This window comes from Carassius auratus, chromosome 34 (genome assembly GCF_003368295.1).
Source record: "Carassius auratus strain Wakin chromosome 34, ASM336829v1, whole genome shotgun sequence".
In the NCBI taxonomy this organism is placed as follows: domain Eukaryota; kingdom Metazoa; phylum Chordata; class Actinopteri; order Cypriniformes; family Cyprinidae; genus Carassius; species Carassius auratus.
Window position 1 is genome coordinate 96,508 of NC_039276.1, and position 144,179 is coordinate 240,686.

At 36.5% G+C, this 144,179-nt stretch overlaps 4 protein-coding genes and 1 pseudogene across 7 annotated transcripts in view; 3 read left to right on the forward strand and 2 right to left on the reverse strand.

The window, feature by feature from the left end:
* The first annotated feature begins 16,764 nt into the window (after nt 1-16,764).
* LOC113052868 (integrin alpha-4-like) lies at nt 16,765-41,073 on the forward strand. The gene is made up of 28 exons (XM_026217304.1): nt 16,765-17,182; nt 17,904-18,016; nt 19,723-19,820; nt 21,037-21,166; nt 21,291-21,358; nt 21,432-21,561; nt 22,964-23,049; nt 23,884-23,946; nt 24,035-24,172; nt 25,456-25,564; nt 27,113-27,207; nt 27,840-27,930; nt 28,586-28,631; nt 28,875-29,029; nt 30,284-30,438; nt 33,923-34,075; nt 34,200-34,276; nt 36,349-36,496; nt 36,637-36,735; nt 36,822-36,898; nt 37,778-37,867; nt 37,951-38,038; nt 38,125-38,232; nt 38,836-38,961; nt 39,034-39,159; nt 39,288-39,386; nt 39,478-39,597; nt 39,828-41,073. The coding sequence occupies exons 1-28, from the start codon at nt 16,971-16,973 to the stop codon at nt 39,912-39,914; spliced, it is 3,087 nt and encodes a 1,028-aa protein (XP_026073089.1). The 5' UTR covers nt 16,765-16,970; the 3' UTR covers nt 39,915-41,073.
* A 2,861-nt stretch (nt 41,074-43,934) lies between these two features.
* On the reverse strand, nt 43,935-94,804 carry LOC113052869 (ceramide kinase-like protein; annotated as a pseudogene).
* Nucleotides 94,805-96,545: 1,741 nt separating this feature from the next.
* Nucleotides 96,546-99,625, reverse strand: LOC113052870 (neurogenic differentiation factor 1). Its single transcript, XM_026217305.1, has 2 exons — nt 99,439-99,625; nt 96,546-98,587 (listed from the first exon to the last, which is right to left on the reverse strand). The coding sequence occupies exon 2, from the start codon at nt 98,576-98,578 to the stop codon at nt 97,532-97,534; it is 1,047 nt and encodes a 348-aa protein (XP_026073090.1). The 5' UTR covers nt 98,579-98,587; nt 99,439-99,625; the 3' UTR covers nt 96,546-97,531.
* A 4,040-nt stretch (nt 99,626-103,665) lies between these two features.
* LOC113052872 (sperm-specific antigen 2 homolog) lies at nt 103,666-137,430 on the forward strand. 3 transcript variants are annotated; one of them, XM_026217306.1, is made up of 19 exons: nt 103,666-103,793; nt 117,065-117,263; nt 117,887-117,929; nt 119,900-119,949; nt 120,533-120,586; nt 122,904-122,946; nt 123,026-123,124; nt 124,888-125,096; nt 128,191-128,840; nt 130,166-130,226; nt 130,984-131,072; nt 131,713-133,263; nt 133,815-133,889; nt 134,044-134,159; nt 134,359-134,506; nt 135,146-135,211; nt 135,322-135,717; nt 135,811-135,939; nt 136,522-137,430. In XM_026217306.1, the coding sequence occupies exons 2-18, from the start codon at nt 117,107-117,109 to the stop codon at nt 135,916-135,918; spliced, it is 3,915 nt and encodes a 1,304-aa protein (XP_026073091.1). In that variant the 5' UTR covers nt 103,666-103,793; nt 117,065-117,106; the 3' UTR covers nt 135,919-135,939; nt 136,522-137,430. The 3 variants fall into 3 exon arrangements, with proteins under 3 accessions (XP_026073091.1, XP_026073092.1, XP_026073093.1); XM_026217307.1 differs by lacking the exons at nt 103,666-103,793; nt 117,065-117,263; nt 117,887-117,929 and adding an exon at nt 119,273-119,719; XM_026217308.1 differs by lacking the exons at nt 103,666-103,793; nt 117,065-117,263; nt 117,887-117,929; nt 119,900-119,949 and adding an exon at nt 120,023-120,330.
* A 6,643-nt stretch (nt 137,431-144,073) lies between these two features.
* LOC113052873 (protein phosphatase 1 regulatory subunit 1C-like) overlaps nt 144,074-144,179 on the forward strand; it is a 17,996-nt gene continuing 17,890 nt past the window's right edge. Inside the window, exon 1 of one of the 2 annotated variants that reach the window (XM_026217311.1) lies at nt 144,074-144,179. This exon is cut by the window's right edge and continues 30 nt beyond it. The gene's annotated coding sequence lies outside the window, so the exon portion shown is untranslated. The other variant, XM_026217309.1, reaches the window with a different exon arrangement.

Consider the following 144,179-nt stretch of genomic DNA (forward strand, 5'->3'; position numbering starts at 1 on the left):
TATATTTTAGACCATTCTTATTGAGTTTTTTATGAATTTCCTAAAGCACTTTAAAAATGCTTGAATATAAATATATAATTATATTGTTTGAATAACTGGATCAATTCCATGTATGCACTGTATCATTCACATTAAATATACAGTATATCAACTGCTTATCTGTCTGTCTGTGAGTGTGTGTTTGTGTGTGTGTGTGTGTGTGTGTGTGTGTGTGTGTGTGTGTGTGGTTGGGTGGGTGAGTGTCCTGGTAAAGCAGATGTTTCCAAACAAAACAAAATATATATTTTCTTGGGAATATTGTTGTAACAGGGCATCATTTTATAGATATTTGTGTGTGTGTGTGTGTGTGTGTGTGTGTGTGTGTGTGTGTCCTTTACTATCTTATTCCATCCTGTTTGTCATCCTGTTTGTAGAAATTCCCATGCAGGAAGTGACATCATATTGGAGGGAAACCAGCAGCACAAACGCCAGTGAGTATTTGATGGATTTTGTCTTATTTTATTATATAAAATTTTCTCTTTTAAAACAACGCAGACTGTTAGATAATATGTCAGTTTGCTGAAAGATGGTTTAAAAGCTCATAATTAACTGAAGTTTAATTTGGTTTGTTTAAAATCCGACTGGATGTCAGTATTGTTTACTGTTCCGCTTGTGTGGTGCACCTGCTTATTTTGATCCTGCTTTATTTTTGCAGTTTAAGTAACTTTGGATGCCTGTACAGGTAGTTTTCTGGCCCACTGTTGATGATTACCAACCTTTTTTTTTTTTTTTTTTTTTTATATAATTTAAAGAATTGATATCCACTTTGTGAAAAAAATAAATAAAACAAAAACACAGTACTCTGAAACAGCCAAGAGAAGAGAAGTGCCCTAAGAACATGACAGCTAATTAAAGAATAATTTTCCACTTTCCAGTAGTTATGATATTAATTTAGAATTTTTTCTCATGAAATAAGAGTGAGATGAATCACAAGCAACTCCCAATCAGTTCTACCAAATAGTGAGATCAGCTGAAAACAAACAGACCCAGCAAATATTTGTAGTAACAATGACAATGATGTGAATAAAATGAGTTATCATTGTGTTGGTCTGTCATATCAGGCAGAACCCTTCTGTGTTATATATATGTTTTATGCAATAGAGCATGATACCACAGATGGCTAGTATATAGGCTAGCCCGTGTTTTGGGAATTGGCAAGTAGCCATCTGAAAGTCCCTAGATGATTTCTAATGAATTGGGCTTTCAGTGACTACCGCAGCTTGGGGCTCCACTCTAAGATCTCATGCATGCATATATATATATATATATATATATATATATATATATATATATATACATATATATATATATAAAATGCATGTTTGGGATTGTTGTAAGACTAACTTATAATGTTTGTCTACAATGATGTCATACGTCTTCCCTTGATTTTCCCGTAGCTGTAACTAGCAATGGTTATAGATTTCAATTATTATCTTATGATATATATACGCCTTAAATGCACTGTAAGTTGATATAATAAGTGTAAATGCTCTTACAGCCATTTTAAAGCTCAGAAGTGAACCGCTTGAGGGCTATGTCTTATTTTTATTTCCCAAGCTTCACTTGTAAAAATATGGTTAGTAGCCACTTCCACGTCAGTTTCATGCTGTTAACAACCTGTTTCAGTTGTCCTTTGTGTAAAAAGAGCTAGCATGTGGCACTGTTACTTTGTAGACTCTCCATTATTTTTTCCAAAAAGAAAGAGCTGAAGTTGAATTTCCACCTCCGAATGGCTAGCTAATGAATTATCATCAGTTGGGGGCCAATTAAATTATCTTCAAAGGCATTTTAGGCAATGAACTCTGATAATAGCTAGTGTGTGTTAGCATGCAGAGTCTTGGTGGATAAGTAATAAGACCCACTTAACTCTTCAATTATTTTCCATTACAGGGGAGCCACAGCACTGTTTTGCCTGCTCAGTTTATTGGTAATGGAAGGCTTCATACTAGGGAGCGTTAATTGGTAGGTGTCAGAACTAGAGAGTTGCGGGTTATGTTTAGAGCATCTTCATTAGCGCAAAGCTCCTTAAACGAAACTCATCACTGCCTGCACATATGTGTGTGCGCGTTTTATTATGCCACTTTAATGGCGCTTTTTTCAAGCTGGTCTCCAAGCTGAGGCCCTTTCAGAAGGGTGGGTAAATTATGTGCATTTTTTTAGCATTTAACTGAAACTGTCTTTCATTGGGTGCTGCTGCACTCATGGGCACTTTCTTGATTTCTGTGGTGATTTATTCAGTTCACATCTTTATTCTCAAAAGCCTATTACTTCATTTAAAGTAATTACATATTCATCCTCATTCAATGTCTATGGATAATTCACACAGCCAGAATGAATAGGCTTGCTGCACTTTGAAATTGACCATCAATATCTGAATAGAGGCACCTTAGATTTTACGTGGTTGTTTATTTTTAATTATAATAAGTATGTTTCAGTTATTTTGTGTGTGTGTGTGTGTGTGTGTGTTTTATTGTATTTATATATGCACACATTACCATTTAAATAAATTTAGAATGAAATAAATACTATTTTTTCAAATAAATACATTTAATTGAGCAAAAGTTAGTAATGTTAAAATTATTTATATTTCAAAAAACTTCTGTTCCTGGGAATCCTGGGGATAAAAAGCCATTTGTTCTGACAGAGCAGTTTGGTTTTGTTTAGTGGTGTGTGGGAAGCACAGTACATGGACTATGTGCATACACTCATGTCTCATTGTGTGTGCATGATTTCATTAAACTTTAACTGCAGAGCCCTTCTGGCTCAAAATCTGTTTAGTTAACCCCCTAATCCAGCACCAAAAAAGAAAATACACACCCTGTCTTCTACGTCTCACGGGACTTCTAGATTGCATTTAAACACGCCCAAGTTACACGAATGTATTCGCTCCTAGTGAAGTTTGGTTCCTTTGACAGACTACCCTTCACCGATGGCGCGTTTTCATTAAGGCTTGCAATTTGGATAGTTTCCAAATCACCTCTATTCTTTTGGGCGAGAAGCACACTAATTATGCCACCGTCCCAAGGAGAACTGGAAACACAATTACGCATCTTCCTTCTGGTGCCTGTGCGCAGTGGTTTGTAGGTCAGGGGGACACAGGCCCATTTCATCACAATGAACACATGAGCTGCATGGTTAATGTTTTAATCGTAAAAATAATTAATACCATTTCGCTCTCATGCTGCTGCTAATTATGCATCCACACGTCACAGTGCAGACCTCGTTGATATCTGGAGAGAGGGGATTTCAGCCAGGTTTTTGCAAACCCCAAGGAAGTCAGGGTTCATTTGGCAAGCCAAGTAATTTCCAGCACTTCACTTGAATGTGAAACGTGTGAAAAGGGCTTTCTTACTGTCTACATTTTTAAGTTGCATGTTTAGTTTCAACTACTGTGCAAAAGCAGACTGACAAATGGTCTATTCACACCAAGAGTGAAATTTATATTAGGCAATATTTACAATATGTGCTGCTGAATGATGATCAATGTTCAAGTTTTGCTGGTATATTCCATAATTATGCCAATATGCGAGCAAAGAACTTACTTCTCAATTGTCATTTAAAAAGTATACATGTTGATATATTTTCCAAGCAACTTAACTGACTTTCATTGTACGTAAAAAAAAAAAAAAAAAAAAAAAAAAAAACGTATAAAATATATATTTTATGTACCATAAAACGAAGAACATCAAACATGTTTGGAGCAACATGAGTGAACTACTAAGACATTATTAGCAACAATTTTTTCTTCTGATAACTCTTAATATATCACTCATGACATTTCAAACTTCTTTGGCTTCCTTTGTTCTGTGGATCACAAAAATAAGATATTTAGTAAAATGACTTTCTTTTTTAAACAAAAAATGTAAGCTAATGGAGTCCAGTGTTATTTGAATCCCAAAGTTCTTCAACATTTATTTTGTGTTTCATAGAACAAAGAAAGTCAAACTGGTTTTTAATGACGTGATTAAATTATTAGGCTATTATTTGCTAACTTTTATTTTTATTTTTTTCCTTTGATTAACTTTGTTTTGTGAAACACAAATGAAGATGTTTTGTAAAATGACTTAATTTCATATCCATAAAATGTAAGCTAATGGAGTCCAATGTTATTTGAATCCCAAAGTTCTTCAATATTTATTTTATGTTTCTTAGAACAAAGAAAATCAAAAAGGTTTTTAATGACGTGATTAAACTATTGGGGCATTATTTGCAAACATTTTTGTTTTTGTTACTTTGTTTTGTTGTTTGAACATCAGCATTGTTCAAAACTTATTTTGTGTTTTACAGTAGAAAGAAATGGATACATGAAGAGTAAAAAATGACAACATTTATTTTTGGGTGAACAATCTATTTAAACTGGTTCAGAAATTGGCTGCATGTGCCAGATGACCAATTGCCAATGAGATGTATGGGAATAGTTTCTCCAAGTAATAGATCTTGTTGGTTCTCCAGACCTTTTTCAGTTCACAGACCCATAATGTCTCATCATTTTCCTGAGGAAGCACATCACTTCCCAACTGACAGGAACACTTCAATGCGGGTGGGGCAGGGGTTGGGGTCGTAGGTCAGGTCAAGGGGGAAGTTTTTCTGGAGCAACGTTGCAGAGGAGATGAACGGAAACGTCCAATAGTGGGTGGAGGTCCTTGGAGATAATAAGAGAGCAGCTCCACCACTTCAGATCAGAGCTGAGAGATAGTAGCCAGCAATCCACACAAACACTCCAAATGCAGAGGTTCTTCAAAAGACCTCTGATTAGAGGAGGAGATAATAAATACAGGGTTATAAATACTTTCTTTAAAGATGCAGATAAACATTTGTGTTTTTCTGATCAAATTCTGGTGACAAACATTATTAATTTTTACAATGACTGTAATATCAGTTGAAGACTCACACTGTGCATTTAATGTATCTATCTACCCAATTAAATAATGTCACAACCATGCAGTTCATTAACATGCAAATGGCATCTTATGAAGAGATTAGTTAATTGCAACTCATTTGCATAATTAATGAACACTCGAATGAATAATGCTTTAGCGAATTTGTGCTGCGCTATCATGATATAAATTATAAAAGACAGGCTGAGACCATTGTATAAAATCCCTGTGAACTGCATGAAATAATAAGCAGGTGAGAGATGTATCATAAAACCAGAACACGGGAGAAATATGCATGTATGGTCATTTGTGCACATTACTTAAAGCTGGATGTAAGCCTGTCACAGTGACAGCACGCAATATCCCACACGGTCTCTGTAGGGTATCTGACTCTATAATAAAAAAGACTGATTGTCACGGGGAGAAGTTATTATGGTTATTTATAAAACAAAAATGACACAGAGGGTCTGTCAAGATGCTTTCATAAACTCTTTGCTGTCAGAAAACTGGTACACTTTATCCGTTTTCAATCTGGTAGTCTCGATGTGAATTCCAAATGTCGTCTTGGCATTTAGAAGGACACTGTGAAAGGATATTGTAATCATAGAGTCATTGCAAATGAACTTCACAAAAGTCATTATAAAATACTTTTCATGTGATGATCACTTTAAGAATTTTTTGTAGTTTATGTAGTTCTAGTTGGTTAATTTTGAGGTGTTTACCTGAAATTTTGTAGAATATTAATTTTATGTTACATTATTTTTATGTTTATTTGTTTGTTTGATTTTAAATAATGCCACATTTTTATATCTGCACTCTCAGAAAAAAGGTACAAAAGTTGTGACTGGAGCAGTACCATTTTAAAAGTTAAAATGTTGCCTTTTTTTCTTTTTTTATTACCACAAAAGGGCACATATTGGTACCTTAGTGGTACAAATTAGTACCTAACATGTATTTATTAGTACCTAAATGGTACATATTTGTATATTTTGTACTTGTGAAACTTTTTTTTTTTTCTGAAAGTGTATAAGATTAATAGTTGTGTTGTGTTTTTTTCAGCAAATATGAACAAATGAGAAACCTAATTACTACAAGTCATTTTCAATTGTTTTGTGTATAAAAGCAATAATCTCTATATTTTGGTGAACTGCTGAGGAGGTGCTTGCTGTGCATTTTATGACTCTTGCTATGATTCAGTTGTTCAAATCGAAACGTTCTTAATTATTTACTGGCAGTAATTATTTTTCTCCTAAATTGCAGTTGTGGTTGACAGTAAGATGTTTAATGATATTGAATGATCATGCAAATTTAACCACAGCTACAGAATCAGATGCTACTGATTTAGCACATTATTTTTCTCATTTCTAAAAGGTCAGTGTCCTACAGTATATTAATACAAAATAACATGAAATGACCTTATAGAAGAAGAAAAACAAAATAAAAGGGGGAGGCAAGTCCCGCCCCATGTAGAATTAAAGGAATATTTCACCCAATACTTACTGTAGCATTATTAAATCACACCATGTGGCTCCATATTTATGCAATTTACTTACTGCCAATTTATTTACATGAGGTATTGAATTATATTTGAATTTGTTTCCCTGCAGATTTGCTCATAAATCACATTCAGTCATTATTATGGTTGTTATTTGGCTCTTTGTATACTGAACAACTTTAGTACCAATTTTGAGCCGTAATATTTTTAGTTTTTTTTCAGAAACACTTCAGGACACAAAGTACTTTATGCATTTATGCACATTAAATGGCATTTTAAGACAGAAAAATGTAAACACTGTGCCTAAGCGCTTAATCACAGGTTAATATATCAGTTTCTTGATGTTTTCAAAGGATTTCAAAAGCTCAGCATATCATACAGTATCTTGAGCAGTGGTCTGGGGTGGTCAGGAAGGAAGCTGTAATCTTTGGGGAATATTGCAGCTTTGGGCTTTGCAGGGGGTTAAACGGCATTCAGATCCTGCTGACTGCTGGTTTATTTAGACAAGACACAAGTAGGTCATTGATAAATTACTAATAAGCATTCCCCTCACATCCTAGACTTTCTACAGACCTAGAAAATCCTCAGTTTCAGTGTGTGTTTAACTGAGCATACCTAAAAGAAGCCAAAGCGAGGTCAGATTCCTAAACCGCCCTGCTTATTTGGACAAGCAGTTTATGGTAAACTGTTAAACAAAGATGGTCTACTGTAAGTCTTTTGGGGTGGTTTAAAATAGCATCTGTACTTCATAGGCCAGTTATGACTGTGCATTTCTAATTGAATTGTAATGGATGTCATTGAGTAACTTCATGTTATTGAACTTGTTAAACTGGCATTATGTTATTTTGTGGACAATGCAACTGCAGTTAAACAATGTCATGCCATTTATCTTGTACTGGAAACAGTCATCAACTAACCACAATTTTTTCCTGAATCCCTAGTTGTCTACTTCATTTTGACCTCCCGGTTGGTTCTCCATGACTTTGACCCACAGGACCAAACTTGAAATCCACTAAACTCAAGGAAACTTTTCTGAGAAGGTTGTTAGATAGTTTTAAAGCTTTACACAATGAGTGGTATAGTGTGAGAGAGGAGAACCAGGACTGTATGGCAGGCCCTATTAATCTACATTGGGTGTTATATTCCCTAAAATCTTATGTTCCATAATTTTTCATTAGCTCCGCTCCAAAACTCACAGTAGTTGAAATTGTGTTCTGCCTACTGTCAGTTGCCTTCTAAGGCCAAAATATAGTAGTTGTACAAACTTGATTTCATGTGCTTCGAAATGTGTCGAACTCCAATTTATAATGAAACTTAAATTGATAGATCACCCAGATATGAAAATTCTGTGATTATTTTCTCATTTTGTTCCAATCCTGTATGATTGAACAAGCGGTGCTAAGCTAACATTGTTGTTCGTAGATGATCCAAAAACACACACACAAATATTCAAAACAATAGTTTGTTTTAAATGACCTTTCAGTATTGATTGAATTTGTCCACCATCTTGGATGCCTCATGCATCCTGTGGATGCACAATGCATTATGTTCATGTGTTCAATTGGTAGAGCATTGCCTTGTGAAGCGCAAGGTTGGGGGTTAGATTTCCCGGCAACACATGTTAGGTAAAAATTGATAGCCTGAATGAACTGTAAGTCGCTTTGGATAAAAGCATCTGCTAAATGCATAAATTTTAATTTAATTTATGTTATTACCTTTACCAGTATTAGAATTCTAAGAATTTGGACAAAAGAGTGACAAAAGAGTGTGTGAAAGGTATAGGCGGGAGTTCTAGGTCGGCAGCTCATTTTGTTTGGAACAAAAATAATGTATTTGACCATTTCTCCTAATCTTTTGATCTTTCTCGATTTGGACTTTTTTCTTAGTCTCTCTGTCTAAACCCTGAATGCCATTACATTCTAGACTGTAGACAGAGTGTGTTAATAAGCTGGGACATCTGGTAACCAGCTTCTTTTCTGATTCATTAACTGACGTATTTGCAGTGGCCAGAGGGGTTTACAGCAGATATTTGAAGGGAGGTTATGGTGCTGGAAGGGAGAGAGAGGGATCTATACTTGAAGTGAGAGACAGTGTGCTGCATAGGATATGTTCTAATGTCATTACTTTAATATATGTTAATAATGTCAGTATTAACAAAAACTATGGGAAGAAGAGTGGGAAACACGATTGGAAAACGTTTCAAATCAGGCTTTAAAACTTTAAACTTTAGTGTTTTATGCCAGTATATATAAAAAAGACATAATTAACCAGTACAAAATGTTGTTAGATTAACTGAAGTGGAATGGTAGCAGTAAACAAGATCACCAGCCCGTCTCAAGAAAGCCCCTCCCACTGTTGAACATGATTGAGCATGAAAAATACAACGTGATGGCACACATTGAAGGGATGAAATGGACAATGAAGTTTCCATATGTTGTTTCTACACAGTAATTAGGATCTGTCCTATGCGTTTTCTCTCTCTCTCTCTCTCTCTCTCTCACACACACACACACACACACACACACAAACACACACATATATATATGAACAAATACTGATTTAAAGGCTTCTCTTGTGTTGCCATATAAGATCTACTGACAAATTTGATGTCATTATTCTGTTCATGGGCTGCCATCCGCTGAGGCCTTGTTACTAAACCATAAGGCAACGGATCATCCAATCCAAATACCTGCTGCGAACTCTGACCCCAGGAACATGCAAAGGTTGCATTCCAGTTCGTTCGTACTGTTTGTCCTGCTCTCAGTTAATTGCAATCGCTATGATTTCCCAGCAAATAAACATAAATAAAAACAAAATGGGAATGAAGGAGCACACAAACTGCCTCGTTTATTGCGATATCACGTCTGTTATTCATCACCATGGCGACCTGCGAGAGAGCCTTGATGCGTCCCACTCACAGATGTGACTAGTTTGTATTCATTGGATATGCAAATGTGTTGATCCAGTGCTCGTTGTGATTCACTGCCCCTGAGACGAATGAGGTTGATTCTGTTTGTGTATTTGCTGACTGCCTTTAGTCCTGGGAAGGAACGGCGACACAGATCGCTCGATGCTTTAACAGGGCTGTAAATGAATGACGTGTGATGCTGGTAGATTTTTTGAGGGTCGCCTCGAAGCAGCTGCGAATGCAAGCGCGAGGTAGAGCTTTGGCTCCTCTCTTCTCTAATCTCATCCTCCGTGGAGGGAAGCACTGGGCCGTGAACCTGGCTGAGAGCTGATTGGCTGCCGAGGTGATGGGTAGGGGGCTGTCAGTGTGAGGGCCGCAGCTGTTTTGGAAGAGCCTGTGTCGGTATCTGCAGCATGTCGACGTGAGTAGTGCAAAAGATGAATCCTATTTCTCAAGAGAGCCCCACATATGTCAATTATATTGTCCCATTATACCAATTCATTTATTAAGCCACCGAATGCCAGTTAGATTCACAGGATGGTGCAGGTATATGGCGAGTGGTTGGTGCCAGTGCTCTGCCGCAGCTGAGCTCCTTTCGCAAGCTACACCTCGAGTGCCACCGCTGTCTCCCTCTCCACGGCGGGGCTTACCAGGGCATTGTAACCTTCCCGAAAGGGCGAGAAGCCTCCTGGCGGAGACGCCCTGTGCTGAAATGAGAGAGTTCTCATTTCAGCTTGGCCCCCCTCAATGAAGATGTCAGGGAGATGGGCCCGAGCCTTGTGCCAAATGTCTCCACAGTCTGGAGTTCAGATGGGATGAGAGGATCAGATGATGAAACAGCCCGCCGCACGCCTTCAGCTGGGAACGTCCCAGCTGAGAAGATCTGAGAATGAGCTAAGGGAAGGAAGCTGATTCTGAAAAGTTGGAGAGTGGAAAGAAACAAGCAGAAGGAGAAACAGATATTGTGACATCAGTGGTTACGTGTGTTTTCTGTTCAGGATCACAACTAAATCTCATTTTATATTTTCAAGATGCACTGTGGTCAGATAATTGAAACCACACCAGAGATTGACTGATACTGTTTTTTTATCATTGATATTTTATTCTCAAGTCTTTAATTATTGTCATGTTGCTTATTTTAGACAAAATAATAACTAAACCACTCATTAGTAGCATCCAGTGAACAATCTGCTTTATAACATTAAAATTGCACACTGTCAACAAATACTATTTTTTATCCTTTTTTTTCAAAATACATTTGTCCAGGGCTCTTCACTTTATTGACATATTAATGAATAATGTAATTAATTCAGATGTTTTTTTTTAATCAAAGATTTTTCACACTTTAAATTTCCCATGTTTGAAATAATCATTGTTTTTAGTTATGTCTAATTTTATTTGTGAACTTATAAACTCATATCATTAAATTTTTGGGTGATGGTTCAAAGTGGTAAATATTGTGCAAAATATTGGTCTATAAAGGTACTGTTATTTTAGTATTGTGTATACACTTGTGTTGAATTTAATATTTTGAATTAGCTTTTACTATAGTTCTTTCCGTTTTAATTTAAAATTAAGTTTAAGTAATTTTTGTGTTTTTTACATTTTAATTATTTATACATATATACATATGTGTGTGTTTTAACTATTTTTAACCAATTGCATTTATTTTAGTTTCAAATTTTTGTACTTTTAAGTTTTTGATCTTCATATTTTATTTCTGATTTATTTCAGTTATTTTCAAAATACCGTATTTAAGAATAGCAACATTACAACATAATTTCTAATGCATTGTCATTATTCATTATATAAATAATCATTGTGAATTTTCGGTCATGCTATATTTTTTTTGCCTTTTTTCATAGTTTCATTTTTCTATTATCAACTTTTACTGTGGGAATGTTTCTAAAGTAGTGAACCACAGAATACCTTGTTTATCTGTCAGGAAGGCATTTTAAATGATCAGTACTTTTATTTAAAGGTAAATGACAGAACATTTTCAGTAACTGCAATGATACAGTTAATGCTAGTTGAAACAGGGGTCATTGATAGTACAGTTATGATTGTCAAAAAGGCCCCCATGTCAATTCAAGACAATAGCCAGTGATTGAAAAGTAATGATGATTAATTACAGTCCCACGTGAGAGATCTGCCAGCTCCCCGGCAGCGTGATGTCATACATAAGATTCAAATAGTTCTCATTCTCCCCGGCTGTTCTCATGTGCTGATGGATTCAATTAGCTGCGCCTGTGGACAATTTAGTGACCGTTTGTTTGCCCAAAGGGCCTACAGTTGCCTGGTTTTATACATCCATTTTTATTTTGCTTGATTAGATTGTGTTACTGGCTTTTTTGGAGTTCCTACATTTTTTCAGTTTTGCAGTTTCTCAGAAATGACTTAATTTTGCCCTTCATGAACTGGTAATGTAACAATGCTGGGTGGCCTACTAAAAATCCTAAGCCAGTGGTTCTCATTTCTCATAAGGCAGTACTCAGAAATCCAAAAATGTATGCAGACAGAAGAAAAAGAAAAGAAAAGAAATACTAAATTCTGGTAAAAATCTAGATAGCAAAGGGAGGTGAAAAAGCATCCCACATCTTTTGCTGTTGACATCAAAGACTTTGCATCCAACACTTGGTTATATTGAGCAGTTTTTTTTTTTTTTTTGTTTTTTTTTCTTATTGCTTTGTAATTTTGAACATTTGATTGATACATTTGTTGGACATTTGATCCAGTGTAAAATCTGGGTCCAGTTTCTGGAGTTCCTTGGTGACTGTTTTAGATCCCTGTTGTCTCTTAAATCGTTTCCTCAAACAGAGGGTAGAGGAGAAAGATTTAGAGATCTGAAGCCCCCTGGGACACAGCATGCCACTGCCGCAGCTGGGGTTCATCTTTACTGATAGCTTTGGGTGCCGCCAGTCACTGATGTTGCCTGTTATCATATCTCTTTTGAGCACCCCAAACCTCCCAGAAAGTTCTCAGAGTAAAATCATATTGCTCTGAGGTTTTTCTATCATTGACTTAATGGTGTTCTAAGTTTTGTCTCATGCAATTTTTTACTTTGTGTCGCATGTTCTTCCTAAAATTCATTTAGATCAATAAAAAAAATAGACGCCAATGAGATGACTGAGAGCAGATAAATGGGGATATGGGAAATTTTGTGGCCTAGTGGTTAGAGAGTTTGACTCCTAACCCTAGGGTTGTGGGTTTGAGTCTCGGGCCGGCAATACCACGACTGTGGTGCCCTTGAGCAAGGCACTGAACCCCAAACTGCTCCCCAGGTGCCACAGCATAAATGGCTGGCCACTGCTCCGGGTGTGTGTTAACGGTTTGTGTTTGTTCACTGCTGTGTGTGTGCACTTTGGATGGGATAAATGCAGAGCACAAATTCTGAGTATGGGTCACCATACTTGACTGAATGTCCCTTCACTTTAAACTGGTATTTAATGAGAAATGTTTGAGTACGTTTGATTGCAGGCCAGTGTCTTGACGTGTTTAAACATTTTAACATTTACAATATTAATAAATGGAACAAAACATATACTGGAACTCTTGAGCATTTACATTTTCCTTAATATAAACATGATTAACTAGGATTCACACTGTTGTGACTCTGAGAGGTCTTCTTTAAAAATGTCATCTTAAGTGTTGCCCTCAGTAATTGAGAGGTGATGAGATCGTGATCTCATGGGGAACGGTTTTCTGGAACAGCAGTGAGGGAAGGAGAGAAGGTCACATTCTTGGCTCTGCATAGGTACGAGGTGAATCCCATAGCATTTCTGCTGATAGCAGTATCTGCCAAGAACAGCCTCCTGCAGAATATCTGCTGCTTTGAGAGATTTGAAGCCTCATTGTAGACTGATTAGCAGGCCAGTGTGGAATCTGCACACATTATGGGGATTATGCACTGATTTTGAATGGATTTAAACATACTAAAATTTGTTAAATTAAGTTGCTGTGTGAGTAGCTAAAAGCAGAATTAGCCAAATGTCCTTATTATAAAACAGTTAGTCCTGGTCCTTTTATGACACAATTATAATTAGTTTATAATTTAATTCGTTTATCCAATTGTAAGAAATAAACTGAGAATTGCAAGAATGAAATTAATAATTGTGAGATATAAAGTTACTATTATACTGTATACAATTATTATTATTATTTTTTATTTTTATTTTTTAATTTTTTTATTGTGTCCTTAATATTTTTATGTAGTCGATGTTTTATAAAAGCAATAGGGTACTAATTTTACATAACTCCATTTAGCCTTTCTTGGCTTCATATACTGTATCTTGATGGACATACTGAGAGATCTCTGCAGAACTTTATGTGAAGTTCAGCAGTAGCAGATTCCATGTTGACTCTCTGATTAGCGAAACTGCTTTTCTATCACAGACGTCGCCATGGTCATGAGGTGTTTCGCATAACAAGGAAGTTTTGATGTTAAAGGCAATTCATCAAGCATTACTTCTGATCCCGGAGGCCATAACAGCACACTTTGTAGTATAAGACAAAATGCCTACCATATATTCAGAATGGGAGCTTTCCGAAGGATTTTCAGGAATTTGGGTCATGTTTTAGAATAAATGTGCTACTCTAACTAATCTGCAAATTCTAAATAATCCCCAAATGCTGTAATAACCTTTTATTTAATGATGTATATATTTTATTCTCAATATATGTAATAGTTTAAATAAGCACAACTGTATGTGGAATGCTCAGCAGTCCATAGGCAGTTTTAGCAGGGACACTTTTCCCAGAATGGTTGTGAATCACTGGAAGGTCATGACTGTCAGGGCAATGGAGGGAATCAGAGTGACGGTAATGCATTTTGTTTAACATGAATATTTATTACAAGATATCAATGGCATTAACTGACATTTTAATTTGCATGTTGTCAAATTTGTCCTAAGTGCATCTCCTTCCCTTTCACATGTTAGTGTGCAAAATATTTGAAATTGTGATTTTTTTTTTCAATTGGCAAAAATAATAATAATAAAAATAAATAACATACAATTAAGAAAGTAATTTCAAAACAGATATTCTGCATTTTTTTCTTCTTAAAATCAGTGTAGGAACATTTTGTGAACTGTGATGTTGAGGGGAACATGAAATATGAAGTTGTGAAATGCATTTTGCTGAATGTGGAACCATATATACTGTATATGTGCATGTGTTTTCCATCCTTTGCACATGCATGGCAATGACCATGAAAAATAGCCATGAAGAGTCAGTCATCCCTTCTTTGACCTGCGCTCTTTTTCTGCTATTTACTTTTGCATGTGTTAGTGAATTTAACAACTATTGCACCTCTGAAAATTTAGTTCATTTTTTTTTTCAGGACCTCCCAGAATTGTAGATAAATCAGCCCCTTTATGTCCCCCAACAAAAAGTATTTGTTTATCCAAAAGCAGATTTCATAAACTCCATCAGCAAGGGTGAAAATAAAAGGGCAGCTCTCTCAGACAGAACAGATGTTTTTTTTTTTTTTTTTTTTTTTTTTATATATATATATATATATAAAGTATTTGACTACAAGCAATGTTAAAGGTGTCCTAAAGTGCCTAGTTTCTGTGCTTCTGCTGTAAATTAAAAAAATATATAATTTGGAACTGGATCTGTATGGCTACGGTGACCTCGGAATAAGAATGAAAAAGACTAATATTATGATATATATAAGATGCCATTCTTCTTATGATGTTGCGAGTACATTGGGTGTTATGTATTTCCGGTTGACCTGATTAATGCAGTCTAAAAATCGTTTTAACAGATTTGAATCATAGAAATCATAGGAAAAAAAAGTGTATTATGTGTAAGTTAAAGAGATGGGTCTTTTATCTAGATTTAAATTGACACAGTGTATCTGCCTCCTGAACAACGCTAGGTAGATTGTTCCAGAGTTTGGGTGCTAAATAGAAAAAGGATCTGCCACCCCCAGTTGATTTTGATATTCTAGATATTATCAAATGGCCAGAGTTTTGAGATCATAGCAGACGTGAAGGACTATAATGTGATATAGGTATAAGTGTACAGTATATCTATAAAATAGAAGCAGCAAAACGTTGATAATAATAGTAAATGTTTCTTGAAAATCAAATCAGTAGAATGATTTCTGGAGGATCATGTGATACTGAAGACTGGAGTAATGATGCCGAAAATTTATAAATTGTATTTTACAATATATTCAAATAGACAATGTTATATTTCACAATAATGCTTTCACTGTATTTGTTAAGCATAAGAGTCTTCTTTCAAAAACATTGAACAATCTTAATGACCAAAACTTTTGAAAAATAGTGTAGATACATCCAAAATGTCATTCTCTGTTATGAAAATATTTTAATGTAAAAAAAAAAAAAAAAAACTTCTTTCAAAAGAGAAATTCAGAAACCCCAATAACCAAATGAGTGATGCAGCTGGCTGGTCATTCATTTCCTCTCATTCTCATAGAGACTGAGAGAGACAAGTCTCTCTTTCACACTTGTTAAAGGGTCTCTGTGGATTCTTCCCTATGGAGGAAGGAGAGAGTGGCTGTAACTATTGATAGACACTGAAAGAAATGCACACACAAACTGTGAATCTCAGAGCAAAAAAAGTGACACACAAATGTGCTTAAAGAGTGTCTGAGACACTTGATGATGTCCCAGGACTCACACTGTGCTCCTTATCCACAGCACATGTGCACTCAGTATTATCACTCAGAGGGGAATTGTGTATGAGACATCCTGAGACTTACACATAAGGCTGTGTGGGTGTGTGCGCGCGCGTGAGTGCGCGTTTTAGCGCGTGTGTGGGCGTGTGAAATAATCTGCTTTGTCATGGTCATAAGGTTCTCATGAAAGTGAAAAAGGATTTAGCATGGAGAAAATGGTTAGATAGGCTGACAGGTTGTCAGATAGACAGCCAGTAGATAGACAGACATCACCAAAACTAAATGAGCTTTCAGAAAGCTTTTAAAAAGCACTACTTTATTTGTGCACATTGTTTGTGCTGTAAGTCATTACCAATTGTCTGTAAAACCAATTGAATTCCTCCATAATTACTTCCATGACTTATAAATCTAAAATGTATAAATAAACAAATGTAACCACTTTGTGTCAAGTCAACCATTTAACTTGAAAATGTGTTGAAAGTATTTGTTCTTTGTGCAGTTATAGCATTAATATTAAAAAAGTAAAAAAGATAAATAAATAAAAAACATCCAAGGAGGCTTAATCTGGTCAAATTCGATCGTGTTTCTAATCAGTTTTCACAAAATGTAGAAAAAGCTTTACTTTTGAGATAGGATTTTCATTGTGGTTGAGGCGTCAAACAGAACATGTGACTCTTAATGCATCGTGTTCTTCATCATTTCCTAGACCGTTACAGCATGTCAGAAGCGTCCGCTGTCCGGCGCGCTCAGCGCGGTCCCGCCCAGCGCGGTCCCGCCCCTGCGGCGCTCACACTCACTTCAAAGGCTTCCCTCAGAACTCAGAGCAGTGTGACGTCATGAAACGCGATGCGCACTCAAGCAGATGAGATGCAGGAGCGCAACAGCCGAGCGCAAATTGCGAGCGCACAACTACAATGACAACTTCCTGATATCTCAACGAAAAGTTTATTCGAACTCTCTGCGCTTTTGTTTTTACCCAGCATTGGCTTTCTTCTGTGTGCTATGTGTGGTGTTATGACTGATAACGAGATGATTTCATCACTACCCTCCAGACATCTGCTGAAGTGGACATCTGCAGTTGGAATACTGTGGTACCTGTTGATTCTGTGTGATTGTTACAATCTGGATGTGGAGCGTCCTTTAGTTTTTCATGGACCCAATGGATCATTTTTCGGATATTCGGTTCTGCTTCATCAGCATGCTGAGGACACATGGTTAGTGTATTAAAGATGCTTCAGAAGTTTTGATGTTGTAAAACAAGGGTGAATGAGCATGTTTGAGATTCTGTGGGTTTTACACATTTTTTAGTGCATTTGTTTTATATTTCTGACTACCATTTCATGTCAAGTTGAATCAGCTGAATACAATGAATAATCAATTTAACTCATGGCTCTTATCTTTCTGCCAGGATACATTTTATATATTTATCCAGCTGTTAGATGTCTACTACTGACACATAAAGTTATATGTAATAATCCCCTTTTCAAGCTTTGGAGTTGTTGGGAGTTGTTGTTTCAGAGATTACTCTATTATTATTTTTAATTAAGTCTGAAATGATAAACCAGCCAAGATAGACCTAGTAAAATAATGTTAAATTGATCAAAGTGTGCAGAAGAACTTCATATGAGCTTATATTTAAGCTCATATGGGCACATCTCATGTGAAAGTTGAGCCCTGATTAATTTCAAACCGTGGATTCATGATTGCAAAACATCTACAACATTTTATGTATGCTATGTTACACATCTACAACATTTTATGCTGTTATGTTACGTGCTGCTGAACCGTTTATCATGAATCATTCATTCTAAAATCTTGATGTTGGTAACAAAAGTGGCAAAAGATACTTTATGCATAAAATACCCAGGAGCAAGTGAGGATCAAATTCACTGGTAGTTTCTCAAGACTGTGTTTAATGTCATATTTCTTGTTAAGGCTGATGGTTGGAGCGCCTGTGGCCGATTCCAGCTTTTATCCTAAAACCAAAAATCCTGGAGCCATCTACAACTGCAGTGTGTGGAGCTCCCAATGTGAGCAGCTGCCTGTTGGTAGGTCTTCCCTCCCTTAACTTCAGAAATTCTACTTTTGTGTTGTTTTATTGATAATCTGAAGGGTAGAGTTGTGAAAAAGTTTAATAATTCATAAGGTTGCTCTTAAAAGTTATGTAACCTGGGTATTTGGCAATACGTTTATTTTAGAGTATCAACCAATTTCATCAGTAAAGCATTATACAATGCTTAAGCGATCAGTAGTTCATGTGGGGTCCAAAAGCTCACCAGAGCTTTGTAATCCTATTTAAACCTGGCAAAACAAGGTTTAGGATTTTGTGCAGATTGTCCGTTTATTTTTCTTAAATTAAAGCACAGATTCTCTTTAGGTCACTCTGGAATCATGCTGGAAAACATGATCATCAGCTTTTGTCTACTACAGGATGTCAGCTCCAGTCATGCGGTCATTAAAGCTTAAGAAAATAACAAATTCAACATTTCTGATATTCATGAATTTTTGATTTGCTTTTAGTTTTATTGCAAATGTTAATTACAATAAATGTGTTATACTGATAATATAGTTAAAAAATAGTTTCATTAGTAGTCTCAGATAATATACATATACTTTATAATATAATCAATTTAATGAAATTTCATAAAATTTGAATGTGCTTTGCTAATTATCTGTTAAACTTTACATAGAAAAACAGTTCTTGTTTTTTTATTCATAAAAGTTAATCCTGTGGACTTCTTCCTCTTTTTTGTCTTCTGTTTGTTGTTGAACCAACTCTAACCAGTTAAACATTTCTATGTGACAACATTGTTCCGTTTAGACTTCACACTTCTGATTGTGCTCTGATTGAACTTGTGTGTGCATTCTAGCCCCCTGACTGTGAAAACGTCCTGTGAATGAATTCCCCAGGCGGGGTCAGACAGACTGTGGAGGGTTTCCTCCTGTCAGGAAGAGGATGCTTATATTCTGCACCCCCGACACAAGGGATGGGGGATAGTCTCCTTGGTAGCTTAAACTACAGGATATATATAACTTGCAAATAAAATGTCTCTGTTTAGTCAAGGGAAATGGCATTACACATAATTTCCACCAAAAGCCATGCTGGGTTGGAGTGCACACACATTTCAAGGTTTCTAATGTGTCTGAAAATGTTTTGTTATTAGTTGCATTTGCTATCACTATTATTATTGCTCATACTTAGGGTTGGAACAAACACCTAGTATCTAACTTTAGCATGTATTTCACCGCAGTTCACGTGCTATTTTAAGGAGTTGTGTGCTAATACTTGTCTATCAGGCTTACAAGTTGTCCCTGGTGAATGATACAATTGCTGAAAACAACTGCAGTAGACTTTCATTGAGAGACTGAGCCATATTTAGGGACAAGATTTGTTTCTTAGGAACCTTTTCACTTAGCCACCCTAGCCACCACACTGAAAATACCTTAGCAACCACATGCAATACCCTGGCAACCATCTACAATATCACATTGTGAAGTTTTATGTGTGCGAAAAAACATATTTTTTTCTTTTTCAGAAAATTCAAGATCTAGTTGATGTTAACAGTAGAATTAATAGCTTAATATGGTTTTCAATGACATGGTTCATAAGTGGTGTTGAGAAACCCCCAGTTTTTCACTTGAGCACTTGACACATTGTCTTAGAAAAGTTTTTCGCAACATGTTACTTTCAGAGGTATTTGTAGCCTTAATTGATTGTATATTAATTTAAGCTCATTTGTCTGAATGATTTCAGGAGATGTACAGAAATGTGGAAGACACTGTCTGGCAGAGAATGATAACCAGTGGCTGGGTGTGAGTCTGTCCCGGCAGCCTTCACAGGGCCATGTTTTGGTACGTCTGTTGGTCAAAGCATACGCTACCATTCACAGAGGATGCATTTATTTGATCAAAAATACAGTAGCTGATATTCTGAAATAGTAGTACAATTTAGGATAACTATTTTCTATTTAAATTTATTTAAAAATATAATTTATTTCTGTGATGACAATGACTCCATTCCTCAATGTCACATGAAGCCTTTAGAAATTATTCTAGTATGCTGGTTTGGTACACATTTCTTATTATTATAATGTTGAAAACAGTCGCGTAATATTTTTATGGAAACTGAGACACGCTTCTATTTAAATATTTGGTGTAAAATGGAGAAATACATGGAAATAAATACTTTTAAGACACATGAACTTGATCAAAATTGACAGTACAGACACTTGTTACAAAATATTTATGTTTAATGTTACAAAATATTTATATTTCAAATAAATGGTGTTCATTTTATTTGAAATAACACTGAAAGAATACTGAAAAAAAATGTCCGGTTTCCACAAAAATATTAAGTGACAAATACTGTTTCAACATTGATAATAAGAAATACTTTTAATAATAGAACACCCCAACAATAACTGATAATAATTAAACACCAAATCAGCATATACGAATGAATTGTGAAGGATCATGTGACACTGAAGACAGAAGTAATGGCTAAAATTCAGCTTTTATTCAGACATAAATAAGATATAAAAATATATTAAATAGAAAACAGCTTTTTAAATAAAATGTAAAATTAAATTAAAAAAATTACATTTAAAATTAAGTTTATGTATTTACAGATGCTTTTATCCAAACATTTTTTTCCTAACATGTGTTCCCTGGGAATCGAACCCACGACCTTGCACTGGTATCACAATTGCGCTACCAGTTGAGCCACAGGAACACTGTAAAAATATAATAATATATTCAATTGCAATAATAAACTTTTTTTATTGTATTTGATCAAATAAATGTGGTTTTTGGTGAGCATAAGATAATTCTTAATCAGAATTATTTGAAACGTCCGACTGTTAGTTTACTGAACATTTTTATAAAAGTAAATGCATAGCTACGATTATTATTTTTCATTGAAAAATCTCCTGTTTACTTCTGTGTCAGAGAGAAGGTGGAGAATGTTAATAAACAACCATGTAATGATTGTTTCATGTGAAATATATAAGATGTTGAGTTCGATAAGTAAATACTTGATTACTTTGCTCTACGATGTTTTAAATTCTAGGCTTGCGGACATCGGTGGAAGAATATCTACTACTCTAGTAAAGACAATCAGAACAAGCTGCCACATGGTGTTTGCTTCAGACTCAGCCCAGATTTGAAACAAGCCAATCATATTATTCCTTGCTATAAAGGTACAGATTTCCATTACTGTCATATTGGTTAGCTTGTGGTTCACTGATCCAAACAAAGTGTAACCTAAAGCAAACTACTACTAAGTGTTTCTTAGTGTCAAATGAGTTCCTTTTCTCTGTTTAGATCATCAAAGGAAGTTTGGTGATGGTTATGGGTCGTGTCAAGCAGGATTATCAAATTTATTAACAGAGGTATAAGGAACTTTTTGGGATTTTGATTGAGCTGACACTGAATTGATTTGGTAACAGAATATTGTGTTTGTAGGACCTGATGGTCATGGGTGCTCCTGGTACCTCATACTGGACCGGATCTGTTCTCGTCTACAACACCACAAGCAACATTTCAGCTGCTTATGTGGATGATGACAATGAAGTTCTCTATGGCAGCTATTTAGGTGAGTTCACAAAAGGGAAAGTACTTTAGGCAAATTTATTGTTCAACCTGTTAAGATGCCTTATTTTTTTCAAATTCTAAGGCAGCATGTATTTTTCACAGAGAAGGCCATCCCAGAATGCCTTGCAACAAGCATGTGGCATGTGTATTAGAATTGCTGCCAATGTAAAGCATTGCAAATTGTCTATTTATGTGGTTCCATAATGTCTAGGAAGCTTGCTTAAAATGCAACTGTCTTTGTAGGTAATATACAACAAGCCAACTCTATAGGTTTTAGAACAGGAATAATGTATGGTGTTTTTTTTAATGGTTTGTGAATGAAATTATGGGATTTAGGGATATTCTGATTTAATATTGCTAAAATGCATTTAAGCATGCAACAAGATAAATATAATACAGTGGTCCCCAGCTTCTTAAGACGTGCAGCAGGAAACACACTTTTGCTGTTATAAGACATAACGTTCTTCTATTTAAACAGGAAACAGATACTGTTGCAATATCTATGAGCATCAGGCTGTTGCAAAGATATGTGAGAGGCTAATCTGTCATTTTGTTTTAATCTCACGGCAACCTATCCATACTTTAAAAAAAAACATCCATTTTATAAATGCTATGTGATTTCTTGTTTTCGACATCTAACAATAAAGTAGGTAAAATCACAATTATTTGTCTACCGCTTTTCACAATATAAATTTTTTCAAGCAAATTGCAAGCATGAAAAGTCATGTAGATTAATACAATTTAAAAAGTCTATAGTTTTATTTCATCAGCTGGAAATTGCTTGTTGTGAAAGCGGTTTCTGTAATATGACTTAAAAAAATCATTTATTTTATTATTTAATTTTAATTTAATATTTAACATAAATTTAATCAAGATACAAGACTAAATTGTAAAGGTTAGTTTAGCAGTGTTATTTTAGTGTCAAGCTGTCAATCATTTCATATTAATATTTTGAATTCATTTTTATATTTTCCATTTTAATTTTCAATTTAAAATAGTCATTTATATTAAGTTTTCTTTTTTATGTCTATAAAGTTTTCTGTTTTATTTACATTTTTATATTTGTTTTTTAGTACATCAAGTTAAACTACATGAAAATAAGAAATGTTGATGAAATAAAATATTATATATTTTTAATATTCAATAACATTTACATATTGTGTTTTATTTCAGTTCATTTTTATTTTATTTAAAGTTTTAGTCAGCCATAATAAGAGAAGATTAGGGAAATATAGACTAGTTATAAATATAATAGACTAAATATAAAATAATTGCTTTTTTATTATTTTATCATCATCATTATTTTTTTTATTTTTTATTTATTACAGTGTTTTCAGTGTTCTTGCAGACTTTGAATGGGCAGTTAAGATATTTTATCAAAATGTATGTTTTTTCTCCATCAGGTTATGCAGTTAGTGCTGGACACTTTCTAGACCCTCAAAACACTGAGATAGTGGGTGGTGCTCCCCAGCATGAACAGACTGGTAAAGTAAGGGTTAACACCACCAACATCATCATCTTCACCTATCTGATCATAAGAAAAGACCATGTTTTTAAGTAGTTTAATGTTGCAGTTCTCTAGTTTGGTTCAGCTGTGGAAGAAAAGTTCTGGAGCAAAAGGAGAATTTAGACAAAGCCTGTAGGTTTTTGTAGCTTAATAACAATCTTCTGGATAGCCTATACTGAATTTTCAGTAGTGATGTGACGTGACATACAGCCAAGTATGGTGACCCATACTCAGAATTCGTGATCTGCATTTAACCCATCCAAAGTGCCCACACACAGCAATTTACAGTATGTTGCGGACCCGGGGAGCAGTTGGGGGTTCGGTGCCTTGCTCAGGTGCACCTCAGTCAAAGTATTGAGGATGGAGAGAGTGCTGTACATTCATTCTCCCCATCTACAATTCCTACTGGCCCGAGACTCAAATTCACAACCTTTGTATTACGAGTCCAAATCACTAACCATTAGGCCACGACTTCCCAGCAGTTGTGTATAAATAGATTTAGGTATGAGACCCTCTTGACATCTAATCTGTAGGCAGTTGCGAACAGTAAATCAGTTAAACTGAACTCTTCTTCCATCTGTGCGGAAGAGGAAGTAGGTTTTCATTTGCAGATGTTCTGAGTTTGCAGCGTTTATGCATTTTGTGAGTAACGGTCTGATGTCTGATGATTTTACCAAAGAAACAGAGACTGGTTAAAAAAGTCGTGATGAAACTATACTTATATGTATTTAATTCGCATTCATGTACAATTCTGTATTAGGCTGGTGTGTGTTATAATTCCCATTTCCCATATTCCTATGTTGTCTTTAACTCCAGGCTTACATATTCAGGATTGAGGGCAACACTTTGAAAATTGTTGCCAAAACCAAGGGCAAGAAGGTAAGAAATTTCAAGAATTTTAAGTGTTTCCGAAGTATCCAGGTTCCAGCTGAATGATCGCAATAGGGATGTTTGCTTCTGTTTACAGCTCGGCTCTTATTATGGAGCTAGTGTGTGTGCGGTTGACCTGAATGCAGACGGGCTGTCTGATCTGCTGGTTGGGGCGCCTATGTTCAGCTCAGTGAGGGAGGAAGGACGTGTACATGTCTACATAAACCAGGGAGAGGTGAGGCAGTCACATGATTTATTGTTTAATTATGGTTTGATATATACTGTACCTACGGGTTAATCTCACAAAAATAGGTTACCCTCAAAATAAAAGCAATAAAATAATGGTTGCTTTTTGTTTGATTTATTATTTTTATAATATAATATGTTATTAATGTAATATTTTATAAAACATATATAAATTAGGGCTGTCATGTTAATTCATTTTATGCTAAATAAAAGTTTGTGTTAACATAACATACATATTTTTATTTATGCATATATTAAGAAGTCTAAGTAATACTGTTTTATATTCATATATAATATAAATCATATATAAAAAATATAAACACACATGTAAATATTTCTTAAAAATATACATAAATATAAATATAAATAAATATACACAATAAACACACATATGTTATGTAAACACAGACTTTTATCTTTGGATCATGATTAATCATTTTGACCGCCCTAAAATAAATATATAATTTTGATATCTTTTATATGATATATTGTTTAATCATTTTATTATTTTTCCAAATAATATATATTTTACGTTTATTTAAATTTAGACGATTTGCATCTCTAAAAATAGTCTGAAGGGATGATGAGAAAATGTGCTTAATTTTTTAAACCATAAAGCTTTTGGTGTTGAATATGAACATTATGTGTTCTTTTTGGGTTTGATGGGATTCACCCATATATTCCTAACTATATCAATAATTTTAGGAAGGTATTTCTATTGTAATGCATTTGATGAAGTGACACATCTACATATTTAGAGCTGTCTTATATTACTTTGCTGTTTTTCAGTATAAAAGTATGTATATTGGCACTAATCGTGACCACCAAGGCCATACCGATTGAACAGGTTTCCTTTTCCCATAATGTCAAAAATTAACCACATACATCACAAAGCACCATGCTTTTAACATTTCACATGTAACTTGCCTCACTGTCACCATTTACTGCACAGTTTGTTGTTGCTGTTTTTTGTACCTCTAACAAAAGCACATTTTCTGGTCACAGTTGAAGTGACCACAGTTTGGTCAGGGCTTTTGCGCTTTGTCTGTGGGAAGATTGTAAAACTAGTGCATTGCAGTCATTTGAGCATTGTATTAATAAATGACTGCATTAAGAGACTTTATTCATGTTTAATTGGAGTCTAAACAGCACTGTATTAATAAATTGCAGAAAGATGTATCAGATTTGACTAATTCAGATTTTAGACTGCTAATTGTGTATCTGCTTATAATAATTAACGTCATGCTTCTCTTAAAAATATATTTTTCTTAGGCTGAAATGAAAGAGGCAGACTTTGAGTTAGTTGGGAGTGACTCCTATGCAGCACGTTTTGGAGAAACCATTGTGAACCTTGGCGATATTGATGACGACGGATATCCAGGTACAGTATGTCTAACACACGTATGGATCGTTTATAATCTTTCTCAGTTTGTACATTTCTCATGCTGATTTGCTTCATTTGACTAACTTCAAATGTTACTGTATCATGTTTTGCTGTATTTTAATATTGTATAGGATTGACATAAACCTCAGTGTTTCACTTTCTTCTTTGGATTTCAAAGCCTGTCTTCTGTCATTGAAACCCCATGTTCACATCAGAGTGGCTTCATGGCTAGATATTGGTTGATCACTGAATCAGATTTGAAGATGATCTTGGTATTTCATGGTAGAGCGGTGTGTGTGGTTTAGAGACAGAACATGATCAGAAGGAACAACTGATGTACTACTAGAATGGGCTACACTTTAAAATGCTGTTAAAAGAAAGCAACACATTCACTCACAGACATTTTATATTTTTGTCACAGTGTCACATTGTTACTGACTAGTGCCAGTGCATCAGCAAAAAGTATTTATTTTCAAACCAAAATTATTATATAAATAGTATTTTTCATAGTTAGAATCTTCTCTGTTATAAAACGTAGCAAGCTGCCTGTTACCTACATACAGTAGGCAGCTGCCTCCTGAGAAAACATCATAACTATGTGATATTCTAATAAACCTAAAAATATCTTGCACACTTGTATTGGGCATAACAATTGATTTTTTAGTGATGAAATGAATAAAATAATGATGATAAATGAAACTATTTTTATTAGTTCTTGTCAATATTGCATGCATTTTATGTATATTGGTAATGATTTCTCTGAAATGAATGCTTTCACTGAGCTTGCAGTGCTTTATATGAATGTCTTTTTATGAGTAATATATCATATGTATATCATATTATATAATACAGTATATGCAATGCTACGTTAGAATTTGACAATTTGACCAAAATAATAAAACAATAGAATTTGACCAAAATAATGTACTGTACTGTTCCGAACGTTGGGGATAGTTATTTGTCTAAAGAAATTCATATTTTTATTAAGCAAGGATGCATTCAATCGATCAAAGGGGACAGTAAAGAAATTCAAAAGATTTCAAATAAGTGAAGTTTTTCTGAACTTTCTATTCATCAAAGAATCTTGAAACATGTTTTTGCCATTTCCACAAAAATGTTCAACATTTATTATATTTTTTCTTCTTAAGAGCACCAAATCAGCATATTCGAATTATTTCTAAAGGATCATGTGACACTGGAGTAATTATGCTGAAACATCAGTCATATTTAATATTCATTTCATTTAATTTATGTGACATGTAATAAAAAAATATATGTAATAAAAAAAAAATTAATTGCAATAATATTTCTCATTATTTATATATTTTTTATTCTATTTTTTTATCCAAAAAAAATATACAGCCTTGGTGAGACTTCTTTCAAAAATATTTTTAAAATCTTACTGATCCCCAACTTTTCAACGGTATACCTTAGAAGGTTGCATATCTATGATGCCTACATTTAGTAAAAGTCTTAAAATGTTGTCTAAGTAGACTGCACACTAGGTTTTGGAACAAAGCTAACACAACAATGCCTGTGTTTCAGATGTGGCCATTGCAGCCCCTCAGGAGAACGATCTGCGAGGTGCTATATATATCTACAATGGGAGGAGCAGTGGTATTGCACGGAGTTTCTCTCAAGTACGTTCTCCAGCTGCTGTTTATGCTGATATTATGGGCAGGGAAGAATGAAACGGAGGCGGGAAAGGTCAGACCTGAGCAGTCCTCCCCATCCTGTGCGAACTGCCCTATTGTTTTGAGTCTTTCTTGATCTTTCTTCCACACTGGAGTACTAAGAGGAAAGCGTTCGGTCTAATTGCAGTCATTTCCTGAAATCTCTTTCTCTCTGCATATAGTTTCAAGAAGTGATCAGGACTAGACATATTTGAATCATGAGAGTCCAGTTATAAAAGCAAATGCTTAGGAAGAACTTCATCTAATTATATTAACTTCAGGCCAAAATGATTACATCCAGGATGTTTGTAGTGATTAGCAGCAGCTCTTGTGGTCTTGTAATTGCCCTGTGGTTTTCCAGTAATTGTAGAGCATGGCACACCAGCAATGTCAAAGGTCATTGTTTTGATTCCCATTTAACACAAAAAAACAAATATGTACCTTGAATGTAAGTACTTTTGGAAAAATGTGTCTGCAAAGTGAAAAAAATAACTGTGACTGGTGATCATTTGCATGTCTCTTGAAGTACAGTACAACTTCATTAGCATTTAATATGTCAAATATCTTCTGAATGCTTCTTTGTGCTTTCTTCATTGCAGAGAATAACAGGCTCTTTGTTGGGCAATAACTTCAGGATGTTTGGCCAGTCAGTGTCTGGAGGAGTTGATATTGATAGCAACAATTATCCAGGTAATGTTTTTAGCACAAAACATGAACAGGAAACGTTTCCTCTGTGAAAGCATGAATGGCTACAGTTTTTCAAAATTTACAGCAAAGTCATTTATAATGTTACAAAAGGTAAATTGCAATCATATTTCACAATATAACAGCTTTTTCTGTATTTTGATCAAATAAATGTAGCCTGTAAAAAAAATTAAATGTAAAAAAAAAGGGAAAAAAGTTTGGACAGGAATATATATATGTATATAAGTATAGAAATCAAGAAGAGAAACAGAATTGTTTATTTCTCTCTCTCTCTCTCTCGCTCTCTTTTTTATTTTTATTTTTTTATTTTTGAAAGGTCATGATCATGTCAGATGTGTCAGAACTTATCAGCCTCTATTTCCTGTCTTAAAATAGTACTCTTTTTGAAGGCAGAAAAAAGCACAGATCGAGAACGGATAAGTGCTACATACTGTTTTATAAAACAAGTAGTATTTGTACACTTTGTGGTGTATGCAATTAGAGCGCAGTGTGTGGAACACTGTTTCCCACAATACATTGTGTGGTAAAATAGTTTGAAATGTTTAATATTTTAAACAAAGACTATCTGTGGACTGGTGAGTTAGGAATGTGTGAAACAACAGTCAAGAGTGTTTTATGGGAATTTTATGTTCATATCCAGATGTTGCAGTGGGAGCTTTCCTGTCAGACTCAGCTGTGGTCTTCAGGTAAAAACAGCAGATACATTTTTCACACACATTTTCTTTGGTAACTTAAAACTTAGTTTAGCACATTTAAATACATTCCAGGGTATTCTGAAAAAATTTCTTGAAAAATCTGCATGTTACATCTGGGCCTAGTGGAGATTGGTGCTAGTTGTCTTAACCCCCCCCCCCCCCCCAATGAAGCCCGAGCCTCCCCTTTAATAATGTTTGACTTGACGACTAATCCATTAACTCTTGTTGTTTCAGAACACGTCCAGTAGTGAAGGTGGATGCTGTCATGTTGCTGCCTGAGAGCTTGAACCGGTCCATAGCCCAATGCACCGAGAACGGTCTTCCTGCCGTGTGTGTCAATGTTATGGTGTGCTTCAGAGTCAGAGGAAAACAAATCCCGGGAAACATAGGTAAGACAGTAATACCCATCGGATATATCTTTGTTAAAAAAGTTTTTTGAAAACTGTACTTTTTTACTTAAAATTCCCCCAAGTCTACAGTATTTGTGCAGTAAAACCCTAGAGTGATACAGGAACATCCTGCATCTTCTTGCAGTGCTATCTTACTTTTTTGAGTCAGATCCTGTCTTACTCAAAAAAAAAAAAAAAAAATGTCCAAGCTAAGCAGGTCTGCACACGTGCTCTCAGAGTTGAGTACACAGTGTTCAAGGATGAACGTTTTGGGCTTGAACTCTTTGTTTGCGTGAGGCTGTGCGTTGGCTCGTCTTATCAGCGCGTGCTGAAGGCAGTGGCAGTTTGCTGTATTTCAGACATCTTTCCCAGCTCTTTATCTCTGCCCCACATCCCCTCTTTTGTTGTGGCAGTTAGAGGGCCAGGGTGTGTGTCAATGCCTGCCTTCACTGATAGATCGACACTCACTGACCAAATAGTAAACAACAGAGCCGTGCTTGATGACAAATACTCATAATCTTGAAACTGATATGAAGTAGTGATGGCAATAACATGCCACCCAGATTTTGCTGAGGCGTTTATCTGTCAGTTTACAGGACTGCTGCGTGTTATTTAAAAGTGGGATAATAAAGAGAGGGATGACCCAAACGTGTAGAACTGTTTCAATTTTTGTTCACAGTCACACAAGAACATCATAATGGCTTTGAATGTAGCTCATCCAAACAGAATTCAGAGTCAAAACTATCCATTTTATAGTTGTGTAGTTCTGTTTTTGCCCTGATGCCACATTATCATTTGTTGGTAATGAACTGATTTGCATTCATTATTAAGAAAATAATCAAATGAAAGTACTTTTTTTTGTAAAGTATCTAAAAACGGGTGTTATTTCATTTATAACCATTTTTGTTGTTAAATTTGCATAGATCATTTTGTCTGCCAACCTGTATGACCTCAACTCTCAAATGTTTCAAATATAATGAATAGATTTAGCATGTAGAATCTGAGAAAACTGTTAGATTTTGATTTTGACTTTCAATTTTGTGCATTTAAAAATGTATAGTATTTAATTTAGTTTTGCATGGACAATCTGTTTTTTTTTTTTCAGCTCTTTACAACTCCTCTGCCATTCCATCATAAATCCCTAGTGTTTCACCACAAGACAACAATATGTTTCTGAATTGCTCTAGAGATTGAACAGGTTGTCTATGCCTGGCTGTAACTTTGTCTCTGAATGTCATGCTGTTTCCTGTGCAGAACTGAAGTACAACATAACAGCTGATGTTCACCACAAAGATGGCTTCCCTTCTCGTTTTTATTTCAATGGAAACGGCACATCCAATGTTACAGCAGGCAGAGTGAAGGTCAAGCATGAGCAGCTCACCTGTGCCACCCACCAGGCCTTCATGAAGGTACGAGACTCTCTTCATGTTCATGTATAGGGGCATGTTGCTTTTAACACTGTCACATTATCACTTTACTCGTAAGCAAATTACTGCACATTTTATGGGGAAAAAATGTGTATTTAACTTCTATAATTCACTTTTTTATTGAGGTAGTTATTTTTTTAAATCTAATATTCATACTTTATTTCAGATTCGTTTCACTCAACAAAGATGATTTATACATTTTAGGTAACAATAAAAACATACAGTGTTAAGGAAAATTGCTTTTAAAAGTATCACTCCAAAAAAGTAATTTTACAAACAGTTATTTTTGATTAACTTTTTTTGTTATATTTTGACAAATATTAGGGCCCTTTCACACCAAAAGTGAAATTGGCCTATGCACCTCACTCCCGATTTATCTCAGCATGGGACTGGGGAGGTGTCAGTGAATAAATTGGAAAACAAAGCATGTTGCATTACATTTTTGAAAAATTGAAAAAATATGCATTACTTGAAAAAGTAATCTGATTATGTAACTTGTGTTACTTGTAATGGTTTACCCCCGAAATTGCTTGCATATTTGATTTACATAGAAATAAAGTCCTGATTATAAAGTTCTGAAAGTAAATGTGAATCAAACATATGCAAGTTGCACCAGTTTTCTTAAGTTTTCTTAGATTTTGAATCGCTTTGTCGCTGAAGTTCTAACTTTCATTCTTACAGTTCCTTTATAGCATTTATTATGTTGCCGTTTTTATAAAGTCACTGTTCAGTGCTGAGTACAGTACAGAAAATCAACCTCTTTCGGCATTTCAGTGTATGGTTGAAATGCACCTGAAAAGCCAGATGTGTCTTGGCATTTTCTTTGATCGGCCCACATTGTGCATTATAGACTTAAACAGTCTATACAGAAGTGCTGACTCAGACTCAAGCCCGTGGACTTAACAGCTGTGATTCGCCCACGTCACTTTGCTCTTCATGCTCGAGTTAATCAGCCTCTCTGAGAGGCCCAGGTGGTGTGACTCCACACAGGAGGCCAGGGTGATAAAGAGGCTCTTACAGATAGTTTGTTGGAGCTGATAGCAGGTCGTCACTGCTGGCGAACAAGAGGAAGAGCCAGGCAGGATGGTGCGGGGGAGGACAGTACAGAACGAGAGCTAGACAGTTGATAAAGTGCGGATAGATGGCTCCGTGAGTATGAGTGAAGGTTCCAGGTGTTTTGTGGGCCCCTCTGGACACCTCTCCCTCTGTCTCTTCCTGTATTCAGGGCCATCTGATCCAGCTCATGTTTTACACAGTAATTAATGGAGGCCTGTGTATGGCTGCGCTGTTATTAATGGCCGCTGATGGAGACGATGGCCATAAACACGTGTGATTATCTGTCAGAGGCAAACCCAAACAGGAGGCTGCTTTATTTGTGGTATTTTTAGAGCTTCATTAATAAGCAGTAAGAGTAATGAATGGAACACAAAGCAGATGTGGCAGACACCTTGAGTCGTGTTTTAGGAAGGTCGTTGGCTCCTGTAATATTTGGTTGTATTTACTGTTGAAACAGAAAGTTTGAGGTGGGTGTATAAAATGGTGTATCTTTTATTTATTTATTATTTTTTTGTTTTTAGAAATAGCCAGTGGTCTTATTTATGTCAGTCACTATTTGTTAATATGCAGGTGACATTGGTGAGAGAGATATTATCATTCTAGAGAGAATTTGACTGACATTTTGAGACATTACTGTTTAAAAGTTTGGGGTCTATTGGATTGTTCAATGTTTTTTTTTTTTTTTTTTTTTGGGGGGGGGGGGTGTCTTGTACTCACCAAGGATGCATTTATTTGATCAAAAATAAAGATAACATTACAATTTGAAATAAACGCTTTCTATTTTTATTTAATTTAAAATCTAATTTATTCTTGTAATGACAAAGCTGAATTAGCATCAGTCACATGATCCTTCAGAAATCATTCTGATTGGCTGATTTGGTGCTTAAGAAATCATAATCTTATTTAAATCTTTATCATAATCAATGTTTAAAACAGTGCTGTTCATTTTTTTTCATGATTAGAAAGCTCAAGAGAACACCTTTTATTTGAAATATAAATCTTTTGTAACATTATAAATGTCTTTACTTTAGTTCCATTTAATGCATAATTGCAAAACTGTTCAAATGTACCTTGAATGATTTTGATAATTTTGAAACGTCGGCCAAATGCATAAAGCGAGATGTAAGTTAAGTTCCACCTTGAAAAAGAGTCAATTTAGTTTTTTTTATTTATTTATTTATTTATTTTTATTTAGGCAACAGCTAATACAGCTAATTGTTTATATATTTTACAATTAACTAAAGTGCTATTGCAAAAATACTGCTACGTCATGCTACATATTAGCATGTTTTACAATCAAAGGAATGAGTTGAGTTTTCTGTGGTAATCAATTTGCGTTTAACACCCCTCCACCCAATGCTATAGGAATCTTAAAATGCTGTTGTTTTGGTATTGTGTTCTGTGGAGTTGCAAATGTACCATGCCTGAATTCTTGAACAGGAAGGCATAGCAATATGTTCAGCTCTTCTTTTGGGTGAAATGTTCCTTGAGTTGAATGAAGGTGTGGAGGAAACACCCAGTCTTTCTCATGTTCATTTAAATTTCATTTTCATCATACCCATGTAAATGATTTACAGGTTCCTTGAAATAGCACTCGTCTTGTCTGGGTTGTACCCATAAGATTAAACATGCCTGTGACATCAGATTCGTGTGCGCACATTTTGACGACCGAAATTCAGCGACCACATCCTGAGCAAAGGATACAAGTTCACAGCGTTGACTTTGAGTTTCGCCTTTGCTGCAGAAATTAGCGTTTCTCTGAGGTTGTTGTTGTGGCTGTAGTCCAGCTCATTTACACTGGTCATGAAAGAGCCTTCCAAAGCCTGGTCACACATCTCCCCTGCAGTTAAATACAGGCCCGATAGACCCCACAGGACAACTCCAAACCTGTGAGCCCCCAATTAGAGACAGCTGACAGAGTAAACTTTAGCTGCATTAACTATCTGCACTGAGGTTAGGAAAATTAAGACGAAAAAAAATAAATAAAGTATAGTCAAACTACGCTACGCTACTGTAAAATTTATAAATGTTTTTAAGAGAAATACAGAAAAAAGTCTTATTTTGAAATATTATTAGAATTTAAAATACATTCTGTTTCCTATTTTAATTTATTTTAAAATGTAATTTATTCATGTGATGCAAAGCTGATTTTTCAGCAGCCATTAGCCATGATCTTTTAGAAATAATGCTGAGAAGCTGGTTTTCTGCACAGTTATTATCAATATTGAAAACATTTGTACGGCTTCATGTTTTGTGGGTATCATGATCTTTTTTCTTTTTTTTGTGTGTGTGATTTCTTAGATGAATAGAAAGTTTTAAAAAAAACAGCATTTTTACATTTTGGATAAACATGCCCCGATTATTTTCTTTAGAACATCTTGTTGATACATTTTATTTCTCTTGTGTGCAGAAAGACATCCGGGATATCTTCACACCCATCCATTTTGAGGTGAAATATGAACTTGGAGAGCACCGTGTGCTTCAGAGGGACTCAGGGGGCTTGCCTTCTCTCAAACCCATTCTACAGCAGAAGGATGAACAGGCCAATGTCGTGAAAAACAAGGTTGGGTTTTCTCCATTTCTCCATCTTTGTTTTGTTGTTTGTGGTTTGCTTCCGTGGCCAATTTTTTAAACCTAATTAAAGGTCACAATGTGTCTTGATTTGGAATCTTTCTATCTTTCTGTAGACCACATTTGCCAGATATTGTTCCTGGGAAAACTGCTCAACCAACCTGCAGGTTTCTGCTCATTTAGCTTTACCGCAGTAAGTCATCAACACTAACTGGGTGAATCTCTCGGAAATTGTTGCATGTTAAACCACAAAATTAAATGGAACAATATTATGAATAAAAAGAATTTAGCTGGTTTTAAGAACACTTAGATTTTGTGCAGCCACGTTATTTTCCTAGAAAATGCCCTTATTAGCTCCCAAATCCAAAAAATAAAAATAAATAAAAAAAATAAAATAAATATATATATATATATATATATATATTTCTTTTTTTTATTTATTTATTTTTTTTATTTAATTAATTCTGATTCTGTAAAATGATTTTTATTTATAATTATTTACATACTTATAATGAAATAATAAGAATTATTTATATTTATTTTCATAATTATTATAAAAAGAATTTAATATTATTTTTTTAAAAATTACCATTGCATGTATGTATTATTTGTTGTACTAAATTTAATTTATGCAGATTTTCGTTGAAAAAAGAAAAAGAAAAAACGAACAATTAAAAAAATATACATTGCATCCAGACATCCTGATTCTTTCACATTATTTCAGTGAAGATACATTTTTAACTCTATTGTAATGAGAATTGTGGAATATTTATTTTTTTATGATAGTAACAAATTTCATTTAGAATGTCACAATGCAGAACATCTTAAAAATCCTAAAATGTGCTTCGTGATTTTTTTTTTCTTTGTGATGATTTACCTAACTGTAGTTTTTCAGGAGTACAATTTTGTCAATAACTTATAACAATCTTATATATGTTTTAAATGTGTACGGTTATACAACAGCTTAAAACTTTAATAATTATAGTTTTATTAACTTGTTTTTCTTTTCAAGTGCAAAGTAAGCAGCTATACAGACCTCTGTAAACATTCTAGTTGTGTGGGTGTTGTTTGTGACTAACAGGAGGGCATTAGAGATGATCTGCTCTCTTCATGAACTCACCCATTAAACCATCAAGCACAGTAGCCAAAGCTTTCTGTCGATGCATTTCATGCATCACATTTCTTGGACTTGCCCAATTGGGGCGAAAGCGTGAGAGTGCACATTAGCATTTTGGATCATGTTTGCAGCCGTATGCAAACTAATTCATGGACTTCCCCCTCACCCACTGGTGATAATACATGATCTGATTATTCATAAGGCTTGTGTGTGTGTGTGTGTGTGTGTGTGTGTGTGTGTGTGTGTGTGTGTGTGTGTAAGAGAGAGAGACCGAGAGAAAGAGTGTGAGGGGGAGAGTGTCTTGTCACTCTCACAGATGCACCTGGTGTCTTTAAATGAAAAACATCAGGCTTGAGCCCTCACTGCACAAGCCACACAAACACATGCAGGAAAAACACTGGATGACACATTTTCCATTCAATTCTACATTTTATATTTTAAAATGAACAAAATATTAAAAGCATTTTTTTACTGTTTAGAAAGCATTTTTTCTTTTTACTGTTACAATATAGTAAATTTAGTAACTTATGCTATTTTGGCTTAGTATTTAATTGTCATACACATAATTTGAGTTGTTTAATTTATGTACTGTGAGTTCATACTTCAGGAAAAAAGTTTATTTACACTGGCTTTGGAAACAAATATTGCACAGGGTATAATTATATGAATATAATTATAAATAAATTAATGTTACACTATGTTACACTTTTTGAAATTACTAAAATTCTGTTGATGTCTATTTTTTCTAATATTGTTCTTCCTTCATCTGACAGTTTATATATATATATATATATATATATATATATATATATATATATATATATATATATATATATATATATGTATATATATATATATATATATATATATATATATATATATATATATATATATATATATATATATTGTGCAATATTTAAGTGTAAATGTAAAATTTTCTGTGTTTGAAATAGTTTAACCCCTAATGAAATATTATAATTATTATTATTTTCTGAATCTTAACTCTGAAATTAATCCGCACTAAATAATATAGAATGATAACTGGATAAAATATGGATTCAATTTTCTTAATTTATAATAAATAGAACAGATTAATTTATATTTTATATTTTTATAGTTTCTATTTTAAATAACTGTTTTCCCAATAGGTCCTACAGGAACATGCCATACTTTGCTCTGGGTAACGGGAAAAGCATCATGTTAAACACCACACTGGTCAACATTGGAGATGATGCTTTTCTACCCAAACTTTACTTGAGGTTTCCCAGTAACCTGCATTTCATCAAAGTGCTGGAGGTAATTTAATTTTGTCGCAGTAATTCCTCATTTTGTTCTGTTCTCTCTTAGATACTTGACTGCCACCTTTTAGCTCTTTGTATTTCTCAATACCCTTTAACTGCCTTTGATGTGTTTTAATATTTGTGATATTATTTAAGGAAGATAAATACATCAGCTGTGAAATCGCAGAGGAGAATAAAGTGGCCATCGGACTGGATTGCAATGTTGGGAATTTACACATCCCTCCTTTCGCAAAGGTAAACGTCTTAAGCAATGGAAGATAAATGAGTTTGTTTGTCACCATGTCTTGCTGGAGTATAAACATCTCTTTGCTCTCTTCCAGATCAACATCACCTTTTTACTAGATGTGATGCAGAACAGCAGTGGGGGAAACCTTAGTATTAACATCAATGCCACGAGGTAAGAGATCCAGAGATCTCAGCCCTAGATCTTAGGAATTCATTACAGAGAATGGTTTACACAAATGCAAAGACATTCGAGCCAATTGTAAACATTTGTGATAAGATCAGAACGCAAAAGACAAACAAAAGCATTAAACAGCATGCCCAAATGTTTCATGTGCTTTCAGTGTTACTGTTAGAAACAAGAAAAACAGTGGATCTAAAGATGAGTGCCTAGACAGCCTATGTAATGAGTTCCTATAATGAAATCTCTGGGTATATAGTGTTGTACTCCCATTTAACATTTCCTCTGATAGAAAGATCTTTTCAAGGTATGCAATCACCCCAAAAAGCATTTGGATAACGTATTTTCCGGACTATAAGTCACACTTTTTTTCATAGTTTAGCTGGTCCTGCGACTTATTGTCAGGTGCGACTTATTTATCAAAATTAATTTGACATGAACCAAGAGAAATGAACCAAGAGAAAACATTACCGTCTACAGCCGCCAGAGGGCGCTCTATGCTGCTCACTGCTCCTGTAGTCTACACTGAAGACTATAGCGCCCTCTCGCGGCTGTAGAGGGTAATGTTTTCTCTTGGTTCTAAATAAATGCGATTTATAGTCCAGTGCGACTTATATTTGTTTTTTTCCTCATCATGACGTATTTTCGACTCATACTCGACTTATAGTCCGAAAAATACGGTACTTAAACTGCACTTAACATATCATTTCATTGGGACAATACCAAACTAAGTGGTGTCTGCAAATAAATGCTGCTAGAGCTACTTTCAGAACTATTTAACTTCACCTTTTTATTAGCCATTTTCTTGCATTTATGCATTTGAAACTTTCCTTAATAGTGAATGTAAACCAATCCAATGTGTGTGTTTTTCAGCGAGAACTTTGAGAACAAAGATCTTCAGCACGACAACGTTGTCGTTCTTACGCTGCCCTTGAGATATGCAGTTGACCTCAATGTTCACGCGTAAGTTATCTGTTTTGCTTATAAATGTGAATCAATAGATGTCGGAAGGTCAAATTACGGGATGTGTCTCTTCGTCTCTGCAGATTTGTCTCTCCGACTTCATTTCTGATTGGAGAACAAGAGTCTGTGCCGGTCGACTGCTATCCTGAAAAGTTCAATTATACGTACAAGGTATTTTAGCGCTCATCAACACTGTCATTAAGCACTAATGAATCATTGACATGGTTTGTTTTGTTAAAATGTCTATTAACTTACAGATGATAAATATGGGTCCTAGTAAAGCTCTTGATGCGAGAGTAAAGATTGGCTTGCCTCTGATGCTGGTGCCATACAAATACCAGCTAATCAGCATCACTGATTTACAGGTGAGATTTACATGCAAATAAATAAAAAAAATAAAACGCTTACCTCATGGTAAATCTTAACTGGTATACTGTATATTATATACAATATTTTAAAGTAATAGTTCACCCCAACATTGAAATAGTTTATATTTACTGTCATGCCACTTTGTCTTTCAAAAAATGAGATGTTAGGCACAATGTTTGTGCTTCTGAATCAACTTTAGTGTTTTCAAAGCACATTTGACATCATAGAGGCCAAACTGCATTGGTTCTTGCATGTCATGTGACAAATTATGACTTGTTAAGTTTGCAAAACTTGACGTGTCATGATTTGGAAGATTATTAGTAGACAGTGGCTTAAATTTAATTGGTTCCTCACAGAGAGCTCTTGTCCAACCTCAGATATAGCACTTTATTATTTATTATATTATTTATGGTGCTTTATTATTCTTTTTAGAGCTTGGTAGTATAAATCACAATTTGCTTACCTTTTACATCTCTGGCTTTATTCACAGAAGAAACACAAACTATTCCTAACAGTGCCTATAACTTAGCTAAAAATGAATGATATAGATCTAAAATGTACACGTCTTTTTCTTTACTTTAAGTTTTTTTGTCTTGCAGACAACTCTTGGGCATTGCTTCCAGAGGAACAATACAGTTCCGATTATTGATGACTGTGACATCCCCGAACCTTCTTTTATTCAAGAACTCGTGTTCTTTTTCTCCCCAAAGAGCAAGCGCATAATGGTAAAATACTTGTGGTTACGGTGTGTTTAGTGTAAATGTTATGAGGAGGTCTCACTCTCTTTTGTTCTGCAGTTCTGTGGTCCTGAAGATAAGACCTGTAGGATGGTGGAGTGCCACTTTGGTGACTTGGAGGTTGGAAAGGAAGTTGCCATCACAATGGAAGTGGAGCTCAACCCTAGGGTTCTCCAGATGAGTCCAGTGAGTATTTGTTGGAGAAGAGAAGAAGAATATGGCCCAACCATTGTTTGACAGACGGATTACCTGAATTTTACATCTAAAAGAACAACTAAAACACATGACGTTTAATACATGTTTATTTCCTATAGGGAAGACATGCTGTCATGATGATACAAGGCATGATTGACCTCATTTCACCTGTAAAAGATGCCAACACCATCCTATTAAAAGATGATGTTTTTGCTACAGTAAGTAGTCTGAACCTCTATTGCCAGGAATACATAATGAGATGCTGGATTTACAAAATATCATTGAACTTGAATGTTTGCAATGTTTCAGGTGTTATTGGAGGCTCTGTACAGCAATAAGCCTGTAATGGCTGTGCAGATTTTTTTAATAGTATCCAGTCTGATTGTTGGACTGATCATTTTAGCACTGCTCGTCCTCACCCTCTGGAAGGTATGTATCACACGACAATTTCTCAAGTATGACATAACGTCATATTGTTGTGCAATTAGAGCAATTAAGAGCATATAAATTGTTCATAAGATTTCACTAAAGCTAGACTTGAAATAGCTAATGATATGATTAATATTCTGCTGGACTTGAACCAGCTCTAAACCTTGTTGGGTTTGAAACTGAGATTACTTTTGCTTATTGACAATCATTCATTCTCTTGCTTTTATTAGTTGGGATTCTTTGAGCGGAAGTTGAAGAAGGAGAAGTTAAACCGGGACAGTTGGGACTATGTACCTAAGAAAGAAAGTGTGTCATAATATGGGATTGACACCTCATACAAAACCAGTCGGAATGGAGGAGACAAACCATGAAGGACTAATGCTCTGTCGACATCAGGAGCTGGACTCATGATAACCTATGGCCATTAACCATAATGGTTGAGAACATTTATCGCAAAGCGACGAGGAGTACAAAAACTGTCAAAAGAATAAGCATTTTCTGTCAGCAGGATGACGCCAATGCACTTTAGAGTATGGAACAAACTACATGTTCAATGAATCGCTCCGGGACTGTTGTGCCAAGAGAAAAAAGGATTCAGAATGTATTGTTGCTACAGAACGTTACAGCTCTGTTCCAAAACCTATTGAGCAATCTTGTTGGAGGAGGTTCCTTAAGGTAGGAAGCGTGGTCAAATTGTAAGGCAGTACAACGAATACAATTGATAAGGTGCTATTTGAGTTCGGATTCTGCCTTAACAGCTGCCTATTTAGATCGTAGACTGCAAGGCAGCTCACTAGGTTTTGGAACGGAGCCTATGATCACTAAACAACATATTGGCTAATGTTCTGCTGTAGAGGAGAAATCGCACTGCTGTAGCTTTTCTTACTAAGGTTATTGCTGTGTATATCTGAAGAGAGACTCGCTCTTTTATGCCTGCAAGTTAGTGTACCCTCCACAGGGGTGAATCAGGATTTTCGGGCACTTTCCATCACCCTTTCCGAAGCACAACATTGCTGTGATAGGGGTTTTAACACCTTTGCATCACCGTGGTATTGGTTCTCCTTGCAAAAAAAAAAAAAAAAAAAGGAGGAAATGACACGCATTCTCTCTCTTCCCAAGCTCTAGCTGCTGATTTCAATAGTTAGAAGTTTAACGGAGACGCCAGATGGAAGGAGCGAGTGTTTGCTGTGTGCTCTGGCTGGGTGCCATGGAAACAGGGCAAAGGAGGCTGCTGTTGTGTGTGGATGCTGCGCTACAGAACAGTGACAGGATTGGCATGTGTCTGGCTCCCAGCCATTGCTTAAGAGTGTGTGTTCATTTATAGGACAGAAAGTCCATGAATATACAACGCACCATCACCTCTCACTCATATGCAGGCCCATACTGAATCTGCACGTGCAGAAAGCTTTAACAGTTATATTTAAGGTTATAAATTAAAACATAAAAACTAAAAAAAAAAAAAAAAAAAAAAAAAAAGCACGGATAAATTGATTCAATAAATAATAAATAGAAACTGAAAGTGTTCACTCAATTTAAACCCAAAAAAAATTTACAAAGAAAATGTAATTTAATTGTCCAAACCTGATTATCATGTCAAAATTATTGTATGCAGAATAATTTTTGGAACTGTCATAAGAAATGAAAGTTAAAAAAATGCCTAAATATTCAAACAACAAAATTCTAAACAAAAAATATTAAAATAATAATATACATTTTATGAATAAATCTTTATTGTTTAATTAATGAATTAAACATTGTATAAATAACTTCTGATTTCTATATTCCAATTTATATTATTATTATTATTATTTATTTATTTAAAAAAAAAAATGTTATTCACAAAATCAGCGCATAAAATGTGGAAAAGCTGGTTTTGCTTGGGCCTGCTTATAAGAGGGTGTTGGTGTATGAATCAAATAACACATGCTAAAACATTTTGGATATGATCTTTAGATTTTTGGAAACTACATGGGTGCTTGTCAGTGCTTTTAATCTAAAAGATCCAAAAAAAAGTATCCACTGTTCAGGGAATGGCGTAAAACAAAATCTGTACTTTTGATAATTTAATGTTGTCAATTATGTTTTTAATGATTTAATTTCGTGTCTTAAAAAATTAAAAAAAAAAAAATTGTACTTTGTTTAATTTATATTCTTATGCACTGGAAAGTTTTATGTGTCATATGTTTTTTGCTCTGTCATAAAATGTTCTATGTACATGTTAAAGCTTTGTGCAGTTTCTCATAGTGCTACTATCTAGCACCATCTCTCTTTAATGTGCTCCTGTGTGTTCAGATACAGCTGCATTTAACCGGCGCCTCCTCCGCCTCCTCCGCCTCCTCCGCCTCCTCAATGTCTGCTCCAAAGAGTGTGAGGAGCTGCGGGTGAACCCTGGAAAATAAACCGAGCTGTCAGGACATTTAAACATTACAAGGATTTATCTGATATATGCACACATACCTCCATCTTTTCTTAGAAGCTCACACTGTTCTGTTTATTCTTCCGTCACTCTTTCTGCGGCTTTAAGAAGATGAACTGAAAGTGCCGCTCATATAGTGTTTGTAGTGTCTTCAAACAACACGTACTTTGCATACACAGGTCATCTGAAGTTCAACTTGTGCGAGTATAACAGAGGCTATCTTGACTACTGTTTTGCAAATAAATATGCGACTTATTCAGTGTCATAAAGCGGACGGTTCTGACTAGGGCTAGTATAATCTATAATACCTTTAGGATGCTTTTGTCCGTCTAGAACATTTCATATTTTTCTTTTATGATATTGCTGTACTTGCAACTAACAAAAGACACTAAAGGTTGTGTATTCCAGTGATTTCACTATGGTTAAGAGTCTGTTTTTGAGTCAGAAACAGTGAGCTCACTGCAATACAAGGCGTTTAATGGATTACTGCTGTCCATTAGTTGTTATGACTGACATTGTACTGGATCAGGAGTTCAGATGGGACCTCCAACAGATCTCCGTCAGTGTTCCAGGGGTATGTTCCTTCAGAGGAGATGATGGGCATGGCTTTTGAATTGCACTCCTCGAGACATCATCAGCACAACTTCCCAGAGACTGTGTTTTTGCAAATAACAGAAATATATATATATATATATATATATATATATATATATATATATATATATATATATATATATATATATATATATAGACACATTCTACTTAATGTTTACAGTACTTTTTACTGCATTGCATTAATGTATTGTTTTGCATGGTTTAGTTTGTGAACTGTTCATATTTGAGGCTGTAGTTTACTTTAGGTCCACAAGGGGGCAGTGATAAACAGCTGATCCTCATTGGCTCACCTCAGTCCTATTTGTGTGACCTGGAGTGAACCCTGGATACAGAACCAGGCCAGGACTGGACTTTTCATTTCATATCATATATTTTATTCAGATAACCAGGTATGTCTATCGAATTCTTAATTAGATAAATGGCTTAGCAGACATTATTATATTTCACCGTAGAGATTTTATGGAAGTACTATTCACTTATTATTTTTTTCTTACTAAATGTAAACTATGCATATTAACCCTAGTATTTTTGTAGAATAATACTTGCTCTGACCCAAATCCTCCCAGCAGTCATGATGTAAAGCTTAGACAACGTGCATCAACTGCAGGAATGTTCCTGTTCTGTGTCTTAGTGGGATAACAAGTTCACATGCAAATTGTTTTGACTGTAAATCTCACAAAAAACATGTCCTAGTCACGTTTCATCCCCGGATGACAAGAAATTACATTTTGCATAACGAAAATAGAGCCTATATTTAGAAACATTGTGTGTTTGCATTCCCCCTAAATTCTGATTACTATAATAAGTATGTTTTACATTTCAGTTATTGTTGTTGTTATCATATTCTCAGTGATATTTTTTGTTAGATTCTTATTATTGTTCTCTTTTAATGTATTGCATTTTTTGCATTTATATATATATATATATATATATATATGTGTGTGTGTGTGTGTGTGTGTATGTGTGTGTGTGTACAGTATGAAAGAGAGAGAGAGAATGGAATTATACTTAAGCATATAATTAAGCACGTTTTCTCATTACCATAACTTATCTTAAATTGAAAGTAAATAACATTTTACATTTTAGTTTTTCCCCTTTTTGACTTTAATTCTTTATTTTAATCAAATAAATGTCAAAAATACTACCATGACATATAAATATTTTACAATTTGAATTATATATTTTTTTTTTCACAGTACTGAAATAAGAATGTTTTTATTTATTTATTGCACATTTTAAAAATAGACTAAATTATAATACATTTCTTTCTTTCTTTTTTTTTTTTTTTCTTTTTTTTTGATTCAACCACAGGTCAAATACACTTGGCTTCTGAGGTGAACACACACAAACTCTTTTAAAATGGGCAATAAAGTACAGCACAGAAACCCTGAAATTGACACGGCTTTAATCCGTGTCACAATCACACGAGAGTGAAGAGCAGTAGCAGCAGGTCAACACCTCAGCCTGTTATTTATACACAGATTATTTATAGAATGTGGGTTAACAAACAGCTCTAGATTGGATTGCTTCAGAAAAAGGAAGAGACAGGCTCTGAAAAGGGCTAATCTGTATTAGCCTGAAAAGTGTTTTGTGGGAAGCTGACAATCAGCGACTAATTTGACTTGACAGCATGCTAATTCTGTTTAAGCTGGGGAGGTTGTTAACTCCATTTGCGTGGGCTGGATCTCCTGCACGTCTGGCTGATGTGAGTTCAGTAAGTTCCCTCAGTAGGCAGGTGAGCTTACTTCGTTGTTTGTGCTGCTGTATCTCTTCAAATGCTTGATGAACTCTGACCTGGAGGTGTTTCCAACAGCGATCAGTGCCATACTGCCATTGTCCAGCCTGTGGTAGACAGAAAAGGTTACCCATGTTTATTGTGCTTAGGTGGTACTTTCAATAATAAAAACGATTACATATGTACCTGTCATTTATGGAGAATCTGTGGCAAGCATTATTACCAGGAAACCAGTTCAACATTATAACAAGCCCACACTTTTTTCATATGGGAATTAGAATTGTTTACTTAATAAAACCAGTTTCTCTTGAGTTTTACCACAGGTCTATAAATAGATGTACTGTAGCTTACACTTGGACTGTTCCATATCTACACGTCAGTGGAAAATGTAAATCAAGGTATAAACAGGTCCAGATGGAATATATAGCCTACCATTATATATGTAAAAGTAAGTAGCATTAAAAGTAGCTTTTTAAAAGGAATTATTGAATCCAGTTAACCCATTTAAGCTCACCGGCAACTATAGTTATTATAGGATGTTTAGATATTTTTCCTGAAAAACAAGACAATAACAATTAAAGAAATGGTTTCTTGAAATGCAAACTCTGTGACCGCATTGACTCTGTCGCCAGTAAAGATGCTGCTTATGAGAAGCTGAGCTTAACTTGTATTGCTAGGTAAAGACGGGAAGGAGAGGGGTTTGTTGAGCACTCATAGGCCCATGGACAGATGCTCGGTCCTTAAATCTCCCCGGCCACTCCCTTTAATCAGAGTAATTATGTGCTGATTAGACCAGTTTGGTGGCTTTGACCTTACGAGTCTGATCCAACCACTGATTCCAATCTTCAGGATTATGTTGGCCTACTCTAGCTGGCTCCACGCACCGAACACCGAACAGTGTGTGTTCATTTATAGGACAGAAAGTCCATGAATATACAATGCATCATCACCTCTCACTCATATGCAGGCCCATACTGAATCTGCACGTGCAGAAAGCTTTAACAGTTATATTTAAGGTTATAAATTAAAACATAAAAAGTAAAAAAAAAAAAAAATAGCACTGATAAATTGATTCAATAAATAATAAATAGAAACTGAAAGTGTTCACTCAATTTAAACCCCAAAAAAATGCCTAAATATTCAAACAACAAAATTCTAAACAAAACAAAAAAAATAATAATAATATACATTTTATGAATAAATCTTTATTGTTTAATTAATGAATTAAACATTGTATAAATAACTTCTGATTTCTATATTCCAATTTATATTATTATTATTATTATTATTTATTTATTTATTTTTTACAAAAAAAAATTGTTATTCACAAAATCAGCGCATAAAATGTGGAAAAGCTGGTTTTGCTTGGGCCTGCTTATAAGAGGGTGTTGGTGTATGAATCAAATAACACATGCTAAAACATTTTGGATATGATCTTTAGATTTTTGGAAACTACATGGGTGCTTGTCAGTGCTTTTAATATAAAAGATCCAAAAAAAAGTATCCACTGTTCAGGGAATGGCGTAAAACAAAATCTGTACTTTTGATAATTTAATGTTGTCAATTATGTTTTTAATGATTTAATTTCGTGTCTTAAAAAATTAAAAAAAAAAAAAAATGTACTTTGGTTTAATTTATATTCTTATGCACTGGAAAGTTTTATGTGTCATATGTTTTTTGCTCTGTCATAAAATGTTCTATGTACATGTTAAAGCATTGTGCAGTTTCTCATAGTGCTACTATCTAGCGCCATCTCTCTTTAATGTGCTCCTGTGTGTTCAGATACCGCTGCATTTAACCGGCGCCTCCTCCGCCTCCTCAATGTCTGCTCCAAAGAGTGTGAGGAGCTGCGGGTGAACCCTGGAAAATAAACCGAGCTGTCAGGACATTTAAACATTACAAGGGTTTATCTGATATACGCACACGTAGGCTACCTCCATCTTTTCTTAGAAGCTCACATGGTTCGGTTTATTCTTCCGTCACTCTTTCTGCGGCTTTAAGAAGATGAACTGAAAGTGCCGCTCATATAGTGTCTGTAGTGTCTTCAAACAACATGTACTTCGCATACACAGGTCATCTGAAGTTCAACTTGTGCAAGTATAACAGAGGCTATCTTGACTACTGTTTTGCAAATAAATATGTGACTTATTCAGTGTCATAAAGCGGACGGTTCTGACTTGGGCTAGTATAATAATACTTATAATACCTTTAGGATGCTTTTGTCCGTCTAGAACATTTAATATTTGTCTTTTATGATATTGCTGTACTTGCAACTAACAAAAGACACTAAAGGTTGTGTATTCCAGTGATTTCACTAGGGTTAAGAGTCTGTTTTTGAGTCAGAAACAGTGAGCTCACTGCAATACAAGGCGTTTAATGGATTACTGCTGTCCATTAGTTGTTATGACTGACATTGTACTGGATCAGGAGTTCAGATGGGACCTCCCAACAGATCTCCGTCAGTGTTCCAGGGGGCTTTGACCTTACACTTTGACTGTTCAAGGCTTTGACCTTACGAGTCTGATCCAACCACTGATTCCAATCTTCAGGATTATGTTGGCCTACTCTAGCTGGCTCCACGCACCGAACACCCACTACAACAGTCAGGAAACTCAGTTAGCCTTGTGTGTTGCTGACACACTGACCTGATCTCAAGGTTTTACAGTCTACACTGACATTATCCACTGAGCCCATCTTACTTGCTTTTAAGGCGTACAGTCTGAAGAATTGAGGGCAGTGCTTACTTTGTACACTATGAGGTCCCAGAACAAGGACTGGTGACAGATTTGGCCGATCATTGGAACATAAATACATGAACACTGCTTTAAACACAGACTCGAGATTGAAAAAAACTACAACAAACTACATCTTTCCTACACTTTTTAACATTTTAAAAAGCTTTCAGGCACTTGCGATATAGACTTTTCACTGAACATAGTGGGACAGATCTTGTTTTGTCAAGTTGCGATGGTGGCTTGTAGTGTAGATTCAGTAGAGCAGATGCACTGATATAACGCTACATCACTGGTGGGGAGTTTCCCAATGATTTTATAATGGCAAATGAATGTGTAAATCAGATTATTTTGCAAATAAGGAATATTTGTAAAAAAAAAGATGAATTATTAACAGCTTGATTTTGTGCATGCAAATGTGCAATACAAAAAAATCTAAGTGATTAAATCACAGCTTGTTTTCCTTTTTTACAGTGAGTTATTGAAGTGCAGGTCATGGCATTTCTTTCAGGGGCATATAAGTTTATATGTACATATTTAGATGATGGGTTTAATTGTGTAAGTGCCAGATACAGCTTGTTCTAGTCAACACAAAATATAAAATTATCCTATTTTTGACATGATACATAAAACTGGTCTTTTGGCGCATGATCCATCTATGTAATTCCAAATACAGAAATGTCTGTCTTTTTAGAATTGGAATTCTAAATTAGAATTCTTAATAATATAAAGAAATGTTCTTGAGCAGCAAATCAGAATATCAGATGATTTCCGAAGGATCATGTGACACTGGAGTAATGGCTGCTGAAAATTAAGCTTTTCTATTACATGAATAAATTACATTAAAATATTCAAATGGGAAATATTTTTTTCCATTGTTATAATCTTTCACAATGAAGCCTTGAAGCCATGAAGCTTCAAGCTGATTTTCAGGTACAGACCTTGTCTGGTCTGCCAGGATCCATGCTCACCTCTCACAGAATGGAGATATATTGTTTACAAAACTCGTGCACTTGAAATGTTTTAATGTAAAAACATATGATGATATGATTTATGATATGAAATTATATGATATATGATTTGTAAGGCATTATTCACTACCATGTATGAGCGTTATTTACACATGTACAGTACATGTTACTAAACTCAGCGCTGACAGAGATGGACCATATTGACCAATCACAGTCATTTGTGATAACAAGCTCTTTTACCGAATCATTTTCAGATTTGTATTGTGTATAAATCTCCAGTCTCAAAAAAAAAAAAAAACACGACCATTTAGTACACATTTAGTACGAGACCATTATCTGCATTTTAGTAATGATGGAGTTGCATGGGTTCCTCTCAGTGTGGGGCATCCTGCATTATTAGCATTAGCTGGGTGACCTTCAGCATCTCCAGGATTTTGATTTCTTACCAATGGCCAATTAAGCAGGGGGTGGTTTATTTTATATAACATTCAAATAATTACGCTGAAAACCTTAAAGGCGAGAAAACCTTAAAAATGGGCTTCAACATACTTTATCTGATCCTCGGCTTCACGGCTGGTTATAAAGGACAGTTCACAGTCTTTAGGTCTTCACACACACCATTGGTCAATTGGGGAGGGACACGAGGAGAGAGAACAAACGATTAAGACAGAGTTTTATGATAAAAAAGAGGGTGATTTCTAAGAGACAGTGCCCATGTGTGATGTGCCAGGCTGCTCTGACACTAATCCCAGATTTGATAGAGCACCAGCCAGTCCCTTGGAGCCCACCAGATGAGAGACAGCTACAGCTGACAACACAACTGAGAAAGAAAGAGTGCTTACTTGGGGTTTGCCAGTGTTTTAATGAGAGCGAACTCGTGGCGCTGGCTGGGTGGCATCCAGCAGTGTCTCTCTGCCAGTGCGAGCGTCCGCCCACCGAAACCATTCCTGGCAGAGAAGACGAACCTCAGCAGACAACCCATAGAGCTGATGCTGCACACATCCACAGGCTGATGATGACCTAGAACAAGCAACGTAATGCAGTCAGTATGCTGAGGTGCCAGGTTTACCAAGGCACTGCCCTAAAAAGAGTACAAACCACTAGGAACAAAGGACACTAGAGCCACGGGAGGGTTTAACAAAAGAGGCAGTAACAACTCTTTACAAACAAATATTATAGCTCTATTACGATTAAATGACCAATTTCAAAAGCAGTATGGCATGTATTTTTCATTAAAAAGGTGTCACTTTTGATTTATTTAATGGGTCCTTGTTAAATAAAAGTATATACATTCATATAAACTTTTGAATGGTATTGTCCAATCAATAAGTGCATGTATGTATTTATGTACATGTATGCATATGTACATATTTAAGTAGATGTTAATGTGCATCCTATAATCAGCATATTTAATTCTTGTCTATTAGAAACAACATTGACATCTATCAAGTGTCAATGTGACATCTCTTGAGTTAATTCATGGCAAATGTCGGAGTGAACAGGAATGACTGGATCTGGTGGCCCATTGGTCCAGTCCAGTCCCTGTAGCCAGGTACATTCCTGACCTCCTTCTGTCTCCCCATGCATACGCTCCTCACTGCTCATGAATTATTCATTGAATCCTTCCAAATCCCGCCAGTTGGCCTTATTCACATGCGTAAATATTGCTTAATTAGAAATGAACAAGCCCTACGTTGGCCCTCCTAAATAGGCATTGCGCTCTCATTCGTGTCAGGTGTCTTATCTGCCGCTGATGTTTCTCTTTTACCTTGCAGCAACAAAAGCTAGACATTTTGTTTAGTGAAGAAAGGGGAAAATGTGTTTTTTATTTAGTCCTCTTAACATAAGAAGTCTAATTCCTGCATGCTGGAATGTCTTCTAAGGAAAAGCTGTCTTTTGTTGAGCGAGTGCCCACACTTAGCTCAGCAGTTCATACCAAGAGCCACAATGTTTTGATGGAGCAATTAATCACGATGGTACCAGGATGTTTCTCAGTGTTCCTGCTGAGATGGCGAGTGTACTGTGGTGCATAGAGAAGGTGCCAATCTCAGTGAACAAAAGAAATTCAGCACTCGTTCCTAAAACTCACACCTCCCTTTAGTCAAAATCTGAGTTACAATATAATTTGGCTCAATTCTTTGGGCATAATGATCAGACGCATTCTTGCACACGTGGAGGTCAGATTGCAGTTAATCATCCGAAACTAGGCCGCAGAGTTTTAGGCACCACCAGTTGTGAGGGTTTGTCATTCGATTTTGTCACACAATCCAGTTTTGCACCTTTAAAGGGTTCACTTAAGAAATAAGGGTTCACCATTCAAACCTGTTTGACCTGCTTTTTTTCTGTGAAACACACACACACACACACACACACACACACACACACAAATACAAACTTGAATGTTTTAATTGTTTTTGTCATTCTTCAACATATTTGGGTTCCACATTCAGTAAGACATAAAGTCAAATGTCTGGAACAAGATGAGGGTAAATTATGACAGAATGTTAGCTTTTTTACGTTAACTGTCTCTTTAAATTTCAGTCTTTTCTTCACACAAAACTATCATATGTCTTCAGAATATAGTGCATGAGTCATATGGACTACCTTTATTGTATTTATGTGCATTTTTCAAGCCTAGTTGTTGTATGAAAAAGAAAATTGACAATTCCTTCCTCTTCTAGTCATAAATACCAGCATACAGTTTCAAAATAAAATTTTTTACAAAAAGCTAACGTATGAGTTAGATATCTTAGTCTTAGAGTATATTGCATGAGTCATATTAATTGTCATTGTATTAAAAAGAGCTACTATATGTGAAGATTCCTTAAAAATCTCCTCTTGTCGCATGATTCATTTGGATTCATGTTGCATTTTATGTTGTTTTTTCACATTTGAAGCCTCATTGTCATTGTATTGACAATAACTATATGAAGATATAGCTCCTTTTTTCTTCTCCAGAAGCAAATAAAAGCAGCGTTCTTAAATAGAATGAGGGTGAGTAAATAATGACAGGATTTACATTTTTGGGTGAAATATTCCTGTAAAGCAAAAATGAAGCCTGTGATTGGCAAAAAAATATCACCAGATAATAATTTCTCAATAATCCACAAAGAATAATGATACAACAATCACAACAGAAAAATGACAATCATTAACTCATGGACACAGCTGATTCTTTAATTCTATTGTGTGGTTTTGATTGTGTTCATCCCAATCGTAATTCAGCTGTAAAGCAAAATTTTTGCCAGTACTTGTTCTTTTTCTTTTTTTGGAGGATGCAAGCTTAGCTTGCGCTTGTAATCCCCTGACACAAGCCAAATCCGCTTGTCTGTTAAGCTAAGCCCAGGAGAGCTTGCACAGTCGACACAATGGCCCAGACATATTGGTGCTAACTTCAAAAACGCCTCGCAGAAAGACAGACAGACAGGAACATGCAGTACTAAAGCCAAAGCGAACACTGCCAGCCAGAAGTAACACTTCCAATGACGGCCCACAGCCACGTCAAAGAAACTCAGTGTTTGTGGCGGGACCGTACGGGTGATTGACGACAGACGTATCTCCACCTCTCCTGGGACCGTCTCTCGTTCCATGGGACCTGTTAACCATGATCTCCGAAGCTAGAGAGGCAGAGTCTGTGTGGGGGGGTTGTCTTCTTTCGGCCCCCATAACAACAGCCTGTGCACTCTAATTAAACAACAGATTACAGAGAGCCACCGCATGCGCTGCTATTGGGATGCACCAAAAAGAGGGAGAGAGAGACTTCCAATGTGTGAAAATGAAACCGTTGCTCCCGCACGCATAACTCAGTGGAACTTAAAAGTAAATAAAAATAACATTTACATATTATTATCATGTATATTTGTTATAGTGGCTCCTCAAGGCCTTACTGTTAGCGTACAAGCAGCTGTATATAAAAAAATAAAAAAAAAACATACCCATGATGATGTGCAAGGTTGCAGTCATTGCCCATTTTATTCCATACACAGAGCAGGCCTCCACATTGGTAGAACCTATAGAAGGATAAAAAATAAAAATAAAACATATCGTAACACTCTTAATTAGTTTACTTGGATCAAGCCCCAAAACTCACTAAAAGAACCAAAAGTGAATGACTTATAGACTTAATATTGTCTTAATGATCCTACAATGTGACATAAAATGCTTTATACTCCGTGTCTTGGAACAATGACAATGCTGGTCTGTTTTCCACATAAAGTTGTTGTATGGTTTCAGAAGATTTAGAATATAGTGCGTGAGTCTAATATATATATACAATTTCTAAAAATGCAGCATAAAATGCACTATAGTCTTTTGTTAGTCTTCAAATCTTCTGAAGCCATGCAATCTTTGTGCAATTTTGTGTCAATGAATAATGACATAAATTCCGGTCTGCTTGTCCCACAGAGCTATTGTATGCTTCAAAAGACTTGGAATATAGCATATGAGTCTTATTTTAAGTTGTGGTACGAAAGTTGCATTTCAAAGCTTACAGATTTGAGTTTGCTTTTTGGGTGAACTATTCCTTTAAGTGGACTTATGCATTTCATAAACAAGCAGCCTTTCTATTTGGATAAATTCTGTTCTCCGCACAGGTGATTTTGTGATAAAGCTTTTTCTCGTTAGACACACACTGATGATGATGCTATGAGACCATCTGAATGCTGTGGCATATGGTCCCATGATGTTTGCTATAGTGTGTATTCCTGCACAGACACTGTTTACTCTCAGTGAGTGATGAGATTCCATTACGAATGGCTACAGAAACGTGAAAAAAATGTTGTTCTGCTTTATTATAGTAGACTCTCTCCCCTACATATCAATGTTCTCCAGCACCTGCTACAGGGCACAGAATCCATTTTTGTCTTTCACAGTGTTATCATATGGCTTGATCAAGTTTGTAATCTAGTGCATTTCAATAGCATATTCAAATAAATTCTGTTCTCTGGACAAGTGATTTTGAGATCAAGCTTTTTCTCATTAGACATGCTGATGCTGATTCAATGAGACATCTAGATAATGTGACATATAGTTTTTTTTTATATTCATTCAGGTGTTTCAGGTGAATTATGAGCTAAATAGGAAATAAAAATCTTAAGATTCACCCATTAGGAAATATCCTGTGATTTGGGACACTGTTTAGACTAGTATGCGAGTTAGGACGCAGCATTGATTTAAAAACAGCAGCAGCTTTGCCCATCTAATGAGTTAGGTAAAGTTAATCATTACAGGATGAGGACTTTGTTAAAGGGCATTAATTTAAGTTAATATCACCTTGTGCCAATTAAGGCGGTTTACCTTGCTGGCAGCTTGCGAAGGGAGAACAGGTGTGTGTATTTGTACTGATTACTAACAGAGACAAGCAGCAAAGAGAGAGCTTGTCCTTGTCGGGTGAGTAGGCATTTCCTTTCATGCAGTTATCTGGCCAGTGTGTTTGCTCAGATCAACAGGGTATGAAAGCAAATGTCTGTAAATGAGAATAGGGTGGAGGTGTTGGATGAAACCGTTCCCTCCTTTCTGATGATATAGACGGCCAGGCCTACAGTGCTGTATACACACTCACACTCCGACTGAACTTGGCTGCAAGCACATGTGCCTCTTCCCACCTACCAGGTCACTGGTAATGTAGCCCTCCCTCACAAACACATCCATGATGCTTCCTGGCCTCTCTGGGAGTTTCCATATGTTGTGATGATTTCAACACAAAAGCCAGGCTCTGAGCCTCGGCCCAGTAAAGGTAACAGCGTCTGCCGGACTGAGTTCCAAAACCCAGTGAGCTGCTGTACTGTCTACTAGCTACTAGTCATTTTGTTTACTTGCGACATGCACCAGACATGGCATTGTATCATGAGTCGTGACTCAGTGTTTTTTATTTATTTATTTATGTATATATATATATATATATATATATATATATATATATATATATATATATATATATATATATATATATATATATATATATATATACTTAATTTTTGTGAACATGTGAATAACATACACCGATTGGGGGGGGGAAATGAAATTTCACATTTTACTGTAGATATTTTTCTGTTCAATGTAAAAATAATATCCACCTTCTTTACTTAAGTTCAGCTGCTGCCTAAAATTAAGTATAATAATAATGGCATTTAGATTTTATTTTTTGACTATAAAAATTGAGCTGAAATTGGTTAAAATATTTTGATGTGTTAAAGTAATAGAAAAACATATGTTACCATAACACTGAACACATAATTTCTTACAGTGTGTTGAATAAAGTACATTTAGTATCTTCCACCTTTTCAGATGGAAAGATGATTATTTGGTTCTTTGACAGACACTAGAATCAGGAATCAGAATTTTGGCTTCTTTTTTTCTTTCCGTTTGACAGCCTACAAAATGAGCATGCATATCCTTAAAATACTGCTCATGTAGGCAGCTCGCTACAGGTTTTGTAAGAGAGCTGATATCACTCCCCATCATAAACGCAAGCTGTGGATAAACAGCTGTGGGGATAAATTCTGTAATATAATGTGAAAAACTGTAATATATGGAGTATTTGGTCTACTACCGCCAATTAAAGAAATATAATGAATGAGTGATATTAAAAAAACTCTGAATACTAAAATTACCATTATGTACAGATCTCATAAAGCCCACTTGAGGTTCGCTGAAGTATTTTCATTCTATGCTGGTTGTTTTTTGGTGTTTGAAATTGATCGGTTTGTTGTTGGGTGGTGTCTGTAGCGCTGCTGCCGTGTGGTAACACTATATTTCAAGCATGCATCTGCCTTTGCCGCAAGGCTCAGAGCAACAGCCTGTGCCAGCATCATCGGGAGTTCCATATATTACCCATCTCCATTCCAGAACCCGGTGACGAATGGTAGTAGTGCCCAGATATTAGAGTGTGGGCGGGGGGATATGAAGGAAGGGGGCTTTGAACATGGGAGATATGGGGTTGAAAGAGAGGGAGAGAGAAAAAAATTTGTCCTTGGAAGTGCAAGCACTTCTGTAGAACAATTAACTTAATTAAGCAGACAGCATGAATATTCATAAGGCAGTTAATGTCTCCCTCATCCAGGCAGATGAATGTGATTCAATGACTCGCTAGTCAAGCATGTCTGAGAGTCTCGTGGAAACTGCACCAACATTTTGGTTCTTTGCCTGGAATATCGAAGAAATTAACAGTCCCCCAGAAACCCTTAAAAGCAGGCAAATTAATTAGAAGCCTGCAATTTCTATGCTATATGTTCTGAGGTGTATATACTATGGTGTAGTGAGAAAGCCTTTAATTGGCCAGGGCGCTGCATTTTTGTATGTTTATCCTGCATTGTGTAAATAAAGTCTTTGAAATGCTCTCTGTAATTAGTTTAATCTTTCGAAAAAGAAACTCTTCAATGTTTGTTCTACTTGACTGTTATGAATACTGACAGAAAGGAGCATAAAGATGACAAATTAACGCATTCAAGAATATAGTCTGTTTTCCAGCTATAATTAGACATCAACTTGGCTGCTATGTGAGGGCATTTCATGTGTATTTTATTGATGTGCACATGGTAATTGCTTGCGGTAAATCACTATAGTTGATTCACGTTCTTTATTGGCATCAGTGGTTCCATGAAGAACCTTTTTAACCTCCACTGAACCTTTCCATTGCACAAAAGGATTGTTACTTTCTTAAAAATAAATGTTCTTTTTCTGTATCAATGGTTCCATGTACATTACATTTAACATTTAATCATTTAGCAGACGGTTTTATCAAAAGCGACTTACAAATGAGAACATGTAGAACCTTTAACATCCATGGAACCTTTTCATTAGACAAAAGGATCTTAAAGATTCTTTACAGTAGAAAATTAGATAATGAAATGTTCTTCACACTAACAAAAAATGGTTCTTTTGAGAACTCTGCATAAAAGGTTATTTGATGAACCCAAAATGGTTCTTCTATGTCATAACTGCAAAAAAAACAAAACATTAAAATGTTGAGTACACCAAGAAAATAATGATTCTTTTAGGATCTGTTCACTGAAAAGTTCCATGGTTCTTCTATGGCTTCACTGTGAAAGCCCCTTTTATGAAACCTTTATTTTTAAGAGTACACTTGTGTTTTTGCAAAGCTGTAAAAAGAGAGTGATTTGACTCCATTTCCTCCATCCCTAAGGATTGACCAGGGTCTGATGTCACACCGAATGACGCATCCAAACCTGCGAAGGAAAACAGCAGAGGCAGGGGGGCTTTTTTTCATTTTACCCTTTTGCATTTCTGACAGGAAACTGTTTACAAATACTCCCATGGGATTCGGCACTAATGAAGAGAAAACGTGACCCTGGCAGAGTCAGTTTGCAGCGGGCGCGAAGTTGGAGGGCTTCCACTGCTCCTAACAACAGCACTCCATTTTGCCGTGCCTGAAATGACAAGTGAAGGTCAATCTCTTGGCTGAAAAACTAGGGGCCGCTATTGTACCCATTGACCCTGCTCTTCCCTCCTCTTCCCATCCCAGTTTGCCAGCTTTTTGGGGTTGGTTTGCACCACATTACCGCAAAAAAAAAAAGAGAAGATTTTCTGAGGTTAGTTAGTCCTGTGTGAGTGTGGACACTGCGCAGGGCTTTGGGCCACTGAATCAAGGCCAGTGGAGCTGTTTCAAAGCCAGCAAAGGAGAGTCAAATGGAGGATGCTCAATTTCAGACACTCTTGAAGGCAATTAACTCGGTGTGTGAGTGGGCCATTCAGAGGCCTGACTGTGATTAAATCAATTTGATAATGATACACTCACTTGCTGCTGTTATGAGCTGCATGTTTGTTTTCGCTAGAGGAGTTTCAGAACACAATCAAACTAAATCATTCTGACAGCACAGAAACTTGAGACCAAAATTACTACAGGGTTCGAATAATTGGCAGCGCGCCTCTGATTGTTTTAGTGCTGGAATGAATAAAGTCGCAGGGTTTAGCCACAAGGCTGTTGCTATACATTATCATATTTTACTGCTAGTCATATTTTGACATGCTGTGATTATCAATTATAGGTTTTGTTTCAGTTTCTTCATTTAAATATTTCATAAAGGTATTTAAGTACCTCAGAATTGTTCTGTGGCTTTTAGTCCATGTCGGCTTTGAGGACGTGTTATGCTATGTGTTATGTGTTTGTATTATTTATTTATTTGAAGTTTAATAATAAAAATAAATATACATAATAATAATAATAATAATAATAATAATAATAATAATAATAATAATAATAATAATAATAATAAAACTGCAATTAACAAAATAGCCCAGAAACTATATTCTATTTATATTCTGATTAAAATGTTTAATATTCAACTTTATATATATATATATATATATATATATATATATATATATATATATATATATATATATATATATATATAATACTACTGATTATGGAAGTATAGTATTTATTTCTGAAACATGATATTTAACAAGAAACTAGGAATTTGTATTTTGGAAAGTGGGTGTTGCATACTAGAATAAAGGGGGAGGGGTTAGAGGGGGAGGGGTTAGAGATTTGGTTTTGTGACATCATCTGGAAAAAACTGGAGGTATGTTAAGTTCACAAAAACTAATATTTGTTTACTTTCAGAATAACGTGTATATGTAATATGTATGATTTAATATGCACAGTAAGACCAGAGATGTGTGTAATTAAAGAAAATTGGGTCAATTTTCAATTCGTGTTGTTGACTCAGCGAGGACCGAACGCTGATTCGCATGCACTCTCCTGAGAGGAGCTGGACATTTTGGACTGTACTGGGGACAGCTGCAGGAGAAAGAGATACACCACCCGATCTTCACCTGCTGGTATTATGCCGAGAGGAAGTGCTGCTTGGACAGGCGTGAAGATGGAATCTGTGTCCCTCCCAGCGTCCATCTGGGCCCGGAGAAGCAACCCGTGGGCCACCTCAGCTACAGAGCCATCTCCCCCGACACATACCACGCTAGAGAGAAAGCAAACGGATTGGCGGTGAGTCACGTGAACCAAACTCATGGCCAAGGGCTGGCTAACACACATGTAATAATCAGGCTGTTGTTCACTCATATGTGGATAAATGTAAATCCATATGGACGTATATTTGATTGAACATACAGAACACACATGGCAGAACAGGCACAGCTTTTCCTTAAATATGATTAAAATTTCCTAGCAAGTCTTCATTAGAGGAATCCATTTCAATTAATGAAAACCATAATTCCCATTATGTCGTATTGCACAATAGATTTAACCATGGAAGTGCTAAGAGGCACCATGTATTCTAATTGGAAAATATCCTCTTTTTTTTTAAAGAATAGCAGAAAATCTGTCAGATCTCAGCAGCAAAATAAATCATTAAAAACGGCTGAGCCCACTAATCTGCTTTAAGCACATTACTAATAAATGAACACAGCCTAGGAAAGCTGATTACATTTAATTCAGAAATGCCCTTTAGCAATACTGTACAATCTCACAAATAGATTTGTTTAGTAGACATGGCCAGCACTAATGAGCAAGTAGTCATGCCACTCACAAAATTAGTTCTGTGACCTTGCAGTCACAGGTGTAACAGAAATGAGTCGAACCAGACAAATTAAAGAGTCTATCAAAGCGATGTTTGAAACACGAGAGCCGAATTCCTCAGGAAGTCATAAATCAATTCTAGTGCCACAAGAACCAAGCAAGCTGTGCTCCTACGCCTAGTGAGAAAATAGTTCCCAGTATTTATACGATTAAAAATGGTCTCTGTCTCATATAGCCTTGTTATTTGTACACGCTGTGGCTATACAGATCACAACATGTAAATAGGAAAATGTTTGCATTATTTTGTCACTTGGGATTACTATGCTAACAGTATCCATTTACATCCAGTCTTTGTGCTAAGCTAGGCTAGCGGTGGGTGCATCAAATAACACTTACAGAACGCACAGAAATGAAAAAGGTATGTATGGACTTATCTAACTCTGGGGGATAGTGTGAATAAGCTAAAGTCCCAAAAAGTCGGAGTGTTCCTTTAAGCCTCGAAGGATGCTTTGAATCTTCCAAATCGGGGTGTGTTTCCCAAAAGCATCGTTAGCTATTTATGGTACAGTAGTTAGTCTCATTGAAGTCTATTGGTAACAACAGATCTTGCGACCATAGTTACTTTTGGGAAATGCACCCCAGGATAGTAAATATTTTATGGAGGAGTGGACAGTACAACCGAGAAGCCTCACCAAACACACGGCATGCAGAGACAATGCAGAGCTTTATGGCAATGATGGATGGGGTCAAGATGAACAAGCCCCATTCCACATTATATGTCAACAAAGTTTTGTTTCATTATCTGTAAATGTAAGCTCATCACTAGTTTACAGTAATTCATGGGATGGGATGGGTTAAATGCACCAATTCCGAGTATGGGTTACTATACTTGGAAAATGTCACAACTTTCACACATTCACTTTCATGATTAAAATGTTTTTTAAATATGTATATATATTTCATTTGCACCATAATATCCAAGCTACTTAATGCACATTTCTAATTTTATTTAAATTATTTACTGAAATACAACTGAAAATGTCTCTCTCTTTTCCATGTTAGGAAAAGTAAGTGTATAAATATGGTGAAAAAGCATTAAGAGTTGTTTTAATATGAGTGGGCATGATGGGTATCATAGATTCATAGATTGTCATTGTGATCAGACATGTACAGAATGCAATCATTTTCTTTCAGCCCATGATTCTCAACATTAATGCAACAGTACCCTAAGGTACAAAAGCTAAAAGGAACATCTTCGTAACTTATATACCACCTAAAAGTGCATGTTAGTACCTTTTGAAAGTGTACCGCCTCAGTTCTGTACCTTTTTATTCTGAGAACCTATTATAGTTTAGTTTAGGCAGACAAAACATGAGGAAAAATAGCATTTTCAATGGAAAAATGCTTGTAAGCAAGCATAGCGCTGCCACTTTTAAGGAAGTGGAGTATTGGTGAAATCTTGGTGAGAAAACTAATGCAAAAGTAACATAACATACTGCTTCCGTAAAAGTAACGTTCCCCAACTCTGCATGTCAGTCTAATATTGTGGCACTTATCTCACTTCCCATCTATCAGCAGTCAATGTGATGGCATTAAAAATTGCACAAATATCATCTTTCCATTCTGGGTGTTGATAATTATAATAAATGTGTGAGGGGAATAATTGCATCCATCGCTGATGTGCCATCACTTTAACGTCTATTGTGTGTGGCACACCGCGTGACTTCATATGAGACGTAACTGAAATAGCACCGTTCCATTTAAACAGAAGGAAGCATCAGTTGCTGAAGTAATTAATGAGTGATGGGTCTATTAATGAAAAAAAAAATGTGTGGTTAGTATTACCTTTGCAGAATTCTTCAGAGGTTAATTAATCGAGTTCAAAGGAATGCAACACATTTCCTATACAGGGGAAAAATGGGATGTGAGGAATTATTCAAGTTTCTTTTCGTTTGCTTTTGCTGAGGTGTAGGTTTCTTTTTAATAAAACACCCTATGGACTGTCTTGCCAAGCTGTAAAATTAGGACTAATATCACCTGAAGTCAGTAATATATTATAATATAATATATATGAAAAAAATCATAAAATCAATGAAAAATAATTTTTTTGTATTTTTTTGAGTGAACTATATCCCTTGTGAAGACCACTTTGTATAACACTTGTGCAACTGAAATGTACCCCATGTGGTTGTAGCAATAGTACTGACACACATTTCCTACTTGAAGATTATCCTGTTTAGCAAACCACAGAAACAGTGACCTTTCTTTTCCCCCCGCCGGGTTAAGTAGCTTATATCCTCAGTGATTTGTCATGCTGACAGAAAATACAATTTACACAAATTCATCAGAGCATCATTTCTATAATCCTCAATAAAAATAAAATAAAATAAAGCTTTCTGAAATTGAAATATACAAACAGATCATGACTGATAGAAATCCCAGCGCTGAGTCTTGAGTCTTAGAGCTGCACTGTACAGAAGCAAGAGAAATCTATTATGTGTAATGAAATCTATTAGCATAAGTGCAAAGATATCATGTATGATGCAATAAGGTTAAACAAGTGATGAGTAACCAAAGGAGTAACTGAACCAGTAATGCTACTAATTAATGTTAAAATACTTTCTCTCATTTCAGCTTAACATGCAGAAATAACTACAAGATATTTGTGGGTTATTGTTTGAGCAGCTCTACACAGCAAATCTGGCTCAACCTTTTAGGTGAATTTAAGGTGGGTGCTTCTGTTTGTGTAATTACTGTATATTTACACATTTCACCGTTATCTACATTTTTCAGTAGTACTACTTTAAGTTTTTTAACTGTAATTTACTTTAATTGAATAACGTTGCAACGGTTGCAACATAGGCACAATCTTAATATTCTGTGATTTAAATATTTCACTTTTTAAAGCAGTTATATAACCTGATCAGAATTTGATCTAAATGACGCAATACCATTCAGAAGTTTGGGGTGAATAAGTTTTTTTTTTTTTTTAAGCAAATTAATACTTTTATTCAGTAAGAGTGCATTAGATTTCAAATAAAAAGTGACAGTAAACACATTTTAGAATGTTACAATTCTATAAAAAAAAAAAAAAAAAAAAAAGAAATTAATGCTGTTCATCAAAATCCTGAAAAAAAATATTTCCGTCATTGATAATAATAAAATGTTTCTTGAGCATCAAATCAACATAACTGAAAGATTTCTGAAGGAAAACGTGACATTGAAGACTGGAGTTATGACTCGTGTGGTGTTGGCAAAAAGTTATTTTAAATAGTAATATTTACTTTTAAATAGTAGTAATAATAATAAATCAAAAATAATAATAATCATACACACCCTAAACCGTAAAAGTAAGGTTGAACTGGATAAAATATAAAAATTGTATCCTATTTTCTCATTGCAACGTCTTTCTTTGTCGCTCTCACATATAAATTCTATAAAGCAGTCCTGCACACATCTCTATCATAAGTATAAATATTGTGGTAGCACCCAGCACTTTATAGGCCTCACAATAATACAGACACCACCTCTATGAAACAATCCTATCAGACCCAGTGATCCTGAGCCCTGTGATTTTATGTCTTCCTTCATCTTCATCCTTCTGTTGAAGTTCCACTATGACCTCTTAGAGTGTCTGATCTCTTTATTTCTAGATTTGCAAGAACCTGGTCACCAAGCCCTCTTACCACCTTCATACACCACAGATAAATCACCATTCAACCTGAATGTGTTCTTCGCTCGTGCTCGCCCTCGTCCCTTTGTCACTGCCGTGAACCTGCATGCTGTGTTTTTAATCAAAGACTACTGTGGCAGACCCAGCACGTCCTCTCCCACCGAGCCCAGAGGATGCAGCGGAACAGTAGGGCGGCAGTAACGGATGAGCGTTAATCTGGGGCCGGAGATATTTAAGAGGAGCTAATTGTGAGAAGTACTGGAGCACGTGGAGAGAGACCGTACTATGTGTTGTGAGCGATGCCCCGCACCCGCGGTCGGCTGGATGGTGGTACTTCATCAATGCTTCCAGAACAGGTAATTAAGGAACCACCTGCCGAGCCGCACCAGAGAGACCTGCTCTACCGGAGAGCTCCGCACTGGGCCCCGCGGCACGCCGCTCCAATCAAAGTATTATCACTCATTTTGCAAAAATCCACCTCTGCCTTTCACTCTCTCCTCTCTGTCCCAAACACCTACTTCATTTATTAAAGCTAAATGTCACCTCGAGAGATGCAGGATTACTCTGTCAGCTGGCTTTGAATCCATGCCATGTTCACTCACATCATAAAGCAGCCTTTAAAGGGATAATTCTCCTTTTAAATGATAGTTGTCATGATTATGTTGTTCAATGTCACTTTTTCTTCCTTGCTTTCTTATTTAGAAGACTGGCCGTTCTCTTCCTTACAGTGAAAGTGAATAGTCACCAGAGGTTGTCAAACTCCCAAAAGGAGTGCACAATATTACAAATCTTTTGATGATGCACAATAGCTTTCTGTGAGAATGGACTAAAATGTATTTATTAAGGGGGGGGGGGGGGGTACAATGGTGTTTCATGTATTCAGAGTTGTTCACAGTGTAAAAGAGATGGATTTTCATGCTAAACATGGCCAAAGTTTAAAAAAAATAATTTAGAAGAATGACTGAGAATTTCTATGCTGAAAGTTTTACTTCCGGGTTGGTACAAGTTTCGGCAGTTTTTTTTTTTTTTTTTTGATCGTGGATCTAATGATGTAGACGAGAACGGAAGTCCTTATATGAGCATTTCTCCTGGAAAAGCGCGCCCGCACACACACATTGACCAGAGGAGAGCAAGACTATGCATATCAATGCGCTTCAAAATCGTCGGCAGTGCTGTGTAGGATTTGTTCGAGAATGCCTCCAAATAAGTGCGTTTTTGGAAGTGAGGGAAGTTTACCGTGTTCAGCTTCCCCAAGAACCCAGCATTACATGAACAGTGGGTGCAGTTTGTTTTCCCGGGGCAGTAATGGAGTGAAGCAAGTGCCTTTGTGTGTTCTGGTCATTTTAGTGATGAATGTTTTATAAACAAGACCCAAGTCGATGCTGGATTTGCACATCTTTTGCTATTAAAACATGGAGCCGTCCCTGTGTTAAAAGACCCCATTCATGTAAGTACAATTGCATCAGATTTTTGTATTTTTTTGGAAATCAGCACATAAGTGAAAATATGTTAATGGAAACAACACGAAACATCAGTATTATAGTTCCGCTCATGGCACGCCTCCAGGAGCTCGGATTTTTCCGGAAAGAATCGGAAAGCTGTAGTTTTCTTATAAAACTAAACACTTTTTGGATATATGAAGGATGCAGTGCTACTCTATATATACTTAAGATTAACATGAGATTAGGTGAAACTGTGTGTTATGTACCCTTTAATCAAAAATCCTGTTCAAACTGATACTCTCAGGAACTTCGCTCCAACATATAACTTAAAAAAAAATACTGACTGATAGCCATCACCATGTTCATGTCTGAACAAAAGTGAAATGTGCTGAACCAAAAAATTAGCTTTTTTTTTTTCTTATTTTATTTTAAAGTGCATCAAATTAAACTATATAAGAATGTGAAACGTTTCCCTTTCTTTAAGCTAACGCTTGTTTTATATTTTACGATTTTAGTTGAGTATAAACACCCTGAGATAGGAACCTAATATCTTAGGAAAAAATAATTTGCATTACAATAATATATGTATCCATCATAGTTTTCCAAGCTGCAGTCTTTCAGAATGGACAGTGCGTGGCCCTTTCTCTTAGTGACTGTGGAAAAGAAAGAGTTAATGTTTTTTTTTTACAAAAACAAAACAAAAAAAGCACTCCAAACTGCCTTTTGTACACTTTTCCAGGCATTGGCAAATGGCTTCAGCCGAACATATGGTACTGGCTGTAAAGCAGAATTTATACTTGCATGCTGTTTGCATTTTTAATCAAGAATATGAGTTGTGGCGCAAAGAGGCAACCACTCTTGTGTTCGGCCAGCCCAAGCTGTACAAAACAAGGTCAAGATTTTTCCCACAATTCACTTCTGCAGTTATTACAGAAATATGATGTAACTTGAGTAACAAGGTAAACACAGGGTCATTGTCAGAAAAATAGGGTTAAATGTGGTCAGTAAATTTTATTGGACATAGGCTCTAATAGAATTGTAATTTCAGTGTGATGTCATGTTGTGTGAAACCCCTGGCCTGTGTGGCAAGGAAAAATGCCACTGAATGTGGGGGAAGAGGGGCGGCACACCGCAGATGGCATTTTACACTCCCATGCCCCACTTAGTATTTTCTGGGGCACCTCCACCATGGAACGGGTCCCAGCTGTGACCTCCCATCAAAGAGCTCACCGTGGCTGATGTGACACTTGCAGATGGATGTTTTTTTTTGTTGTTGTTGTTTAAAAACATGTTTCATGATGCAAACAGAAATGCAAGTGCCAGTCTGTTCATTATGACGTGCCTGGCTCTCCCTGGTACCAGCTTACAGACCATGAAAACTGTGCACAACTGTAGGGACAGAAAACCAGACCGACAGATAGATAGATACCCTTACGAAAGGATAGGTATCTATCTATCTATATATTTCTTAAAATATATAGATAGATATATAGTTCTTAAAATATATTGTGATATATTGTAATATATTATTTTCCCTTTTTATTTTCTAATATTTTATATATTTGAATACATTTAATAATATATTGATGATACATATATTATATAATATATTGCAAAATATACAAATGATTTCCGCTTTCAATATATTGCAATATATTGGAAAAAATAAATATATATAAGAATATATGCCTAATATATTACAGGATATTTTCCAATATACTGCAATATATTTTTGTTTCATAAGGATAGATAGATAGATAGATAGATAGATAGATAGATAGATAGATAGATAGATAGATAGATAGATAGATAGATAGATAGATAGATAGATAGATAGATATTCTTTAATAAATAGAATGTAAAAAAAAAAATCAGCTCTGACCTTGCCAAACAAGACCCCAACCCTTTTTCACATCTCACTTACTGAGCCACATTCTGGCCTGAGCTGTGAAATATCATTCATTTTAGTAAAAAAAATCTAACTTCGATTTAAAATTGGTCTAAGCACATAAAATGCCCAATTAGACTCTTATATAACTATATAAGTGTCAAAGATGAGATTTCCATGTACAAGCTTTGGTTATCAGTAAATAGCTGTGAATTACACACTGTAATTGCTTCTCTCAAACACAACAGTTGGCTAATATTGCCTGTTCATCTCTCACAGAGTCTATAGAGCAAATTCAATCATGTATATTCTCAAAGCTCTGTGTTCGGAGAGGCAGAATGAGATATTTAATTTCTATTAGGTAAAATGTTATTTAATGGCTCCACCTCGAGCTCTCAGCCTCTGCCCTCGGGAGCACATCATCAGGAATCGGATTCTATTACTGTTCAAATAGCTTCTGGAATCAGGTAGTCACATTCATTGGAGCACAGGTTGTGGAGTCCCCTTCCCAAAAGCAGGGGGCGCCTGGTGCGTATTCGGGTGTGTGTGCAGTAGTGCATGGATGTCTATGCGTATATAGTATGGGGTGCTGTCTGTGTATGTGAGGAGGTGGGTAAAGGGGAGGAGAGGGTGTAGTCCCACACGGTGTTCGAACAGATGGGTGCAGTCCCTCCCCTTGGGTCAGGTTACTGACGGAGGATACACTTCTCCTTTCATTATGTGTGTGAGATGCATTTAGAATGATCCACAGCAGTGTTTTACAGCTGCTACTTTATGAGAACACACACACATACAAAACCACAAGCGCACTGCAGATAGTTATTGAGTGATGTAGGAATAAAAGAAAAAGGAGAGCTTGGTTGTGCAAACATTTTTGCATATTCATAAGCATCACATCTGAATGCATTTGATATGCATCAGTTCATGCATTTTATGAGAATGTTTTTGCTAGCACCATACTCTACTGTTTGAGCTACAGCAACCAAAATTTAAAAAAAAAAAAAAAAAAAAAAATTCACTAATGTAGATGGTATAAATTTTATCAGTCTATTTTATCATGTCAGCAAATTTAATAAAGCAAGATCATTTGTTTAACTCATAAGGTGTTGATTTCATTTGAATTCATACAATGTGATTTGTACAGGAACATATGATGTGTTTAGAAAAAAAAAGTAGGTTCTACCCTAAACCTAAATCTTACCATATTCATAAGCATCACATTACATGCATGCACTAGTGGACCTTATACATTTAAGTTGCTAACATTCTCTGCTGTTTGAGCCTTGGCAACCCAAATTTAAAAGCAATAAAAAAGCAAAAAACTCTACCCAATCATGAAAAAACTTATTTGATAAGGTGGTGATTTTGCCTGAATTTGTAAAATGTGATGGGAGCAAACAATATTTAGAAAAAAAGCACAAATGTCCACTCCTAAACCCGACTGTTGGTGTGGCGTAATCAGATCGTTTTTGCATTTTTACAAGCATCGCGTTTACATGCATGCACTTGGTAGACAGTATACATTTAATGAGTTCCAGAATTTTTCTGGTAGTTTTCGGAGTTGTTAGCACCTAGCTGTACTTTGATCAGCCCAATTGAAAAGACAAGCCAACACCAAATTTTTTTATGGATAAACTCCACCAAGTCTCATGAGAAAACGTCACTATTTTACAAAGTGCTGATTTTGTCTATTTGTACAGAAACTTATCATTTTTAAAACATATTAAGCATGATGGTCCAGGCCACCCTTAAATGTATCAGTGGGGCGTAAGCAGACAAAAAAATACAAAAACATATGAATAAGATTCTTGCAAATTAAGGGCTGTTCACACCAAGGATGATAAAGATCACTATAAAGTTATAATTCTTTTAGAATAGGAAAGTCCCCACCACAAACCTCTAACTATAAGGCCCTGTACAATAAGTCTGTACGGTAAGTGCACATGAAGAACGCCATTTGGGACAGGACCCAACAACACAGAGGAACAATATCACTGGTAACACTTTCACAATAGTTTTTTTCCAGCAGAAAATTGACAGCCATTCAAAATCAACCTGACTTTGAAGAGCATTTAGTTGATCCTGATAAGCACTCATTGTCACAGGTGTAAAAACAACCGCTTTTTTCTAACATGAGGGGGTTTGGATTCACAGAATAATTGTTTCCAGGTGGAACGTTAAAGAATGCAACACATACATCTCCTGGAAATCCTGTATAGTTCAGCCAATCCGATGGCGACTTCAAAACTACCAAAGTGTTTCCACTTTAGCCAACTGTCCGTGGGCATGTCATCTGAGGCTGAGAATAGATGCTACGTGGTAGCCAGGGTGTTCTGAGTGGTTGCTAGGTGGTTATTTGATGGCCCACTCTTAATATTCTACACTTATCCTATTTTGTTTTACAAAATAAAATCCTATTTAATCCTATTTGTGTCCAATTTTCTAGTTTAATTATCTAAAAATCATTTTTTTAATCAGATAAGTTTATTGAAAAGCATCACTGCATATTAAATACATGTTTTCAGAGCATGCATCAGTAATACAAGTATACTTTGTCTTACAGCACTGCCACTTTTTATCCACTTCTTTTAACTATGAACGAGATAAAAACAAACGTTAAAATAAAGATATAAAGAAATAAATCTTCCAGTGGAGTAAGAGGAAATGCATTTAAATTCAAACACTATGAATCTAAGAAAACAAGCTTTGATAATTTATGCAGTGTTGCTTCTCAAGTAAGTTTATTGCGTTTCGAGAATTCTTCGAGAAAAAAAAAAAGATATTTTGATATATTGTATTATTAGTCAAATCTAGTAATATATTTAGTATTCCTCTAAATGTTAGTTTTTAGTAAATTGCATGGAGAGATGGCAATTAAAATGGTAAACATGATTAATTTCCTATTTGAGTGTGTATTCAAATGATGCATTAACACAGGGACCTTGACATTCCTCACACTAAAATATTGATTTCCTATGATCCACTGCCAATGCCTAATGGCGTAAAGCACCAGCTTGTTAGTATATAGGGAATTGCTGAGCACGAGGAATGAATCCTATGAGTGAACAAACCCTGAGGGCAGACGCTAATGCACTTTGACCTCGAGTGAGGCCTGAGGGGGCGGCAGTCACCTGTGCGTGAAGATTTCAAGCTGAACCTGAGACGAAAACCTACTTATGTAACCAATTGTTATCTTGTACAGTACGGATGCATGAGACTTACTGGTCACATCAGCTTCTATGTCGGTGAGCTTGAAGAACGGGGCAACTTCATCCAGGTAGATCTGGTATGCCTCTTTCTTGTGGCTGATGGGGTTCATGAAGACTTTGAGAGCCTTGGGACGGTTCTTAAAACCTATAGAGCAAAGAAAACAACAAAGAGCGGGAGGATACATCAATCCCCTTGTGTCATGAATCCCATGGGCATTCATTTAAGTGCTTGATACTCATCCAGTTTAGAGAAGTGCACATCTGTTAATGTGAGCCAAAGCCCCTGTCCTACATAATAACGATTTCTTGTGGTGAGTTCAGCTTTTGTCTGCCACCCTTGCTGCAGAACGGCTCTCACACAGCGTGAGTTCAGTCTCCACCGACTGAAAAGGTCAGATCAGTGTCTGTTGTTTACAGCGGCTGAACGTCTGCCAAGAATGAGGAGAAGGCTTCAATACATGTGCCATGTAGGCTCTCGGTCTCTCTCTGTTCACGTTTTTGTGGTGGGAGATGAGTGACACCAATAACTAAAAAGTGGCGTGGGCAATGCATTATATGTGAATATTATACGGGTACAAATTTATACCCAGAATTGAGCTAAATCTGTCAAAATTGACCAAAACCTCCTTTAGGGATGTCCTGATTTGTAATAAATAAATCAATAAATAGGTGATAATTTATTTTAAGATCTCTTTGTTACATGTTACATGCACTTACTATTATAGTAAGAATGAATTATGCATAATTACATGCAAGTTACCCTAAGCCAAACCAAATCCTTACCCTAACCATATAGTAATTAACATAACTCAGTACTTATATGTATAATTACGCAAGGACGCCTTAAAATAAAGTGTAACAAAATAAATAGATACATTGTAAAATGTTAGGTATGGGTTAGGGTTAGGTTAATTATTATTATTATTATTATTGTTTTATTTGATTTATTTTTTATAGGGTTTATTTCCTGCATTTGCAAGAATAACTTTTGTATTTTCGTATATTTTAAAACATAATTTATTCCTGTGATGCAAAGCTGAATTTTTACATCACTCCAGTCGTCAATGTCACATGATCCTTCAAAAATGATTCTGCTGACTTGAAGCTCAATAAACATTTCTTATTAATATCAATGTACTAAAAAGCTGTGCTGCTTAATATTTATGTGGAAACTGTAATATTTTTTTTTCCAGGACTTGCCATCAATATTTGATTTACTATTTTCTGTTTTCCCTTCTTTGCAGAGAGAACCCAGTATTTAGTAATGGTGGATCATAATTAGCAGAAATTAGGGAACTGCATTCTCTCCTGGCCTTCCTGGAGTGCTTGAGAATGAAGGATGCGGAGGTGAAGCTCAATGCTCTCGTTCCTTCCTCCATCATCTCCCTCATTTACTCTAATCCGGCCCCTGAAGCTCTCGACCCTCGACCTGCTAACGAGCCGATACCCTCGGCTTGCCCTCCACCGTACTCCCTGCTGACATCACAGTGCATGAGTTCAAGGGGGTGCCCAAGGTCACAGTTCAAAGACACAAAACGTGCACGAAAGTAGATGAAGGATGTGAGGTGGGGAGGATGAGGGGGATTTGGGATCTTGAAAGAAGGTTGCGAGTCTCGCTCAGCGTGAGGATGCTGATCTATGTGGGCAGGTGCAGGGGGGCGGGACCACCGCTGCTGTTATAGCTGTGAATGTGGCTCAGGAGGCTCAGTAACCCTCGTCCTTACCAAGGGGGCTTCGGGCCTACCACACAACACATAAAAACAATGAGCGTCTATTGAATCAGATTCAGGGGGCACATTTGCATCACAATTTCATAAAGATAGTTCACAATATCCACACAAAAACTTGCTATTTATAGAGTCTCCTTTTAGTCTCTGATTTTCCCAAGAGACTCTCTGTTCCAAAACCTTGTATACTACCTATATGGATAGCATTATATCATAATTACATGGCAATGGCCATGTTTAAAGGTAGGTAGCATAACTATACTGTCTTCTATGGTGCATGATTTGTATGAGGGCAATCCCAGAATGCACTGCAGTGAACTCCGTAAAAAAAGACTGCTGACCAAAAAAAAAAAAAAAAAAAAAAAAAGAGAGAGAGAGATGCTTATTGTAAATAAATGCTAACATGAACGTTGCAAAAAAAAAAAAAAAAGTTTTGTTTTTATTTTTTATTTTATTTTGAAAAAGCTTAGCTTTAATTATTTATTCATTTATCATTTATATTTATTATAAAAAGTTTTTTTTTAAGAAAATTGTTTTATTTATATTTTATTTTTAAATATGAAAATGGTTTATTTTTATTTTAAAGTATGAAAAAAGTACAGAAATACCTAAACTAAAGTTTGCATCGTCACAAAAACATTTATTTATTTATTCATTCATTCTAGTAGTTCTCTTTTGCAAGAATAGTACTGGTGCTTGACTTCAGTTATGTACTCAGTTTATTGTATATGTTTGTTTGTTTTTTAGCTTAGAAACATGTCTAGCTAACTTGACCAAACTTGTCAGAATGTTAGAATGTTCCAAATCAGTTACTTATGAGGTTCTAGCTCTCTATATACACAGTAGACAGCAAGACAATTCATAAGATATTAGAACAGAGCCCTCATCTCTGATTAATTCATTACACTGAAACGGGAAACTATATTTCTGTTGTTTAAATGATCATATCTGAGCTGGAGTTCAGGATAAATCTAAACACCACAGAAGGGAGAGTGGGGGTGTAGCCCGTCAGCATGCATGATACCGTTACTATGGCACATAATCCCATGTTTGTGCGAGTGATGCATGGTGGCTCCCAGGAGCTCGCTGAAAGACAATCCAGATGAAGGGGCCACACTCAGGTTTCACCTCCATGAGTCCTGTTTGTGTTCCCGCAAAAGGCCACTGTGATTAGCAGCTTGAAAAAGACTTCAGACAACCTGCATTCACACGTTAATTAAACCTTATTGACGTTAATCACTTCTGTAGTCTGTTTTAGGTAATTTTTCTCTTAAATGGGCAAATTTCACAAAACCTGTTTGGAACATGTCCAGGCCACATACATTTTTTTTTTAAAGTAATATTATGAAATGTAATATAAATTCAGTGCAATTATGTAATATTTATAATAAATATACTTTTTTTAATGGTTGCATTTGTTGTGCAGAATATATATATAAATTATATATCATTTAAATTCAATCTTACAAAAAAAATAAAAAATTACAAAAGCTGAAAAGTTACATAATTGTAGCACATATACCCCTATATGGTACATACATATCTGATTTGTAAATTTTATGTACTAATATATAGTCTTAGGGTATGGGTAAATGAGGTACTAATATGTACCATTTATCTTTTATACCTTAGGGTACCATCCAATGAAATCCAATGAGTGTAAATGACCTGGGCGTGTTTTTGTCGACAATCACCCACATGTATTGTACCTTTCATGTGAGCAAGTTGGTTCTGTTTGTCCTCTCAATAGCTTTGTAGTGACGTCCACATTTCAGACATGTGTCTCTGCCACCTGTGGACATTCCATGAGGTCAGCACGTTCTGCAGCGATGCAGTCACCTTATGACTCAGAGGCTTAAGGCTGTTTTACCCCTGAGGGCTATCAAGACCGGCTAATGTCACCCAACACAGTAGCTACATCTGTCTCTGTCCAGCCCCCGTCTCAGGGCACAGAGGGTGCTGATGGGAAAGGTAAGGAGCATCTGAATGGTGTGGCTGAGGGTCTCCCTGTGGAGAAGATGATTTGGCACAGGGGAGCACTTTTCCCATAATCGGGTAAATTACCTGAGAGCAGAGTCAGGTTACACATTGATTTCAGAGACAAACAAAGCCCCGGGACTGCCCGTAAACACTCGCCCACTGTGCTAATGAGTGGATTGACCATGCGGTCCAGTCATGGTTTGATTGCAAGGCATCGATGCTTCAAATTACAGTGTAGTGTTATTTGTGTGACCGTGAATTCACCCTGTTTCTGGGTTATGTGCCGTGTAGAATTCAGAATGAGAATGCTTTTAAATTCCAAATAAATCCCTAGGTTTTAAATGTAAGGAAGTAGAATTAAAATAAACAAATTCATTACTGATTTTAACTGAAAAATGTATAAAGTCAAACTTTAAGATGTGTAGGCTTTTCATAAATAGATAGATGGATAGTTCGAAGGTAATTTGAAGATGGATCATGAAGAGGGATAGAAAGACAACAATAGGTGTCTGCTGGATTTATGAAATCCACCAGATATGGATAAAACATCTAATAAGAAAAGTCTTAATGTCGTCGAGAAATTCAGTTAGGGATTCTGAAAATTAAAGTTTTCATTTTTAGACAATAACAGTATGTTGATTTGGCCAAGCCCACTTAAAAAGGCACATAGAGGACAAGAGAGTCGCAAGGTACATAACACAGCCATCAAACTGCACTTAAGTAACCCATAAAACCCATAAACCGTTCCACTCGCTGAGTCCCCAATACCCAAACGGGCTTTCTGGGGTGCACAAAATATTTGCTAATCCTCAAGAACAGATGTCTTATTTTTGCCCTGAAATCCCTGGCTGGCTGACTGGCGAGGGGAGTCAGCCCTCCAACGGATAAGCCCAGACTCGGGCCTTGCAGTGGGAAAGGTCAGGATCGGAGAGGAGCTGGTTCCGGCAGGCCCGAGGGGAGGTAAGAGATCTTGAGGCCATACAGGAGATGCAATGGGAGAGAGAAAAAGAGTGTCACTCTCCTGTCCCGCTTTCCCACCGGCTGTGGGATCTCCATACGGGGGACGAGTGCTTCGACATTTCCTTAGATCCTCTGCCAAGAGCGGAGCATCTGGCATGGTGTCAGGGACTGGCATTAGCGCGCATTAGCAGTGGGGGAGACCCAGCCCTCTCCAGATTTGTCCCCTCCAGCAGAAGCATCACCAGGCAGGAGCTGCTCCAACCACTAGACGAGGTGGGGAACTGCGGTGGAGGTTTGGGCTTCAAATCAATGCACTTGCTTTCATTGGAACAATTAATTGACACAGGCGCCATATAATGAGACGAACAGAGATGCTCTGAGAATAAAATTAAACATGTAATGCATTCTATTAATTATTCCATGTTAAAGCGTGGGAAGCACATGTATATTTTTCCAAATACAGCTAGTTTTTGGTGTGGACAATAGCACTATTCCTAATGTTGGCCAGAGAGGGGGAAAAACAGCACCATGTGTTAGGTGCATCCATTATGTCTGCACACACGTCTATCTCGGGGCGGGTGTGACAGACAAAGAAATAGGGAAGATCCACTGGGAATACGCAGAAAAAAATCCACAAGAAGCACTTGTGAAAGTGATACTGCAGTCCTACCTACAGCAGAGCCCACAGGAGCATCTGTCCACCCTGAGACGTCCCAACAGAGCCCAAGATACACGGTGGCTTTTATGGATGGGAATCTTTAGGCACCTCAAGATTTGATTTGATTTTTACACTCTCAAAAAAGAAAAAAGAAATTGGTTATACTTTATTTTAAGGTGTCCTTGTTACAGTCTAATTATACATATAAGTACTGAGTAATATTAATTACTATATGGTTAGGGTTAAGATTTGGGTTTGGCTTAGGGTTACTTTAATGTAATTATGCATAATTAATTGTTATTATAATAGTAAGTACATGTAACATATGTAACAAGGAGACCTAAACTAAAATGTTAACAAAAGTTTTGTTTACACTTTATTTTACAGTACATGGATAAATTAGGGTTAGGTGAAGTGTAGGTTAAGGGTTAGTACCTAGTTAATACTCAGTTGTTGTAATTGCTATTATAAGTAGATAGTATGTACATGTGGAACAGGACTGTAAAATAAATTCTACCAAAATGTCAGTGCAAAAATTGTACCTTTAGGGTTACAACAGCTTGTCACTGGGGCAGTACCCTAAAAGGGAAACCTTTGTACCCCCAAAAGGTCCATTGTAGTACCTTAAGGGCACATTACTACTATGAATATACACCTTTTAGTGGTAGATAAAATACAAAGTTCTCTCTTTAAGGTTACTTCCCAAGTGATAAGTTGCTGTAACCCCAAAGGTACAATGGTACAAGAACCTGTATAAACAGATCTAACAGTTTCTGAGCAATCTTACGTTTTCACTGCAAAAAGGAAAATTACTTCAAAAATATAGTCTATATAGTCAGTAAATTAGACTTTAAATTGAATTGTTATGCAAGTAAAATCTTTATAATAAGTTGAATTTGACTGAGAGGAAATGCACCAAAATACATTAATACCTATTTTCATTGCTTGTGACTTGTATAAGTGTAAAATTGTTTTATTTATAATCAAACTAAAACCGTAAGGGGGGAGGGGTTCACCAGTAAGACAAAATATAATTATATTTAAGATATTACCAATTTTAAATATTGTTAGTGTAAAATAGGACATACATACTCACTAAAGATAGGGGGTTTTTTTGCCGTCCATTAGCATCTTGTTTTCTGAAGTCATTCTGTTTGGCAGTGCAGATATTATACACTTTAGTTTTATTATTCAATTTAAAATCATGATTTATGATTTTTTTTTATCGCTAATTAGAATCATACGAGTTTTCAATGTGATGAAGGTGATTAAATGATGGCAGACTTATTCCTTTGAACTAAAACGTTAACTTTATTTATTTATTTATTGTCTTTAATGTGAAACAGGATCAAAGCAAGCAACTCTCACCAGCATATAAACAGAGTTTGGGTTGACCAGAAAACATCAACTGAAGTAAGAGCGCTCCAGTCAATAAGATACACAGATTGATCCGTTTCCAAGGAGCCAAGGGGAAAGAGTCACCATGGATACGCAGAGGTTGACTTAATGGAAAACCTGTTAATGTGTAACATTATCCACTCGGCTATCGAGCTTTTGTACATCAGCTCATGTAAATCCCACGCAAGCTCGGCCAAAGGCCCAGCGTCCTTCAAATTCTGAATGTACTTTTAAAATCGCGTTCCAAGGGAGATTTTGCTTTCCCTATTATCTTGTTAAACAACTTAAAGCGATTTAATGCACGGCACACAATAGCAACTCTTGTGCTTTATGCCAAATGCACATATGAATTCAGATAGGTCACAAAAGCCTTTGGAGGAATGAGATGGACCCAGTGCTTGACCCTTGAGTTCTCTCCCCTCTCTGTTTGTCTTTTCTCCTCCCTTTAGGTCTACAACAATAAAGTCCAGCTTGACGCAGGAGTGTGACCATGGGCTTTGACAAGAGCACCAAAAGCACATTATGTGTCCGGAGCGGAGCGCGGAGGGCTTCCCGGGCTCTGATTGACCTGCCAAGATTAATCTTTCAAAAGAGGGTTTAAGGACACAAGGAGTCTATTCCAGTTCAACTCAACGACTATGTTTGACCCAAGTAGACTGTATTACAGGTGCTACTATTGTTGCCGGCCGTCTCCCCACGTTTGGTCTGTGGCCTGGCCCGACTGCTCACTCTCTGACCGCAGGGGTTTAATCTGTCATCTGAGCGGACACACCTCATGTGTCAGCACACATCACATGGCTAGTCAGAAAAACATGGGCGATGCTGCAGACGGCATTCAGAGCTCACCTTGAATAAAATCAAACCGTGGACTGAGGGTCTGGGGCTGCTTTTTTGGACCGTTCACCTTTTGTGCTGAGTGTCCCTCCATTGTGCCGCCTCCCTGGGAAAGACCACTGTAACAGGTGAGCACCCCTAAAATCCAGAATGCACTCCCTTAACTGCTAATAAAATAACAGATAATCCAGCTATGAAAAAAACATGCATCTATGTGTGTGTTAGAGCATGTGCATGAGATGCAGGGGATGGGGTGAACATTTCCACAAGGACCAAATAAAAAGCCATGCTTTATTAACAACTGTATGAGTTTGTGATGGTATAAATATGTAGCACATGACAGCTGCTCTGCTGCTCATCAGAACCTGGAGAAGGAAAGACATGGGCCCTTATCAATGTTGGTTTATTACATCTATAGGAGAGAGGATGTACTGTACTAAAATATAGATTCATCATGACCCCAAATGGTTAATCTTTTATTTACACTGTATAAAATCTCAAAATGTTGCTTATTTCAATCATCAGATCTTACTTAAAAAATATATTTTTAACTCAAATTATATTTGAAACATATGTGAAATTACATTCCTTAGGTTAGGGGGAAAAAATTGTTAATGCAAGTGTTTGTTTATTTTTTAATTGCTTTTGTAATTTTGTTTGGTTAGTATCGCTGAAATTACATCAGCTGTAAATGAATTATTCTGTAAAATCCTGTTTATTATTTTATCTGCACTGCAAAAAAAAAAAAAAAAAATCATAATCCTGATCTAATCTTCCAGTTGAAATATCTAAAACTCTTTACATTTACATCCAAAGTACACTGCATAAGATATTAAGTATTGTGATATAAAGTGTTTTTCAGGAAGATTTGACAAAAGTTACAAACTAGCAAAAAACAAAACAAAACAAAACAAAAAACACTGAAAATACACTTATCAAGATTCAAACTAAGTCTAAAAAATAATTTATGTCATTTTTAGAATTAAGTTTTATATATTTTCACTGAAAATTAATCTAATTAAGAAGTAATTTATGCTGTGTAACGTGTGGTTATTTTTGTAGGTGGACACAATTCCTATGAGAGGAAAATGACTATGTTTTCCATTCATAAAGGATTCTAATTTTATGTAAACACATATACAGTTTAAGTCTACAGGCTCTATACATTTTAAAACACTGTATTTTAATGGTTTTGAAATGTCTTAACAAACTTCCACTGTAAAACACCACAATGAATCTCATTTTTGTGTAATAATTTTTCTCCTCGCAGAACTAAATAAGCATGTCCTCTCTCCTCTGGGCTCCCTCAAGGCATATTCTTTAATTATGATAATTAATTCATGTTCTGCCCAAAGTACATGCAGCCCTCACTCACAATTACCCACAAAAAAGCCAGCATTTAAATCTTTAAAGGCCTACAGCTCAGAAACACTTTTGTGCTAAGAAGTTACATGGCCGAAGTCTAAGCAAGGGTTCAGCGAGGTGGGGGAGGGGATTGACAGCATAAAGTTGTGAGGCCTGGACAATCCCCTCCCTAATTCCCAGCGAGTAATGCACCTCCTGAGCACTGCTGCTGTTACATCACCTCTTATTCAGTGCTGTAACTGAAATTCCAAGGATTAGCTGGCATTAATACAGCATTATGACCAGGCCCTCATTGGACAAAAACACGGTCCAGAGATTTGCCCCACACCATTTTCTAGTCCCAAACTCATATCTCACATCCAATCCGGTTTTAAATATAGCCTACTACTTGTATGGTAGTATTTATGTGGGACAGACAGCGGGCAAAGAAGGATTTCTGAAATTGAACTTCCAGCCTAATTGTGATGCTAGATTAAATCAGTGATAATGTGCAGCGCTGCTTTGTCTGCAGACCGGGATTAGCAGAGATTACACATGCTCATTTCACAAAGGCAGCATCTAAATGCTCAATGCTCAATCAGCTGACGAAGGAAGTTTATACTAAATCTTTTTGTTGGTCCTTGTTAGAGTCTCAGACAGGCTTTTACTGAATCCCCAAATATTAAATCTCCTCCTTGCATCCTTTCCCCAGAGTTCTGACGCATTTGGAAGGACACCTGTCTCCCGTGTAGCACAGCGAAGCACTAGGCAGGCCGCTGGCCCGTCTTGGCAGTGAACGCTTGGGAGAGGAGCACAGATAATTACAAACTCCAGGGAGGCCGTAGGACCAACCTGTTCCTCTAGTATCTGATCCAGCAGGTCCTACCCCACCTCTTTCAAGACCCCCTCCGACTCCCCCTTAAGGCACACCACACAATGATACGGTCATCACACAAAAGTGATGGTGCCCCTTGGCTCTCTCAATGAGACTATCTTATAATACAGTCTGTGGAGTTTATTCATAACTTTTTTGTGTAGTCAGGATGTAACTGACACACCTTGCACATTATTTTTACATCATATTTGTAGGTCAGATGCATACTTGAGAAATCATTTAATTATGATAGAAAGGCTCTTTTCCAAAACCTACTGAACCAATCTAATGTTCTACATAGGCTGATCAATGGGTTATACAAATAGCTCTCCTCATTGAAAGGACTAACTTGATTTGAGTTTGGTGTTCACATGTTGCTAAACTAATAAGCAGTACTCTAATCCATTTAAAAATGTTCAAACATTTGTCTCGTGAGATTTTTTTTATGTTTTTGACAAAACTTGTTATGCTCACCATGGCTGCATGTATTTGATCCCAGTAAGACACATTAAATGGTAAAATTGTGAAATATTATTGCAATGAAAATAATTGTCTTCTACTTTAATATATTTTAGAATGAATTAATTCCTGTGATGCTAACATTAATTTTTTCAGCAGCCATTACTCCAGTCAGTTCTGTGTCACATGATCCTTCAGAAATAATTCTAATATGCTGATTTGAAAAAACAGTTAAGCTGTTATTTCCTTTAGCTGTATTTTTTATTTATTTATTTATTTTTTGTTAGAACTGTCTTTATTGTCACTTGATCGATTTCATTTTGAGCTATAGTCAACATTGCTAAAAAAAAAAAAAAAAAAATATTGGGGTAAAATGGTTCAAATTTTTGTTAGATGGTTCATATTTAAATGAGATTTATTAAAGTTGTTGTAGAGTAAGTAGTTCCCTCACTTTCTCCATCATTCTTATTATATTTGTTTCGCATCAGTGCATTATGAGATTTCCTTCACTGTAAAGGATAAATTCTGCCACAGAATTCGGCATAAAAAGTATTTTAGAAGACAGCATTATTAATGCTGCATACCTCTTGAGGTAGACTTGCATCAAGAGCACACTTAAAATGCTACACTCACTAGGTTTAGGAACAGAATAATTGTATCCAATTCATTACTGGGTTGGGCAATCTTCATTCAATAAATGTCAGCAAACACAATAAAATATAAAGTGAAGCAAATGTTGACCAGGTTAATGTTTGCACATCATAAAATTAACTAAAGCACTGATAAAAAATAATTCTAAAATGCCTAATGTTTGATTTGTGACAGTGTATGATAGATGTTGAGCTGCTTTGGCGTGTGCACATACTGCTGAGGATTTCTTTGAGGCTTTTGAACCAAATCTCACAGTGGTCTGCACTGAGGTTATTGATGTGGATGGCATGTTCCTTGAGTTTGAGCCCTTTCTTCTTGCACTGGAAGAGTGTGATGCCCAGCAGAGTTCCACCCGTCTGCTGCCCCACAGAGCGCCACCGCTTTACCTTCACAGCAAACACATCCTTAAGCTCCACATACTCTTCCTGCTTCTACACATCATGGTCAGCTAAAGCAAACACACAAGAGACATTTAAAAGTCAAATTATACATTTTTTCCTTCCGGATCACTTGTAATGGGTCTTAATGTTATGTGTTTAAATGCCAAAACATAATTTATTATTTTGTTTTAATAATTTTCCACACTACTTGACCCTTAAAGGTAGCCTGGTAATACCAGACGCTGCTACTTCACTTTGCTTCGTAGACGCGAAATGAAATTGAGCGGAAGTGGGAAGTCTGACGTAGTCAGGCTACCTTAAAGGCCTGGTTAAACTTAACATTGTAATATAATAATGCAAGTGTGAATTGAGGTTCATAACTTTTCTGTAGCCTACTTACTGTATTCACAGTCAGTGGGTTTGCATCTAGTTTTCATAAGTGCCAGGGAGCAATTTTTATCTCAAAACAACAAGTAAAAATGAATTACTAAAAATATGACACCTTATTTATGTTTGGCTCTTTATGTTGACTTCGTTGACTTCAGCACGAAATAAATGGATTAAAAGGGATCAGGGGTGGATCTAGAAAAATATTGATGGGGTGGCGAGAAGGGGGCAGGAATTTTTGAGGGGTGGCAACATATGGCAGACGTATATATACTGAATTTAGTAACAGTTATCACAGTTTGATGATAAATATATGTGCACACTACAAAAGGACACAGGCTGCCATTTACAAACGTAATCTCATGCAATCAATGTCTTGCATTTGAAACAGTTCATATAAAGAATAAGTGACCATACCCCATAAGCACCACCACACTCACTAATGCATGCAGTATGCATCAACATGTAATTAAGAGCATTATAAAAGGTTCAGTGTTATCAATATGTCAATTTATTATAAGAAACACAAGATTTTAACAGCCAATGACATTTTTCAGCAGGGGAGACTCAACTGATTTTTTACTGTTTAGTGTTCATCATCATCTAACTCAACCAGTCAAGAGCTACATTTAGCCTTAGATGTTATATGAATATGGTCCCTGAAGCATAGCTTTATTAGCTGACAATAATAATAAATAAATAAACATTATAGGCACAAATACAAAGGTACTTTTAGAAATTGTTTTTGAAAAATATGGTGTTATTGTTTTGGCAAGCTTAAATGAAAACTTCCATGAAACCTTGTGTGATATTCCTTTAAAATAATGTTTTAGTATATCTTTTTTACGTATATTTTACTAAGCAATTTCTTACATAATTTCTTTGAGTTAGACCAAACTTTTATTTTGGTGGGTTGTAACCAGAGTTTCTGTGTTTTTTAATTAACTATTATTATTAGCTAATAGTCCTACTTGAAGTATAGCATACTCTTCTTTGCAATAGTACTATATTTCTGTTTGAATTTCTTCAAGTTATACCGGAATTTTATTTTGACAGGTTGTTGTAAAGACATTGCCGTTTCTATCAGTCTGTGTATACGATACGAATTAATGACAATAGTTTTATCAAATGAAATGTTGAAATCTTCTCATAGCGCACTGACTTGCACATGTGTAGCCTACATCATGCGCCAATATAGTGAAGAGCTGAAAACACCACGCGTGCTTCAGTGTGTGTGTGTGTGTGTAGTAGAGCACACATTCCCAGAGACGTGTATAACAACACCTTAAGGGTTCCCGTAAGCAGGATTTATTGTTGTGCCCCCCTTCCTCAAATATGATGATGGGAAAAAAAAAACTACTATGGGGTGAAAAAATAACTTTAATCAAATAAAAAACTAAATGAATAAATTGTATTATTTACAAATCACAATTGTAGCTCTCGACATTTACCTGTGGCTATAACTTTATTATGACTCTAATTTATTTTATAGTCTCAAGCTTTCAGAAATCATACAGTTTTACTATGATAAAACCATGGTTTATTTTTGTAAGGGTTGTGATATGCATGTTTTTTGTTGAAGAAATTATAAAGTCTGTGTCATCTATAGCAAAAAGGTGGCCAAAACTGAAAGATTAAGTGAATTTTTGAATGAAATGTTTGGTCAGTAGCCTAAACAAGGATTTGATTGTCCTGTAAGTGTAACAGCAGCAATCACATGGCATTTGTAATAACATGTACATAAATTGTTTATTTTATATATGCCTACATTATGTATTTTAACAGTGTTATTATTAACCAATCATTATTGCGTCATTCTTTTTTTATATAATGCATTTTAAGCCATTTTAAAGGCTATTGATGTCTTAGGTCTGTTTTTATTCCAACAACAACAACAAAATATTACAGTATATTAATACTTTGTAAATTATTAGAGTTTGGGGTTCGCGAATCATTTGAGTCAGTTCGGGAGTTCAAAGCGGATTCGTGAATCATTTGAGTCAGTTTGGGGATTTCGAATCATTTGAATCAGTTCGGGAGTTCGGAGCGGGTTCGCGAATCATTTGAGTCAGTTCGGGAGTTCAAAGCGGGATCGCGAATCATTTGAGTCAGTTATGGGGATCGCGAATCATTTGAGTCAGTTTGGGAGTTCGGAGCGGGATTTCGAATCATTTGAGTCAGTTCGGGAGTTCAAAGCGGATTCGTGAATCATTTGAGTCAGTTAGGGGATCGCAAACCATTTGAATCAGTTCGGGAGTTCTGAGCGGGTTCGCGAATCATTTGAGTCAGTTCGGGAGTTCAAAGAGAGTTCGCGAATCATTTGAGTCAGTTTGAGGATCGCGACTCATTTGAATCAGTTCGGGAGTTCGTAGTGGGATCGCGAATCATTTGAGACAGTTATGGGGATCGCGAATCATTTGAATCAGTTCGAGAGTTCGGAGCGGCTTCGCGGATCATTTGAATCAATTCGAGAGTTCGGAGCGGGATCGCGAATCATTTGAGTCAGTTCGGGAGTTCAAAGCGGGTTCGCGAATCATTTGAGTCAGTTTGGGGATCGCAAATCATTTGAATCAGTTCGGGAGTTCGGAGCGGGGTCACGAATCATTTGAATCAGTTCGGGAGTTCGTAGCGGCTTCGCGAATCATTTGAGTCAGTTCGGGAGTTCAAAGTGGGTTCGTGAAGCATTTGAGTCAGTTTGGGGATCGCAAATCATTTGAATCAGTTTGGAGTTCAGAGCAGGAACATGAATCACGAAAGATTCGAGCTTGTAAATTTTTCACATTTTTGCCCATAACCTTTAATTCGTTGCTGCCAACTGGGATGGCAAGGCTTTCTTTTAGGGTGGCATTTGCCACCCTATGCCACCCCGGTAGATCCGCCCCTGAAAGGGATAGTTCAGCCACCTGCAAAAAAAATAAATAATAGTTTGTAAATTTGAAATACAGTTTTTAAAAATAATATTTTAATATTTAAAAAAATGTATTTATTCTTGCGATGATGTGTCTTCAGACTTCAGCGTCACATGAGCTTATGAGAATATGCTAATTTGGTGCTCTATAAATATTATTTATTATTGTTAGTGTTGAAAACAGTTGTGCTGCTTAATATTTTTTTCAGAAACTGATGTATGTTTTCAGAATTCTCTGATGCATAGAAAGTTACAGCATTTATCTGAAGTAGGATTTTAAACTATGTAAAAGTCTTTACTGTCACTTTTGATAAATTAAAGTATTCATTTCTTCCTAATCTTACTGACTTAACTAAACTTTTGAACTGTTTTTGCCCATTCAAGAACAAGATCAGTGGGGTCCAAAACAATATCAGAATTATTTTACTTTCATTGTGCAACGTATGTTTAAAATGTCATCTTTGCAACAATATAATGATCATTCTGTTAGTACAGTCACATTTTTGTGATGTACTGTCCTCTACGAGAACCAAAACAAACAAAAATATCAAGTTTTAATGGTTGAGAATTCAGACTTTTAACAGAGCTGCACTGCGAGCTTCCTGTTCTCTCCTGACCCCCCGCAGGCAAACTCCAATTAAACCACACTGAAATCTGTCGCCGAGCCTCAAGATGAACCGAGTTCTATAGCTTCCTCTCTAAATGACAGTTTCTCTCCTCGTGTGAAAGCCTTTCTTCATTAGGAGCACCCCAAGCCGCACCTCTGCGTTTCAGAACATTAACTACCCTCTCACATTACTGCGCAGGACACCCGCCGCCATCTGTTCCTACTCAGGCTTCTGCTCCAACCTCTCTATACCTCCAACACTCTATTTATTTAACTCCAAAGCTTCATTTCATTGTGGTCACTTTACAGAAACCCTGATTCAATTGAATTAGTGGGAACAGGAGATAATCTCTCCCGCCAGAGCTTTCAGGGAGCTGGGGAAAATGACAAAGTGGCCCGTGTTAGCGGCCTTGCAAAGGAAGCTTCCTCCAAGGGTGTGAGACAGGGTCCTGAAGGGACTGGGAAGAGGAAAAAGGGGGCCTTCTCCTCTGCTACATTACAGTAAGCCGATGCCTTGTCCAGATGAATCTTGGCACATCTGCCTGATGCCAGCCGTAAACAGGATTAGAGAAAGGACTTATCTGCTTGATGTTAATTGTGTGCAGTTTTTGCACGTTCACCCTTTTAATAGAGAGACTACAAACTCTGCTGTACAACTTCCCTTTTCAGGCAACAATTGTCAGCATGTGCACTAGTCAGGTTGGTCTGGTCTCTGAGTTTGTTTTTATTTGTTTGTTTGTTTTGTTTTTTGGTAATAGGACCTAATAAGTGACTAATTAGTGAATTAAGAGCATGAAAATTGAGTTTAAATGAGTCGCCCGCTAAGCAGAAGCAATGTAGATTGAGTTGATACACATTTTAAAGCACCAGTCTGACTGGTGTTTCCTGCTGATGTGCTCAGAAACAGGCCACACTATTTAAACTTTACTTTTTGCTAATATTGTACTCTCTCTATTTTTGGAAGGCCACAAATTTTTGCTTACACAAACTTTTTTTTATATCTCTATTGTATTTCAGCCACTTTATAGCTCCACACTTGCTAATCTATTTTTAAGTAAATACTGATGCAACTTTAACAGCTACATTAAAATTAGGAGCAAAATTATTCTCTTGACGTGGCTTTGCTGATGCAATTACAAAGCTAACACAAGTATTAGAATGCTGATTTAAGATTAAATTATGCTAGAAAGAAATATAAATAACAAAGAACTACTTGTTCTACTTAAGTGTTGTGCAGTAAAAGTCACTGATCATATTCCAATTATGTACAGTATGCATCATGTGAAGGTGGTTACTCAATTACCATGATCCAAGTAAGACTGTTTAATAAATATATAATTATATATACATATATTTATTAGACACACACACCGGCCACGTATGGTTGGACCCCCTTTTGCCTTCAGAACTGCCTTAATTTGGCATAGATACAACATTCCTCAGAGATTTTGGACCATATTGACATGATAGCATCACGCGGTTGTTGCAGATTTGTCAGCTGCACATCCATGATGTGAATCTCCTGTTCATCCACATCCCAAAGCTGCTCTATTGGATTGAGATCTGGTGACTGTGGAGTCCATTTGAGTAAAGTGACCTCATTGTAATGTTCAAGACACCAGTCTGAGATGATTTGAGCTTTGTGACATGGTGCATTATCCTGCTGGAAGTAGCCAACAGAAGATGGGTACACTGTAGTCACAAAGGGATGGACATGGTCAGCAAAAGTACTCAGGTAGGCTGTGGTATTTAAACAATGCTCAATTGGTGCTAATGGACCCAAAGTGTGCCGAGAAAATATTCCACACACCATTACACCACCACCACCAGCCTGAACCGTTGAGAATGGGTCCATGCTTTCATGTTCTTTACGGCAAATTCTGACCCTACCATCTGAATGTCGCAGCAGAAATCAAGACTCATCAGACCAGGCAACGTTTTTCCAATCTTCTATTGTCCAATTTTGGTGAGACTGTGCGAATTGTAGCCTCTGTTTCCTGTTCTGAGAGGAGCAGCACCCGGTGCGGTCTTCTGCTGCTGTAGCCCATCTGCTTCAGGGTTCGACGTGTTGTGTGTTCAGAGGAGGTTTTACCCCATACCTTGGTTGTAACGAGTGGTTATTTGAGTTACTGTTGACTTTATATCATCTCTAACCAGTCTGCCTATTCTCCTCTGACCTCTGACATCAACAAGGCACATTTGGAGTCACTTAAATCTTCTTTCTTTCCAATTCTGATGCTCGATTTGAACTTCAACTTCACCACTTCCAGATGCTGCCATGTGATTGGATGATTGGCAATCTGTGTTACCAATTTTTTTTAAGTTTAACGAAAATAAAACCGATGTTATTGTGTTTGGCCCTAAAAAGCATGATGTGCTGCAGCGCTTGAATGCAACTTCTTTGACTGGTTTTGTTAAATCTCTGGGATTAAAAATTTGGGATTTGTTCTTGATAGTGATTTAAAGTTGGACAGACAAATTAACACTGTGGGGAGCCTTGTTTTTTTTTAATCTACATCTGACTAAACCATTTCTATCTATTCCAGATTTTGAGAGAGCAATTACATCCATTATCTTTTCTCGAATGGATTATTGGAATTCCATTCATTATGGAGCTGATGTTCGAAAAACAAAAAAACTAAAGGCTGCAGCAAAAATTATCGAGTCGGCAAAGAAATATGAATCTTTGACTCCATTATTAATTTTATTAAAGTGGCTGACAGTACGACTAAGAATTATTTATAAGATCCTCGTACTTGTCTTTAAGGCCTTGCACAATCTAGCTCCTGTGTATTTGTCCGGTTTAGTGAAAGTCTACACCCCCTCTAGATCCTTGAGATCAGAAAATCAACGTCTGCTTTGCACTCCCAGGACAAAATATAAACAATAGTGGTGATAATTAGTGGAATAACCTCCCTCATTCTATTCGATCTGCCAAATCCTTACCCATGTTCAAAGCTGCGTTAAAACAACATCTTTTAAATTCAAATGGAGAGTTTTTTTTTTTTTTTTAATGGGTTAATGTTTGTGTTTATTTATGTGAGGTGGATATGTCTATCTCTGTTATTTTCTTGTGTTTTATTTATTGTATTTTTTAAGCTTGTGACTGTGAAGCACTTTGGGCAACGTGAGTTATATTAAACTGTGCTATATAAATAAATAAACAAAACAAGGAACATAATATGGGTTTTGAACACCACAAGGGTGAGTAAATGATGGAAAACTATCCCTTTGTATGGCACAGGTAATCATGTGATCGTGTGATTGGTGATTACCTATGGCATATACACACACTCACAAGTTCATACAGTATATAATCTGAAAGATTCCACATCGCAGTAATCAAAAAGACAAAACGCACCTTCAAGATGTATAGACGTGATATGTAGATTTCTCGTACAAGACACCATACCTCTTTTGTGTGATCTAAAAGGGATTTGAGAGTATTACCAAAACTCAAAGTTGGGGATAGAGGAGGGGAATGAAATTTTTTGGCTGCTGGTGCCTCTGCTGCAGGGCACACAAGTTCACAAATAAGAAGGGCCATATGTTCAGGGTCATTGGTCTAAAGGGGCTGCAAAGGGCCAAATCAATATGACACGTCTGGTAACACACGAGGTCATATAACACGGAGCCCTCCTCCGGAGATCTCAGTTCTCTCATTGACAGTTACATGTATCACTGTGTGTAGACACCACTCTCAGCCAGCACTGACACACACACACACACGCTCAAGCTCTCATCACACTCACCGGCTGCCAATTCATGTTTTCTGGGCTACTATGAAATCAGGCTGGATGAAAAGAAACTCTGTAGAGTTGGATGAGTTGTTACACTTGCTAATAAAAATTGCATGTCCAGCATGCATGGACAATACAGCAAAAAAAAGCATTTAAAACTGACTTTAAATCATCTCTGTCAGTTTAGAATTGCTGGTTGTCATAAGCTTTTGCATACTAGGAAATTGTTAATTAGTTTGAAAATACCAGTTCTGTTGGGCCTCGCAAGGCGGATATCCAGAGAGCAGAAAACAAAGCATAGAACAACGTTTCTGTGGCCCCCCAGCGTGGCAAGTGTCATATTCTGGCGCACATGAGGTTGATTTCAGATGACAAGATGGGAACAGCCCTTCATTTGAGGCACAGTACGACATCGGGAGATTAAATAAAACTGTGCACTCTTCTAGAAAACTTTATTGCTTCCAGATGGATACAAGCTTCCTCTCAGCAGCTCTCCGGCAAAGGCGAGATGCAGGGGGCCCGACGTCATGTCATCATCCAACTAATGTATGGACAAAAAGAATCAATTCTGCACCGGCAGTGATTTGAGCTGCTAGACTTTGTAACAGTGAGATTTCAATATACATATGGTCTGATGCATATGCACTGATTTTTTCAGGTGGTGCTTGAAGAATCACTTTTAGTAGCCTACTGCTCGTACTTAACAATAGTGGTATGAACAAACCAAGTATTAAACTTCAACATGTAACTAATCTCATACTGTTTGTGATCCAGACATAAATGATCGGCCTGCGGCTGTAGCTGAGGAGAAGGGTTGTTTTTGTTGTTGTTGTTGTTGTTTCACTTTTTTTTTTTTTTTTTTTTGCTCTTGTTTTTAACTTAAAACATGATAAAATAAAATAAAATAAAGATCTGTCAGTGCAGTAAAATAAAAAAAATACACTTGTATAAAAGATACAACAAAACAAGTCTTAGTATCTAATGCAGTGTTGCATCTCAAATAAATGTATTTTGTTTCATATTTTAACTAGGAAAATTTGATAAAAGTGCACTTTAAGAAGCAATACGAAGACTTAAAGGTGGGCTCTTAAACTTTGAACCATCAAGTAACCTCATAGAAACCTCTAGAAACTGCATAGCAATGCCCTGGTAACCCCCTACAACATCATAGTATCATCCAAATGAAATATGCACAGGTAAGCACCACTCTTTCCTTCAGAAAAAGTAAAAATCTATAATTACTTCTCAATATAGAAAATATCCATGAATGTCTCATCTGTTTCACCTGCATTAACAGGGTTCAGTTTGGCATCAGTCTCTTTGTCTCTTCTTCACCCTACTCATTGTTGATGCATGCAGCACTCTCACAGATGAAACTAATACCGTTGTTTGAAAAGGGTCCAACTGCAGAAAGCCTATGCCAGGTCAGCAAGCCACTCTTTGCCCCCATGTTGTGTGGGGCCATGTGGTTCCCAGCATGGCATCAGAGAGCATATTTTCCACCTGTGCCTGTGGAAGCCTGTGTCCCTAGACCCACACACCAAAACCCAATATTTACATTTTTATATTACCGTTTTCAAGCCCCCTGGATGCAAACAAAGGAGGCAGCGTCTGTTTGTTCCCTGTATGCAATTAGACTGTGACACTGTATACCCCTATTGCAATACAGAGGGGTCACACACTTGAACTTTGACTGTGTTTGGTACACAAGCCAGCTGATTGGCTTGCATAGGACAACCTGCTAGATAAATAGCATTTTAAAGAATTTATAAAAATCAAACACTGCTTTGCATGTGCAATGCAGCGTATTACTATATATTTTTGGCTTTTGTCAAACCACACAGAGTCCATAATTGTACACAGTCCTTTGTGGGATTGTAAAAATTACGTGCCGATCAGTGCAATAAATGCAATTAATTTCTTCTTTTTTTTTTTTTTTTTTTTTTTTTTTTTTTTAGTAAGGTCCAGTGTGGTTCGGAATTCTTCATAATATCTTCTTTTGTGTTTTGCAAAAGAATAAAAGTCATACAAATTTGGAACAACTTGTGTTTAAATTTGCTCTGGTGAACACATGGCAGGCTTATGGCGGGATGCATTTCATACAATACAAAACTGTTCTTATGCTCATTCTTATGCTGTTGTGGTGTTTTGGAAGCATGTACGTCTATCTCGTTGGGTCTGTAACCAGAGGCTCCAACTCCGAGTCTCAGGTGTTAGTAGAAGAGCTGAGCATGTCTCAGCATAATGACTCATTATTGATGCTAATGATGATCTGCTCATTATTTTTAAACAGGCTCTAGAAATAAACAATTATAGTCATCTACTTTTCATTATGCTCCTGGCCAAAATAATTTGGGGACATGAAGGGGGTGGGGGTCTGTAAGACTGTATTGCTTAAATGTGTAACATAACTTCATTAATGAGACTAAATTGCTAAATTAACAATACTTATCAACATATCTGAAGTCACAAAACATGTTTTTTTTTTTTGATTGATGTTTATTGAAGAGTATACCGTTATTTAGAACTGACGTTGACTGACTACTGTACGATCTCGTCTCTGCCCAGCATTTTTCCATGGATGGAGAATGTCTGGACTAAAAAATGTCCCCCTTATGTCCCTCGGTGCTGTGAAATGGGATCAGATAACCTCAGCGGTGCAATTAGTCTCAGAAATCTGAGGCTGAGCCAGTCAGTCCAGTTCCAGTGAGCTTCACTAGGGCAGATGCTCCATGCTGACCGCAATGGTCAACCAAAGTCCTCAGAGTTCTGGGAAAAACAGGTCATTTTCAAAGATCTAGTACCGCAGCTTATGTATGGTTAACCATCTAGCATTTGCTTACATGACATGCTCATTTCTGCATATAAATGCCTAAAGTGAACTATAAAACAGAAGCTGAGAACTAAAGTCAATATTTTAAGATTTAATCTGAAACAAAATCATTTTAAAATTCATATAGAAGAATAACTGCATTCTACATCTCTCATCTAATGTATTATTCCCTATCAGAGATAAATGAGCATGCATACAGGATACACTCTATAAGGTAATTAGATTCTCCTGCATAGAAAGGAAAATCCCTGCAATGCACATATCTGATTATAGATTTAAAAATAGCAGTTTAATCCAACCTTATTATTTGTTTTATTACAATGCTCTACCAATTGAGCTACAGGACCACTAAATGAATTATTAAACTATTAAATGATATGTGAGTTCATATTAATCTCAGATTGTACACACACAAAACTAATATTAATTGTACTAAAACTAATATTAATATTTTAACGGTGTTTTTTTTGTTCAGTATAAAAATTGGAGAAACAAAATACTACATATAATCTCATTGCTCTCACAAGAAAGAAAAAAGAGATACTGAAGCGATCTCATGCGTGATTTTCTTTCCTATAGGTTCATCTGCTGACATGAGCAATCATTTAAGCAGTAGAATTCAGTACAAACATTTTAGCGGTGGAACACAACTCAGTGTTAACTTTTTACTTAAACTATTGCATTCTGTATCCAGTTTTATGATATAAATTAAAATAAATAAAAGGATAGATTTGCAATCTCTGACCCAGGAGCTTTGTTAGTATATTTCTACAGAGCCAGAGGTAAAATCAGCACCCACATGACATGAACCCACCAGAGTGATCTAAATGAACTGCGTGGACTGGAGGCGTGAACTGCTCTGGCAGTCAGATCAAATCACGGCGTTTGTACATTCAGCAGACACACTGAAGTAAAGCCAAGGCCAATGCTAAGCAAATTCAGGGTTCAAAAAGTCAAACCTAGATCCCTTTGGCAAACAATCCCAGTCTCCCGCAAGCTTCTGTGGTTGTTGTGGAATATGAGGCCAATTCACCCGGCTCTACCTTCATTTCTAAAAGGTGAGCTAACTGGCATGTTGTTTACTCTGGATCAGCTCTAGGTAATGCAATAAGACAATTTTTCATTGGTATTTTTGTAACATATAGTGCTGACCTCTAAAAAAAGAAACTGATGTTAGCTCCGCAGCTAGTGGTGTCTTAAAGGGATAGTTCACCCAAAAATGAAATTTCTGTCATCATTTATTTATCCTCATGTCATTCCAAACCCATATGATTTTCTTCTGACAAAATACAAAGAATAATAAAAGAATAAAAAGAATAAAAATCTATTTTTTGTTCCAAGTCACAACATCATACGTAAATGATGACAGAGTATATGCACTATACTGATCAAAAGTTTGGAGTAATTGTGATTTTTTTTTTTTTTATGTTTTTTCCAAGAAGTCTCTCATGCTTACCAAGGCTACATTTATTTTAATATAAAAACAGACAAATCTGTAATATTGTGAAACATTATTACAATCTTTTTCCATTTGAATATTTAAAGAAATACTTTTACTTTACTAAAATATAGAGAACAGTTAAAAAAAAAAAAAACTAGTTATTGTAATATGTATACATGTGCACACATAAGCAAACTGTTTAAATGTTAAGAAATTAATTTGATCACAGTTGTTTTTGTTTTGTAGGTGTAAAGCATGTGACATAATCAGAAATTAAGCAACGGGAGATATAAACAAAAGTATCACATCATCACTGAAATCCAACACTCAGTGTTGTCATAGAAACAAGTTCTGAAATGCCACATTGCAGTCATGTAATTTGATATTGTGTTTGTCTGCTGGATAATGTCCTTCAATCTCTCTCAGTCATTTGTAGTGAGGGATCAGGGGCAATATTCTGATCTGTTATCCCTCGGCAGAAAAAAAGCACATGAGCGTCAAATAGAGACCCCAGCATATTGGGATCTCTCAGTCATTTTTTGGCATTTTTAAGCGAACATTTGGTAAAGGCCATAGGGGGTTATTAGATGAATGCTTTCTGTGTAATGAGAGCTCTGGCTTAATAACATTAGCTTGGATCACAGATGAAAAGTACTGTCTATAAAGCTTACTCTGACTGAAAGTCTCTCTTGCACTCGGCAGCACTCACACTTTGAAGTGCCTGAGCAGAACAACAGCCAAAGACAGGAAGTACATGCCTCAGCTTCAAACTACTGGGCGTGTTTCAAAATGGTTTCATTTTCTCCATTTGGTTTTGTTTCCTGGTCAATCAAATCGGGAATCTACTCTTTAAGAGCAATTTTGGAGGGCTTTTTTTAATGAATGTCTCAAAGATTGCAGCAAAGGTGGACTTACATTCACAAATGCATGTTTTTATTTGATGCTGCTGCATTTCCCATAGAACGCCCCCCTCTGACATGTTTGCATACATTTCTAGTTACTCAAAATGTAAGTGGATCCCTTGAATAAAACCCAAAGCAAAAGAACTGCACAGCTTAGAGTTTCACTGATATTAAATGAAATCAAATCCTCCTAAAGTCATATGGTTATCTTCTTAGCATAATGATGCAGATGGTAGTTTTGAGTATCATTTACTTGGACATTTGCTAACTGTCCACAAGACTGACAGATGCCCTACTTTAGGTGGCCACAACAGTCAGCCGGAGTCCATTACCAGCACAGCTGTTACACATGAGTTTCTGGCAGGACTGATTTTACCCCTTTTCCCCCCTTTTTTGAATTGTTATATTGTTGTAGCCCCCTTTTGCTTGTGTAATTATTACAGGATACAAGGGAGATAAAGGCATCCCGCAATTTGCCTATTTCTGGTTCTAATGTTTACAACAATTAGAAAAAAAAAAAAAAATTATTGAATATTGATGGAGAAGCATACTTTTTGTGAAAATAAATAAAGAAGTTTATTTTTATTTAAAAAAAAATATTACAAAGGATATTTTTGGTCCTTTTTAATGTTGCAACTTCCACAGATCCACAAAAAAAATGCTGTATTATTATGCATGCCAGGCCACAAGTTGGCGATGTCATTATAAACACTATGCTCCTATTGACTGAACACATAACATTTATGCGCATGTCATCACCATTTTCTTATTCCCATTTTCATAGTTTACATAGAGACGGTAAACGGTATCATTTTCAAAAACTTGCATTCTTTTTCAAAAGTTTGCGTTTTCAGTCCCACTAAAACAGTGTAGTCATGTAAAAGAATGTGCTGTGGTCGAAGAATCCATATATTTCTGAAAATGCAACTTTCTGATGTGCAAGTCTAGAGTTTGTTACTTGTAGACCTATGTGGTCATCGTGTGTAAGGCCTACAGTATATACATAACCAAAAAAAAATGTGTGAGAGAGACACCAAAATAATTTCTAAATTCAAAAACCAAACCTTCATAAAACCAAGCTTCTACAGTCTTTGATGACTCTGTCTTAAAAACATCTCTGTAAGATATTTGCTCTTTTTTTGTATTCATGTACAAGACAGAAATATATGCATAACCAAATTAAGAAAGACTTTGAATGAAAATGAAATGATTCATTGTAACATTCTAAAAAGTTTACAAACTACAGTCTTTGCTTCTGTTGAGTCCATGTGCAAGCACTTTTCCAATGCTGAGATTGCATGTGCATCGTGCACGAGGCGTATATGACTTTGAGCGTCAGACACACAGGACGGAAACAGGTGTAGCATACAATCACCATGGAGACGGCGGCAAACAGAGCGCGGCGCTGCTCACCTGTAGGGGTCTCGGACTGAATGGGCGTCCATGTGACCCGCGTTGCCGTGAGAACAACGTAGTAGCTCTTCTTCCCGATTTGGAAGATTCCTCTTACAATCGGCTCGTCCGGTCTATATTTCTTTTCTTTTCGCTCCTTGTGGGCGTCATCCGTGGATAACCGAGTGGTCGAGAAAGATGAGAGTCGCGTTTTGCTGCTGTTTTGGCTTTTTCTTTTTTGTCTTGACTCGCTTTCTCGTCCCGCGAGAAGACACCGATTGCGTCTCGTGCAACTCTTCCCGATTCTCCGAACACGCGTGCAGGACATTTATCGATTTACACGGGAATTGAAACATCGTGTGAATGTTGTGAACTCGCCTTTGTGTATCAATTTACCGGTTTGGCGCGCTCCCGGTCTCTAGGCTTTTGAGGAAGTTCCTCGTCTCCGTGCACCTCTGGAGCGCGCGCGCCCGCTGGGTTTTCTTAGCCGAGCGCGCGCGCTGCCCTCACTCGCATTTAGCGTAATTACTATTTCAGCTCATCATTACATTTGTGTGGTATTGAGAAATACTATGACCAGCCATTTTACATTTATTCCTATTAAACGAACTATCCATTTTTTTGTACTAGTAGATTAGAAACAGAATGTTTCATGTCTAAATAGTTATCCTATAGTAAAACTGAAAAAGATCATCACAACTGGAAAACCTACTAAAAAATATGTAAAAAATGATATTAGTTACTAGTACTTATTCTGTTAAAGCTTGGTCCTGCTAGAAATCCATGGGCCTAGCTGAATATGTGAACAATTTTCTATAGAATATAAATACCCTAGCAAAAGATCGCTGTAGCATTATTTGCTACTGATTTTAAAAGTACTAGACATAGTACTAGTTAGTTGAATAAATTACGGATTGCAATAGAAGATGTATTAACAGAAATATTTTAATCTTGTCAAAGACTGATTGCACTTCTGTAATAGTATTCCCGCGGATTTAAATGAGTTTTAATGTCAACAAATACATAGGCTGCTTCAAACTTGCGTGTCTAAATATGTTTCCATATTATAATGACTGCAGGCATGGGCTATTTGCTGTGCTAAACAATAACGCGTATTACTATGTGTGGAAAAAGTCTTCCTCACACAGCACCTTGGACAGTTCCTGGGAGTGGCCAAAGCTTCTGAGACTAAGCAGTTAACTTCTAGTGGATGTTTCCCCGTTTTATATGCCAGATTATTTCAATTTCTTGTTATTTCTTGTTAACGTTTTGTATATATATGCAACAGTCTCAATTAAGTCGTATAAATGAAAGATATTTGTAAAGGACGATGTTAGTCGCGATGCCTAAATGGCTCCCATATAGCATACAAAAATCTTTCACCCAGCGCACAGAATTCTTAAAGATTTTTGTTTTATATATATATATATATATATATATATATATATGAGGGCATGTATGTGAGGGCATCTAAATAACTCTCTTTTACACCTTTGTCTTTTAATTTTCATTATAATCTATATTTTGCGTGTGTGACAACTTGAACTTAATTTAATAATGAACGAAGGCTTTTCTGCACTTCAGATAAAACACAAATATCCGATACATTTTGAGAATAATTATTTGCTGAACAGGTGGATTATAAATTATTCGAGGACAGGTCCATTTACACTGATGTATGGTGTGAAATCTGCGGTGATATAGGGTGTATTTGGAAATTCCAAACATTTTTTTTTTTTATTAAAACCTTTTATAAGTGTATTGCTATGTGATGGCGACATTAAGCTATTCGCTTAAAATTTTCGTGATGCTGCATGTCAAGTTCTTTGAGGAGATTTTTTTAAGCCCTATCTGGTTTTAAATAAGCCTGGATAATAGTAGACTTTGGGAAGTGCATTTATATCGTGGGTCTGCATTGGGCTCCTCTGTGCTATTAATTTTAAACTGTAGGCACTGCTTTCAGGTAAGAAATACTCTTATTGCGCACCAAATCAATACAGCCGCTTAAGGTTACTTAAAGCCTACTAACAGTGAATATCCTTTAGGAAAGAAAAATATGTTTAATTATATTGAATTATATACAAGACCTTGAAATTTCATATTAATAGTTTCAAAATGTAGCCAACTGTTTCAAACCTTTTCACCTGTTTATAAATCGATATTTTAACTGAACAATCAGCAAGTCAGTGTTTTAAAGAAAATACAAATAATGATTTATAAAGAAAAAAATTCTGAAAGTGCCTGGAGTGATGCATGTATCTCTAAATGTTTTTACATAAATGACTATGATAATGTTAAATTCAAAACCATTTGTTTTATTTCGTAAACCTCCATCATGAACTGATACACACATACAACAGTCTCAAAACTAGAGTCACTTTGTAATCAACCTCTTTTTGGTTGCATCGTCATTGTTTGCTCCTTCTTCACAAGCAATACAATTTCAAGTCGAGAATAACCGAATAGTTTGAGCAGACTAATTCAGTCCATTATTTATTTCCCATCTTAGAAAGACAGGCCTCTCGATCAGCTTTTTACACAGGGCGAATTTAAAAGGTGATAGTCAAGCTTTTATGTACAACACTGAGACTCTAACAACCGAATTTTTCAGCACTCAAGCAATTCGAAATTCCACAAAGGATAACTGATTGAACGTTAAATTAGACGGGGTTCAAAGAACGGGACTTGTGCAACTCTGCATGCTTTTACAGTAATTAATTGCTAAGGCAACATTACAGATTTTTAAGCACTTGCCTGCTGGTTATTACTAGATTGAGTACTGTTTTATATAAACAAGAGATAACCCAGTTTTATAAAACATTAACATGAGGGGTTGCATGGAATGATGCAGGGATTTGACTTTATAAAAATTAACACTTCTATACAAAATCACAACAAAATAATTCAGTATGGGATAGATAAGTAGTAAAATGTAATAGGTTGAAAAATATATCAATCTCTATTCATTTCTATAATTGGCCCAGTATCGGATTAAAAATTGCATAGATTCCAAATTATTGCTTGTGATTTTGTAGCATGGATAAGTAACACATTCTGAAGAAAGTCACGCCTGTTCCCACCTGTGTGTGACCGCAACGTAGAAGCGCTATAGAATACAATACATAAGGGGAACGAGAATAAACGAATTCTCTTTTCTCCTAAAGGCAGTAACAACAATAAATAAGTACATAAGATTAAGCATATAATGTTGTTGCTCTTTTTGCATCAGCCATAACAGAATACCGTGACGAGCAGTAATCACAAATGTCTGTTAGAATCATCACGAGTCGTGAAATATCGCGTTCAGCTGTGCGTTCATGACCCGCTCGTGATGCGAGTGCCCCTCGTACGACATAATGTTCTCCATGGGTACATCACAGCGCTGCGTAGAGCCCGCGTAAAGAGACGCGTGTCCCTGCGCGCCGGCCAAGCCCGCCGCCTGATAGTGCATGGTAAAGGCATAGTTCTTCTCGAATTCCGACGAGGGCTCGTGTTTGAAGGAAAAGTTCCCATTAACGCTCAAAGGTGGACTAAGAGGTCCGTCAAAGGAGGGACTGGTGCAGTCTGTGAGCGCGGTGTCAAAGAATGGCTCCAGTGCGCTCCCGTACGCGTGCGGCTTGACGTGAAAGATATGAGAGCTGTCCATTGTACCGTATGGAGGGCTGGGAAGACCGGGCGTCTGGTAGGAGTAGGGAAGAGCGGAAAAGGAAGCACTTGCTGTTTGCATATGAGGGGGCATCTCCTGGCTCTGTTCGGGGAGAAAAGTTCTGGGGTTCAGTTGGAGGCATCCTGCGACCAAATTGGTCGTGGGCTGGGACAAGCCCTTGCACAAGGCCTGCACGAAAGACATTAGATCCGGGCTTTTGCCCGACCTCAGGATTTCCGAAAGCGCCCAAATGTAGTTCTTGGCCAGTCGTAGTGTTTCGATCTTGGAGAGCTTCTGCGTTTTGGAGTAGCACGGCACAACTTTGCGTAGGCTCTCCAGCGCGTCGTTGAGCCCGTGCATGCGGTTCCTCTCCCGGGCGTTCGCCTTCATGCGCCTTAGTTTGAACCTCTGTAGACGCGCCTTAGTCATCTTCTTCTTCTTGGGTCCTCGTCTTTTCGGCTTGGTATCATCGCCGTCTTCTTCCTCCTCCTCTTCCTCATCGTCATCCTCATCTTCGAGTCGGCTAAGTCCTACTTCGTCGTCCTCCATATCCTTGTGCATGGGCACGCTGGTGTTCTCCACGTCGCGCTCGTCTTGGGAGCTGCTGTCACACTTGTCGGTCCAGCTCGTGCTAGTTTGAGACTCCAGCATCATGCTTTCCTCTGTGTAAGATTTCGTCATTTTGGAACTCTACAAAGCGATAAATAAAGCCTTTAAACATCCATTCAATCAAATTGTTCTGTATTATCTTAAACATTAGAGGCATGCAAGCCTTAAAAAAAAATGAAATGCACTACGTTGCACATTCAAAATGCAACAACACATGACCTGTGGATGAATCATAGCTGCTTACTTCATCCAGCTTTGTTATGTAACATCATCCGAGATTCCTAATCAGATGGAGTCCTTGTTGTTCATTTTGAAGTATGAAGGAATTTAATAAGGAATATTGGAATATTATATATATGCTTGTGTGTGTGTGTGTTTTTTTATTCCTAGGTATTCAGAAACTAAATTCTAATTTCTGGTTAGGTTTGAAATAAATTAGTCTGAATGTAGTTTGAATTATCATAAGTAAATTGGTATTGCCTTAATCCTGTTTAACGAGACTGAACAGCAAGATTTTTTTTAAATCTTAAAAGCAAGTATTGTACAGTATAGCAGAAGTTTAGACAATGAGATTGTAAAAAGTATTAATTTGTCAATATACAGGATTATTTTGCACTCCAAAAATCAATTTTGTAATTAATTTTATTAATTTGAAAAAAAAACGCAAAAAACTTGTCAATGCAAGTTGGCACATATTCACTATTGAATGTAACAATTCATTTACCTTTTCAGTAGATTTATTTATGGGTTTACGAAGTATCAGTTATGCAAAATGTATGCCGTTCCAAATTAAACGTCGGTTCATGTATAAGTATCATGGAGTATAACCATCAGCAACATACGAATGATCTGAATGATACCGAGCTACTTGTCAGTTCAACATAAATATGTCAAATACAGAGTTTATTATTAATGAAAGAAACAAGACATACCTAGGATTTGTTGAATGTCTTGTTATGACAGTTTCATGCCCGTCGTGGTGGTGTGGGAAGTCCTGCGGATTGAAGCCTAATGTGGCTGCGCCGATGGGATGCTCTGGTTATATAGCGGTGCTGCTGATGCTGGAAGATGCGAGTGGATGTCTGTCTGTGGCTGCCTCTACAGTCCCACCCTGCGCCCGTGATTGGCATCTGGCCCCGCCCCTTCCCCGGCACGCGCCATATGGCCGACTACGTCAGGAAAACGGCCTCAAGCGTCACGTGATCTCTTCCATTTGTATTCGCCAGAGCTCCGTATTCCGTCCCTTTGTGGCCGAAAGAAAGTGGCCATCTGTCGCCAGTTAGAGACTCAGTGGACCTGTTTGTACCCGCAGGATGGATTAACCCTTTCAAGCGTGGGACACATTCAATCACGACCGGCTCTTTCTTTAGCTACATCCCGTTGTCTTAAAGCGGACAGTTCTTTATGCGTGTCCATAAATTATCTCATAATTACTCAGTAGGTTTTGTCCCTAATTATTAGTGGAAATAGGCCTAGGTCCTGTCTAAAAGAATATAAATACGCCTAAATTGTATAATAATAAAAATACAAATTATTATTATCTTATCATTACTTTTTATAGGTTAGCCCATTTGATTTTTGAGAAATTTGTAGTTTGTTGTGGTGGTTCGGAGAATTGTTGCTTATGTTTTATCTATAAGTATCTCGTGATCTTGAGTGTAAACAGTAGGCTATTGCAAAGTTTGGCTCGAGATCCCGGTCATGAGTCCCCCTCTTGTCAAATGCTGGTCGGGCGGCACGCGAGTCGCACGCGCACTGACAAAAAGCATGTTTCACGGCTCACTAACCTGATCCAACGTCCTAAATCTGGTGTTTTCTATTCAATTTAATATCTCTGCCCCTCCAACTACCCCCCCCCCCCACCCCCCAAAAAAGAGGCAAGTACATAAATGGGGGAATAACTATACAGTGGCATTTAAACAGACGTGGAGCGTTTGTGCTTTGATTAGCCTATAATAGCCTATATAGGCTATTAAAATAAATAAATAGGCCTACAATAAATAAAATGAAATAAAATTGAGGAATTAGCCTATTTGATATCAACAGAAAGTCATCTAGACAAGTAACAAAATAACACTTTTTTTCACTATAAAAGTCTGTGCATGATCTAATCATGCATTAATTGTGTAGCCTACTTAGCCGGTAGTTGTTAGCTTTGAGAGTATTTGTTGTCTTTAAAATATTGGCCTATGCGATTTAGTTCAGAATCAGTCCAGAAAAACATCTTAGGCCTGCTCAACTTTACTTTGATCAAATAAACTTTATGAGAGCATATTAAAGATTTGCAGGTTTTGATTTACTGAGGTAGTGCAATTGTTTTTATTCGATCTAAAGCTGAGTTGGGTATCTCGTCTCTATCCTCCCCTGCTGTTTGCTCATGCATGGAAAATATTTCTTTCCATTGTTTGTTTATCTGTGCTTATCTCTCCTGACATCTGTTAATGGCCTACCGCAGACATCTGATAACCAGGTAACCGTGAAGTGTCCACGAACATGGGCTCTGAATGCTGCTGATATTTCTCATAAAAATCAACAAGTTTGTCCCGGTCAAAGGTCCGAAAGGAAGCCGTCTGTTTGCAGTCTTTATCTCCTTGTTGCCATGCAAACCAAGTGATTTCAGCACCACTGACAGCAACTCAGAGGACTTGTGTCGCATTTGGTTCACGCTTTTGCACTTCTCGTTTCTTCAGCATCCCACACATTGGCACTCTTTATTTTATGTGGTATTATAAATTACATGCATTAAAATATAGCTTACAGAGTGTATGATGTCATATTACATCGCCCTGACTGATAATTTTTATTTTCTCTGGTTTAATACAAAGGCGAATAAATCAAAAGGTAGAACAATTGCTCAAATTTATATATAAATCATATATATGTAAGCTCTGATACAAAACGAACAGAAGTAGGTAACTTCCTGTAAGATTTCTTTAACGCCTCCTGTGAGTTTCCGCTCCCATCCTAACATAATATTTGACCTTTACCGTCCTCTGCTTAAACCAGCAGACCTTTCCTCCGACTGGAACAGGGGATACAAACCAAATCTCTCTTTCTCTGCATGAATGGCTCTCCCGACAGAATAAATCCCTATCTCTTATTTCATTGTGAGTTGCTCTAATTAATTATGCAAAAATGCAGATTTCTATTAATTAGTTTGTCCGCTGATTAGTTCTGTGGTATTTTGGCGCAATAAATCATGCAGAGGCGCTCGTTTTGGCTGCGTGACCCATCTGTGCAGCTCTGTGGATTGATTCTGTGTTTCTTTAGTTCAAGGGCTCGTTTGGGTTGCAGGTAACGCCACCTGCTGCACATGGGACCAGTGCGGCCTCTCGAGGCAGTCTGCACCAGAGTTCTACAAAATATAAATTATTTTGTTTAGGCCTAAATGTTTTATTTGGTATACATTTATGAAATAAATTTCCAGTGCATTAGATTAAACAGTATGGCGTTGGCTTTCATCTTATTATAATAAATGTAGTACTATTAATATATTGTTATTTAAAATGGTTATAGTCGCATTTTACGTTTAATATTCATTTCACTGGAACCCTGTGTATGTGTATAAGATCGGAGCTATGACTCTGTTGAGTCTAATTATGGTCACCAGCGCCATCTTCTGTTAAAATTGAGAAACTACACTGAAAAACCGGCAAGTAATATTGAATTAAATGTTATTATTGAATTAGATTGAAATATAATTTTCTTGTAAAACGTAATCTAATTATCTTTTATTTACAACTTAGAAAAAATTGAAAAAAAAATTGTTACAATGTATGGTCTTTTTCTAAATGTCTGCATGTAAGGTTAAATTAAAATCGAATAGAATATTTTAAATAACAATTCATGAAATATACTGATTTATGTAATATAATTTATGCATAAAATATATTTTATGCATACAGACAGACAGACAGACAGACAGATAGATAGATAGATAGATAGATAGATAGATAGATAGATAGATAGATAGATAGATAGATAGATAGATAGATAGATAGATAGATAGATAGATAGATAGATAATACTCAAATAGTATATTTAGAAACATTAAGGATTCATAATATCAAAGGAATAACCTTGGTTGGGCACCTCTGAGATATATTGCTTCAGAAATACTGACAGTGGTTCATAAATCAAGTTGTAACCATCCACTGGGTAATAACATGAACATAATACCTCTACCCATCTGTTTTATTGCAAAAGAACAGTAATTAAGATTCCACTGAGGAATGTTGGCAATACAATTGAATTGAATTAGCAATTACTTCAATTTAGCTGAAACAGGTATCACACAGACAAATTTCAGAAGTCTTATTTTTTTACTATGCAATCCTTGTGAACTATTCTGAAGCACTTAACATAGACTGAAGCAACTACATTATAGAAGTTTTAATATATGTCTGTTTAAAAAATATTTTCCCTCTGGAAACACATTATGGTGAGTTATTCTGTTGAAGAATTGCTCTTATAACAGCTCGAGGGGTGTTGTAATCCAGCTGCTTCCTTTTCAGCTGTAGGTTTTATGCGTTGACCATCATACAGGGTAGTGAATAAAATGAATTGTGGTTTTATAGTCTCATGGTTAGATGTCTATCACAGGTGTTTAATCACAAATGGATTACTCGGTTAACCACTTCCTTACCTTGCTCAGTGATGTAACTTCCTTTTGAGCTAATTCACAGACACCTGCTGTTAGTTGTATGACATTAAAGGTTTAAATCACTTTCTCATAAAAACATCTTCACTTTATTTACGCTTACAGGAATCTTGTTGAAAAATATCCAAAACGGCTAAAACTTGTAAAAAAAATCTGAAAATGCATTTTTTACTAACATCCGTAACTTCATAGCAATCCGTGATTGGTATTCTTTCTTGGATTTTGGTACTGGCAAAGTCTAATATTTATCTCACATAGAGTTCTTGAGACCAACTTACTAGAAATGTCTGAGTGAAAAAAAAAAAAAAAACATTTTCCATTTTATTTACAGTGTTCTACGTAGATTTCATATTTTAAATGCCAGGTGTGGCTGTTATTGAGAGAAATCAGTTTTGGATCAGCTGATCAGATTGTATCAGGAATGGTGCACTGCATGTCTTCTTCCAGCAGGTTTCAGGCCAGGCATATTTTTGGGCTCCGTCTCGCCCATGTTGTTACTTTTCACTCTTTTTTCCCGGAAGCGGAAGCATTGTACTTGAAGTTTTGGAATAGTTTTGTCTGACGATTCAACGCACTAGATACTTTCTAACTATCAGCGCGCGATCATCATCATGTCCTGTTGAGATGGTAAGATGCGTTTTTCTGCTATTTTAGGGATGGTACAGTTGCTGTGTCTAGTGTTTGTTTTTAATCTTGCGCGTTATAATACATTAGCCTCTGGACTGAGGTTGTTTTACGCGCAGATGCTCACTGAAATACAGTTATTTAAGTGCTCGGGCTAGTTTACTGCGTGCGTACTGTGGCGTTTCACAACCTGCACGCTCATTTCTAAAGTTTATTTACAGAGTCTAATGGAGTTGTTATTGCATGCGCGTGTGAATGAAACCGTTTAATAGTATTCATATTTTGGAAAAGCAAAGTGAAAAAAAAACTTTTAACTTTAAGAACCGGGCTTTTAGGCTCGGGAAAACAGTTGTGCAACTAATCGGATGACGTTACAGTGAAGGTTTTTTTTTCTCTTTTTTTTTCTCTTTTTTTCTCTCTTTTTCTTTGGTTGACACTGATCATGGTTAGATAGTGGGTCATATCAGTGTCACCTGGTTCACCCTCCTGCTTAGGTCTGGAAAGCGACCAAATGAATCCTCATTAGATACTCTTTCATGAAAATATAACACGGCTCAACTGTTTTTAACATTGATGATAAGAAATGTTTCTCTAGCAGGATCTCCGCATATTAGGATTATTTCTGAAGGATCACATGACACTGAAGACTTGAGTGGTGATGCAAATTCAGATTTGTCATCACAGGAATAAATTACATTTTAAAATATATTAAAACAGAAAACTGTTATTTTAAATTGTATTGATAGTTCACAATATTACAATATTTACTGTATATATCTGTATATCTACTAACCATTAAAGGACCACTGATGCTTCACTGACAGCAATATGAGAACCACTTTTCTCAAGCTTTAGTACTCTTAACCATTGTCAGGTTTTTCTAATTAAATCTAATGACTCTTAAGTCTCCTTAAAAGTTCACTGCTCTGACTTCTCCACAGTTTTATTTGAATATTGAAAGTAGGGCAGCTCTGTTCTATGCAAACATAAAGGCAGGAGTGCTGTCTTCTGGGTTTCTTCAGATAACATTAGTCAGGTGTAAACACAGCTGACATATGAGTGTGTGTAAAAGAGACTGTGTTTGAGCAAATGAGAGAGACTGGTATGTATTTACAGAGATAACACGGGTGAATCCATGTTGTCGCATGATTTACTGCATTCCTGCCTCATGGAGAGACCGTGTCAACATGTTCATAAAGTAAAAGTGCATCCAAAAAAATTACTCCGAACTGTAGATTTACAAATATAGGAAATGACAGCAGTCATTGACTGCAAGAGCTCTGAAAACTAATTTGCGATTTTCTCGCTGCATTGCAATCAGTAAAATTTCCATTTGCGTGATCTCCTCAACAAGAGAAATCAGCATTAGTGGTTGGAAAAGAAAGCCGTGTTCTTGTGTTAACAGGTCTCGAGTTGCTTTTTGTGGAAAATGTGTCACGCTAACTAAACAAAAGGTGTGGCTCTGTTTCTTTAGCAAAGTACTGTTATTTACAATGGGAAGTTGGATTATATTAAAGTGAACCATTTCCATTGTTGCCTTTGAAACAGTCACTGCGACTACATATTGCATTTCCGTCCCAAGTCAAGATGGCATCTATATTAGTTTGGCTCAATGCCTGCTGTTTCAAATCCAAGGAACAATTTTCTAAGCCATCAGCTGTAATATTTCCATTATTAGACATGCAAAACTGTTATGTGCTGACAGCTGATGCTGTGTAATTGGTACATAATGAAGAAGTCAAGTCATTAACATTAAATGACAACACAGACTGAAGCAGGTTCGAAAGTTTTCTGATGTGTTCTGATTGCATTTTTGACTTATGCTTTGCTTCATGGAAACATTTTACAAATAGCTTAATGCAGGAGAAGAATGCGTTGTTTTTTTCTGCCCTATGCATTAAAAACAAACCAGAAAAGGTCCTGTGGGGCTGATATGAATGCTATCAGGGCTTTGTCCACAGGAAATGAATTCAGCTAGGGACCTGAAACAGACCTCAAGAGAAAGGCTTCAAAGAGACATGAGGAAAATGACACTGTTGTGTTGTACAGTTTACATTACTCGCTCAATAATGTTTAGCAGGATGAAGGTTTAGTAAATTTTAAGTTTTTTTTTTTTAATGGCCAGTATGTTATCAGTAATGATTTCCTAGTTGCGAATGCTAGTCAAATGTAAAAAGAGTGATATTGTCATTGTAGAATGCAACAAATTTATACAACCATGAGTTTGCCGATATTTTTGGTTAATTTTGCTATTCATATTTAAATCTATATAGACAATTCAATAATTTCGGGGCAGACTCGATGCACGCCTAACCTGATTTTACCAAGTGAGACATGTTCCTGGGACAACATCGTTGTTGACCCTGGAACAACATTGTGATTAACCAATCAGATTTGAAGAACCAGTTTATAGATTTTGTGAAGTTTATGCTTAAAATCAGTGTTTGGTGCTTGTACATCAGTGTCATTCATCTATCATTTCCTCTGATTTTAGGGATTACTCATGGTTAAGGTTAGGTTTAGGTGTAGGGATATGGTTAAGAATATATTTTTGGAGTAAAATGTTGTTCCAGGGTCAACAAAATATGTTGACCTAGGAACACATCGGACTTGGCAAAATCAGGACGTGCCTCGATGCACTGCTCAAAAGTGATAGTAAATACATTTGTAATGTTACAGAAGACTATGATTTCAGCTACATTATATTCCTTTTTGAACTCTCTATTCATAAAAGATCCTGAAAAAAATGTATCATAGTTTCTACAAAAATATTAGGCCATTCAAGTTTTCAACATTTAATATTAATTATATCACAAATATTTCTTAAGCACTAAATCAACATATTAGTATGATTTCTGAAGGATTTCTGTGACACTGAAGACTGGAGTAATGATGCAGAACTTACACACACATACATACAACTAAGGAAAATCCCAACTTCAGTATCTCAGAAAATTAGAAAGAAAGGATTTTTAGAAATCTTGGCCAACTGAAAAGTGTTGTTTAGACAGAATTTAATTCATGTAAACTTTCCCATTAATGTGAATAAGAAACACCAAAGAGTTACTTTTATTTTAAAAGTGCCAAGTTATATAGTTTATTAGCCTAACTTTAGACCGCCAAACAACTTAATATTCACAATTGTGTTTATCTGCAGTTTCCAGTTACGTTAAAAATGACTCATCGAATCAGAATTTAAAGTTTTTTAATGATTTTTAAGTTTGTAATTTGATTTTTGAAATTCATGTGAAAGAGCTGCCATTAATAATTCACTAATTGTAGCTACTTCAGGCAGTGCTGTATAGGCAGTTCTGCATTGTGAATTAAACAGGGCATCTAAGAGTAGCTGGAATGAAAATAAGTGTGCTACTAATCCATCTGGACCATGTGCTGACATGTTTACAGTGCTGTTGTGAAGAAGCGTGGCGGCCTGATGAATCTCGCATTGGTTTATCTCATCGACTCCCTCCTATTGCTTTCCATATTTCTTCCATAAACAGAATCCTTAGCCCAGGCCTAGTTCCTGGGATTCCAGCCAGCCCTCCTCTGGGTCCCATGTCAGTGCTATTCATCAAAAGGGTGTGTGTGTGTGTGTGTGTTTGTAATGTTATAAAAAAAATATTATTACACACTTAAGCTTTACTCTGTGTGATGCTGAGAGTTGAAGATCTCAGCTAAAAATCATGAAATTGGAGCCTCACCTGTTCCTGACTGAATCCCAGTGTCTATTGTGCTAGCATGCTAACGGTAACACCCTGGGCGCTCCATATGTTTGTTTCACATCGGGCAAATTGAAACCCTGGGAACTGCTGACCTTGTTCAGGCTAATGATTAAATGGTTTTATCATAATGATAGTACATACAGTAGTGTGTCTCTGTGGCTGGACCTTTAACAAACAGGCAGACGATGAGGAGGCCCAGGACTGTATAATGAGTTATTTTGCATTTTGCTGTTCATTTCTGCCTCAAGTCTTTATTTTGGAAAATTATAGTGCTACAGATTTATTAAAAAAAAAAAAAATCCTTTTTGATGAATTAATCAAAACCAGTCAGTTATTGGTTTGAATCATTCTAATGAATCACTGAATCACAAAGCGGTTCCTGACTTGTTGCAATTAGTTACTTGCATCATGTCCAAGCCAAAATAATCCAAGAACTATTAAGGTATTATGCATACTAAAGTATTATGACCCTTAAGTTATAGTAGTTAATGACTGCTTGTTCACAAAGTGTAGCTTAATTAAATACTTAATTAAAATCTTTAAACATTACCAGAAAATTACCATTACCATTTTTATTTGTTTTGTTTTGTTTAGTCTTTTAAAGCAATTAAGTATTTTTGTAAGAAGTATCTTACTAATAGACATCAAGGCTGCATTTTTTTGTACAATTTATTAGGGCTGGGCGCTATATCTATTGATATGATCATGCACATCTAGTCAGTAAATCTGGTCCCATGATTAGCGCTAAATCGTCATCACCTGCTTTTAAATGGTGCGCCACTTAATAGGCAGAGCCGTAGATCACTGACAAGCTACACTATCACTACACTACAATATCGTGTTCATTATCGAAGGCAATACATCTGCGATAATGAACGCGATATTGCGTAGCTTGTCAGTGATCTACAACTCTGTCTATTAAGTGCCGCTCCATTTTAAAGCAGGTGATGGTGATTTAGCGCTTTTTTTGTTTTTACATTTAAAAAAAAAAAGTGTATAAAAAAAACTAGGTTTTTCTAAAGTAACACTGTCCAACAGCGACAACAGCAGGTAAAGTTACAGTGGAGGCTTACCTCATTGACTATTAACAGAGACCCCATAGCGTGCTGTGACTACTGGGGGGTCATTGAGAATGGCGAAAATTTACGTGAGAGAAGGCAATGCCTCCATCGCAATATGATTGGATATGTTTGGCTGTGATTGGTTCATGCGATAAATCCTGCCTCTTGTGTTCATGCGAGATCCGCGTTCGCGAATAAACAATATAATCAATGGAATTAATGGGACTAATTATAAAAGTAAGTAAATAACTCAATATAACCACTTTGTCACACACTTTGAGGTACGTTGTTTATGTCTAAGATAATCTAACTTCACTGCATTACAAGTAGGGCTGTGCGATTAATCGAAATCGAAATAAAATTGCGATTCAAGTGCATGATTTCTAAAGCGCTTTATAGCATGATTTTCTGCAGCCCTGACTTCCGGCAGTATGTTATCTGAACCAATCAGGATGCAGCGCACCTAAGTGTAGCACGAGAACAGAGCAGATTGGGCATATGCCTAACTCCAGGTTCACACACAGTGACACACTCCTGTGATGCGTAGCCTTTTTTTTTCGAGCCCATGTTAACAGATCAGATCGTTCACACTGCACGCGGTAAAAGATGAGAACAGAAAAGGTTATAAATAGAAAGTTGCTAAAAGATTTAATATCTTGCGCATGAGCACAGAGAGAGTTGTGAGTGCACAGGACACGGGTTGAGCGAGAGGAGACATGTTGTAAGGCAGCGTGTATCTGAGGCTTATACAGTCTATGATCTGAGCACGCGCATCTGGTTTTGTTAACAGAGCAAAGAAAATCTGCGTGTGAGCGGTTAGATTCGCGCTCGTGCATTATTTTAACGTGCTTTCGCGTTACAATAATGCACTCTCGTTGCTGCTTCTGAACCGTGTACACATAAATTACTGTATACTCACTGCAGACGGAGTACGTGTGAACCTTGGGCAATAAATATATTGGGCAAAACATATAACACCCGAGGCACCGCTACAGTGAGCTCTATGACCAATGCATACAAAAAAAAAAAAAAACATCCCTGAACACGGGTATTATTTTCTTTTTTTATTATACTTTTTTGCCTTATGTCTAGATTTTGTTTGACATCTTTACTTAGTGATTATTTTGACTTAAGTCTGTTCTAGAGACATGTTACAACTTTTTGATAAAGCTCTCATTGGTTTTCTTTTGGAAATATGTTTCAAATTTATACTGAATGCATGTATGACTGTAAAGCATGTCTGTGTGTGTCAAAATCGTGATTAGAATCGAAATCGCAATCGCAGAATTGATCAAAAATCGTGATAGGTTTTTTTTTTTTTTTTTGTCCATATCGCACAGCCCTAATGACAAGCTATGTGTTGATTCTTTAATTAGTTTACATCATCAGCCCTCCAAACGCAGGTCACGTCCCAGTCCCACACATCCCCGTCTCACTTCTTGAGTGGTAGAGTAGCTGTGACAGAATATCCTGTTGCTTTTGGTTTGTTTGACATTGTGCATTACCCTGGCACCTCCTTCTCTGTCTTATCCTTGCTCACTTCCAAGCTCCAGGACACAGTGTCTGGAATACAAAGTGTGCCATAAAACATTTGGATTAAAAGAAAACATTAATCAGTGTTCAGCAAGGCAGGGGACACCGATCAGTGTTACTATCTGCCTCGTGTTATTAGAAACATATTCAGCATTAAACTAACATGGAAAATGAGAAGGGCCAGATGGAATCTGTGTACTTAAATTTTATGAACTGATTTAAGGGAAATAGTTATGATAGCAATCTTAAAAATCAGTGGTCTTTTGATCTGACGTCTGTTGCTTAGAAACTAGGCAAATTAGGCAGATGTGTAATATATTAGAATCTTGTTGATGAAAATGTACAAAACTACGCAAGGTAAAATAAATGTTTATAAACTGTTAGATTTGTTTACCTGTGTATCATAAACCTTTATATGGTACTAATTTGTTTGGTTGCCAAAAGTATAATGGAACTTTAAAAAAACAGTTTTGGATTTCTGCAATAACACATGCGATAATTGTTAATGATGTACATTTTCTTTTTTCTGTTAACGCTGTGGGTGGGTGGGTGGGTGCGTGCGTGTGATTTAAAAAACTTTTTTTTTTTTTTTTTACTTTCAGCTGCTTTGGCTCTTGATGGCACACTGAGTTTAATAGTGTCTAAATGTATTGTCACAATCCTTCTTCTCACTCACAGTCAGAAGACAAGTGGGAAAAGATTCAAATTACCCAACGTGTCATTACTATAAGCACTGTCACATCCTCAGTGGAGATTGATTTTTATTTTTATTTAGTCCTCTGATGAACACTTTTCTGGTTGTGTAACAAAGAGATCTCTGGAAGCATTCAGGTTTTTACATTTTTCCTGTCTGTGGTGCATAGGTGACACATAAGTTTTGATGCTCATATCAACTTGTCACATGGCATGCAAAAGACCAGAAATATTGTCAATGCAATTACTGAAACGTCCTCAATGCAATGTTGTGCTCTTATCCTAGAAATTAAGTTTGGTGATCAGCAACTACCTCATCATACACATCATGTGTCACAATTTAGTATATTGCGATGCATCACAGTAACATAATTGGATTGCAATTGACACTGGGCCAAATGCATGGGAGAGAGAGTGAATCTGTGGTATCACTTTCAATCTCTCTCACCCGCTTCACTTTTGGCCAGTAGTGATGGATCTTGTAGAAGCCTGTGATGGGCCATTTTCGTGCCATTAATGGATCTATAGAAAATGCTATGCCTGAATGCAAAAATAAATAAATAAATAATCATAAAAGATCCTGAAGTGTTGATGCATTATTGTAAAAATATTTGTCTGCATATTGATGAACAGTGCAGTAAATTCAAATTTTTGCAGTTTGAGCAAAATATGCCTTACACTTGTGTCTCTTAGCTCCCATTTGTTCTTGTTTGTGTTCCTCTGTGAGATATCTGATGGTTCACTGCATGCAGACATTGATCTTCTGTTGTTCTTTGTGGAGATACAGAACATTATTGCTTAAGAAATGCTGAGCTGAAGCAATATAGGATTGTTTTGTTTTTGGTATACCACAGGGCTCTATATTTGGCCATAAAATTTGTCAGCAGCAGCAATTTTCACCCCTGTGGGACTTATGGGAGGGTTACAGAATAACCTTTTCTTTCATGGATGCTTTGGTCTCTAAAACAATATCACAATGAAGGACTTTATCAGAATGTTATTTCACAGAGGCTAGACCTTGGGCTTGTGTTTAGAGCCAATACCAAAGGTCACTGAAGTTGGCAGTTCACCAAGGCACTGGTGCAAAACTGGATATTGTGTTTCTAACTTGGGAAGAAAACATTGCAGGTGTGCTTCCAAAAGAGCAGCTTGTTGGGTAAAGCTTATCTTTTTCTGTTTTAAACCTCATGACATCACAACATGGTTGCAAGATAACATTACTTTCAGGTCACTGGCCAGACTTTCTTAAAATCAGTTGTTTTTCCCTCACTAGGACATTGTTTTAGCTGTAGATGTCTAAAAATGATTAAAGAAAGTGAAAGTCGTGACATTTGCCAAGTATGGTAAGCCATACCCGGAATTGGTGCTCTGCATTTAACCCATCCAAGTACACAAACACAGCAGTGAGAAGTGATAACACTGTGAACACACACCCGGAGCAGTGGGCAGCTATAGATCCAGCGCCCAGGGAAAGCTCCTCTTAAATGTCAATAGAGCTTGTACTTAAATTTATAACTTTACAAAATTGTAAAAGCAATTATATTTCATTATTTTTAAGCCTTTTGACCATGTATAATGAAATATATTGATTCATTTTAGGCATTTTCTCTGTCTGGAAGCTTAATTTCAACCAACCAGCCAACCATTTCAAACATCCATTATTCCCAATTGAGTCAAATTTTTTAAACAGGAAGTAAATACACGCTGTTAAAAATAACAGTGAAACAGTGAAAAAAATCTCAATGTGGTGCTCGTGCTGACTGACACAGCTGAAGTTTGATCGCGAAAACAGATCTCTTCCGTGTTGTATTGTGCTTGAATGGTCACATACACACACAGTAAAGTCATAATGCCCATCGTGTGGAGTATTCACGTAAACACAGTTGAGTGAAAACTGGATGCGTTTCAGTATATCGGACACAGTTGGGTGAAAACTGGATGCGTTTCAGTATATCGGATCCGTGCAGTCGGTCTTAAAGGAACAGCAGCCTTTTTTACCTCCTATTGCCTGTCATTATTAATTTTAATTATATTTGATTCATAAATTGAAGACTATGGATTGTTTTATTTGTACACTTTATTTAATTTCTGTAATATTCCTTACTACATGTTAAATAAACCTAGCCTGCTGTAGCTGAATACATTTAAAGTTTCATTTATATTTGTTTGTTCTGTTGTGCATGTTATTTGCTTCTTTTTTCAGTTTTAATTAAAAAAATAAAAATAAAGTAAAAATAGCTATATCAAGGTACATATTATCATGAAATAAAATTGATCATACCTTGAAATAAGATTTTGTTCATATCGCCCACCCCTACACTGTCGTTTTAAAACATAATAAAATATTATGACATTTCGATATCCTGAGTATAAAAAATATATATGTTTAATTTTAGATTGCCAGTGAAGTCATCGTTCATATAAAACAATTGTCCAGTCCATTTGAGAATCAGCCTTTTTGAACCGGATACGGTCTTAATCAAGAGGTCTCTGTGTAAGCATAATGCATTAATTGTGGGTTGTTTCATACCATGTGCTTTGATGTGCTGTTGTTTGTACGGTGTTTGACTTGGAGCCCTGGTCCTGTTTTTGTTTGGAGCCTTGGGACGTGGGGACGGACACATGGAGCAACCGGTCAAATCTGGAATGAGATGTGGGACGTCCGTCCTCAGTTCAACAGAACAAGGTCAAAGCAAGAGCTTGTGTGGGGTGCAAGCAGTGTTTTAAAAATAGTCAAAGTTTTTCAAGGGATTTTCAGCTGAACAAGCTTTTGTTGACCGGTTTGAGAATGATGATAGCTTCAGTGTGTTTATTCAATTGAATCGAGGGGGTCACTGCTTCCTCACAGCTCTGACATCCAGCGGTTTGTCACAGGTTTTATTGGTTTACAAGGTTTGAAGTGGTTAATCTGCTTTAATGGCACAGGATCAGGGTTTTATAACATTTCTCCCCTGCTTTAAGTCTGAATAAAAAGTGGACTGAGAGAGCATTTCAACCAAAAGTGACTAAAATGTCCACTTTTACTATAAATACATGAGGAACTAATTAAAATTAATACTACATTTTAAGGGGTCTGTGTTTGGGTCTTTTACTTAAGTGTGAAAATGTGGAGTTTGATAAGTGGAGTAAATGATTGGAGAAGTATGGCATATGTCACCGAAGAGATGGTCCATTTATGACATTGTGATTTGAATTAAACAAATGAAATTTATGCATGGATGAATTGTTCACAATAAGATCGATAATATGCTTTTACAAAAAAGTTAGGGTAAATTTTCATTTTTGGAAATAACTTTTAGGAAGTTATAATAAACATCCAAATGTATGCAAATATCTTATGTAACACAAGGTTCATAAGAAAAACCACACCTGAATTACTGGGAATATTGCAACATTCTGCTTACAGTTTGCTGTGTGTGGGATTTACTGCAAAGGTTCCCCCTAGTTAGCATTTTGCATTTGTTCTGTGATTGTTGGATGCGCGGCATGCTTGAATTTGCTTAGTAGCGCTTATTTATGTAAAGTCACTGCTTTTCTCATCCTTCTTCCCTGAGTCTCTATTCATTTAAAGCAGAGTATGTAACTCAGTCTGCACTGTTTACAAATCGCAGGTCAAAAATGGAGTGGAGAGCACGAGTTCTCCTGTGTTTATAGAATTAAACAACTACTCTGTTTGTGAAAGGGAATGGAGCGTATTGCTCTCATATTTGACTGCTGTTACATGGCTTATTGACAGACTTTTGTGTTGTCTCTTTATTGAATCTGTCAACATGCTAATTATGTTATAATTTTTTTAGAGTGGCCTTTTATCAAACTGTTATTATGTCTCGTATTTGCAAATTGTTTTGTAAGTCTGAAATGAATATTTCCCTTGAACTACATAAACGGTGTGAGTGGACACAGTGATTTAGTCAGGATTGCTATGTATGGCTAATCAACATTTGCTGATGAGATTTGTAAATTACGCTTCACATGATGTTACATGAGTGAGCCTATTTGTGTGCTAGTTTAAATAATCATTATGTGTGTTGCAAGTGAACAATTTGTTCGCTTGTTCTTTGAAATGGGAACCTACAATCTGGTATACTGTACAGTGTTTGCTTCCTTTTAACTTTCTCCAAGTAGACTTGAACATCAATTCTGTTTTAGGAGTCCAAAAATAACACCCCTCTGATGGGATTTTAGCATGTGAACAGATAAACAGCTGAAACTGAGACTTTGTTTGCATTATTAGACTTATCAAAACATACTAGATGATTTAACTATATTAGGACATGCCTCTATGAAATACTTGATTGTGATTGGTTGTTTCCAGCATTTTTCAGACAAATATAGTTGTAGAATGACTGTTAAATCATTTTATTGAATGTTAATATAACATTCAAGTGATTTCCAAATGTAGCAATGCAAGTTTTGTTTCTTTTGTATTACAAATTTCATTTATTGAACAATGAAAATTCCACTCATAAGCACAATTTCATGTGCATTGTTTTTTTCTGTTTTATGTATGCATGTTTTAATTAGAAGGCAAATGTATGAAAAAAAAAAAATATTTTGAATTAATCTAAAAAATAATTAATTTTTTACTCACCATTTCAACCCAGTTAAATTATTTTTTTTTTTTGAGTTTGACATAAATAGTAAAATGTATATTCATTCTAAAAAATGGCCATAACATTCTAAGATTTTATTAATTTCCATAATTTTTTCCGGATATATAAAGCACTTTATATATATATATATATATATATATATATATATATATATATATATATATATATATATATATATATATATATATATATATATATATATATATATATATATATATATATATATATATATATATATATATATATATATATATATGTATGTGTTTTTTTTTTTTTAGTTTATTTTAATGCTTGTTTCATCTTATTTTAAGAACCACTATTGTAAATTGTTTCTGTAAGGTGTATTCATGCAGGCATATTCCCCAATGTTGACGTGTTTCCTCATAATCACCTTTGGTAATAAAATGTGGTGGTGTTCCTGGTGGTTTTCGTTTGTCACACTTCGATGATCAGTCTGAAAATAGACACATGCTATTAATAGCAGTGTGTGAATTGTGGGAGACCAGAACGCAGTTATAAATCCATCCTTTCTTTTTTTTTTTGTCAGGCTCATCTGTTCCTTCACAAAGTGCTAGATCCAAAACAGGAAATGACTCCACACCAGCTTGTAATCTTTCAACCAAACAGACATTTCCTGCTCAACTTGTTTTTTGACTTTTTCTTTTTTACCATTTATTCCAGTTAAGACCCCCGTCCCACCCCGCCCCCATCTCTCTCTCCCTCTTTCTTCGGTTTGCTGCTTATGGTCAGGGATTTTGGAATCTCTGTAGATTTTATTAGTTTCTCATGCTGCTTATGCTGTCCCTGCCTTCACATGGCCTTCATCTCTTATTTGATTTTCCAGTAGTTTCTGGAAGCAATGAACCCTCTATTTTCTGTTCTTGCTAAGCAAAATTTATTTCTGTTGGTCAGATCCTTTAACCAACTGAACAGAAACTTCTCATATACCAGATGGTTATGTTTATATATATATATATATATATATATATATATACAGAAATAAAAAATATATATTTATTAGAAAAAAAGGTTCTCTTTAGACTATTTATTCTGAATGTGTCAGGATGATTATGCAATTTAAAAAGCTGCATGTGTCATTTCCGCATCTATCATCTATTTGTGAACAAACACTTGCCACAGATAATAGCTATTTTAATGGAATAATTCATCAAAAAAAGAAAATGTACTCTCCCTCAGGTTAACCAAGATGTAGAAGAGTTCTTCATTGGAACATATTTTCAGAGTCTGTTTTGGATGGAGGCTGTGTACTGTATGCTATGCACGTTTCTAATGGAACACTGTCTGTTTAAGGTCATTTTGGGGGGTCTTGATTTTGAGTATTGGTGCGATTGGAGACAGTGCTGTTACATTTGTGTTTTCAGTTAACACCCTTAAACCTCATGTGCAGCTAGTGCATCAAAGTAATGTTCGCTCTTATAGTTTTGTTCTTGAAGTGCTCAAACGAGCATAAGATGTGTGCACAGTTTTGGTTAATGTGACTTTCGTTTAAAAAAGGAAGATTCTTGCTAATCTGCTTTATATGACACAAGACGGCACTCTTTTGGCCTGCTGCCGATCTCTTCAGAGAGAGGAGGGCCTGGCTATTGTCATGTCATTCAGGTCTGAGCCCATTCCTTTCCGCTTTTCTGCAGGTGAACCATCCCTCACTGTAGTATCCCGTCCGAGCCAAGGACATGGAGGAGTGCGAGACCCCCCCTGCCAGTGTCAAGAGGAAGGCTTGGGCTCAGAGCCGAGACTCTTGGCAGGCTTCTGAGTCTCAGGACCAGGGCGCAGAGGAGCCGCTGTCTGCCCAGCCTGTGGAAGATAAGACTTCGACAGCTTCAGAAACAGGTACGGTGCTTCTGTTAATGTCGTAACAGTTCAGATTTGTTGTTTCAGTGCTAATGGATATTACAGGCATAGTACTAGAGTTGAATTTGAAGACATTTCAACCAATCAGCTTTCACAGCCATGTCAATTTAAAATATTTAATGCAAGAACTAAAATATAGTAGTATATAGTATAAATGCTCTAATAAATTGACCCCTAGAAAAAATATGCAAATTCAGTGTGATATTTATATTTTCAGATGCAAAACCATACAGTTATCGTTTTTGTCACTTATATCTGAGAATCTCAACTCCATGCTGGGATTTTCAAGGTTTGAGGCTCTACGGGAAGGTGTACTAAACAGTAGTGTGCCAATGGACACAGCAGGGAGAGATTATAGAGGTTTGGCTGCTCGGCTTGGCATTTGATTCTTCATTCAAGTCATGATAAAACAATTAAGAGCAAATAAAGGTTTCTGGAAAGAGAAAGAATGGCAGACCACAGGGGTAGTTCAGAGGACCGATCTACGTTTGTTGTCGTTGTGTTAGATTTGTTGTTTACTCTTTGCTTGTTATTGCTTTTAGGGGAATTAATTTGTTTATTACCCGGAACAGTTGTATTTTTATTTTTTTTTCTCTCCTCAGGTCGTAAACCAAATCAAGTAGAGAACTGGCTCAGGACCTGCAGGTAAGTTACCTAACAAACTCGCTGCACATTAAATACGAATGCAAATGGTGTGAGAAAGATCTGCGTACATGCCACAGTATGACGGGAATTGGAAAGTAAACCATATGCTCCGATGCACCATAGAAAAGAATGCTGTCTTTGGCTTTGGTGTCTCTGACAAGCAGTAAATTTGAGAAAACTGTGTGAATAGTTCAGTGAGTTCAGATCGTGATCTTTCCTGAGTAAGGAAAGTCATTGCTTGTGAGGACTGACTGTTGTCCTTTGAGTTGCCGGTGTTTTTTTGGTGGCTTGTTTGGGTCTGTGGGGCCCATTAATGCAGAAGTTTTCCTCTGAGAGTTTTTAGCCTTTCTCTCCTTGTACTGCCAGGCGTGTTTTTTCTTTTTTTTTTTAATAGATGTATGACTGTTTAGCTCTGAAGTGTAGGAGGAAAAAGCCATTGATTTACATTTAGATATACGTCCCTCATGACCAACACAAACCTTCCTCCTGAAAAACAATACAGAGAATCCAGAATTGCTGGTCCGAGTCCCTGATGGCCATTTCATCTTGTGATCTAAAAGGAAACCTTACATGCTTGTTTGAATGTTGCTTGAAATTTGGCTTAACGTCATTTACTTTTTTATTCAGGGAACATGTGAAAACCATTTGTTGTTGATGATGTCATATTTAATTGCTGTCTGAATATTTGAGTTGAAAAGCTGGAATGAATCCAAAAATCATTTTTGAACACTGCCAACGGCAGTTCTCTTGTATTTATGCTACGGTAAATGTCTAAACAACTTGTTTGGAATTATTGTTATGTAAAAATATAAAAATGGAGCCAAATCACATTTGAAATGGGCCAAATTTTCTTGTACACTCCTATTCAAATGTTTGGAGTTGGTAAGATCTTGTTAATGTTTTTGAAAAAAAGAGTCTCATGCTCGCCATTTATGGATTTATTTGATAAAAAAAAAAAAAATACAGTGAAAACTATAATATTGTAAAATATTATTACAATTAAATTTACTTACAATATTTTTTTATTTTATTTTGATTATATGTTTTAATAATTTATTCCTGTATGAAAAAAGCTGAATTTTTATTATGTATTTCTCCGGTCTTTAGTGTCACATGATCCATAAGAAATCATTTAAATATGCTGATTTGGTGCTCCAGAAACATGTCTTATTATCATCATCAATTCAGATGAATAGAAAGCAAAAAAGAACAATATGTAATTTTTTATTATTTATAAAAGGAACATTATATAACATTATTGTCACTTCAAGTAAATTTAATGCATCCTTGCTGAATTAAAGTGAAAAAATAGCTGTTAATAAATTTAAATAAACATTTCGAGATGGCATGATGAGTAAATAATGACAGAATTTTATTCTTGGCTGATCTTTTCCTTGACAGTTGACTTAATCAAATGCTTCCAGTGTAAATTCCCCCCATGGAACCAAGATGTAGCGTGCTTGAGCATCAACGCCACACACTAGGTCAATAAAAATACCTCGTGCCTGTCCTATTCCCAATTCCTGCTCATTATCATTAAACACACACCAGACAGACATCCTCCTACAGCCTGACAGGAAATGTAATTGTCTCCACCGGCGAGAGTTTGCTGGATATCCGGAGCTAGAAAGACTTTTTTTAGTGGTGGCGGAGTTGTGAAACATGGCCAGCATCCCACAGAGCGCGAGCTATTCTTAGTCTCGTTTTACGTGGTGTGTTTTTTTTCTCACGCTGTTCGGATCTCCAGGTGTCTGGATGAAAGTGGAAGGGGCTTTCGAAGGCAGCGTTTTGTAAGTGTTGAGATGACATGTTGATGCCAAGGGAATCTCTCTTAGCCGTTGTGAATGAAGAAAATAACACTTCAAGAAAGGGAAGGATGTTTGTGTGCGCGTTTCTGTTCATGTGACATTTTTTAGGGAGAGATTTGGCAAGTAAAAAGAGGATATGACATGTTATTGATCTTTCAACAGGACTCCTCTTGGGGCTTCTTTGGACGAACAAAGCGGCAGCCCGTCCAGAGGTGAGTTCATTTTCTTCAGTCCAATTTGTGGGTTTATTTGCCGTTACAGAAGCTACATTTCCATGTTAGGAGTAGGTTTTACCGCAGAATGTTACTCTGCTGCATGCTGACTCTTCTCTACCACTCCTTGTGAACTTTGGAGCAAGATCTCTCACAGTTCACTACAGCGCATGCACATTCACTGGCACACACACATACACACATGCACGCTGCTTTGGGACCAATAGCAGACCCCCACACACTCCAGGCAAAGAAGTGCCTGATTAGATGAATGTTTCTTCAAAGTTATATTGTAAACAGGACAGAATCCGAGAGTAGGACAATGTGTTATGGATCAGGTCATTTATAACTGCATCGGCATTATTTCAGATGACTACTTAGGTAAGGTAATTGCACTTAAGAGTAAATATTTACCGTTACGCTTTCGGTGCGTGCAAGCTAAAGACACGTTCTGGCTCTGAAGTGCTACTTGGATGTGTTTAAGTGTTTTTATGTGCAAGAGAAGGGGAAATGATCACTTCTTCATTGCGATGGGTCAGCACAAAGTGTTTGCTCTCTGAAAGCTGATCTCTTTGCCTTTCAGGGCCATTAAAGAATGGCTGTAGCTTTGAAGATGACCTATCCCTGGGAGCCGAGGGTAAGTACTCTCCACTTTCTCCCTTAATCGTTTGTAATTGTTCTCAAGTGTGCTGCTTTGTGAGAATGTGACAAAGAATTTCAAGAATTCCACGTAGCTTCTTTGAGGTTAATGGACCGACTGACAAACAAGAATGACTGCTGGCATTATTTTGTTATGTCTGTTTTTTTTTTTTTTTTTTTTGTTTTTATATATATTATAGTAGTAGTATTATAGTAGTATGCCACTTGTCAAATTTCTTGCTGTTTAGTGTTTACTTTCTCATTGGTTTATGTGCTGCTTTGAGTTTGCACAAGGACAGATGGTGACATGCAAACTCTTGCATGTGATACTCGGGTTAAAAGACTGGTTTTGGCACATCAGATAACTTATCTCTGGTTTCATGGTGTGCTTCCTATGGCCCATGTGTTAGCGGCAGGGGAACGTTTCAATAATAATAGTGACTTTGCATCTTACTTTTTATTCATAATGTCATAAGGGTCTCAATGTCAAAAGTTTTGCAGGAGTCTGATATTAGCTGGCAATTATTTGCAGTCAGGAATTATAATATAGAGAGTGGATTCTTGCATAATTCAGGAGCCAAAATTGAACATTTTCCAGTCGTTAATATTTTATGTATTTTATGTACAAAATTTTTGTTTAAAAACTAAATGAGCTTCCTATGTTATATATTTATATTACAATTAGAAATTCTTAACCATGTCGGAACACGTTTGACCCCCAAAGCCTGGTTTGTTTGACTAGTGTGCTCGCTCTGTTCAGCAGTCCCTGGCTCGGTTGGTAGAGACGGACCAGAGCGTGGTTCAGTTAAACATAGATCAGTGAGTGTGAGCACTAACCACGCCAGAGCGCAGATCTTCTGATACGTGCTGCATGATTGCCTGAATATTTCTGAGCTGCAAAAGCGATAGATCTGTAAATGAATATATCGTGATAGGGACATGTTACCGCCTCACATATGACTCAAAATAAAAAGCCACAAAATGATTCACTCCACTGTGTTGAGCAAGAGCTTCTCTGCTGTCTTCACGTGCTATCAGAAACTTCCTATTTCCAACTTATAAAGTCATGATTATGAGCTTGTTGCATTCTTTTTTGTTAAAAATAACATTGAACAGTTGTTAGTGAATGTTGATGCTCAGCCTAAATAATTTGATCGGGAGCATCCACTCCTGTGACTCATGATTTGTCTGTATGTGTATTCAGAGCAAGTGAGCAACGGACTTTCATAATAATTAAAAACTGTGTTAACATGCGATAAAATAATGGTCGGCATTTATCAGTTAATGTGTTAACTCGATAACAATGCGTTAAATTGCCCAGCCCTAATTAAAATATAGCAGTGTAAATTTTATGTTTGTGTGTATGTGAGAGAGATACAGAGAGAGAATAAATTAAGTTTAATTTAAGTTTTATTTAATCTAAAATAATTTTTCAGAAATATTAAATATATATTTAAAAAAAATATCAATTAAATCTATTTAGAATGTGCAGTTAATAACATTTTAAAGAAGATTATTAATATTGTTAAAAGTGCTTGTGTTATTTTCTTGTATAATTGGACCTTTACAATACTGCATTTTCTTGGTAAATGATGATATATGTGTGGGTGTATTTTTACACTTCTAGAACGACTAGTTAAAACAGCACAACAAACCAAGGGAAAAGCTCTTTACAGTGTCTCTGCAAGCTATTGTGCCATTGCAGTGAATCAGACTTCACCCTTCAGTGTGTCTGTATGCGATGAAAAACGAGTCCAGACTAGTTCCACTCTTATTGACAAGAGCACAGAAATCAGGCAGGACCAGTCGTAGGAATTTCATTGGAAATTTGTTGAGCATTTTCACCTGAGGCTGATGGATGAGTGCATGTAAGCCAGGACGCTTCAGGCCAGAAATCTCTGGCTAATGTCCTCCACGTCTCTGTGTTCAATCATGTCCTCCTAAGTGAACTAAAACCTGGTGTCTAATGTGATTTGTAACACAAATCGTTTGGGAGCTTAGGATGTGTGTGTGCGTATAATTCTGTCATTGTGCACTAAGTGCCGAGGAAAATGTTGTGGATCATCTTCTGGAGTAGATGGTTCTGCACTGAATAAATCACCTTTGGTTATTAACATCACCAAACAATGAATAAGGCTCTTAAGTGAAGAATTTCTAGCAACTTCAACTGTGCAAAAATGGCAGCCAGGGCTTTTGGTAAATGCTCTTGTTGTGTCAAAGGCGGACATGTGAGTTCAAGGGATTTTGGTATCAAATTAGGTAGGAATTCAGCACAGTTAAGTTTGTATTCCTTTTTCTCTCTACCATCTCTACAGCCAATCACCTCCAGAACACCAGCACAAAAACAGAGGCCAATGGGTAAGCAGGACCTCCAAAATGTTCCCATCTCTTTCTGTTTTGCTCTGGTCACAGACAGGTCACTGTCTTCTTTTCACAGCTATGAAGTGGCAGCCAAGGCCAAAAGGAGCCAGTTCAAGCAGAAGGGCAGAAGCATGAACTCCACGGGCTCTGGAAAAAGCAGCACCACCGTATCCAGGTACTTTACAAGAATGATGTACTCCGGTCATTAACACATGCAAAATGTCAGGGCTTGTGAAACCGCAACAACTCAGCCAATGATTGGACAAGGAGTATGAATATTATACATTTTCTATAATCATTTAACGTATGCAGGTTTTTTTATATATATATTTTAGGATTTAATATACAAGATTTATTTATTTTTATATATATATATATATATATATATATATATATATATATATATATATATATATATATATATATATATATATATATATATATATATATATATATATATATATATATATATTATATTATATTTTCCAATATATGTTGCATGGCAACCAATTTCCTAGACAACTGTGCTATTTTCATATATCATCATCAAAATAAATAAGCCAGTGCCAGTGGCTTTCATTGTAAGCAGAGGTACAATATTATGAATAAAATGTATATCATTATGTAAAACATTATTATCATGCTGCTCATTATACTACATGCTAGATATTTGCATTGGCATATAAAAACAAGTTTTGGGCAATGATTACTTGCATCCAAAATTAAAGTTTTTGGTTACAAAGACGTTTATTTTGTATGTGATTAACTGCAATTTAATTGTTGCCCAAAACTAATGAAAACCAATTTCGGTTAGCTAGATAATACAAATAAGGATTAAATTGTATAAAATAATAATAATAATACAAATAATAAAATACCATGTGGCATCTGCAAACAAAAGTTCTCAGAACTTACTATAGCCCCTTTCACACTGCACGTCGGACCCGTAATATTTCCGGAACATTGCCGGGTTGCCTTCTGTGTGAAAGCAACCACGTCCCGGGATTGATTACCGCAATGAACCCGGGTCGGGGACCTAGTAACATTGCGGGGTCCGACCCGGAACGAGTGCTGTGTGAACAAAAGCCAGATCTAATTCCGTGTCGAAGTGATGACGCGCATTATCACGCCACTCATTTACCGGCTGTTTTGAAGGAAGATCAACGTTCGCTATGAAAACATATGTGCAAACTGTAATGAAGCAGAGATCAGTTAGTTCCTCACTTTCCGCACTGACGCCGAGATCGTTTGCTTGCTTCAGTGAAAGTATAACGTGCCAAATGTTTTCGACTCGTACATTACACGTCACACGCTGATGTCACCTGTCGTTACGGGATCTTCAAGGGTTGTGTGTTAAAGCACGCAAATATACCGGGTCATCACTGGCAGTGTGAAAGTGCAAAATCTAGCGACCTGGGAACAATTGCAGGAACACTTTACCGGTGTATTTGCCGGAATGGCATTGTGAAAGGGGCTTATGACTGTGAGCCATTTTCAAAATATCCTCTAACAATTTTTCTACTTTTTTTTGTGTGTGTGTGTTTCTTTTAAATAAATGCCTTTTTTTATTAATTGTTTGCAGTCTAAGCAAATAACAAATTTGTAAGTATGGCTCAACTATACTCTTCGCAGCCTTCGTTTTGTCTTATTGATGGTGAAAATTTATTTTTGATACTACTAATGATGCAGAAAATTGCAAATTTTTCCCCTTTTAAAGGTTTCAATATATTAATATAAATATTAACAATTAATTTTTGTGAACCCTGATCTTAAAATTTTAAAATCTAATCCGTGTAAAATAAAAAAATATATAATTTCTAAGGGCACACAGTGGAGTTATTTGAAGGTCTTTGTATGCAGTGACTTTGGCAAACATCGATCGTCTGTTTGCATGTAGATGGAGGTGTGTGTCTTTCATGGATGTTGTTGTACTTGCAGCGTGTCAGAACTTCTGGACCTGTATGAGGAGGATCCAGAGGAGATCTTGTACAACCTCGGCTTTGGGCGTGAGGAGCCCGACATCGCCTCAAAAATCCCTTCTCGTTTTTTCAACTCGTCTTCTAGCGCCAAGGGCATCGACATCAAAGTTTACCTGGGAGCCCAGATTCAGCGCATGGAGCTGGAGAACCCAAACTACGCACTGACAAGTATGTAGACCGCGCTGTCAACACAATCCATGGCATCTGAGAGTACTTCAGCCCCCATGGTTCACACCTCCTAAATTATCATCTAAAATTATCGAAACTACAAGTCGCAACTGATTATAAGTCGCACCAGTCCAAAAATACGTCATGATGAGGAAAAAAACATATATAAGTCGCACTGGACTATAAGTCGCATTTATTTAGAACCAAGAACCAAGAGTAAACATTACCGTCTACAGCCGCGAGAGGGCGCTCTATGTCTTCAGTGTAGACTACAGGAGCAGTAAGCAGCATCTCTCGCAGTATAGAGTGCCCTCTCACGGCTGTAGACGGTAATGTTTTCTCTTGGTTCATTTCCCTTGGTTCATTTCTCTCAGTTCATGTCAAATTAATTTTGATAAATAAGTCGCACCTGACTGTAAGCCGCAGGACCAGCCAAACTATGAAAAAAAGTGTGACTTATAGTCCGGAAAGTATGGTAAGTCATTTTAATACATTTTGATAAAATAGTGTTGGATTTTTATTATCAAACATGAACATTTTTAATCAGCATATCCGCCAGAAACATTGCATCTTTAAATTCGTTATTGGTCATTAACATGGAGTCAGAGTGATCTTTGAGCAAGAAAGAACAACACTTTCAAAAGAAATTCTCACTAGACAGTCTTACACTACTGAATGCAAGTTTCTGATCATTGAGAAGACAGACAAAGACAACCAGACATGAGTTAAGAGAAGGTGCCTAAAGGAGAAGTGTGTTTGATTTTAAGAACACATTGCTGAACACTAAATCTATGTGTTAGTGCTCATTCTTCAATAACTGTATCTTCAAGCAAACGATGAGCTCCGAACCCGCAAACACTCGCTGATCAACAACGCTTTGCGTTCAGACTCCTTTCAATAGAATTAGAGCACAACGAAGCCATTGTCCTCCTTGGGCACAGAAATGAGAGGGTGAGACAGACGGCAAGAGAGAGAGAAAGTGCCAAGCAGGCTGTGGCACAGCAGAGCTGATTCTGCCCTCCGCTCACATCAGGATTCGGCCTGTGTGCCAGCTTTGTGCCAGCTTGTGTATTGGCCTACATTTGCATAATTCTCACTGTGCCAAGACAAAGCAGCGGAACAGGAAGGACCTGGGTGAGGGTAGGGATGTGTGGAGTCTGTGAAGGCCTGTTTTTGTTAAACTTGAGTGCACTGCTTTCACCTTCAGGTTTGTTTTGAAGCTTAGTTTCATGAAGTATTTATGTGACTTTGAATAGGCTGGCTATGAACTGTTGGGGCAGAATGTCAATTTTAATACCAGTAATATGGTAATTATAATTTACTCATCCAAACCAAAAAAAATGAACCATAAGAGATTTTGTCTATCCCACATTTGCATTCATGAATAATGGCTTAAATTTCAATATCTCACACTAAGCCATCGTTTAACTTTGGAAATTTGATATATAATAACCTTAAATTAAAATAATTTAAAATCATCAATAAAATCTGAAAATAAAACCTGATACATAAAAGTAAAATATATATATAATGTGTGTGTGTGTGTGTGTGTGTGTGTAGATATAAAATTCATGTTAAAAAAAATTTATTTACCTTAAAATATTAAAAGAAATATTAACATGCTTAAAGTAACTTAGAAATTATAAATTCAAGTAATTGTTAAACATGCACTTTAATGTAATGCAAATAAGTAAACAATAACTAAAATAAATAACAAATTAAAAAATGACAAGGAAAAGAGAACAATATATCTAACATCAACCAGTCTATAGGTTACTAGTGCTGATGTTTTGAGACTAAAAAAAGGAAACCCTTGTTCACCCTCACTTAAGACTAACTGACTGTTTGTGCTTATACCCAATATGTGGGCATTTTGACCATAAATGTGTATGTGAGGTGTTCTGTGGATTTGTTTTCCCATGTCTCATTGACTTTTCTTACAAAACTTCTGTTTCTTCCTCCTCGAATGCTCGTCTGTGGGGGCTGTGTTCTCCAAACGGACGTGCTTGTCCCTCTCTCACAGAAAACCACACTCTCTGATCCTCTTTTCTTTTTCTGGCTCATGTCCTGCAAGCCGTTCCTGAACACTGACTCAGACAGCCTGGCTGCACTGAGATAAATGAAGACTATTGATTTCTGAGCAACACACATCACTGGCTTGTTATCACTTGTTATCATTCCTTTACATGCCTGCAGTATTGTCAAATCCTTTTCCTTTATGTCTGCCAGAACAAATGACGAGCTTGATGTTGATAAAGACCATCAAGTCACACAAAAGTTGCTGTGTTTTGTACCGGATCTTGTTTTTGCAGCGGGAAGCCCTGAAATTTTTGAATTTTCCAGATCGCACTGATTCTTTCAGAGTGACTCGATTTTGTAGTGACTTCCAATTTCGCAGAGTAACGTTATATGTATGACCTGACCTTAAACAGAAGCAGTTCTTGACTCTTTTTGAATCTGAAAGGATAAAACGCAGTTTAAGTGAGCAAATGAGTCATCTGAGTCAATTCTGTCTGATTCAGAATGATGACTCCTGTGGTCAATTCAGTCTTACTTTGGAGTTTGACTGTTTCAAAAATTACTTTATTATATTATAATATTATAGTATATTTTATTATATTATAATATTATAGTATATTATATTGTATTATTCAATCAATTTATTTATTTTAATTATTTATATGAAAAGGTACAATATTAAAAACAACAACAAATATATATATTATTATTAATTATGCATTATTCTTTGTTTAAAGCCCTACACTTCATAATATTTAGAATATATTATGTTTATTATATTACAGTATTAACAAAACAATTATATTAAGAATCATTTATAATACAAATAATTATATTATAATAATTGTGGTTATTGTTATTAAAATTGGTGTATATTAAAAAATAATTAATTGCTGTAGCAATTGCATGAAATGCTGCTTAAAGTTCTAGTGTTTTCTATTTTTTCTATTATCATTTCTTTATTTTTTCTCTTTGTTTCTTGAGTAAATCAATTAAAGGTTTCAGGTTAGTTGTGCATAGGAAATTGTCTGTTCTAAAGCTCTTCTTTGTTTTTTTTGTTTTTTTTTTTCTGTAGGTCGGTTCCGTCAAACAGAAGTTCTGGCCACGGTGGCAAACGTCTTCTCTGAGATCTACTCCCAGGTGTCTGGAAGACCCATGGAGAGAATCGGTAGCAGCGACATAGAGACTAAAACCCAGTCTCCGTTAAACAGGAATAATTCTGCTTTAAATGCAGTCAAGATTCTAAAACGGAACATTACGAAACCGAACCTGCTGGCCTCTGTCATGGAAGGAGCAGCCAAACAGCCTTCAGCGTCTGACGATGACAACGCAGAGGGTGCAAACTCTGACGTAGGGGCCGTACTGATGGATACGGAGCACAAACTCCAGCAGAAAGTCTTTAGAAAAAAAGATTCCTCTCTGGCCACAGTGACTGAGGAGGCCCAACAAAGTATCTCAGCAGACGCTTCACTCAATGGAAACGTCCCAAAACCTACGTTAATGAATGGTGACCACTCTACTGAGACACCAGCTCTAGATAAAGACATGTCACTTTCTCCGGTCATGGTGAGCATCAGTCGGGTGTCTGACGCGAGTGACTTCAAGGAACTTGAGCACCAGGACATCATGACTTCCACCCCAGATAAAGAAGTGACCAACCTGCTACCCAACCCGCTCATAGCCCACCTACTCAGCCAGCCCAGAGACTCATTTGAGATGGAAGAGGTACGGTCCCCTCTCGCTTTCACTTTCCTAAAACAATCTTCCTTGCTTTCCCTCATCCGGTTCTCACACTGACAATCATCTCCAAGCTTCTCCTAAACTTTTTTTTTTTGTGTGTGTGTGTGTGTTTTGTTGTAAAAACAGCAGAGGGTCATGACACTCAAGAGCTAAACATTAGTATGGAACATAGAAAGCCTGGAGCATGTACTGGAGATTATGGTTTTGCCTTTAAATATGTTAAAGCATGCTACTGGATCCTGATAGCAGACAGTGTTCATCATTGATACTCAAGTCCAGCTTGACGCAACTTTATCAGTGGCCAACACCATTTCCTGCAAAACTTGCATTTAAAGCTGCCATTTTTGACATTTTAAAATTTGTCCTGCTATTTTAACACCGCTTTTAAAAAGTTCTTTACTCATTTTTAGTATGATATTATATTCTATCATTTAGTTGAGCAAGTGAATCATTTGACCTGATTCTGTGCATGATTCAATGACTCCTGCACTCAATTCAGTCTGATTTGGGATGAGGTTCGACTGTTTCAGTAAAAATATGATATTATATTAAGTACTAAATAGTCAAAATATTAATTGAAATGTAATATTAGAAAACAGTAATAGTAATAATAAACAGAATTTTTTATATCAACGTGCAATTAATATTGGTGTTACTTATTTACTACTGATTTATTAGTAGTATTTTTTTATATATAGGATTTCTTTTTTTCATCAGGAAACATTGCATGCTTTCAGGTGTATAAAGTTTTACTCACCCTCATGTTGTTCCAAACCTGTATGACTGCTTTCTTCTTTGGAGCATAAAAGATGATATTTTGATAAATGTCGGTTTTGTTTTTGTTTTTTTGTGCATATAATTGATGTCAGTGGCCTCCAGTGTTCTTGGAAATGTATGTATTTTTAGTGCTCTGCAGTCATATAGGTTTGGACCAACATAAAGGTGAGTAAATGATGACAACTTTACGTTTTTGGGTGAGTTATCCTTATAAAAAGACAGCTAAGACCATTACAAATAAACCACTTGGTACGTGTTGTCTCTGTACCATTGTCTCTTATAGCTCTGTTTGTTTGAGCATCCTAACACGGCATGATAAAGTAACTCTGGCTTGACCCATAGTGTGAGTTTGGGGTGTGTTTGTCCGACCACCCAGTACTTTTACCAGGTCATTTTATATGCTGGCCTCTTGTCATACCATATTTTCTAACAATGGATCATGAGCTGCATTATTTGAGTTTGTAATGTTCAAGTGTGATTTTATGCTGCTGTGTTGTGATCAGTCAAAATGTTAATGGTTTATTTCTTTGCAGTTGCAGAGCAATGAGGATGAAGCTCTTCCTGGTCCTGGTGGCATGTCTCAACCTGGCAACGGTGAGAGTGGACTGACTGCGGTTATCAGTCGAGCTACCAGGAAACTGAATTTGTATTCATGCCAAAGGCTATATGCAATTTTGAAGCATTCAAACAAATATCATGTAAAATAGACTTCTTAGTAATAGGTTTTCCACTTAAATTTGCTATAGGGTTGTTTACAACATCTGTGAGATTTGGATTGCTGGGAATATCATACTTATTCCTCTTGAGAATGCAATGACCGTGTGATCAGACTCTGTTGTCTTTCCCAAAAGAAAAACACCCACTTTTTCTAAGAACACAGAGGAAGACGTGTTTAATTTAAACAATTGACGTAACTGTGATGTGTTTTAGCATGTTGCCTTATCGCCCAGCCCTAAAGAGCTGAAGGGGACTTTAGGATCTGTTTTAGATAAAGTCTGCCCTCATGTGGTACAAATCAGTAGATGTTCACTATTCAGATATGTAGAAGAATGTTCCAGCTCTTTATCAAACAGCATTTGTGTCATCATGTAGATTACAACATAAAATATTTGGGTCATAATTATGTTCCTTGATAAGCAAAAGTGTGTTGCCAAAGCTTAACTTGAATTTAAATATTTATTTAGGTATGTTACAGAATACGTCATGGAAAACAGAAAAATAGGTGGCAGTAATTTACTGTATTCGCCACACTCAACCTAAATGATGAGATCTAAGCCTTAAAACTTATGAGCATGAATTATAAAAGCTGGTCTGAATTTTGAGAAATCGCTCGTGTTGTGTCTCCCTACAGAGAGGTTTTTGAGGACTACCAGCCAGCAGTCTGACAGCAGCGGGTTTGCAGAAGACCCATCCACAGACGCTTTGGGTAATCACCTGAAGGTACGTGAGTGTGGGCATAACCATCTGGACTCTCTACAGCCTATGAATGCAAAGATTTTCATCCTCTATGAACCCAACAAATGTTTTATTTTTTTATTTAGCTTAAAATATATATATACACACACACAATATTATGAAGATTGTCATTATTATTTTGAATTTAGTGTTTTTTATTTAATTATTATTAATAATAATATTTATATAACTATTTTGTAAAATGTTGTTACATGAAAAATAACCATATTATTAATTGAAATCTAATAAAGTCTGGTTTTCTGAATATTGGTATTGGACGCTAATGGTAAAACAAAAAAATGAAAGTGAGAATATTGACTTTAAGTTCTATAGGAATATGAATATACAGTAAGTAGTGGACAAATTCAGCATTTGGTACATCTGAAAAGCCCTCTAAATCGAAACATTTTTTTAATGATGAACTAAGGTGCACTAGAACTTAAAATGGTGGCATGTGTTCTTAGCGGAATTTACAAAACATAAATGAGGACAAAAATAAATTGCTGGGTTCAAAGTGGTAAAATACAAAGTGTCTATCAATGTTTCTACCAAAGTATGAGTGTTTCTAAGAACCAGTCCTTCAGTAGCTAACGGAAGTGAAACTTCTCTCTTGAACTTTTATTAGGTGCAAGAAAGCTCAGACAGCTGTGACAGCGAAACCACAGTGACATCGCATGCAGGAGAAGTCCGCACACCCATAGCATTGGAGTTCCCCAACTTTGAGAGATTGCAGGGTGAGGAAGCCCATCCTCAGTCCAAGAGAGGCACGTTTAGTGGAACAAACCGTGAGATCACCAGCCTCCAGATTCCCAATCCAAACTCTGACAACATTAGCCCCAATGGTCCGCTACTTTCTCCTGACTATGATAGGGCTTCCATAGTTGAGTCCAATTTCACTACAGTCCAAGAACCCACCACAGACTCTACAGAAGTGGATTCGAGTAGATTGCTAGATCCTGCAACAGATTCCAACTTGGATGTCCAACATGAAGGCAACATATGCCAGCCTGGTTTAGGCATCGATCTAGACTCCTCTCTGGATTTACATCCATCCTCTGGGCCAGAGTCTTCAGATCTCCCAGCGTCTTTGGATTTTGAGCAATGCCACGCTTCAACTCAAAGAAGACAAATGGACCCTCAAACAGCCCCTCAGAGGTCATCTTCTATGGATGAGGAACATCCTGGCCGAGTATGGGTTAGGGACAAGAACTTGCTGAGTGAAAGCTTGGAGAGGAATCCTTTAAGGAGATCCAGCTCCCTCCCAACCTCACCGCTCAGCCCAGCACGAGTGGTCACCTCCATGCGGATCCAACTTGGAAAGGGTTCGGTCAAGCACTGTACCCCACCCTCATACTCGTACCGCTACGATGAGGAGAATCACAGTGTCCAAGAAGTGGATTCCATTATGGAAAAAGACGAAGAAGATCATGCTGGTGGCCGCTCTGAGCTTTTGAACTCTGCTCCAGCAGGTGAATCAAAGATGGACTGGGGAACGCCACCAAATCTTCTCAATGTACCCCAGCATCTGACTCGCTCTTCCAGCTCGCTTTATAGCGTCCCTGCAGACTGGCTCCAGAGGCCCTTGGGTGAAGGGCCAAATTGGAGCACAAATAGCGTCCCAAACCTTAGTCAATTTACGGGCCTGGCCCACCCTCCTCCTCCTCCTCCTCATGGTTCCTTCTCCACTGCCCAACATGGAGTGGCCTCCTTGTACCCTACTGGAGTTCCCCACCACACTTCTTTCCCACAATCGCGGAGTTCACCTTATCATCAACCACTTAAGAGCAATACATTTACTCCACCACAGGGGGCACCATTTACACCCCCGCACAATATGCATTATTCTCATTATCCTCACAGTGTGCCTTTCAGCCCATTCCATTCACCTTATAATATTCCTCAGGGAGCTCCCTGCGGCCCCTCATTGAACATGCACAGCAGCCCGTACCAACCTCACGTCCCTCTCGCGCAACCCCACAGTGCCCTCTATAGACTGGGCAACAACGGTTCTCCTCATCACCCTGGTGTCCCCTACAGTCATCCATACTATCCATCTCCCTCATACCCTTGCTCTTTTGAGACGCCTCCTGCACCTGTCCCAGCGATGGGCAGCACAGAGATGCAGCTCAGAAGGGTCCTGCATGACATTCGTGGGACAATGCAGAACCTTGGTCAGGTAAAAACTGCCAAAAATTATTTTCATACTTTAATACATGACCTAATGAGATTTTATGACTCTCCGAACAATCTTAACCTTTGGTAAACATGATTATTAATGAGGCTGTGACTGAAATGCTCTTAGTAGTAATTGTTTGTGTTTAAAGCCGGGTGGAATGACAGTATACAGTATTTGACAGTACGAATAGGTTAGCTAGTGAAGTTATTTGCTTACACAGAAGATTTATTTGGATGGGCTGAACTGTTTTATGTTATTTACACATAACCGTGATTAGGAAACATTAGGAAAGAAATGTTGCTAGGCACATGTACACACACATATATGTGTGTGTGTGTGTGGCCTCTGACCTGTAATAACTGTTTTGTTTTGCACAGAGACAGAAATATATCTGCGTAAAGTAGAACAAGGAAGTGTGTTCCAGTTTCTTGTGAATCCCACCTAAAATGCAAATATCAGCCGAGTCAGCATGCTGCAGAATCCTGGACTCAGTTTAGACATGCTTTTCCTCTATGACTCATGCCATAACTGATCTGTGCTTTTGTTGGCAGGGCTCATCCGTGCATGGAGGGGACACACCCATTGACAGGATCAGCACACCGTGCTCTGTCCAACCACTTTTTGAGGTACATCATTTCCCAAAGATGAAGCCAACATGGTTTCATAACCCTGAGTTGCATCATTAGAAACCTCTTATGAAACTGAGATGCTCATACAGTGTAGCTTGTGCAAGAGTATCCCTATTATTCTTGTCCCTGCTGACTTGCCGTTGTGCTGCAGGAGCTCCAGATGCGACGCAGGAGTCTGAATGTCTTCAGGACTCAGATGATGGATCTGGAGCTGGCTCTCATGAGACAGCAGTCTATGGTCTACCAGCATCTCAGTCTAGATGAGAGGTGAGGAAACCATAGTTCCTCAAATGACAGATCACAATGTTAAAATATTGGTTTTCTTTATCAACCTTAAATTTATGTGATCGCTGCCACCTCAAATGCTGACTTGTGAAGTTTACTGACTGTTTGCCAGACTTTGGAAAAAAAAGCTATTCGAAACTTAAACCTTTACATCTTATATTTGGGGTTTGTGATGTTGCAGGCGGGAGGCAGAACAGCTTGAAGCACTGCGGACGGCAGTCAGACAGGAGCTGCAGGAGTTGGAGCTGCAGTTGGAAGATTGTCTGCTCTCCATGAATGAACAGATGCGCAGCAGCTCGCAGCACAGCAGCCTTTACCGCCACCACACGGTCAGTGAATGAAATAGCAACTGCCATATAATACATAATCAATTATGCTGTTAATAGCATTTACTTAATATGTTACCTAAAATATATTTCTGTTAGAAAGTACTAGAACAAAACATTCTCATTTTTATTATACCCTCTCAAGTTTGCAAATACAAACTAGTCTTAATGTAAATGCCAATTTTTTTTTTTGTATTAAATTAATACTTTTACTGAGCAAGAATGCATTAAATTTGATCAAAAATAAAGACAATTATAAAGTCACAAAGACTTTTCTGTTAATCAAAGAATCCTGAAAACCAAATGAACCGTGGTTTTCACAAAAATATATTAAGATGCACATCTGTTTTCTTGACCAGAACTATTTCTTGAGCAGCAAATCAGCATAATAGAAAGATTTCTAGAGGAATGTTTGACACTGAAGCCTGGATTACATTTAAACATATATTAGAATAGAAAAAAAAGATTTTAAATTGTAATAATATTTCACAATATTGCTATAAAAAATACAATTTGATCCAATAAGGCAGCCTTGTGAAGCATAAGAGACTTCTTTTTAAAACATTTTACAGACCTCAAACTTTTGAACGGTTGTGTATGTTGATGTTTCTTAATGTTTAGTAAGAGATGCTTGTCTCACAGGGAATGCACAGAGGTCACAGCATGGAAAGCCTGTCTAATTCTTCAGCACTGCGGGCCATGGAGCCGGTGAGTGGGTTATTCTCATGTTACAGGGTCCTGTATCTGATATCATCTGCATGCCTTGTTCTACTCTTTTTCCTCTCATTATTTATAAATTCTTGTATGTGAATATACAGGTGTCGGACCTCCTGAAGGAGCAGTTGTACCTTCAGTCTGAACTGGGATATGAGGCTGCCTCACCCAGGTCAGGCCGCTCGTCGAGGGCGTCCAGTCCTGGAAGATTCAACCGAACGCTTGAGTCTTGCTCTCCTTCCCCGCAGCGAGGCAGCTTTTACCGGACAACCCTCAACCTCACACCCACGGTCCCTGCGAGGCCTGGAATGGAGGTTCCTCGGCCCGTTTCCCCAGAGAGGATGGAGCAGAACATGACGCCTGCTTCCTTGGAGTTGAGCAGAGATGAGGATGAGATGTCACTGGATGGTCACGGGAGCAGGACGACGGAGGACTGCAGTCCCACCGAATGGAGGAGTAGAAGTGGCGGGAATGGTGACTTGCAACATCTTATACAGGAGGTGAGAGAACATGTGTGGTTACTGCACCATTTGAGTGAGCTCTTTGTGGCCAGTTATGCAGTCTAACATCATTTGTTATTCGTCCTCCTGCAGATTAAAGAAAGTATCGCTCATGAAATCCGGCAGGAGATTGTGAACGAGCTTCTGGCTGCTGTGACGCCACGTAGATCTCCTCTCCCAGCCAGGAAGCCTCCTGTATAAGCTTCATAACAGAGGATGGAGGTTGGTTTTGATGGATCACATTATGCTCAGTACAGACCTCGTTGATCTTTTGAATGTTATACGTTAACTTTTTGAAAAAAGTTTCTTATCCTTACAAATTATGCATTTATTTGATAAAAAATGGTGAAAACAGTGTGACACATTATTGCAGTTTAAAAAAAACTTTTTTTAATAGTTTTAAATATATATATATATATATATATATATATATATATATATATATATATATATATATATATATATATATATATATATATATATATATATATGTTTTAAACTATTTTAAAATATAATTTACTCCTGTGATGGCAAAGCTGAATTTTCAGCATCGTTACTCAAGTCTTCAGTGGCGCGTGATCCTTCAGAAATCATTCTAATATGCTGATTTGGTGCTTATTATTATCATGTTGAAAACTCAGACTTTTGTGAAAACCATGATAGATTTATTAATACAAATTCAGCATTTTACCCACTCTTTGTGTGGGCTGTGTAATTATCTGCTTTAGAAGGCAGTAGGCAGGCAGCTCACTAGGTTTTAAAACTCTTCTCAATCAAAATCTCTGTTTTGCTTCCTTGTATCAGGTGAAGAAGTAAATCCTGTGAAATAGTCACAACGAACACTGGTTAAAGCTTTGCACTGAGAACAGCCCAGCACCTCTCTCTGGTTCGGTCCGTGAAGCCCTTCCAGACTCGACTGCTTCTGGACTAGACCTGCAGGGAATATGCTCACGCATTTGAGTCCAGATTCCACTTTTGCAGTGGTTGAGATCTTCCACTTATCTGAATCCGCAAGGGGCACTAGGCTTAGTGTGGTGTCCGTCTGGTACATATATTACAGAAATGTAATCTTTTGGGATGTATTTAATTATGTGATGCAGGCTAGTTGGATGTTTGCAGAGGTTGAAAGGACTGTGGGTAGCTAAAGTTTTCTGTGTGAGTGTGTCTTTGTCTGTCTAGGACAAAAATGTCTACTGAAATCAGACTTGTTTTCTAATTCAGCCTCTGTGAGGAACTAACTGTGCAATACATTTCACTTTTTTCTCTCAAACTTGAACTGATCAATCACAGCTACTGTTCTACCTAATGCACACAGCTGTCTTCATTACATGTTGATGGTCTATCACATACCGTATGTGTAGATGCTTAAACCTTCATAAACGTATTGTCCTGTGAGAAGAAAAAGCTCTAAATTATCTTTACACATACACACACATTAGCAGGCCCATGAATATAAATATATATATAATTTTTTTTTTTTAAACAGCAGTGGATAGTCTGTCAAATCTTCATATGAGAATTTGAAGTGTTCGACTTAATTTTCCTCAGTGTGAATATTTTTTTGTTTGTTTGTTTGTTTGTTTGTCTAAGCTGTAATGAGTTGTAATACTAATTGATTTATGTGCACGAGTGGACAAGTTCCCTTTCCGCTTGGGATGCATGAGGGATAATCATTAATGGAAATCATTAATAAAGATTTATTTATTTTGTACATACAGTTGCCGAGTCATAATTTTGTGGATTGTGTTTGTATTATGGTTTACAATCTTTATACTGTACAAAAATAATGAATATTCCAGGTTACTGCAGAATTAAAGGAATGGTTCACCCAAAAAATTTGATTTCCTAAAAATGTACCCTCAGGCCAACCAAGATGTAAATGACTTTGTTTCTTCATTTAGCATTGCATCACTTACTCACCATTGGATCCTCTGCAGTGAATGGGTGCCGTCAGAATGAGAATCTAATCCACTGACACAATAACACAAGATATACACATCACTCCAGTCCATCAATTCACATCTTGAGAAGTGAAAAGTTTCATGTTTGTAAGAAACAAATCCATCCATGATATAATATGAATAAAAGCAGATATTGCTCATGAATTCCCTATTTGAAGTCAATTATTTATTCGGTTTATAAACTAATCTAAAAACAAACTGCAGCATTTAAACTGATAGAATAAGAGGGAACATTGTCTGTATGATTTAGACCCTTTAACAGCTCTAATAACACTCAAGTTTGTGTATAAGTGCTTCAATAAAAATGTGAGCTGTGTTTGTGTTCTGGAACCATCTGGTACTGTATCCCTCACCTCATAAACTTCTGAAAGGTGGATTTACAATGCCTGCTTTTTATTATTGTTGTTAATGAGTTTGAAATGAAATTTACTAAATATTTTTATTATTGTGCCATTAATAGTTAATCAGTCTTCCTAATCAAGAACATTTATTCACAGCATGTTTTAATATTTTATTATTTTTACAAGCAGTGTGTGCATCTGGGATCTCAGAGGTGACTGAAGATTTTACCCAGTCTAGGAATCCATTTACAGTGTTGGATCAGGTAACTTGGCTTCCAGAAAGTAAGCATGCACTTCATCCATTGATTAGGGGTTCAAGCACGCAGTGCTGAAACCCTATTGTAATTGTTACGATTTTTATTATTATTATTATTTTTCCGCCTTAAAACTGAACGTGCAGCCCAAACCGTAAGGCCTAGAGAGCTGAAACTTGGTCAGATGGTAGTAGTCTTGCTCGCTACTCAGATACAAAGAACCGGCCCAATCGGCCTAACGGGGGCGCTACAGCGCAAAAAACTAAAATTTTTGACATTTTTGGCCGCAGGTCGTAAACCGTTAGCCGTAGACTCAAAAACAAGGCATCGTTGCAATCCTTGGGTTAGCCCGAACAAAAGTGTACAACTGCATTTTTTGCTCTACGACGCACCGTTTTCTCGCAAAATCGAGCTATATCTGAAACCTACTTTTGCGAACTAGTCCTAGGATTTTCAACCAATCGGAACGAAACCACTGCAGAAATATTCCCTGGACACTCAATATAAATAATTATCAAAAAAAAGTTGAAATTTCGATTCTTACGCGAAACAGTACGCCAAAAAGCGTCTATGCTAACGTTAGCCAAATGTTATTTTGACTATAACTCTTGAACGGAATGAGATATCTTGACCAAACTTGGTACACATATGTATGAGCTCAATCTTTGGTCAAATAAAAAAAATTGCGCATCTCTGCCACTTGGGGGCGCAATAAAATTTAAAAAACACATAAATGGCTATAACTAGGCAACCGTTGGCTCGATCGACTTGAAAATTGGTATGCAGTGTCTTGGTCTGAAGGGGCACAAGTACCTATGAGGACATTTGCATATCTCAAAAAACATGGCTGCCATTGGCCAAACAATTTTAAGCACCTATTTGAAAGGGTTAACGGATGTTGTTCGGAACGAAACTCGCTGGGTACGTTCGACTCATGAACCTTAAGGTCTGTAAGAATTTTGAAAGAAATCGGCCACTAGTTGGCGCTAACGAGTTTTATGGCTCTGTAATCACGTGGTGTTTCACATATCAACACAATATGCATATCATTTGATAGATCTCCTCATAATGCACAACTTTGCCTCAAGAACCATTGCTGTCAATCAAATCGTTCAATTGTTATTCACAAATATGTTAAAAAACTACTTTTGCGAACTAGTCCTAGGTTTTTTGTCCGATCGGAACCAAACCACTGCAGTAATATTCTGTGGACTGTCTAGATCAATAATTATCAAAAAAATGTTCAATTTTGTACTTTGGTTAGCGTTAAATGGGTAATTAAGAAAAGGGGTGTGGCCAAACATACCCCAAAGCCTATAAAACCTAAACGAAAACTCAAAACTTTATGAAACGTGGTGAGAACATGTAACAGGTAACTCTTAACAAGCATGCAAAGTTTCATGGAGATCGCACCATAGGTGGCGCTATAACAGTAGAAAAGGTCTCAAAACACAAGATTTATATGGTAAATGGCCTCAAATTGTTTGAAAATGCTCATATATTCACTCAAAAACACTAGATCTTCATATCATATGATAGATCTCCTCATTCTGAACAACTTTGCCTCTGGGACCAATGTTGTCAATAAAGCTGTTAATTAAATATTCAAGATTATTTCAAAAAGTTACTTTGGCAAACTAGTGATAGGGTATAAGCTGAAAATCAATAAAACCACTGAAGTACAATTCTCTAGACTCTGAAGGTCAATAATTATCAAAAACATGTTGAACAGTTGCATTTGGACAACTATAAACCAGTAATTTTATAATATGTTATTTGCATAGTGTACACTAAGGCCTATTAATACAAACAGAAAGCCCACAAATTATCAAAACTGTGTAAAATAATGCATAATTTCATTCTAAACAAGCATGCAAAATTTAAGAGACATTGGTCAAAAAAAATAACAACACTATAACAGTTATATTTAAAAACACAGTGTTGCTTGAGTAAATGCAATTTAGAACCACTAGATGGCAGCGGGAGACCACTAATGGGCTCATTCAGCAAAGTTGAACAGTACTGTTGAAAGGATTCATTAATTCATGCCAAAACATAAAAAAAATTAACTGTTATAACATTTTAAATCTCATTGAGTCAATGTTTTCCATTTTGTTCATACAGATATATCAGTTTTTACAATTTTGCCACATTGTGATTACAGTTTAACCTGAAAATGACATCTAAACTGTTAAAAACTAGTTTAATCATTTAATTTCAGTGTTTGTGTCTGTCTGCCAGCCTATTCTTCATTTTGGATGTCTTTAACTGTCATCCATGCATCCAGGTTAGCCAAGACCACCTCAGAGGCCTTAAATGCTTGAACCCCGTAAAATGCTGCTTGCAGCTTTAATTTTTATTATTATTATTATTATTATTATTATTATTATTACTATTATAGAGATATAGTTTTTATATATGCTCTTATTCTGATTTTGGGTACAATAATGCTGATCCAAAAAAATAATTTGGAAATAAAACATTCCATAAAGCACACAACTATTCAAAAGTTCGGAAATTTGTAAGAAATGTTTTTGAAAGAAGTCTCTAATGCTCACCAAAGCTCCAAAAATGCAGTAAAAACTTAAACATTGTGAAATACTACAATTGAAAATAAGTATTTGTTTTCTATATTAATAGATTTTAAATTGTAATTTATTCCTGTGATGGCAAAACTGAATTTCCAACAGTCATTTCTCCAGTCTTCAGTGTCACGTGATCCTTCTGAAATCATTCCAGTATGCTGATTTGGTGCTCAAACATTTTTTTATTATTATCAATGTTGAAAACAGTTGCGCTGCTTTTTTTTTTTTTTATTGAAATATTTTTTCAAAGGTGTGATTATTTATATATATATATCTTTTTTTAGGGTTCTATTATGAATACAAAGTTCAAAAGAACAGCATTTTTTTGAAATAGAATTTTGTAACATAAATGTTTTTACTGTCACCCTTGATCAATGGTTCTTTGCTGATTAAAAATAAACATTTCTTAATATATACAAACTTTTAGTAGTAGTCTGTGTTCCATGTTTGGAACCCCTAAAAGTTTGTTGCATTAATATGTGTAGAACCTTTTCGATGGAACCTTTAAAAGGCATCTATATGAAAACGTTTTTAAGGGTTCCAAATAATAAGCACAGACTAGAACCTTGCAGTATTTCAATCGTGCTTGATCTGATTCAGGCTGCATGTTTTTTTGTTTTTTGTTTTTTTTTAGCGACTCTGCTCTTTCAGGCCTGATCGTGCTTGTCCTTTGCACTTACCATTTTTAATGCGGGCAACAATGTTAATGGCAGACGATGAAAATACCTATGGGTCAGAAAAATTATTTTGATAACTCAATCTGGCCCACTGTTACCATGGCAACACGTCTCTGAGGTAGAAGGTTGGCGGGAGAGTGAGTTTGTTATTGTGGGCATGCTTGAATGGATTCAGAGGGCCACTAACATAAAAAGGCTACATTAGACCTGGGGGATACTGATGTATAACTGAAATGGCTCGAATAACTTTGACGATCAAGTGGGATTTTCATTTTGAACTGTTAGAGCAGCTCAGCTGTGTCCAGTACAGCAGCATAAAGCTGCTTTGTGTTCATCTACAGAGGAGACAGATTGAGCAGTCAGGGAAAATTTACTTTATTAGAGTCACTATTGGATTTCAATTGGATATGTTTCACGACCACTCAATCTCTCAGCCTCTTGCTTCAGGCAAACACCCACGAACACATGGACAAGGTTGTACTTTTGTCCTTGTGTGTTCAAGAACACACAAATGGACTCTTGGACAGGACAACCTGGTCAGTCTAATGACATCATTTTTAATCAAACCTCAATGCATAATAATTTTGACAGCGTGTGTGACACAAACCTCTGCTGTTTAGATTAATTGCCCTTGCAGTGAAATAAAACCATATCTGTTCAATCTTGTGCAACGTTCTGTCAGAAGCACTGGGACATGGGTAATAAACAGTGCTGGTTTTCGTTCATTAAGCTCCAGTAGTTTCCTCCCTGGTATAATCTCCTTCTGATAACACCTTCTTTTATTTCCAGACTAACCTCAGTTAGACCAGCTGACTCCTGATTATAATATACTGTTCCTTAAAACTAGTTTAACAAGTGAGAAAAATATAAAACATCTTGTTTCTGAGAAGAGTGCCAGATAAAAACCAAGGAATAAATTAGCAAAAAAAAAAAAGTAATCTATGAACAACAAACTAATTATCAAATTGATTATTCATTGTGTTTGATTATTCATTCAAGTTTAAAAGATGGTAAATATAAATAAATTCCCATGAATAAATATCAATAACATTCCCTTCACTTTTGAACAATTTAATGCTTTAAAGTATTTTATTTATTTATTTTATTTTATTGAATTTAAATTGATATTTCTTTTTAAAATAAACCTTTACTTTAAAAAAAAAAAATTTGCAATTCAGTTTAAGCTGCATACTGTGGACTACCATTGCAATATTTAAAAAAATAATTATAATTAACCAACTGTTTTTATAATTTATTTTGAATATTAGTTACAGTTTTGCAGAGCTATCTCCATCTCCCCCTTCAGGTTGTGTTTTAGACAGGCCACAGACTAAGGACCTATTTGAAAGCAGGCAGGTGGATCAATAGCAGTTATCTCATTGGCAGATGTCCAGTGACCTGAACAAACAGCATACAGTAGGTAGCGTCTATCCTGGGTTGCGATTAGGATCAATACATGGTCACACTTTGAACTATTACACCTAATATTATGCCAGGATTCACTTTCATTATCCTTAAAAACAATGTAATTGGGTCTTTTAAAAATATGATTTTCATGCCTAGAAAGTGAATGCAATATGCTAGTATGAATTCTAATTATGCTTAACTTTAAAATATGAATATATAAAACTATATTTTAACATTCTTTAAGTGCCACAAAGTGTGTTGTGGTTGGTTGCTAAGGCATTGCTATGTGGTTGCAAAGGCATTGTTGCATTAGATTGCTAGAATGTGGCTAAGCAGTTGCTAAGTCGTTACTTATTAATTAATTTTTTATTAATTCATTTATTTCTGTAATGCAAAAAATTATAAGTCTACAAACGTAACAGCACACATCTATCTCAGTATACCATATAATTTGAAGTGTCATTAAATGACAGAAGATGTCTATTGAAGTCTAATATACCGTGTGTGTGTGTGTGTGTGTGTGTGTGTGTGTATATATATATATATATATATATATATATATATATTAGCTTTGTTCATATACTAAACCCAAGTGATTCTAGCCTTAGAAAGTACAGCTAAATATAAATTATATCAGCTAGAATTTGCTCTTTGTGAGTGCATTCTTTATTTAATACATTTTAAAAGACCTCGTGCCAGTCACAGATGCCTGGAAATGTCATGGAATCCGTTTCATCCAAAGAGAAGGAATCTTCATTTAATATTTTACATAGACTATTACTACACAAAAGCATCACTCACTTTCGTCTTTAACCCATGATTCGTACTACATCCGCTCTGGCTAAAAATAAAATGACTGCTTTAGCAGGACAGTAAATCATTCCCACCTCCCAAGAATCCCTGAATAATTAAAAATCCATAAATGAAGTGCCAGTGTGATCGAGTTTGTTATACATTATAAAGAACATTCTCTTGTCTCCCGGTTTACTCGTGTCCACGAAGAGAAATCCAGCCATGTGATGTGAAAACTGCAGACAGCATCCTGAATCAGGATCATAAATAATGTAGAAGCATCAGCAGGTCCCGGTGGGGGCTTATATTGCATTGCTCTGAGTCTGGCTAATGATAGAGAGAGTGAGAAAGAGACAGACAGCAAAGCACAGAGAGATTTGAGTGTGTCCTGGAGCAGTCGGAAAAACTTGCACTGAGAAGACCCTTCAGCCATCTCCTTTTCTGT

What these genes read in the sequence shown, in the direction of transcription:
- LOC113052868 (XM_026217304.1), top strand. Translation starts at nt 16,971, where the DNA reads ATGTGTGGTGTTATGACTGATAACGAGATGATTTCATCACTACCCTCC. An exon ending in CCAATGTCGTGAAAAACAAG is followed by an intron (nt 34,076 to 34,199) that starts GTTGGGTTTTCT and finishes ATCTTTCTGTAG; the next exon opens with ACCACATTTGCCAGATATTG. An exon ending in AAGATGATGTTTTTGCTACA is followed by an intron (nt 39,387 to 39,477) that starts GTAAGTAGTCTG and finishes GCAATGTTTCAG; the next exon opens with GTGTTATTGGAGGCTCTGTA.
- LOC113052870 (XM_026217305.1), bottom strand. Translation starts at nt 98,578, where the DNA reads ATGACGAAATCTTACACAGAGGAAAGCATGATGCTGGAGTCTCAAACT.
- LOC113052872 (XM_026217306.1), top strand. Translation starts at nt 117,107, where the DNA reads ATGGAGGAGTGCGAGACCCCCCCTGCCAGTGTCAAGAGGAAGGCTTGG. An exon ending in CCCAAACTACGCACTGACAA is followed by an intron (nt 125,097 to 128,190) that starts GTATGTAGACCG and finishes TTTTTTCTGTAG; the next exon opens with GTCGGTTCCGTCAAACAGAA. An exon ending in CTTTGGGTAATCACCTGAAG is followed by an intron (nt 131,073 to 131,712) that starts GTACGTGAGTGT and finishes AACTTTTATTAG; the next exon opens with GTGCAAGAAAGCTCAGACAG.